Raw genomic sequence first — 144,179 nt, forward strand, 5'->3', positions numbered from 1 at the left:
GCTGGTAAATATAAATCCACACAAGTAATTCATGAAATCGAATACCAATACCTTACCTTGAAAACCAGCTACATTAGTAAGTACTTGTATTTGTTTAAAATAGTTCAAATTTGTTTTCCAAAAATTAAATAAAATTTCAGTTTTTAAAAAATCTTATATTCATGAGTTATAATTTTTCTTTTCTATTTGTATGTGTAATTTGAGTATTTTAGAATAAAAATAGCATATTATAAATAGTAAGTATTAAATAAATCTAACTTTAAAATTTTCCATATTCATATTATGCACATTCTTGATAAACATATATTCAAATTTTTGGACCAGTTTTAGTAGAATTAGAGTGTATTTGCAACCCTTCAGGACACAAATTATGGAATACTGATGATAACAATACAGCAATTTTTACTGAAATGCAGACAAAGAAATCAACTCAATGGGATAGATAGTAAATTATGAATTATTTCTCTTTCATTTTATCACTCATCTAAACATTTCCAGCCCAACAACAAAACACCCAGACATATGCAATAACAATTGTACTTACTTGTCTTTGATATTTTCCCAACAAAAGCCATAACTTTACATAGTTTTCCACTTTTTACCATGACGGTATATTTGTCAAGGTAGAAGGAGGGAACATATTTTATTTAAGTGTGTTTTAGCTGATTTTATAACTTGTAAATATTTAGACATATGGTCTGTGGGCGTTCATTTGTACTCTTGCTGTGGGCTCTGCAAATGTTAGAGGCAGGCGTGACAAAGGAAAACAAGACAAAACAAAACATAACAGAGACAAAACAGCAAGTTGAGGGTTAGGAAGTGTAAGGAGCACTGTCATCTTAACCAAAGCTTCTTAATCAAAGCTGCTGGGCTTTAACCGCACTCAAGATATGCCACTTTCAACCGTGCTGTGCCCACTCCTACAACAGACAACGTTCCAGCCTGCTGCGGCAATTCTAAAGCATGCTGTTTTTCATTGCTGAACCACTTCAATACCCAAATGGGAATGATCCTCTCTGGATTTAGAGAACCCGCAGAAGATGCAGAAGTCACTGACTTTTGAGTGTGAGCTCACACAGGCAGACTGACGTGAACTACAGCCTTTTCACCACCATGTCTGGGCCGTGGGATGTCATATCCAGGTGACACTGAGAGTCCACATTCTCCCCACCCTGGAAGAAGGCCATGGACAGAAGGGAAAAAGAACACAGTGGCCTCCAATGCCGTGCTGTTCAGTGAGGAGCCAGATGTGCGACCACACAGTTAGCTGTGCCTACAATTATCCAGCAAGTGTTTACAGCTCTTCTTCTCTGTCCTGCCAATGGACCTTCAAAGAAGCAGTTAGTCTGAGCTGGGTGACTCAGCAAACAAGCTCCAGTATCTGCCTGATTCCACTCAAATCCTGACTCCGCCAGTTACCAACTAGGGACATAGGGCACGTCTATGCCTCTTCTACAAGGTGGATACTAATGGGTACTTCCCCCAAAGGATGGCTGTGAGAATTATATGGATTGGGTTCCTAGAAGAGTGTGGGAGCATGTGTTACTCCCGTTCAGTCGCAGAGAGTTGTGTCCGACTCTTTGCGACCCCATGGACTGCATCATGCCAGGTTTCCCTGTCCTTCACTATCTCCCGGAGTTTGCTCAACTTCATGTCCACTGAGTCGGTGATGCTAACCATCTCATGTAGTAAGGGCAAATAAAAATATTCTTAATTATGCCCCCATTTAAAAGGTCTGAAGGAGTAGTATTAGGACATACGTCTTTTCAAGAATTATAGTGTAGTAGATTTACAATATTACATTAGGTTCAGGTATACAACATGATGATTCAATATTTTTATAGACAATGCTCCATCTAAAGTTATTATAAAATAATAGCTATATTCCATGTGCTATACAGGCTTCCCTAGTAGCTCAGATGGTAAAGCATCTGCCTGCAGTGCAGGAGACCCAGGTTCAATCCCTGGGTCAGGAAGATCCCCTGGAGAAGGGAATGGCAACCCACTCCAGAATTCTTGCCTGGAGAATCCCATGGACAGATGAGCCTGGTGGGCTATTGTCCATGGGGTCGCAAAGAGTCGGACACGACTAAGCGACTAACACACACATGTGCTGTAAAATATATCCTTATATCTTATTTATTTTATACATAGTAATTTGTATTTCTTTTAATACCCTCCCCTGTCTCACCCCTTTACCTGCTCTCTCCCCACTGGTAACCACTAGCTCATTCTCTGTTTAGTGTTATCTATGAATCTATTTCCAATTTGTTATTCATTCCTTTGTTTAATTTTTTAGACAGCACATATTTTTTAGACCGCTTCTCTGTCTGACCTATTTCACTTATCATAATACCCTCCATGTTCATCCAAGTTATTGAAAATGAGGTCATATGTTTTGAGCGGACCGCTACTGCAGGTCCAAGAAAAAAAATCTGGGCTATTTGTCTATTGTAAGGCTCCCCTGATCCTAGACTTTAGGTCACTTAAATAGAATAATTAATTGGCCTAACGTCTTTTTCCTTTTCCCTTTCTCACAGCACAAGCTTCCCTCTGAGCAGTGTTGTGATAACCTACAACATCAAAGAGGTTCCCTGCTGGCTCAGTGGTAAAGAATCCCCCAGTTCATACAAGAGATGCTAGTTTGATCCCTAAATCGAGACGATCCCCTGGAGAAGGAAATGGCAACCCACTCCAGTATTCTCGCCTGGGAAATCTCATGGACAGATGAGCCTGGCAGCCTACAGTGCATGGGGTCGCAAAAGAGTCGGACGTGACTTAGCAACTAAACAACACAACATCAAAGCCCACTTCACGAAGGTCAATGAACACCAAAACAAAGAGATAGAGAATTACTCAGGGCCACAAATGCAGTCCAAGGTGCAGCTGCTTTCCTGTGGCTCTGTGGCCCAGACTTATGGGCCAGAGTTACAATTTCTCCCCTGCAACCTCTCTCTCCCTTCAACACTTTTCCTAAAAGTATAAAAGTGGAGGAAGGTTCAAAGGGGCCTGGACATGGGAAGGAAGAAAGATGGTGCACTAACTTTAGTATATTTATTTATTCTTACTGTTCTGGTTGCTGTTGTTCAAACAGAAGCCCTAAAATTCTCTCCTGAAACCCAGAGGTTTAGGGCATGAACCTAGAAAAAGTCTGATGTAAGAGGTCAAGATGCTGTTTTTCAATCAGGCTCAAATTTCTGAAATAACTTTTTTTTTTGCATGTTTTTGGGAAGGACTGTCTGTAATATGGTTACAAAATTTTTAGCAGACACACCAAATGGCCCTTCTATCATCTTCAAGGTCCCTTATGTGTTTCCACAGATGATTTGCAGATTACTGGATTCAAGCAATCTTTATATCAGACACTCAAACTTTTTAGATGAGGTATGTATGTCTCCCTGTGTTTTCTTAACAGGTCTGAAAGATAGGCAAGGAGCATGTCTTTTAAAGTAAATTTAATGCCATTGTTGGCATGATTTTGCATACAGGTGCCCCATAAATACTGACTGTTGATTATTAAAAAAGAAAACAATGAAAAAACAGTTCAAATTTTGTGGGACTTTTTTTGGTAGGGGAGGGCTAAGCCAGAAATAGTCATTCTTATCAATTAATCACTATTTTCCATGACTACAAAAAACAAGCATCAAAAGTCAAATATCAATACCTTAAAAGACACTTAAAATTTAAAACGTACATAGCTTCAAAAGTATTGTGCAAGCAATTAGACTGATTGTCTAAACACACAGCCTGTTTGTAGGAGAAGAGAAAAGAAAGCAGTTTGTCACTCCATCTCCATTCCAGTTCATGTCTGTGGCAGCTTCTGGTCACACAAAAAGCACTCCTCCAAGGTCACTCAAGGTAACTAAGATCATCTTTGCATAGGAGTGCATTACATAGGGTACCCGCTAAGTTCCTTTAGCCAGAATGCTCAAAAGACAGCAACTTAAAGAAGAGGAAGATTGTCTCCCTGTAGAGTCCAGAGCTCAGTAGCCTAGGTGGTGGTCGGGGGAGTGAGGGGTAGGGGAACAGACACAGTGGTGGTTTAGTCAGCGGCTAAGTTGTGTCTGACTCTTAAGGGCCCCATGGACTGTAGCCTGCCAGGTTCCTCTGCCCATGGGATTCTCCAGGCAAGAATACTGAAGTGGGTTGCCATTTCCTTTTCCAGAGGATCTTCCCAACCCAGGAATCGAACCCTCGTCTCCTGCATTGCAGGCAGATTCTTTACCAACTGAGCTACAAGGGAAGCCCACCTGGGGTCAATCTAGTTTGCTGTCTGTTTCTAAGAGTAATTTCCACATCTTTAAATGGCTGGGGGGGAGGGCAGAAGAAAGGTAGCATATTTCGTGGCACATGAAAACTTTATACAATTCAATCTTCAGTATCCTTTAAGTAAACTTTTACAGGAACACTGACCCACAACTCATTCACAGTCAAGTATTATCTACCGCTACTTCTGCACTACAAATGGCAAAATAGGACAGAGAAGTTATAACCTGCAAAGCCTAACGCATTTATTATCTGGCCCTTTACAGACTTAGTCTGCTGAGTCCAGGCCAGGGGAGCTCTAAATCAGGTGGTCCACCGGAGGCCCCAGGTTCTTTTCATCTAGCGCGGGCTCCCCCGTTTTAGAGGTTGTTTTCCGATTGGCAGATTCAGGCCACTCCCACATCCGTGCCCCAGCCCTCCTTAACAAAGAACAGTTAAAAAGAATGGCAAACAAAATTTCTTTTTCAGCATGGTAAGCAGAAGTTGCACATAGCAGTTTTGTTCCCAAGCTTTCCTTTGATGAACTTATTCAGATATCCTACACAGTTTGTTGTACAACAGAAACTAACACGCCCCTGTAAATCAACTGTGTAAATCATCCAATAAATTTTTTAAGAAAGATTCTACCCAGAGATGAAAACAAGGAGGCTGAAAGTGAAAGCAGGGAGGGTGGTTAGAGGATGGGGTGGAGTGAACCAAAAACTCGGTACAGGCATGGAGTACATATTGTAATTAAATCTTAAAAACCTATTGAGTGCCTTAAGTTCATTTTAGGTTCCAAATATGGAGAGTCATCCTTGCTTATGATGAAAAGTCTTCACGATATTTATTAAAATGGCCACTTTTTGATGTGAAGGCAAATTGATTTTCAAGCTAGAACTTCCGCCAGAAATTCTCATATTTCAATGCACATGTTGAGGACAAAATGTTCTCCAGGTTCCCCTCAGGACCCATGCCGTAAAGACAGAAAATATTCTGGAATTAAGAGAAAAGATGAAGCCTCAGTTAGGGCTTGGGGTTACTTCCAGTCATGTCTCAAGCTCTATGAGGTGGAAGAAGACATGAACTCACACAGATCTCAGCTCTGCTGACTGCTTATTACAAGTATTTTCTGCACTTATATGTAGGTAATTTTTTTTAATTGCAGTGATAAAATTTTTGCATTTTTGTCCAAATGAACTTGCCTCATTTGCAATCCTATCGAAGGTTCTCTTCTTGACTTGCTGTTTTGGGCGGGGGGAATTAATTCACATTCTATAAGTATTTATGTAAGAAAAAAGATGAATTTTCTTTTTTCAAATCATGGATGGCAGGGACTTGTCACTTTTACAAATAATGTTACACTGCTGGTGGTTGGTTATTGCTTGGTATGTTTGAAGAGCTCCAATCAGCTGTATTCTATCCTGGAGAATATGGCTGCCTGAAATTACTCTCTTGTTTCTTAGCAGAACCAAGACAGAAAAAAAACAGCAGCTTCATCCTAGAACAGTACTGAATTAGCCTTCTAAATGAGAACCATAACTAGGCAGCACATATTACTATTCTAATACTTGACATGTTCTGAAATTAGAAACAGAATAATATTGGAAGTTTTTGGAGCCCAAGACGATTTTAAAAATTTGAAGATTAAATTTATTACAGTCTATTGGGTACAACATCTCTCAAAACCTTGCTAGACCAATATACACATGGAAAGGAATTCACCACATATACGAGAAAAGTTATTTCAAAGTGATGGGGGGAAAGCTCTTTCATAAGTTCCATAGGAATAATTGACCATTCAATTGAAGAAGAAAAAAAAAAATCAAATTTGACTCCTCCCTTACAACACATGCAAATTCATCCCAAAAGGATTAAGGAGCTGAGTGAAAACCATTTTTTGAAGTATTAGAAGAAAATATAGACTTTTGCCTGCTTGCTACGTTGCTACAGTTGTATCTGACTCTTTGCAACCCTATGGACTGTAGCCCACCAGCCTCCTCTGTCCATGGGATTCTCCAGGCCAGAATACTGGAGTGGGTTGCCATGACCTCCTCCAGGGGATCTTCCCAACCCAGGGATTGAACCTATGTCTCATGTCTCCTGCATTGGTGGGCGGGTTCTTTACCACTAGTACCATCTGGGAAGCCCTCTATTGACCCGTGTTCATGTTTAAACCTTCTGTAAGGCAAAAACCAAATTAGGTAAAAGGCAGTCTTCTTAAAGTCACATTGTCAATATATAAAGTGTATATTTCATGGAAAAAATGTTTTTTAAAGAAGCTTTTTATAAATGAATAAGCATCTAACAAGGATATAAGCACATTTCTTCAACAAAGAAATACAAATGACTTATAAATTAATGAAAAGTCTCTGAAACAATGAGACCTTATTTTACTCATCATACAGGCAAACATGATGAAAAGCAAACATATGGAATGCTATGCAACATGTGAGGAAATGGAAACATTGTAATTGTAAGTTGGGAGAAGATTGGGGGTATAAGTTGGGGGGAAATTTCTAAGACCTATAAAAATTTTTAAATCCTGTTTCCCCCAATCAAGCAATTCTACTTCTGTGTAGTTATTCCTTGAGAAACACATACATGCAGAAAGAGTCCCCTACAAGAGTATTTAATGTTTATAATAGTGAAAACTGAAAGGACAGAAAAGTTCATAGGAGAACACATAAGCAGATTATGGTGCATGTCATACCAGTTAAAAAGGTGGAGTTCCATTTATACGGACCCGATATAAAAGTTCTTGATGAAATCATTGAGTGAAGAAGCAAGTTTTAGTTTACTATTGTGTGTGTGTGTGTGTGTACACATATGTAAAGTATGGTCTCATTTTCATAAAACAAAACAATGATTTGCTTATATTTGTGTATGTCACTACATGGAAAAAAGTTGAAAAGAATGGCCACCTCTTGGCTGTTGCCTCTCATAAATGTGACTGGGTGGAGCTGGCTGAAGAGGAACTTTCACTTGTACTGTTTTGATGTTTGAGAGTGCATTTATGGAGAAGGCCCTCTCTGAGGGAGTTTGTTCTGTACTGTGTATGCAGTTAGAGTTACATTATAAAGAAAGCAAAAATGAGATATTTCGGGGCTATCCGTCCTCCTAGTTTGCTCAGGATGTCTCTGCAGCTGGTTCTGACTGCTTGCTCTGTAGTTTCACTTACCCACTCCAGTGTGTATCTTTACAAGTCAAACTGGCCAAGTGTGAGGAGGACCGGCTATTTGTTTATAAATTTACTACGTTATACTATTTGGCTGGGGAGCAACAGTTATTCCCTGGCTTTGTAATTCATTACATTGCTTATAAGTAATAATTGAAAGAGAGTTTAAAAGCAATATTAGTTTCAAAAACTTTAACCAATAATTGTTCTGAAGTGTCAGGTTCCTTGGTAACATACCAAAAGGCTTAAAATGAAGGCTTCTTATTTTTTTCTTTATTAGAAATTTCAAATTACTTACATTTATAACAACACTCAAAGTTCAATAGGATGGATGAAGATTTCTGCCAAATGCTCTTACTTAACATTTTTCTAGTTTTAGCAATAGCAATTGTTACTTGCACATTAAAAAAAAAAAATCTTAGTAGCATAAGGCAAGTTTGTGGAAAACCTAAAATCTGTATTTTACATGTTAGTAAATTCAGGCTAAACCAACATCAGATTAATTATAATTAAGATTAGGGTTCAAGTTTTGTGACTTGTGGCCTAAGTTTTGGGTTTTTTTCCCCACATGTGGCCAATATCCACAAACTACATACACTTTCTTAAATCTTCTGATAGTTCTTTCTAAAACTGAAAGTTTTACTTCGGAGGATTATAAAACAGTATTTCATATACTGGAGATTGGAATATAGCATAAGAAACTGAGTAAAATTCCTTTTAGAAAAAGGTGAAATTTAAGATGATAAATGCATCTGTACTGTGAATTAAAAGAAGGAATTTCTCTCTTGCATAGAAGATGACACTTGCAAAAATAAAATTCTTGTCTAACACACAGTACACACTCATTTGTATATTAGAGAGGGATTCTCCACACTATTTCACTTTAAAATGGATCCTCCACTGTTCTTTCATTTTTAAAATGGATTCTAATTATTAGGCTACAGTCTAAAGGAATTACCATGTATTAATTTTTCAGTGACTTAATTTGAGACTGAGGTGTATGTTATTACTATGACAAAAACATTTTGCAGAAAGACTTTTTGCTGTGTATATCAGATTTATGATGATCTTACATGTAAAAATGCCTCAAAAAGTCAAAATCCTCCAAATACATTTTACATTTGAGTAAATACAGTTAAGATTAAACAATGAAATTCACTTGTCCTCTACTAGACTAAATACTACAAGAAACAGTTAGGTAAGCAGTAGAATACTGTGAAATTGCAGGCAACTGCATGCATGCCTGGTGCCTTATCCAGAACAGCTGACCAAAATATATATCAGAGGGGCGTGTTACAGCCGATTCAATTCCATTATATACGGCTGATGACCACCATCAGTCACAGTGTCCTTTGAAGAGAACCAGCCTCTTCTTCCTATGAATTATAAGCTGGATCTGCTTTTGTTGTGAGACTTATTCGCTGCAAGTCAATGGCTGAAATTTTATGGTGTATCCCTGACTTCAAGTCCCCACCGCGAGGTCTGTAGACACACGACTGCACTGAACCCACCCTACAGAAGTCAAGTGCAGCGCCCAGGGCAAGATGCGAGAGTGCCACAACCGCAAACTGTGCGATAAAAGAGAACCAAGGGCATCGCGAAACGGGAACAAATGGTAATATTTGTCTGCCGGATGCACACAAATTTAAACCAGCGCCCCTCTCTGCTTTAGACTGTGGACGGGGCACAGTCGCGTATTTCAGGGGATAACATAATGGAAAATTCGGGGGTGATCAGTGCTGGAAACAATGGCTTTAGTGTACGTTTTAACCACTTCCAGCCAAATTACAAGGAAGAGGCTTGTAGGGCCACCGCGCCAGGCTGGCCAGCCACCTTTAGGGGAGAAAAGAACAAATGATCTCATAACTGTCAGGCTTGGGGGAAATCTACTTTCGCTCTTAAAAAAAAAAAAAAAAAAAAGATGAAAGGTGTCACTGCCGCAGTGGAGCCCGAGGCGAGAACGCGCGCGGCGTGGCGCGCTCCGCGCCGTGGGGACCATACGTGTTGCCAGAAGCCTCAAACTTCCATAGTACCTAAACTACAGCTTTCGCTCCTCTATTTGAGGCGATGGTGGGAAGGCAAGTTTCACCTGTAAGAGAATCTGATAGGAGTCTCTCTCTCCTTGCATTGTGTCCAGGCTCGGGGTCCTTCCGAGCTCCATTCCTTTTGCTCCCCGCAGGTCCTGGCCCCGCACTCGTCGCCTCTTCCACACCTGGGTCGCCGTGGGTTGCGCACCTGGGTCCGCCTTGACCCCGCCTAGCCTCCCTCCTCTCCAGCGCTGGCCCTGGAAGGTGACGCGTGCCTGACTTGGAGGCAGCCAGGACCGCAGAAGCCCAAGGACACGAGAAAAGGGCGCAAACATCTTCTGCGATCCGCTCTCACGCGTTAGAGGCACAAATCGAGCTCTAACTAACCTCACTCCAGTTCATAGCGAGGGGAAAAAAGGGAGGGGGCGCGTCGCAGGGCCCTCTCCTGCCTAGCCACGCGTGGCGAAATTTCCGGCGCTCGGGCCAGCGAGAGCACAGGATGCGCATCGCAGCCGCTCAGCTCCAGAGCCTGAGCCGGGAGCTACTGCATCTTCTCCAATCGCACCCCGAAGGGAGAAGGAAATCGCCCCTTTTGTTCCCTGCCCACGAGGCCAAGGGATCTGGGAGCCGGGCCCGACTGGGTAGGGATCGCGGGCCGGGGGATCCCCGGCGGCGCCGGCTGCGGCAGCTCCTCGGCGGCGAGGGTTAACAGAGGTCCCTACGGTGGCTTCCTCTCGCTGGCCCGGGAACGTGTATACCGCGCCCGCAGGATGTTCGCCGGCTGGGCTGGGCAGTCAGGAAACATGAGAAGGCCTCGCTATTCCTGTTCCCGGGCCGCGCGCGCCCGTCCGGGTAAATAAAGCCGCGACGCTGGCGGTGGCGGCGGTGAGCGCGCTGGAGCCCGCGCGGAGAACATGCGGCGGGGATGGGAGCGCGCCTAGCCTCGACGCGGGAGAGCCAGCCGCTTTGCCGCCGGCCGCGGGCCCCACCGCGACAGGTACAGCCCCGGCCGCGCCGTCCCCGCGCGGAGTCGCGGGAAGGGAGGCTCCCTCCCCTCTCCAGCAGCCTCTTCCCTCTGCGCCCGGCGCTGGGAGCTCCCGGCCCTTCCCCCACCTCCCTCCGAGGTCCTTCGGGGACGAGCCGAGGAGGGGGGTGGAGGGTGGTGGTGGTGGCGGCCGAGGCTGGCCGGATGGGCTTCGAGGAGTCGGAGAGCCCACCTGGCTGTGCCCCCTTTGCTTAAAATTGTTCGCGGGGGTTGGGCGGGGCGGATCCGAAGGGAGGGCGCTCCCCAAGCCACAGTGGAGGGAATCTGGGTAAGTGGGGGAGCGCGGGATCCGAAAGGCGGCGACGGGGACCGCGCAGGGGCCCCCGGGGAGGGTTAGGAGCTGCAATTCACACGCCCCCGGACGTCAGGGACCCAGCTCTCGGCCCTTTGCCGCGCTGGGATCTGTAGTGAGGACCTCCGTACGGGCTTGGGGCAGCGGGGAGGGTCGGCAATGGCCAGGGAAAACACGCCGTCGCACACAGGAGGACAGGGCTGAGGTGGGGACAGACGCGGGCCGGGAACGGGTGTGCTTCCCAAACAGCAGCCTGGACGCAAATTCCTAATTACAGAGACTGTAAAAGAAAAACAGGGCCCGTCCGGACAGGGGCACACGGGCCGCGAGCGCGGATGTCCGCTTTCCCCTCTGCTCGCTGAGGCTGTCTGAACCCCAGACGTACCTGTGTGAATCGGAGGGCTCGGCCCTGCGGTACAGCGGGCAGCCGGCAGAGGTCTGACTCCACCTCTCCACGAACACTGCCGGGAGCTGAAGTTAACCGCTGCGGTCACGACCCTAAACATCGCGCGTGGCCGCTGCTGCGGTGGCCCGAGGGCGGGGCGGGGGCGTTGGCGAGCGTGGGCACCCGGCGTGTGTGCCTGGGGGTGGTTGCCTCTCTGGGGCCGGACGGGGTGAGGGGACGCGGATCGCGAAGCGGGGGCGGCTCGGAAGCCACGCGAGCTGTACCCCCCTCCTCTCCAGGCGCGAGGCGAGGAGGTGCGGCGGCTGCGCGCCTCCGGGCGGCCACCCGGCTGCTCTCGGGCGAAGCGGACCGGCCCGCGAGGCTCACGCGCGGCGGGCAGAGGCTCCCGGCGGTCGCGACCCGGGAGGTGAGCTGCGGGCTTTTCCCCGCAAGCTCTGTGGAGCGCGGACCGCGACGCCTTTCCCCCGCTCTTTTATCACCTTTTGCAACTTCTGCACTGGTTCCCCGAGACCCCAGAAAGGGGTGGGAGGGAAAGGACTCCGAGCTCGCCGCTCGCGCCCGCGCTGCGAAAAAGAACAGCACTGACAACCAGCTCTGGAGGGCCGGGACTTGGGCGCCTTTGACCTGCCCGGACCCTGCGCATCCGGGGCGGCGGGAGGGGTGGCAGGAGCCTCGAGGGAGGGCCGCTTAACTCCCTGAGGCCACTTAACTTTCTATCTGTGGAATCTGCAACTTTCCCTGCCCTCACCCCGCCCCCCACCCCAGGAGCTGTAGCTGGGAAAAAAAAAAAAAAAAAAAGGACGCAGAGGTTTCAGCCAAACCACCCAGGATCTAGCAAACAAGCAAATCCCTGAAATCCTGTTATGCACTGGGACTCATTAACTGGGGCTGGCGGATGCGGTCGTTCGTGGTACCCCCAATTTTCCCTTTCTTTCAACCCCTCCTGACGAGCCGGAGTGGGAGCTCTGGGAGGCTTTAGTCTCCGGTTGTGATTGAAGAATCACGCACGGCCCCGCGTTGTCCTCCCCCGCTTTCCGGAGTGTGCATCATCCAGATTAAAGCCAACTCTGTAAGGCTTGTTTAGGAATCACTTTCCTTTGTCAGGCGGGTAAACTGTTTCTGGCTGACATTCCTTGCGGGCTGGGAAGCCAGGGCAGAGAGGAGGGTGGGTACCAGTCCCGGGAGTGCTCGGGGGTGGTGACCCGGGTTACCCGGGAGCGGTGTAACCAGGTAGGGGAAGGCGGGAGTCCCCGGGTTCAGGTGCCGCGGCGTCGCTGCTCCCTGGGCTCCGGAGCCCCGCGCCAAGGCCAGCTTCGGACTTGGGACGCTCCCGAGTGTGAGCACTGTCAGCGAGTAATGTGATTCATCTTTATCTCCTAGAACCCGAGCCCTGCGGAGCTCCTGGCGGCCCGGTCCCAAGGCGCTGCGGCCGCGCCGCGCGCCCTTGCCTGCCCGCGCCATGAACACGATCGTCTTCAACAAGCTCAGCGGCGCTGTGCTTTTTGAGGACCGCGGGGCTCCGGAGCGGGATCGGGGCGGCCGGCCCTACGGCGGCGTCCTGGACAGTCCCCACGCTCGCCCCGAGGTGGGCATTACGGACGGCCCGCCCCTCAAGGACAACCTGGGCCTGAGACACCGGAGGACCGGGTAAGCTCACCCTCCCGGGGCCCCTGCCCGCCGGCTGCCCGGAGAGATGGGAACAGAGAGACGCGGGCGCGCTGGTGCCAACCCGGGCGTGCGTGTCAGGGGCCCAGAGTTTCCTGGGAGGACAGGTCTCCGCCACCCGGTTTCGTACATTCTCATTCTAAGATACTAGTTTTTCTAAAGGGGGGGGGGAGGGGGTCGATTCGTTAGAACAGCTCAAAAGAGGCTCGCTGGAAGCGGAGGACTCCTGAAAGTGCCCTTGAGTGCTCCGAATCCTGGACCTCAGGGATGGTGGTGGGGGTGACTTTTTCCTCTCCGGACCGCGATGCAGTTGCGCGGCTGAGGATGAGGCAGAAAGGCCTGCTCGGGGTGCACGAGCACGGGGCAGGGTCAGGCAGTCGGGGCTCCCCCCTGTCAGGCCAGCCCCGGAGGCTTCCCCATCTTGTGTCACGACAGGGCCTTGCAGCCGGCCAAGGTCGGCTCTGCGCAGGACGCCCAGGATGCGCGCGCGGCTCGGCGGGGTCCGCCGCGAGCCCGGAGGGTGGGTGCCGCGGGGCCTGGGTTTCGGTTTTAGCGGGCCGAGCGCTGCGGGTGGGGTGGGAGGCGCGCAAGAGCTCGCAGGCCGCCAGCTGCTCCGCTGCAGAGGCCGTCTGCGGCCCCGCCACGTCCGGGCGACTCCGGGAGCGTCCCGCGGGGTGGGGCGAGGGGGGCGGCGGGCGGCCGTGCTGGCCGGTCCATCTGAGAGATTGCATCAGCTGCTTGTTCTGCGGCGTTGCCTGTTAGTGAAGTAGAGATCAGGTTTCGTCAAAATGTTACTACCAGTCCTCACGGATGGAATTGGATTTCAAAGAGTTTAAAGAGGCAAAAGCCCTGGAGGCTGCGGCGCAGGCGCGCGAGCTCGCGGAGCGGCCAGGACGCCCGGGCGGCGGCGCGGCGACCCCTCCCGGAGCCGCCGAGGAGCGCAGCGCCCAGCGCCCCGGCCCGCTCTCCTTCCTTGGAAAAAAACTCTTCCTGAGGTCTTTATACTTTCGCCGGTGGGACAGTCCTGTCCGTACTTTTAAGCTCTTCCTTATTTCGTGAAAAGCCCTCGACAGTGTTTTGGGTTACTTGTTTGTTACTTGTTTGTTTTGTTTTTTTTCCGGTTCAGCATCTTTCCTCCACAAACCCTTTCTTGGACAGTGTCCCCTTTACCCAGAGGATCCAAGGATATAGGGAGAGTTTGCAGAGGAACCAGGGCAGGGGGCGGCCATCACCCCCTTGCTTTATTCCAACCGTCCAGTGGCGACCTTTGACCACAGGCGACGGGAAGCCCCAGCGGCGGGCTTGAGTCCCTGAAAGAATGTTCTTGGAGAGTGTACACGGCCCGCGCTCGAGGCCAGGGCCCCTGGAGGGGACAGCCCTGCTGCGCAGATCTGACCACTTAACCCTCCAGCCTCTCGCTTCAGGATCTTTCCCGCGCCCCCTCCCCCCCCAACCTTTCAGTATAAAGCTGGTGGCCTTGTCCTGTGACTCCCAGGCCATCCGCGCCCTGGCACCTCCAATGCCTCCTCCACGTCCGCGCGCGCGGGACAGGGGTCCACACAGGCTGAGACGCGTGCAGACGCGACCCTCGGGGTCGCGGAGGAGGGCGCGGCTCACGGCCCCTCCTCTCTCGCTGTCCCAGGGCCCGGCAGAACGGCGGGAAGGTGCGGCACAAGCGGCAGGCCCTGCAGGACATGGCGCGACCCCTGAAGCAGTGGTTGTACAAGCACCGTGACAACCCGTATCCCACCAAGACCGAGAAGATTCTCCTGGCGCTCGGCTCGCAGATGACGCTCGTGCAGGTAATCGGGGCCATGAGCCCCTTCCCCTCTCTTGGTGAGGCGAGGCCGGGGCGCAGGCCGCCTTTCTCTTCCCCGCTGTTGGGAAAGGATGGGCCGAGACCGGCCGGTCCGGATGCTCCTCTGGGTCCTCCGGCCTGTGGGTGATGCAAGGCGGGCACAGGGCAGAGCTCTGATGCGGGAAGAGCCTCCGGGTTTCCTCCCATCTTATCTCAGTTTGGTCCAGGAGGGATTGTGTGGTGTTCGTTAAGGAGGGCAGTGAAAAGTCAAGTGCGGATTTACGAGAAGGTGTCCAGATTCTATACAAGTATAGATGGCTACGGATGGACTGCCCCAGTGGTGATTTTCAAACTTGTGTACGCATCAGACTCACCAGGAGAACTTGTTACAACACGCATTGCTGCGCCCCACCCGGAGTTTCTAGTAGTCCTTGGGCTAGAACGATAATTTGCATTCTAACAAGTTATTGGGGGTGATGCTGAAACACCACACTTTTAGGCAGAAAGACACCCGACATCAGGGCCCCATGTTAAGGGTCAAGTACAGGATAACTTTTAATTAACCATTCCTAACAGAGCTAGGAGGTGGATTGGAAAGGCACGAAGTGGATTTGGGATTTTCTTTTCTTTTTCTTTTTTAATAAATGACACCCAGGGCATTAGCTAGAATCCACACAGTTTTGCCGCTGTTTATCTTTCTACTCAGGCTAAAAAGAGGCAGATTTCAAATGGCAGGGTTACTTGTTCAAGTGTAGAGAAATGGTGTGAGTTTGTTGCCAATCTAGTGAATTACATTTGACAAGTTTTTCCCCTCCATAACTGTTATCACAAGCTTGGGTGACATAGGTAGAGCCCTTATCAGCATTTTATAGATGATGTAATCAAGGCAGGAAGAAGTTGTGTTCCTAGGGGTAGGGAAGGCCTGGAAATAATGTAATTCTGTATCAAATGCTCTTTCCATCACACAAGCTTTCTTTCATAAATGTAGTAAGATAAACTTTTATGCATCAAACAAAACATTTAACTGAGAAAAAGAGGAGGAGGAGCTAAATGAGCCAGTCAATCTCATGCATTATAGTAGCGCTGCATCACTGCATCGTGAAATTTTGGTCATTCTGTGAAAGTTACAGTGAAAACCCCCAAATAACAGGGAATATTTAACTATTAGATAACAAAGATTTCTTTCCAGAGTGTAAGATTGTCCTTTTAGGAATTACTAGAAAGTTTGACAAAGCATGAAAATTGACTTGTATTCAGCCTTATTAAAACTGTAATATGCATTTTCTGCTTATTTTCAGAGTATGATTGTAGAGAAAAACATCTGTTTTGCTTTATATTAACAGGCAATAGTATTAATAGTGATTTGCTGCAGCACTGGAGGGGAAAATTAATTTAGTGTTCTTGGCTTAATATCTGTTTAACATAAAACTATGATTTTTTATTTTAACATAAACTAGTGATGTTCAAAATTAGTTTCTAAATAAATTATTCCAATCAGAAAAATTTGACTTAAGAAAACAAATGCATGTGTTCAGATTTCAGTTTAAACTGGCATGCTATTTATTTTGAAAATACACTACTTTATAGAGCTGTATGAATATTTCACTCTGATGTCAACAGTAAAGCATTAGACTATTGATTATATAGTTCCATATTTAATACTTGCCATTCTTTCAGACACAAAACAAAAAATGTTTATGACATATTTAGGACATTTTTAAACATGAAATGTATTTGTCATTAGCAGAGACATTTAAATTTTTATGTGCAATAGTTTTTTTAGCTCCAATAGAAATAGTTATTTTTTAATACAAAATCAAATTGTTTTCTACCTGAAATGGTCATTCAGATGCAGTTAACAATTCTTTTTGTGTTAAGATCTTGGTAAAACTATTGCATTTTTCTAATTACCTTAAATTTTCATGCATGTATGAAAAATTTTGCCATTATTTTTTCTATTTCACTATAGTCTTCAGAAAATAAAATGCCCACAAATATGTAATTTTTGAATGGGGCAGAGGTACTTGTTTATAATTATAATTGATACCCATTTAATGATTTCCAAATTTTATAGTAAATGAAGTTGGTTTCTAGAACATTAAAGTGATAAATGGAAAAATTCAAAATGTATAGAATGACCAAGGGACCCTTATATAGCATTCAGTTTGGATCTAGTTATTCTCAATTAGGCACAATGGAATGTCTATCGAAGAAAACATATATATATTTATGACTATAAGGAGTCTGTATAAGTCAGACATGTATTAAACATCCAAAACAAATTTTGACTTTGTGGAAACCAAATAAATTATGTCAGTGCCTTTTACTTCTGGGGGAAAAATGTCAAGCTGTGATCTGAAAAAAGCTTCTTGAGCCCTGGAAATTAGACTTCTGTTTCAGGAGTCAGGTTCTCCCATTGAATCAGTTTCTCCTATTCACTCAGCCTTCTTGACAAGAGTGATCATGTCTTATCCGTCTTCATCTTCCCATTTCACCGCAGTCCAGTACTTCCCATGTAGTAAACTCTTCATACGTGGTTGAATAGGTTTAAATTGGGGAATACTGCTGGAACCATCATGTGACTTGCCCAGACATATTTCTGAAAACTGGAGAATGTCTTGAAATCAGAGGAAGATATTCTGGTTTGAAAATTTATCTCATTGTAGGAAATACATGGAGAGCAGCAGAAAATGAATGAATTATCTTTAATGACACATGTTAGTTCTACAGAACAAGCATGTAACTGACCTTATTATTTTTAGTTTATCTAGAAATATGTCATATTTTATGTCTATAGACAGATATGGAATATTTCCTTTATTTCTGGCTCCAGACTGTATTTTTTGTTTATTATAATACTTCTTATCTCTGCTTCTCATAATTTATATTAAGTTGTCAGCATAGTTATTTATTCATTAACTACAGGAGTGTCATAATTTTGAAAATTTCTTTTACACTTAATATTTCCCTTTTGGTTGTGTGGTCACACACTCAAACTTTTCATAAGAAGTGCTTTTGCCTTATTTTGCTACTCTGAAGAGTATAAAACCTGATTGGTCATCTCCATTAAGCCTAGAAACAAAAAGCTGAAACTTTAATGGAGGGAATGTTTTAGGATCACATAAGTTACTTTTTCTGATAAATAGAAGCTCTAAAGGGCATTAAACAAGACTACATTTTGTTCATCCCTGGAAGATGAAGCAGAGAGAGATATTTACGCAAACTTCATTTTTTACCACCCACTAGACTTGGCAACTTGTCTTAATTAGTTATAACTCTTTGTGTTATTAATCTGCCATCTTCCTAATAAGATATAAGGATTTTTATAAAAAATTAACAGGAAGATGATTTGTGTGCGTGTTTTGACTTTTACCAACCAAAACAATTCCATAGTGCTTATTTCCTATGACTGACCATTGTTCACACATTGTAAAAATACACTCTCTACTCTCAAAATATAAACAACTTTATTGTGGAATAACGAGTGTGTGATTGGGGTTTTGTGTTATTGTAGGATATGGAGCTTACCCAGGCAATAACTGACTCTGAAGAAGTTTTTCAAAGAAAGGCAAATGAGGCCTGTACCTGGTGTCAGTAGTTCCCATTGTTTATGCATGTATATTTAAAAAAAATTTTTTTCTGGATTATAAGAGTGAAATGATTGTTTTTTTTTCAGATAACAATACAGAGTGCAATGCAAGTAGAGTTTGAGACTGTATTTAGTGATTGGATGTTAATGCTCCTTTCACTTAACTGAAGTGAAGTGAAGTGAATTGAAAGTCGCTCAGTCATATCCAACTCTTTGCGACCCCATGGCTTATACAGTCCATGGAATTCTCCAGGCCAGAATACTGGAGTGGGTAGCCTTTCCCTTCTCCAGGGAATCTTCCCAACCCAGAGAGAGAACACCCAGGTCTCCCGCATTGCAGGTGGATTCTTTACTAGCTGAGCCACAAGGGAAGCCCAAGCATACTGGAGTGGGTAGCATATCCCTTCTCCAGCAGATCTTCCTGACCCAGGAATTGAACCAGGGTCTCCTGCATTGCAGGGAGATTCTTACCAACTGAGCTATCAGGGAAGCCATACACTTATAGTAGATGTTCCAAATTCCTGTCATATAGCCATGTATCATTTGGTGAAATCTGCTATATTGCAAGATATTGTCTCTGTGTTGACATAGCTTTTGCTTAGTATTGAATGTGTCTGCTAAGATATGTGTGCAGTTATCAACTGCAAGGCTTATGGCTACTGTTAAATTTTCAACAAAATCTCAGATTGGTTTTGCATTCCTTTTTTTTTTTTTGGACATTCTGGGTCTTTGTTGCTATGTGTGGGCTTTCTCTAGTTGCAGTGAGCGGGAGCTATTCTCTATTTGTGGTGCACAGGCTTCTCTTTACAGTGGTTTCTCGTTTTGCAGCACAGGCTCTAGGGTACTCTGGCTTCAGTAGTTGCCAAGCATGGTCTTAGTTGCCTTGAGGCAAGTGGGATCTTCCTGGACCAGGGATCGAACCCACGTCCCCTGTATTGGCAGGCAGATTTCTTAACCACTGGACCATCAGGGAAGTCCTCTTCTGTATTAGTTTAAGTGTTAAACTACATGATGTAGAAAGGAGGTGTTCAATATTTCAGTAGAGTGACAGTATAAGTTAATTCTGTGCGTTCAAAGGTAGACAGATAGCAGAATATCCCCTTGGGTTTACCATAATGATTGCTCTGCCAATATGAATGTAAACACTTCAGTTAGAGTAGGATGAAAATGACTTAGTTTTTCTTCCAGCTTCTAGATATTTTGTTCTCTAAGCTTTCCTTATAAAATACAGTGTTTTCTAAAGCTCTGAGTTTGACGTTAAAATGCTGTTGCAGCACCTAGCCTTGGTAAGGAGGCTTGTTGCATGTAAAATAGAATTTCAAGAGAATTTGAATGATAGTCTGAAGGAATCCATAGAAAGTTAAGTGTGGCAAATTTGAACTGGTGTTTTTACCTTAAGTGAAACAGAGGGCCTTTGCGGCAATTAATCGGGAAAAAACTTGAGAAATGATACTTATGCAGATTTGTCCTCCACCTATCGTCTGCTGTCTGCATAACTTAACACAGGAAGATATTAAACACCCCCAACTATATATAGCCATTAAGGCTGTACTGTAAATTTCTGATAACAAAACATTGGCAGAGTAAATGTGTTAGTAGTTTGGGTGCCAGTCAGACTTCTGAAGTCAATTTAGAAAGAACCTATTAGACACCAGCAAACCTTTATGGAAAGTCTTCTGGTGTATGATTAATATACTCTGGTAAGAACTATGAATATGTAAAACATAAAATAATGTGATTACTGTATATGAAAATCTAGTCAGTCCCACCATGACATTTAAAGGTTCCTATTTCTGTATGTTAGAATTGTAAGTGTATTGATTTTTTTTAAATAAGAAGTCCATTGCATTTTAGTAAAAACATGAAGAGTTTCATAAGAATTGGATTTTACACTATGTGGTACAATTTGTTGGTTGTATTAAGCGTTAAGATCAGTTAAGATTTAAGATTAGCCTCTGAATTATATGGTGTTTAGTAGAGAAAGTAACAAAAAATTTCTGGAGTTGGATTCTTTTAAGTGACATGGCATAGGGGAAGTTGCAGGCTGTCCTGTGTGAAGGAGCAGAGAAGGACATTAAACGCCCCTCTGTGATTGCTGAAGAAGTGGTGGTCAAGGGCAGAAGGTAGGTTGGTACCAACCATAAAGGAGAAAGATTAATACTTGTGTAGGAGAGTGTGGACAATAATTTGCAGATTTTAATTTTCAGAGCTGGCAAGGATGTCAGGAACCATGAAATTCTGAAAAATTGAATGACTTATCTAAATTCACATAGCCTGTTTTTGGCAAAGTCAAAAGAGGAAACCGAGTCTCTTTCTGTTACACCACAGTTGGAGGATAACAGGACATGAATGAGGATTTGAAGATGCTAAGTAATTAAATCATAACAGTGCATCATCACTTGAATTTGATGGCGGTTGTTAAGATCCATTCATGTGGGCAGAAAGAAAGATAAGGAAGTTCAAAAAATAATGTTTTAAGTGTTCCAGTTAGTACTGATGAGGACATGGACGAACATTTTGGCCATGACTTGGAGAATAAAGAGAGGTTTGATAAAAAATTGAGCAGGCATTTCATGCCTCCATAGTGCAGGTTCACCCGTGTGTCGTAATTAATCTCTTCACTGCTAGTCCTTCTGTGTGTGTAGGGGACAAAGTTTATTCATTCCTAGCACTTAACACCATGGCATACAAGACCTTCTCAGTGTGTATTTGTTGAATGAATAGCCCCAGAAGATTTCTGTTTGTAGAGGTTGGAGGAGATGGAGAATTTGAAGTCAGGCTAAAACCATAGTAATAATAGCACAGTTTGGCAGGAAGAGTGGTTGGTAGTGTCTAAGGCTTCTGAAATGCCATGGTGAGATATTACACCACTGCTCATAAATTTGAGGACAATCATCATTACTTAAGACACAAAGGTAGGTTAACATTGAACATATGTATATTATATATGAATTGACTACATACATAACATACTGTTATGTATGATATGGTTTGTGTGTATATAAACTGGGATAGACTACCTTGTTTTACCCACCGGGGAAAAAAGAAAAATAAGTTATAGATTTTTTTTTTAAGTAGGATTCACCACAGGTTCATTAACTAATTAAGGCTTGAGTAATGTGCAAAAAAAAAAAAAAAAGGTGTATTTATAGACTAAATGTTAAAAAGAAAAGAAATTCCAGAGCAAGTACCACCACACAAACCATTAATACACTGTGGGATCATGTTATAGAAAAAATTGACAGAAAGACATAATCTTCTTTCCACATTTCATCCTTTTAAAGGCAAATATTGGCCTTTCAGGTTTCTAATATCTATATATTTGGATGAGAACATGATATTTAAAAAGAAATGTCAAGTGTCATTTTAGCCTCTAGAAATTGTGACCAGCCCTTTGCGAAACGGTGTCCAGCTCTTTGCGACCCCATGGACTATTGTCTGCCAGGCTCCTCTATCCATGGGATTTTCCAGGCAAGAATACTGGAGAGGGTATCCATTCCCTTCTCAGGGGATCTTCCCGACCCAGGGATTGAACCCAGGTCCTCTGCATTGCAGGCAGATTCTTTACCGTCTGAGCCACCAGGGAAGCCCTCCAGAAATCCAGCAGCACCTTAAACAAAAACAATGGGACTAACTTTATTTTGCAGTATTCATTTCTTTGCCATCACCTATTTAGAAGCACTTAATTTTTAGCTTAAAGCTAGGTGTTATTTGGCCTTTTCTCTCTCTGCTTGTCTGATTGCTTTATCTCTGCTTTGCCAGTTGCTACCTCCTTAATTGCTAGAGGTTTCCAAGGTTTGTTCCTTGACTCTCTTTTCATTCTAACTACTGTCACAACCTCAGCTCTCACTTCTGTGCATTTGACCCAAATCTGATCTTCCTTGCCCTTGAATCTCAGATGGCCTTTTTATTTTCTCACTGCACATTTCACCTGTATGCTTTTCTGGTACCTTAAACTATAAACGTTCCCAGACCAAACCCATCATTTCACCCTCAAACAATTCTTTCTTCCTCAGAATGGCACTGTCTTCTCTTCTTACATAAGTTTGATAACTCAAGGGCATCTCGAATTCTTCCCTCTTATTTACCTCCCATAATGTCTCTGTAATTTGATTTCTATTGTTCCAAGTCTGTACTGGAAACACACTCCCCCCCCATTATCCCTGACATATTCCTTCAAAGTCTAGCTTCACGAACTCTTGAGTCACATGAAAGTAACCTCTCCTTCCATTTCACTGCTATAACATTTTTTTTTCCATCACTGCTGTAACATTTTATTTTAATGCGTCTTAAGCCATTTATCACCTTCTTTCCTGTATTAGAATTATTTTTTTGAATTATAGTTGATTTACAATGTGTTAATTACCAAGATGATTCCATTATAGACATATATGTATGTATTCTTGTTTATATATTACAGATGTGTATATATGTATTATGTTTATGTTATAGACATATATGTATTCCGTTATAGACATATATATATATGTATTCCTTGATTCTTTTTTATTTCATTGTTTGGTTCACTTGTGTCACTTTTTGGGTTCCACATATAATTGATATCATATGGTATTTGTCTTTCTTTTTCTGACTTACTTCACTTAGTTTGATTATCTCTGGGTCCATCCATGTGGTTTCAAATGGCATTTTTCTTTTTTATGGCTGAGTAATATTCCGTTGTGTATATGTACCATATCTTCCTTATCCATTTCTCTGTTGATGGACATTTAAGTTGCTTCTATGTCTTGGCAACGGTGAATAGATTTTAGAGTTATTTGTGTATTCTCCTACCTCTCTTACTAGCCTCAAAATTTTAGGGCAAAGTCCTTTAATATTTTTTTATTCCCAGGATATAGCTAGTGCTCAGTCTGTACAGTAAGGGCTCAGCACATTTGTTGAATGAATGAATGAACAGATATGAATTCTAGTACTGTCATGTCCTAGAATATGTAATGATCAGAGATTATGAGAGAGGCTTAGGTCCTTTCTGGGAAAGTAACTGTATGATGGATAACTTTTTATGTTGTGTTAACTGAGAAATAAAACCTTTTTAGGTGTCAAATTGGTTTGCTAATGCAAGACGTCGGCTTAAGAATACTGTTCGACAGCCAGATTTAAGCTGGGCCTTAAGAATAAAGTTATACAACAAGTATGTTCAAGGGAATGCTGAGCGGCTCAGTGTGAGCAGTGATGACTCCTGTTCTGAAGGTTTGTTAACATTTTTATCTTGCTTTCTTTACTCTGCCTCTGTAAGGAGACATTCACCTCAATTCCTATTTCTAAGGTCAATCCCACAAAATATAATGCTGTCATAATGGTTCTTTTTTCTTGTACAAGGTAACTTGACTTTTATAATACTATAAATGACCAACCAGATTATGGCTGTTTCCTCTTGTTCATAGATTTATCATGTGTCAGAATAACATTTTCTGTGAAGTTTATTAACATTAAAATGCCAAAGGGAGAAATTACTTAGATTCCTGCTTTTCTTTGCCTAAAAATTAATCTTAAATATCAAAGATAACTTTACACACTTTAAATATTCTTCCTATATGTATATTTTAAATTATTAAATATAACAATTGGGTGTCTGGGGAAAAGTACGTGTAAGAACTTCCTAGTGGTATTTTCCTTCTTAGATGGAGAAAACCCTCCACGAAACCACATGAATGATGGAGGCTATAATAATCCAGTTCACCATCCCGTGATTAAAAGTGAGAGCTCAGTCATAAAGGCTGGAGCACGGCCAGAGTCACGAGCCAGTGAGGACTACGTATCACCCCCCAAATACAAGAGCAGCTTGTTGAATCGTTACCTTAACGACTCTTTGAGACACGTCATGGTCACAAATGCGGCCATGATGGGAAAGACAAGGCAAAGAAACCATTCGGGATCTTTTAGTTCCAATGAGTTTGAGGAGGAGTTGGTATCTCCCTCGTCGTCAGAAACGGAAGGCAACTTTGTCTATCGCACAGGTAAGTCTGTGCTTTTCGTGATAATCTTGTTTAAACAGAATGAAGGCTGCAGCAGAGGGCTTTTTTCTATAGATGTCAAGACATAATTTTTACAGCCAGCAGATTTGTGCATATGGCCCACAGTTCAATTTGAAAGCTTTCATTTTGTTCTTCATTAGCAGATAACGCTTGTTAGCAGATGATGGTCTACTGGGAAGTTTTCATCCTCAATGAAGATCTTCAATCTTAGCAATAAACATACTTAGAGGAGATAAATATTGGCTTTAAGAATAAATTATAATGGAGGAATGTCCCAGATCATAACTAGCCATGCAAATATTTTGTATTCCATCTTTTCTCTTAAATTCTTTGATTGCTTATAATTGATGGAAAATGAGTATAAACTAGCATGGATGGCGAGATGTTTGTGAAGGAAAAGTGGCTTAAATTGCTTTGGAAATCTTACTTTTATTTCTGAAAAACACAAGTAGGGCTGATAAATAGCTTTGAAATCTTTACTTTTAGTTCAGAAGAAATGAATCAATTTCCACCTGTCCTCAGCTTTCAGATGGAGTGGCAAGCTTGGTAAAATTTTCTATCTTGACTTTAATTCCCCCAGAACTTTGCATGTAAAGAGTGTTTGAGCAAGTTTGCTTTAGGACAAAGGATTGTGTGTGTCCTACATCTGGTATAGGTAGAGTCCACGTCCTGAAAATGCCAGGCAGTGAGATTTAGAAATGTTACCCAGGGAATTAGCTTCAGGAAGCGTGGAGTCCAGCCGTATTATGTCACAGATAAGAAAGCCCAGACAAAAAACAGACAGTTAGTGACTCTCCTACAGATCAGTAGTGCAGCTGAGCCTGCACCAGAGGTCCGAGGAATGTAATTACTGCTAGACTGCTGTTACTGTTATTACACATGTTGTCACCAGTCACTAACTGAATATTTGTGATATACTAGGTTCTGTGTTAAATACTATGCGTGTACTACTACCTTGAGTCCTTATACTATCAAGAAGCTTGATATATAAACAATAGAGCTTTATAAAGACATTTAAAGTTGGTCTGCTGAATATATCCTTAAGGTTAGTCATAAATCTGATTTTCAAGTGTCTACAAATATGTACAAGATAACACTATCTATGAGGATTCAGAAGATGTCGCAATACATTTTTAATGACTTAATCTCATTTTCTGTTTGTATCTCCAACTCCGACAATGAAAACATTTCCAGACACTCAGAAATACATAGGCTTGTAAGTAATAATTGTGTCTAGGAAGAAGTAAAACATACAATAAAAGATAATTTCGCAAAAACAAAAAAGTTCAAACTATCTGTTAATACCTAACTGATGTGGCCAGACAAGAACTTGCAATTCAGAATGTTTATTTTCAGAAAAAGGAAAAAAAAAATCAAGTCATTCAAGTACAGATAATTGAAAAAGGAATAAACAGAAAACAAAAAATGATAAAGACTGAAAAACAGATAAATCAAGAGTTGGCTCTTTGAAGTCAGTAGTAAAAGAAATAAGGAAAAATTAACTCAAAGTTGGAAGTGAGAAAGAGGATATAGCAATCAACATATTTTTGATTAAAATAATATTTTAAAAAATTATTATAAAGTACTACACACAATCGTTTGACAGTATACCATATGCAGATGTATGGATGAAGTGTATTATCTACACGAATTGTTAATTCATAGTAAGAAAAGTTTTAAATGACTGCTAATGCACGAAAAATTAAAGTTTTTAGTAAACTCAGTTCCCAAATGCTTGATAAAGCCATTGGATTTCTTTTTCAAGCTTTAAAGAAATAATTAATTCCTATGCTTTGTATATGTTTCTGGAACATATAAAAACATGGGAAGTATCTCAATTTTTAAAAATGTAAATGTTTTCCTAACCTCCAACCAGATTAAGACAGCATAAAGTCAAAATTTTTATTTGTGGTACTGATACTGACTATGAAACAACGTAGGAAATATTGATAATCATCTAATGTTAAGTGGAAAACTTTTAATTGAGGATGCCCTGAATATGACAAGTGTGTATGGACAAGACAAGAAAGATAAAAACAATAAAAATTATGGTTGAATGAGGTGGGGGTAATTGAGATCTGTTCTTTAAAATTTTTTTTGTTTTTCTCGTAAATTTATGTTGCCCAGTAAAAACAAGATCATGTGTCTGTGAAATTTTCCCAGCATGTGTGGGTCTTCTGAAAATGCAAGCTGTTTTCAGAGGTGACAAAATATAAAATCAGAGAGGGACTAACATCTTGTACAGTCGATGCTTTTCAAAGTGAAATAGCCTGGCCATTTATTTTTATTAAAGCATTCCAGATGCACTTGGTTCGGGTTATGGACTATTCATTTGCCAAATTCTATTTTTAAATAAAAACCTATCTTTTAGTTATGCAAGCAGTGAGATCACAGCCTAGACACGTAAGCTTCTGGTTTCTCGTGCATGTGTATAAGCTTTAAAAGAACAGAATAAAATTGTAGAATTCGTGGATGGAAAATGAAGCAAGAGCGGTTGGTCTAAGACTGGTCTACTAAATTTCAGACCAAAACACCAAATGACTGTCTTCTGTGAAAACGGACAATATTGCTGCAGTTGTAGCTGGGTTAGCAGTCATGCATGAGTAGTAGAACAGGGAATTTCAATAAATACTTTCTGAGAAACTGCTTTGGTTTTCCCTGGCACACAGGCTTGTTCTGAATTTCTTCAGTTTTTTCTGATTATATCTTTTTTCCTCACCTTAACAGCAAACTTCTAAGACTGCTATTAAACACCCCTTCTCCCACCCTTGTTGTATAGGAGTAGGTGACCTACTCAGAAGAGATCACCTTTAAATACAGTTTATTGCTTTATCTGTGCTTAAAATTGTATCCATTTCTTCCACCCATTTTTGTAAGACAGCTGCAATCTCATGATGCATTTCATTAAATATATGGAGGCAAAAAGCCAAGTGAAAGAAAGAGTTGGTTTTTGGAAGGGTAGTCACTGAATTTCATTTCCCTTGTTAAATTCTAGGAGGCAGAAGTCTGGGAGATCATGAAGCAGTAATCCTAATTGAAGATATTACTAGACACCATCCAAGTAGATACAAACATGTTTTTTTATTTTATTTTATGTAGATATTAAATATTTCTCTGTAATCTGCAATCTCCCACATCATGTAGGAAGAAAAGATATTTTTTCAAGGGCATAGCAGGCTATCAATAAGTATTTTGATGGCTTCCCTGGTGGTTCTGCTGGTAAAGAACCCGCCTGCCAATGCAGAAGACAAAAGACTTGCAGGTTCGATCCCTGGGTTGGAAACGTCCCCTGGAGAAGGAAGTGGCAACCCACTCCAGTATTCTTCCCTGGAAAATTCCATGGACAGAGGAACCTGGTAGGCCATACAGTTCATGGGGTCACAAAGAATCAGACATGACTGAGCGCTCTCTCTCTCTCTCTCACACACACAAAGTATTCTGACAGCAGCAATCATAACGTAAGAATTGATCAGAATTATTAACGTTATTCCTTCTAAATAGAATTAAATAATATGCAAGAAAGTCTAGCCACTCAGTCTCATTTGTTCAATGAAGTTATCTAAATTAAAATTACAGTCCTCTTCATCATGTTGTTAGTTAGTCGCTCAGTAATGTCCAATTCTTTGTAACCCCATGAACTGTAACCAGGATCCTCTGTCCATGGAATTCTCCAAGCAAGCATACTGGAGTGGGTTGCCATTCCAGTAATTTTCAGATATTAGATGGAGTGACTTCCCATTGCAAACTGCCCTCCAGGTCTCTAGTCCTTGGATGGGTCTGCTCTCAGAGATATCAGGATAAGGGCTGTAGCTTCATGCCCACCTCCATTCCTCTTGACTCAGTAGTTGAGCTTCTGCAAATGGGACCATCTGTGAACATCTGTAGCATCTTCCAGAGGGTGTCCTCCATAGAGCCTTTTCTAACTTGGATTCAAGTTTAATTTACCCTCCAAACTAAGCCTGTTAAATCTTCTTCAGTGAAGAAGAGAGGAGTCACTTCTAAGAAGTATGCTTGATGAAGGGAAGGACAGGCAAGTCTTGAAATAAAATGTGTGAACCTCCCTGCTCTGTTGCTGGACAAGTTCCTATCCTGCTGTTTCTTTTCACAGCTCACAAGTGATCAGCTTATAAATGGCTAGTACATGCTAATTGTTACTCTCTGAGCTCCACTGCCTCCCCAGTATATAATTCATAAATTTACTCTGCTCCCTAAAGCCTGAATGTTTCAACTTCATCTTATTAAACTGCCTGAAATCCTTCTTAATTATACACATCTGGTGTAGCAAAAACATAATGGTGGATAGAACTCTTTTCTATATTATTGTGAATTAACCAGATTAGCTTTCCCTCCACTTGATGAAGGTGAATATCCCGGAAGCAGTGGAGATTTTGATGGAAAGAAGAAAGAAATCATTTATTCCCTAAACCAGTCTCTTCGGGAGGAAATGTCCATTTGAATGGCCCGCAAAATGAGGGAACTAGGGATTTTGGTTACTGGGGAAAGACAAACGAAGCAGCAGGAAGTAAATCTGGGAGGACACAAGGCTAAATGCCATTTCCAAATTTTGTTCTTGGCTAACGATGACCCCAGGAGGTGGGGAGTGGGGGTTGTGGTAGAGATGTTCTTTTTTCGCTGTCTTCCTGCACACTCGTGTACTTTAGAAATTAAGCTGGTATTTTCCATAGTAAAACATAGGGATGCTCATGAGTTGAATAAACCATTGGATTCACCTTGGATTTAACTGTAATCTATATAGCCTAGTTTCTTTGGAGAAATGCAGTCTCCGTTCTCAACCACTGATTTCACAGTGCACTTCTGGGACACGGTACAAAGTGTCCTTCAGGCATTCACATCACATATCGAAAACACTCCAGGCTCACCAGAGCCCTGGGTTTTATGCTGGGCTGCTTGTCGAAAAAAATCATAGATTAAATGAAGCAGAGGGAAAGATTTAAAGAACTGCCTTGCCAGATCTTTTTGAACACTGAATGACGACTCTTGATTTCTTTCATCAATTTCAGGTGCTTGCGGGGTAGCTTAAAGAAAGCCTCATGGTAGCTGAGAGAAGGCGTTACTCTTAAGGATGGTGTGGGGTTCTGTGTCCATGCTATTTTCTCTTTGGAATTTTGTTGACCAGTAAGTCGACTTTGGATACTTTCATCTTCTTTTATTTCCCTTTTTATGCTTGTCACTTCCTTGTTTTTAGTGAAAGATTAAGCTCAGCCCTGTTGGATGATTCCAGACATTCTTTTCCTGGCATGCAAATGACTGTTGATGTGCTCCAGCAGGGAATAATAAAACCCTCTGTCACCAGCCCAGTGAGTGACATTTAAAGGATACTTGAAAGGTTATCCAATTTTTTTTTTTTTCTGTCTTGTGTCTTTTACTACAATAATACCTCACCTATCAGATACCATCTGGAAATGAGGTTTTCCACCGAAGTGAAATTTCCAGATAGAAATTTCAGGACTGATTTTTAAAAAGATAGAATTTTCTGTTCCTCTGGACATACAGAATGAAACACAGCCTGTGGGTTGTGTCTCAGCATCCCCACGTCTTCCCTAAACTCCTCCTCCTGTTGCTTTTTATATGCTTCCGACTAAACTTGCTCCTGACACCTTTGAATAAAGAACAGCGTCTTTCTGATAACCTTTTTAAAAAGGGGTCTTTCCTAATTACTTATTCCAGAGCAGTAACCTTTGAAATGAGACTTATAGAAATTCTGACCTTTGGGGAGGCTTGGGATAGAATTATAAAAAGTTAAGCATGATATTATTGAACACTGTAGATGTTTAAATATTTATCAGTGATGATAATGGCAAAACACATTCACTTGGATTATTTCTGAAGTAGCACACTAGCTTAACTTTTGAAAGTAAATTTTCTTCTTGCAGAATTTAAATGAAGCTGCTTAAATGTTCCACGTAAAGTTAAAAGGCTGAGAGAGTCATGGCAGACAAAAATAGAAAAAGAGAACAAGCTTTGGCATAAGCAGTTTGGCATAAGCTCCTTTGGGGGTTAGTTTTTCATTCACTTTTCTTTGTTTGTTATTTGGTATTGTCGACTAAAAAAATACATGGTCACAACCTGAATGTAGAGAGTTGTTTTATTTGATGGGAATGTTTAGGACTCCAGCGCATTTCAGTAGCCCTGAGAAGACTGCTCCAAGGAGGCAGGAGGGGACCTCAGACTATATACAAGTTTGCAACAAAGGGAACAGGCCATCTGAACATCAAGAGATCAGGTATCAAGTTACGGAGTTTAGCTTTCTATGTATGCGAAGATGTAAGCATCTGGGCTCACTGAATTCATTCCTTTCATATCTGCACCTCATGTATCTGGATCAATCCTGTTTCCTTGTTCACCTTGCTTCTTGCATTTACCCAGCCCTTCAGCAGTCACTGTGGTGGGTGGCAGCATCCGCTGGATCGCAGTTTTGGGAGCCCTCATTCATATTTGAAGGCCAGAAATTACTGATGTCTGTGACATTTCTCATTTATTGATAAAACAGGAGATATTTTCATTTCAGAGTATCATGTGAGAGCCTGAAAAAGTCTATATGCAGATGTTAAGGCTTAGCAACCCCATTCAACAACCTGGTTTACAAACAAAGTGAAAATACACAGCAGCTTCGTTTAGAAAATGTACACCTTTTTTAGGGCTGTGTTGGATCCTGACTAATTTTTTTTTTTTGTCCTTTTATATTGTTTTCTCCAAGTGGAGGCTTAGAATGATGGCAACATTGTTTTCAAATTTGTATGTCTGTAGGCTCTCTCCTTTTGTGCTGATACTCACCGATTTGTGTGCATTAAAAGCCCTCGAATGCCCTGAAATAGAATTTTATTCCTTTTTATTGTCCCCCTAGCACTTAAAACAGTGTGTCTCACGTATTTGCTCCGGAACTCTTAAGTGAATGAGTTAGTGTTCTCATGATTTCGTCTGTCTGCCTCTTAAATCTCCTAAGACATTGTAATGTACGTATGTACATGTCGATCTGTGTCTGTGAACGTGACAAGGGAAAGAAAATGGTCCTAAATACGTTTAAATGGGTTTTTAAAAAAGGCAATCGTAGAGAAAGTTAAAACTGGTGGAAAAAACTAAACAATGAATCGTAGAACTACGAGATGTTTAAGAGAGTTGAAATAAAAACTTAGAAAGTGTAAAATGAAACGAAACCAATTTTCAAGTTAAAGGAGTGACTTTCAGGAAAATGTAAGGATGATAAGTGGAAAAGTTTAGCGGTTTAAAGAAATCCACTGAAGAATAAAAAAGTGTAGCAGACAGGCAAATAGAAAAGGAACTTTTATGGATTTGATTTCATTAAGTAATGATATATATTGTCTACTTATCTAGGTCGTCACTTTGTGGGTGAGGTTTAAGAAACAGAGTGCAGATTTAGATCCAATGATTTAAACTCCTCTGTCCCATTAACTGTCAGGGTTGACATGACTACTTTGGCTTTTTAAGAATGACTGTTTTTAATCCTAAGGTGAAACTGGAGAAAGTCTATGAAGAAATTTTACATTTTCTCTGCCCTCCACATGTAAGAATATTGATCTCATACATTTTTACCTATTTTCCTATTAAAAACAAGTTTATCAACGTCACCTTTTGATTCTGTGGGGGTATCCCCTGTATTTTGGCAGGACTGTCTCCTGGCATTCCATCCATGGTAATTGATTTCCTGACACTCTGCATTTCAGACTTGCTGCTGTGTTCAGTCACACCTGGTGTAGTTTCATAGAAGTGCTGGTTCATGTCACTGCGTTTAAGACTGTGTCAGTGTTTCCATTAAGAGACTCTTTTCATTCCCTAGGGCTTCTAAATAAGTCATAAAAACTCAAGCCAAACTCAAAGCTGGCATAAAAGGACCTTTTTCCCCCTTCTTCTGTGTATAAGGAATATAAGTGCCTAACTCCTGCTAATTCTAAATTTAGTCAGGTTTGTAAACTCTTTACACACTGACAAGACCAAATAAGATCCGTTGACACCTCTCCAGCCTGGGACTGAGAAGGATGTCAAAAAGTTTTTACTGTCTGTGAAAATAACAAGACATTCTGTTTAATGAACATGGAAGTGGTTTCTTTTTTTTTCTTTCTTTCTTTTTTGGTGAGTCACAGTTAGTTTTTCCCTTCTGCCTCCCGACTTTGTTTCTAAAATTAAACAGGTATTTTTCTATGTCAAAATTTGTCTTGTTGATGTAACAGAAGTTTTACTCAGAATAAATACGTGTTTTCTTCTAGCCCAGAATTTGGGTACTTTAAAATTTTGTTCTTGTTTTCTATTAGACATTGTATCATCTATAATTGTGGTTTTTGAGGAAGAAAAGTAATAATAATTTTATTCACTTTGTTCAGTTTTTTTTCACATTTGAATTGTTCATGGTTTTCAGTTTAAATGAAGGATGGCATGTTTAAATGGCATCTGTGTAATGAACCTTTCTTTTCTTCATTACCTACCCAATTTGTCTTATTTTCATCTTACTAAAGAGGAAAATGGTCAAGGATTTTTATAAATTCAGCAGTGAACTTTAAAGGGTCTTCCAGTTCAATCCCTTAATTTGCAGATTAGGACATTGCTTTGGGTTCTATGCTGAACACTGAAATGGTTGAGGTTTTGTTTGCAGGTGGTTGCGTTGCATGGAATTGTGATCCTCATCATTGGTACTGTAAGTCTATGGTTTTTGGCAATTTCAGTTAATTTAATTTTATTTTACAAATCGTGTTGTTAGTGTTGAACTTTTCAGAATTTAGGATAGATGGTTGTGCATTTTTAAAAAACTCATCTTTTTTGATAGCTTAGGTCTCTTATTGCTACCTTCCCTTCCCTGATTCTTTTTTTTTTTTTTTTTAACTTTTGGCTGTATTGTGTCTTTGTTGCTGTGAGGGTGTTGTTGTGGCGAGTGGGGGCTGTTCTTTGTTTCGGTGCACAGGCTTTTCATGGCAGTGGGTTTTCTTGTGGAGCACAGGCCCTGGGCACACGGGCTTCAATCAGAAACTTGTCTGTTTTAATGGCTGCAGTGGAAAGGTCTTCACGCGTGTTGGTAGATGGTAGACTGTAACAGACCTCTGGTACCTAAGGGTTATGCTGTGTTGCTCAGAGAAGAGAAATGGTTTGTAGAAGATCTCTAGCGGTCCCTGCTGTGGGGCAGGAGTCTCTTGGTGTGTGTGTGTGTGTGTGTGTGTGTGTGTGTGTGTGCGTGTGTAGCAGTCGGAGCAGTATAATTAAGCACAGTTCGGACAACAAAGTGGCTTTTGAAAATGACCAGCAGTATCCTTCCTCTGCCATGGGTCTACCCTGGAGACCTTGGCTCACGACCTGAAAGTGGTCTGAAGAACATGGGAGTGATACCATGAGAGAGTGGTTTGGGGAGGTTAGATTGGACTCAGCTCAGCAGTGACATCACCCATTGGCTTCTCACAGTGCTGAGTCTTTTTTCCCTCAGGCCAGTAGGACGCGGAAGTGCAGAGGTAACACTAAGGTGCTTCGGGGTCAGGTTCACCTGCAGCTTTCCCTCCACTCCGTGAGTGTGGGAAAAGCTGAATTGCAGTGTAGACACCTCCAGGCCCCAGGTTTGGGCAGCACCTTGCTATGTGGCTGGATGGCACGGTGAGCTTGTGTGTCGTCTTCCACAGCCCCTGGGCAGCAGTGGGGTTAGAGCAGCCTCTTGCCCACTGTGCTGACTCAGTGCTTGGCTAGGGGGACCATGATGGACATCTTTGACAGAAAGACTGTGTTCCTTTTTGGGCACCATTATATAAAGCAGTTCTGCCTTTGATTGAGCTTCATTTAAATGAAGAGAATAACGTATTTTAAAACAGTGATGTTGAAAGGACTCATTTGGTGAGGTAAAATTAAAATGGAAAAACAATGCAAATGAAAAGGAAACCTTTTTAAAGTGCTGAAAGTTGGAGACAACCATTCATAAAGTGGAATTTCCAAGAAACTGTTGCTCTCAAGCTTCCACACCATCGCCCCTGCATTTGAAATTGAGAACTGATGGTCCCTCACTAAAGCCAGATACAGGTTACGGTGGACAGAGCTCTCAGCATGGCAGACATTGCAAGTAAGAAGACCCTGTTCTGCCAAGACTGTCATTATGACACTAAAATGTACCCTTTTGCTGAGGCCAAAATTCAGAGTCGCTGCTTCCAGTTTCTGCACTGATTTAGACAGCAGATGCGTAAAAGGCAGAGTGGTATTCGGGATCATTTGTCACATGGCTTCGGGGCAAGAGGGTGGCTGTCTGGCAAGAACAAGAATTCCTTAGATGTTACTGGGTCTTACATTTCTAAACGTAAACTCCCAACCAGAAGTCGCTTGGTGCCAAGTGCCTTTGCTGTGATGTCTTCGCCCAGCACAGAGCTAAATGGCTGCTTAAGAACCACCAGCCTTCCCTGATTTGCAGCCGAGGCCGAATGTTATCATTGTTTTGCATCTTCCTTAATCGTCTTGGTTGCATTTTCTCTCGCTGTGTTTTTTCTCTCTTTTCTCCTCTCCCTGGCTGCTAAGTCTCTCCAGCTGGATCAAGGAGTTTTTTCACAACTTTACCAGTAGTGCAGTTGGTTTTGTTGTGGTTTTTACTGTCTCCTGGGTTCCTTTACTTTAGACCTTTTCAGAAATTATGGCACTAATTCAGATTTACTCATGACCCGTGGGACCTCCAGTTTATCTACCCTGTGTACTTTTTTCTTCCAGGAGCTTTTTTTTTTTAATTTATATTTTTTTCTTAAAACGTGCTTGAAAAAGTATAAACGTAAATCATCTGGAATAGTCATTCTCAACTATCTTGAAAGGTGTTTGAGTTCTATTTCATGGTTACTATGATTGAAGCAGTAAAACTTTTAGTTTATAGTTAGAATAACTTTTCTCTCATTAGGAAAATATAAAAAAAGCTCAACTTTATGATTTCATGACATATTACCAACCCCCAAATACCATTCCTAATCCCCACCCCCTACACACACTCGGTGAAACACTAATAGGAAACTCAGAGAAGAAGCAGAAAGGTAAATGATCTGTATTTGACCTCACTCTCTGGTGCTTTAATTAAATTAAAATGATAATATAAAGCTCTGGGTCGAGGCCCAGTGGAAGCATGACCAGTTCAATGTATGTTTTACTATAGTTAAATATTTGCTGCTTCATCTGTGGTTTGGAAAATGACTTTACTATGCCCCAAATTTCGCTCCAGCCTCCCTTCTTACCCGACCTGAAATCACCCACTTGTAGATTTAGCCACAGGAAGTTATAGCATCACCTTAGACATCAGGATCTCCATATTCACCCAGAACTGCTAGCAACTGATAATGTGCTCCAAGGCCCTTGGTTCTTCTAGCCATAAAATGAGGGCTTGTGACAAGATAATCCATAAGTACCTTTTTGTTGTTGTTGAGTCTCTCAGTCATGTCTGCCTCTTTGCAGCCCCATATGGACTGTAGCCTGCCAGGCTCCTCTGTCCATGGGATTTCCCAGGCAAGAATATTGGAGTAGGTTTCCATTTCCTTCTCCAGGGAATTACCTTATTGCTCTTGATCATCTGAGATCCTGTGACATTTTTAGGGAGAGAAGGGAGCCCACAGTTTGCTGAAAGTCATAATTAAATACAGACCGTTTTATCTCTGTTAGAAACAGAACCTGGGCTCTGAGCAGCAGGGGGAACATCTCCCAGGAGTATTAGGGAGCCCAGCAGGGGTCAGCAAACTGGTGGCAGGTAGACCATCTGCCCGGGTGCTAGGCCGGGAGGTGGGTGAGGGACCCTTGTTAAATCTGCAGGGGTTCTATCTGTGTTGTTTTAGGAAGACTCTCCTAATTTTATAAAAGTTTGCTTCCACAGTTACTTCTACTGCTTGTATTATTTTATTTGTACACTTACATGCTCATAATCAGGCTTCCCTGGGGGCTCAGTCGATAAAGAATCTGCCTGTAATGCAGGAGACTGAGGTTCGAAGATCCGCTGGAATGGGGAATGGCAACCCACTCCAGTATCCTTGCCTGGATAATTTCTTGGACAGAGGAGGCTGGTGGGCCACAGTCCATGGAGTCGCAGAGTCAGGACTGAGCGACTAACACTTTCACTTTTATGTTCATAATCTACCTAAAGTGTTTTTATAAATGGTATGAGGTGAAGATCTGATTTCTTTTCCACATTGATAGCCAGTTGTCCTAGCATGACATCCTGAGTGCATCCACTGCTCCTTACTGATTTGCAGTGCTTCCCTTATGTGTGTGTCTGTTCCTAGACTGTACTGAATACCGTCAGACCTAAAAGCTGCTCCTCTGTCAGTAGCACACTGCTTTCACGACTGTGGCTTTGTTGTACATGTTGACGTCTGTCAGGCTGTGTCTACTTTATATTCACTTTTTTCAAAGTATTCTCATCTAGACTATCGAATGTACTTTTCTAGTCGGACTTTGGAAGAAGTTTGACAAGTTCTACTTAAAAAATCCTATTGGAAATTAGGATTGCACAGAATTTAATATCTTTATTATGTCAGGTCTTCCCACTCAGGCATATGGTTTATTTCTCTATTTATTATGAGCATCTTTCATGATGCTCAACACATTTTTGTAGTTTTCCTTTACATAGGGTCTGTGTATTTCTCCTTCAGTTAATTATAGGATCTTTTGTTGCTCTTATTGTTTCTATTGTGAATGACTTGTCTATTACATTTTATAATAGTCATCACTAGATATACTAGAAATCTGTTGGATTTTGTAAATTTTTCTTATATCCAGTTGAATTGTTAAGACACACAAACACATATAGCCTTCAGAGAGTAACCGTTTCAGGTATTTATTTCCTCCCGTCTTTCCCTTTCTTCCATCCTCCAGCTATTGCATCGCACTGACCAAGTTTTCTCAAACAGTGTTGAGTAATAGCAGTGATGACAGACACTAAAGGGAATTTTCCTTATTTTTTACCTGTAAGTGTAATTTTCACGGCAAGCTTCTGGTATGATCACTTCATCATGTTAAGGGATTCTCTTTCTATTCCTAGATTATCTGATAAGGAATCCCCTGCCCAAAATACACATGCAACTAAACAGTTTGCTCCTTTTTATCAAATGCCTTTCCACATTTTTTAAGAGCATCATCTAGTTGTCCTCTTTTAATCTCTTTAAATTTCTTAGTGTTCAACTGACCTTGAATTCTTAGGAAAAGTTCTGTTCCATCAAGATATATTGTTCTTTTAAAGAGATTTCTAGATTTATTTTATTTGCATTTTATTTAGTAATTTTATATCAAAATTCTCAAATGAGGTTTGTCTGTAATTTTCTCTTTTTCTAATCCTCTCCTTGAACAGTTTTGAGGTTAGAGTCACACTGGTCTTGTGGAATGAGCTGGAAAGTATTTTATCTTTTTCTACTCCAGAAAAGTTAAAAGGAAGCATGGATGAGCTCTTTCTGGTACCTTGAAGGTTTTAAAGAATTCACCCATGAACTCATCTTGGCCTGGTGTTCTTTAGTCCTTTCCTTTTCCTCTCACATTTTTCATCTTTCTTTATTTTATGAACAGTTTCCTCAACTTTTTCCTCCCAGTCACCAACATAACCTTCAACTTTGCCACTTCCATTCTATTAATCAGCCTATTGCAGTCCACATTGTAGTATCTCATTTTTGTTTTCCAAGAACATCTTTTTTTCTTATTACTCCTTCTTCACAGCAGCCATGATCCCACATTGATCAGAAGTTGCCAAGGTCTCTGCTCTGCATGTCTCTATGGCCTTCATGCCAGGCACCCTCTTTACAGAGGTTTCCTACTTTGTATAAGGACTTCCTGATGCCTCAGTAGGTAAAGAATCTGCTTGCAATGCAGCAGACACAGGAAACGTGGGTTTGATCCTTAGGTTGGGAAGATCCCCTGGAGAGGAAATGGCAGCCCACTCCAGTATTCTGGCCTGGGAAATCCCATGGAGAGAGGAACCTGGCGGGCTACAGGCCATGGGGTCGTGAAAGAATCGACACAACTGAGTGACTAAACAACAAATACCTTGTGTAAAGACCATTTGCAGAAGCTGTGTCCTGGGTCGGATGAACCAGAGGCGCCATCCCCACCCCTACTCAGGAAGGCAGCATGGCCTAGCTCTTCCCTTAACTGTCCTTTGACTGGTAACCCTCAGGAGTCCTGACTGCTTACTCCGTGACTTGGAATATCTTCTATACCCTGCTGGGAGCAGCAGCTCATGCTCGGCCACGGTCTTGCCCTCCACATGGTTTGAGTTGTGGTTCTGTTTGAATTTCCCCACCCACTAGATGCCACATGCATTTCATCTTCCATGAATTTCTCAACTCTTCTGATTTGGCGATGGTACCTTTTATTGTTTTTGAGGACTGCTAGGCATTCATTTGGTTTTAAATTTACAGTCTGTGATTTTAATGGGGATTTGAGAGAGAAGTAAATCAAGCTTAGTCAGTATACCGTCTTAAAGGGAACTCTGTAGTACAGACTTCCAGTAAATGATTTTATCATAAGAGATGTTTCCTTTGTTTCTGTTTTACTGGGAATTTTCATACATTCAGAATCAGGCATCGATTCTGAAAATCAAAGGAAATTGTGTGCATAGGGGAATGTGGGAACTCCTGGAAAATCCCTGATGGATTTCATGTACAGAAACATGACATGTTGTGATGGGTAAGACTTTCCATCAACTATAGTGTTTGAAATAAAGAATTAAATACACTGTAGTTTTTAAAAAAGGTCTCTAATTATAGCACTATGATATAGTGGTACTTGACAGTCATGCACCTAATAAATACTGCACTTTTGAAATGTGATTAGAATCCAAATCGATACTATTTTACTCTGAAGTCTCTGAAGTGAAGCATGTGGCAGGACATGCTAGAACTAACTTTTCTTTTTGTCCTTCCAGTGGAAAACTTAAGTTCTTTGTTTGAGCGAGTACTGTTGGGAATTTTTAAGTAAAAACAGGAAGCTAAGAATTCCATTCATTTTTGCCAGTCTTTCCTTCTAGCAAAAGTATCAATGGAGCATTAAATTTGCTTTATATTATTTTTCCCCTCTCATGCTTGGATTACTTTATATGATTTTTAGCTAGTGGTACAAATGTATTTAATTAAAATTATTTATCAAAATAAAGTAATGACATGGGAAGGAAAAGGTTATTATGTTTCAAAAATATATTGGAAGAGGTTTAATCACTAAGTCATGTCCAACTCTTTTAACCCCATGGACTGTAGCCTGCTAGGCTCCTCTGTCTATGGGATTCTCCAGGCAAGAATACTGGAGTGGGTTGCCATTTCCTTCTCCAGGGGATCTTCCTGACCCAGGACTTGAACTCAGGTCTCCTACATTGCAGGCAGATTTTTTACCAACTGAGCTACAAGGGAAGCCCCTAAAAGTATATTAATAAAGTACATATTGAAATTTAAATATTCAAGTTATTTGGATAATGTCTAAATACCTTGTCTTTCCTCTAATATCTTTCTTCTTTCTTTTTTCTAATATCTTTCTTTCCTTTCTTATTTATTTTCTCTCTTATTTCTGCTTCCATCTTTCCTCCCTTCCTCCTGCCATTCTCCCTGCCTCCCCCCTTCTATCTCTCTTTTTCTCTCTGTTTTAACAGTGACGTCCCTTGTCTCTGTTCAGGGCTCTGCTGTCCAGATTCTTTCCTGGTTTGTTCAACTGTGGCTCAGTTGATGGATATTTCACCATATTTCTGTCTCTGGGCAGCGGTAGACTGACCACAGAATACTTTTCTATGAGGTTTCTTTCTTCCCTTAGGGATATGCTTGATTGTCCAGCTGTCAGCATGTGGACACTGTGCTGATTAAACACTAATCAGTTCAAAATGGGCCGCTGTTCCCAGTATCATTCCGAGAGCAGCACCCTCTCTTGCTGGAATGTCTAGCGTTCCCAGAGTCCCTTGCTCATGATCTGTTTGCTGTCTGTTTTCCTGGGGGAGGAGGAGTTCTTTCCCTGAATGATGTACTGATGCTTTGGTACATCCACAGAAGCACTAGAATCCTCCCAGTGAGGATGAGGTCGAGAGCACCATGTGGTATCACCAGTTTGATCTTGCCATTGGGCAGCAGCATTAACAGGAAATATCCAAGGGACATCATGTCCTGTCTCAAGGTTTTTCCTGGAATATAGGAATTTGAAGGGTTTTATCTTCAATGACCCTGCACACCTTCTGCTAGAGATGCTACATGAGCAGGTACAGATCCAAGCAATTATTTTCAGAAAGTATTAAGTGAGGCCCCTGAAACTAAGACAGACAGAGAGATGTCAAAAGACTAACTTGAGATCACAGCACATCCATTGGCAGAAATGGCAGCTTCTATGTCACAGTTAGGGATAGAGTGTACTGTTTTTTAATTAAATAACCATCACAGGTTCAAAAGTGATGACTGTGGTTATAAATCATATGCTTATATTTTGGTTTTCTATTGCTGCTTAACAAGCTTAGCAACTTAAAACAAATATTATTATAAATGTATTATATAATAAATATTATTATATATTATCTCAGTGGGCAGTCTGGCACGGCATGGCTAAATGCTCTGCTCAGTCTTGCTGGGCTGACATCAAGGCTTTGGTCATACTGGGTTTTTACCTGGTGGCTCTGGGGAAGAACCTACTCACAAACTTATTTAGGCAGCTGGCAGAGTTCATTTCCTTATGGCTGTAGGACTGAGATCCTGCCCCCTCACATCTCAGCCTCTAGAAGCTGCACCGTTCCTTCTCTCCGGTTCCTGTATTTTCAAATCAGCAACAGTATGTCCAATCCTCCAAAAGCTTGAATTGCTCTGCCCTCCCTCTGTGGCCCCAACCAGGAAAAAGCTGTGTGTTTAAGGGGCTCGTGTGATTACATTGAGCCCACCCTTCGTTTAAGATCAGTTGATGGGTAATCTTAATTCTGTCTGCAAAGTCATTTTTAATGAATAACATAACACATTCACAGATATGACACTCGAGGGGAAAGTTATGAGGGGCAGAATTCTGCTTATCCCAGCAGAGATCACATAGTGAGGGGATTTGGATGAGGTTTTGCCTCTTCAACCTCAAATGTTTAGACAACAAGCATCTTCGTTAGTGTGATCCATTAATTATAAAGTATAAGAAAGATACTGCTGTAAATGCTTTGGCTATGGATAATCTGTAAACTGAGTAATCAAATCTTGTCTAAGTAAATTAGTTAAAATTTATATAAATATTTACATATAAGCGCAAAGAAACACACATATGTATTCTCTTCATACCTTCGATTAGTCTTGCTTCCCTGAAGGGTACATAGCTCTTATCTATAACATGCAGGCAGGCATCAACAACTGACAGGGTGTGTCTAAGGCTGATGGCTAGAGAGTTCCCCGTGGTCTGCACTTACTGACAATAGCTGAAGTTTACTGAGCACTCACTCTGTGCCAGCATTTTGCTCCACCTGCATGTGTTACTTTAGTCCCTGCAGTGATTCTGTGATACATGTGTTACTATCCTTATTTTGAGGATGAGAGAACACAAAACTTGCTGTTGTTAAGTCATTCAGTCGTGTCTGACTCTGCGACCCCACGCCAGGCTTCCCTGTCCTTCACCATCTCCCGTCGTAGCTTGCTCAAACTCATGTCTATTGAGTCGGTGATGATGTCCATCCATCTCATCCTCTGTTGCTCCCTTCTCCTCTTGCCCTCAATCTTCCCAGCATCGGGGTCTTTTCCAATGAGTCAGCTCTTAGAATCAGGTGGCCAAAGTATTGGAGCTTTAGCTTCAGCATCAGTCCTTCCAGTGAGTATTCAAGGTTGGTTCCCTTTAGGATGGTTAGATCTCCTTGCAGTCCAAGGGACTCTCAAGAGTCTTTTCCAACATCACAGTTCGGAAAGCATCAATTCTTTGGTGCTCAGCCTTCTTTATGGTCCAACTCTCACATCCTTACATGACTATTGGAAACACCATGCCTGAAGCTACGGAGTTGGAAAAACAGTCACAGAACAAGGTTGATGGGGTAGAGGGAGATGTTCCCTTGGAAGGAGCAGAGCATCAGTTGAGAAAATAAGCAGACTGCAATCAGATTCCTTCCTGTAGCATCCCGAGTGGCCCCAGAGAGCCAAGAGCATGAGGTGGGAAGCCATTGCCTGAAACTTGGGGTCTAAACATTTACTTACTTCTCCTGCTGATGCACTTGACTGAAAGCTTCTATTTTAGACCACTCTGTATCAATCCACAGAATATAATAAACTTGTGCCTTGAATTTTTAGATAGATACATTCTAAAAATATTAGATTTAAATTAAATCAGATTTTAAGGCCAGCACAGATACTTGGTATTTTAAAACAATCCGGAAGTGAATCCTTCTGTTGTATGAACAATGTAACTCAACTTCTGTGTTTTATAAGTTTAGGTTCTACTAGGGTTTTCTTAAATTTAACATTAAACAACACTATCAACTGCCTTTTATTAGGTCTGTCATTGTTTCAGCAGTAGTGCTTGTTAAAATATTGCATCCTGGTTGTAAAATACAACTGAAATCACTGGAAAGTATAATACTGAGTAGACGAACTGTGACTATCATAGTTTAAAAACCACAAAAATGTTGTCTTTGTGTGTGTGTGTGTGTGCTCTCAGTTCTTGATCTTCCTATATTAATAAAGATTGTTACTTTAGGAGAACTAATTTCAATTGCTTTCTCCAAAACTGGGACTCCATAACATTCCTTAAAAAAAAAAAAAAACACAACCTTTCACTTTTAATCTATAATTAAAACCAAAGTTTTCTTTTAATTTTAAAAGCTTGTCCTTGAACTAAAATAACATGGAACATTTTAAAACATGGCTCCAAGTTACTGTAGATACATTTTATTTAAACCACAGAGACTGCAGTTAGATTTCTCAGTGCCAGACAGACTACAAATTATAACTGTAACAGAAGTGACTATGAATTTCTGAATGTTATAGTACCAGCAAGGCTCGTTGTTATTTTGGAGCTGTTCTTCCCTTTGGGCTCTGCTCATGAATGACTTAATCCCTATGTAAGATCAAATGTCATGCTTATTGCCATGCATAGAAAAAAACAAGGAAGCTTCCTTTGTGATTGCACAAATTCTGCATGCACCCACAAAGGAGCAAAGCAGGAGGGAGGAAGCGTCACAAACAGAACTTGTACAGCGAGGCTAGAACACGGTGAAACTCCAAAAGTCGGATGAATGATAAAAATATCCTTTAAAGTCAAATGCCTTTATTTATTATGGCAAGAAGAGGGGGATAATGTCCATGATTGAATTGTAAAAATATTTTCACTAAGGTCATTTTTGTACTTACTATTCTGGTATTTGGTTAGCAAATCTAATGCCAGATTAGATCTAATAATATATTGTGTTGCTCTGTGTACGGTAGAAAGTGCACAGACATCTGTCATTTTAGTGGATCCTCATTACAACTCTGTGAGGTAAAAGTGAGGATAATTATTTGGCTTTTCTCACCAGGTGGGAGGGAGGGGGCCTGCTGGGGCCCAGCTACCTAATGGCAGAGCCGGAAAGAGGACTTGAGTCTTTCACTTCTCCTTCAGACTCTTTCCACTCGATTTTACGGTGTTTTCCATCCTGGTTAAGTGTACTCAGATTTTTTAAAAAATCGTTTATAGAGTTGACCTCTCCAAAACAGTGACTCTTAACTTATTTGGAGTTGTTCCTCCTTTTGTACATGGACTGCTTTGAAAACTGGTTAAAAAGCTTTGGATCCTTCTCCAAAGAAAAGCACTAGCGTGTCCCCAGCCTGCACTTCTCTGCAACCAGGGACGGCAACAGGGCTGAGTCTGATTCTCTGGGTCCAAAAAGGGCACGGTTCCTGCTGTGAAAGAGCAGACCCTTCTGAAGGTTTCTGACGATGCCTGAGGGGGGTTCTGTCTTCAAAGCGGGTCAGAAACGTTTACTCTCCACAGTGCATTCAGTCTGTGGTCATGCTGCCCTCCCACACCTGTGGTCCCTGCTCTGTATCACGTTGATTCTGATGTGCAATGTGGTCCCTTCCTCAGATGCTAGAAGATCCCGCCCCCACCGCCCTACTGCCCACCCCCAGAAGACATGTGCGTGCCCTGGACTGTGTGGAGAATTTGGAGAGAGCTCAGCTGATAGAGAATCTGCCTGCAATACAGGAAACCCCGGTTCGATTCCTGGGTCAGAAAGATCCCCTGGAGAAGGAATAAGCTACCCACTCCAGTATTCTTGGGCTTCTCTGGTAGCTCAGCTGGTAAAGAATCCACCTGCAATGAAGGAGACCTGGGTTCGACCCCTGGGTTGGGAAGATCCCCTGGAAGAGGGCATGGCAACCCACTCCAGTACTGTTGCCTGGAGAATCTCCATGGACAGAGGAGCCTAGCAGGCTACAGTCCGTGGGGTCTCAAGGAGTCGAACTTGATTGAGCGACTGAGCATGGCAGAGCACAGGAGGGCCTTCCGTTAGGGTGGTTCACCCCACTTCCTACAGAGCACTGCTTTCCTTGTTTCTAAGCTCTCTTTAGCCTCTGCAAGTGGAACTCACCCCTGCCTGCTCTGGCCCAGCGGGTCCCCGGCAGCACAGCATCTCCATGACCCATGCCTCCCCCTTCCATCTTTTCCTGCTCACCGCCTAACTACCAAGTGGCTCCAAAGTCTCCAGGTTCTTTCCACGCAGCACTGTGTAATCTAGCCCTTTCTTGCCTCAGCTACAAAACTTCATCCCAGGCCTGCTGTGCATACTCAGCCCCTCCCCGGGCGCTAAGCAAATCAGAGGGGCTTGTAGTTCATACCTGTCACCTTCCTGCTAAGACATTTGTGGTATGAAATGGCAATTTTCTTATTCTGTGGTCATTGTTCAGTCGCTAAGTTGTGTCTGACTCTGTGACCCCATGGACTGCAGCATGTCAGGCTTCCCTGTCCTCCAGGATCTCCCACAGTTTGCTTAAGTTCATGTCCATTGTGTTGGTGATGCTATCTAACCATCTCACTCTCTGCTGCCACCTTCTCCATTTGCCTTCTTCTGTTATACCTGTTCATTATTTCAGGGGTCTCAGAGATTTCCTAAAACCCCCCTAGGACTGGAATACAGTTTGGATATAGCTCTGGGGTTTCTGGTCTGCTTGGGGTTGTGTGAGTTCAGCACTTAACTGGGGTTCCTCTTTGGGGTAGAGTTAGTGATCAGATGCAGAGCACCCTCATGCCCAGGGCAGGGTCCTCTCCAGTTGGGAGTTGGTGTAGAGGCCATCCCTGGACTCGGATCCCTGCTTGTGGACCACCTCGTTCTGCTCAGCTGGCCAGACTAGAAACTGAGGATTGGTATCGAAACTTCTGGGGAGAAAAGAAGACAAATCAGTTAATCCAACAAAAGCCACTGTGATTCACGCTTGTGTTCTTTAAAGAGAAAATGATACATATATTATTAGGAGAAGTGAAGAACATGATATAGGAATAGAAAATGGCATAAATTGTATAATAAGCTGCATAGTGATGTTAGGAAAGGAGTCTTTTTAGATCATTTCTTTCTTCCATTTGATTTAAATCTGAAGCTGTGTTATTCCGAGAGATGAATTCTCTTTCGCAATGACGAGTTCCCCTCCTTGGTCTGTGACTTCAGAGGACTGCTTCCTGCTGTCTTCCTCTGTGTCAGGGAGTCCCGGCCTGTAAAGCTTTGTTCTTACTATGACCCTGCAGTCTCAAAAGGTTTTTGTCTGACTTGAAAGCAGTGATATGATTGGGCTGGAATTTATCATATTTCTGAAGGAAACTCCAGGATCATGATGTGACTTGGTGAACACAAGTATTAAGAAACTGACAGAGGTCTAGGGCTGGGGTGAGACCAGAGATATTGTTACACCTACTGCTGTTCCTAAGTTGCATTGCAGAGATATAAATTCGAAAACTGGACACTGCCCTGTCCATGCCTCCTCCTTCCAGCAGTGGGGGCACCACTCTCTGATCAATTGGAGGAAGGCTGGGAGGACGCAGGATCAGGATGTTAAACCAAAGAAGCGACTTCAGACACATTTTGTCTTGTCTCACTGGCTTGCCATGATTCTACTGGCCTCTGCAAGTCCTTCCTGCCTTTGCAAAAAGAATAATCCAGAGTCAAAAATTACTGGGTTCACCTCTTTATTTTAACCAATGACCACTTCGGACAATTTATTTATAAATTTCTTTCCTGGCAAGAAAGGGATATCTTAATATTTGACTGTGTATCAAATAAATATATCGCTAAAGACTTAGAGAATCTGATTTTGAGAAAGAACCATCCAGGACAATGATATTAAGTATAAATATGATTGCATGCCAGGTATAAGAAATAATGATGTCAGAGATAGAAAGATAAACGAAACAATGAGTAAATAGGAAAGAAAATCTGGAGGAGAAAGATCTGAGAAAACTTCATAGTGATGTGGAAAAAAGGACATTTGGAAAGGTGATTGGATTAAAAAGGAGAGAGCTGGAGGGAGAAGAGAAAGTCAGAACCAAACAGGGGGATGGGTCAAGTTCTGCCTGCTAAGAATCAGAGGATCCTTAAATACCAGGAGTTACTGGCGACTTAGGACTTCCCCGGTGGCTCAGTGGTAAAGAATCTGCCTGCCAATGCAGGAGACATGGGTTGGATCCCTGGGTCAGGAAGATCTCCTGGAGAAGGAAATGGCTACCCACTCCAGTCTTCTTGCCTGGGAAATCCCATGGATAGAGAAGCCTGGTGGGCTACAGCCCATGGGGTCACAAAAGAGTCAGACATGACTTAGCGACTCAACAACAGCAACAATTGGCAAATTAGGCCTGAAAGGGCCCTTGAAGAGGTTTGTGGATCTCATCTAGAGGAGCACTGCTGAGTCTTTACACTGGTATTCTTTACTTACCAAGTACTGAGGGATTTAGTTTAGGTATTTATAAGTTTGTCCAGTCTTCTCCCAGAGGCCCATGAGCAAGGTGGGCCTTTAAGGGAAGGCATCTTTAAGGGAAAAACAATGTGAAGTGTGTTGAGTCAGCAACATCAGGAAACAGCTCCCTCTCAGGCCAATACCGAGACCAAGAGAGACTGGAAAGAAGAAATCTGGTCTTTGTGGCCAATTAATAGTGAATCCTTTCCACTGAGCCAGAGATTTTTTTCCAGTAGTCAAGTATGGATGTAAGAGTTGGACTATAAAGAAAGCTGAACACTGAAGAATTAATGCTTTTGAACTGTGGTGTTGGAGAAGACTCTTTGAGAGTCCCTTGAACTGCAAGGAGATCAAACCAGTCAATCCTAAAGGAAATCAGTCCTGAATATTCATTGGAAGAACTGATGCTGAAGCTGAAACTCCAATACTTTGGCCATCTGATATGAAGAACTGACTCATTGGAAAAGACCCTAATGCTGGGAAAGATTGAAGGCAGGAGAAGGGGACGACAGAGGATGAGATGGTTGAATGGCATCACTGACTTGATGGGCATGAGTTTGAGCAAGCTCCGGAAGTTGGTGACGGACAGGGAAACCTGGTGTGCTGCAGTCCATGGGGTTGAAAACAGTTGGTCACGACTGAGCGACTGAACTGACTGACTAAGCCAGAGATTCAGAACAGGAAGCAGAATATATGGTGACCAAGCCAGCCCTAACTTATCTTCACCTATTTCATTGCAGGGCAGCTCTGGGAATCTCTGCTTTCACAGGAAGTCTATAGGAAACTGTGGACATTTCTGTACTTTTGGAGATTCCTCAGAATTCACTGTCACTCTGAGATTTAACGAAAAGCTTACGTTTGCATTCTACATAGAGTCGCTTAGAACTGTGCTGTTCGTATGCTAGCTGCTGGCCACGTGAGGTGACAGCCCTTGAAATGTGACCAGTCCAAAGTGATATGTCTTAGCATGGATAGGGGGTGGGGGGAAACATGGGAAATAGCTCATGGATAATTTGTATATTGTTTCCATGTTGAAATGATAATATTTGGGCTGTATTGAGTTGAAGAAAATATTTTATTGAAACTGTGTTTTCTTTTTCCTTTTCCTTTTTTCAATGTGTCTACCGACCATTTAAAATTGCTTCTGAGGTTTGCATGTGTGCTGTCGTCTAATTGTGCTCTCATCTCGTGTGATTCTCTTGGACAGCAGTGCCTTGGTGTTGCAGGGGGGTGGGAGACTATGGCTGAAAGATGTGGAGATGATCTTAGGAAAGCCTTGCTGTGTTCAGGGTCCTTCATGCATGTGGCCTCAGACCACATCCATCTATCAGTTAGTTTGCCTTTGTTTTACTATTGTCACCAGATCTCAGAAATCAGTGTGAAGAACAGAACTACTTTGCTGCCCTCCTTAGATTCTGACTTCCCTACATTTAGAGGCTGTCTCATTCACCTCCAGCTCCCAACATAATGTGGTGTATGGTTGGTTTTCTGTGTGCATTCAAGAAATACAGAAATACATAGCTGAACGGTACCCCAAAATAACATAGGTTCTGTAGGTTCAGGTGTATTAGCGAAGACCTTGTGATGGTCAGTGAACTAAATTGGGGAAAAAGCATGTGAAATTGGGAGCAAAAAACATGTGTTTTCTACAACACGTGTTAAATATGCAGTGGTGGGCATCAGTGTCCCCTGTCTTTTCAGCCAGCATGTCTTCGAGTTGGTCGGTGTACTGCTGCACCAGCTGTTAACTTCTTTAATAGTTATGGTTGGAAGTATTTCTTAAGCTTTAAAAAAATTTCTTTAAATCAATGAGGAGAGGTAATAGTTTCCTTCTTCGTGGATAAAATGTAAGAAAACGTTATTTAAAAAATTTATAAAGGCTGGCATCATCCACTCTCCCTTTTTTTTAAATTTTTTATTTTGTATTGGGGTACATCCGATTAACAAACAGCGTTGTGATAGTTTCAAGTGAACGGCGACAGGACTCAGCCATACATAAACATGTATCTATTCTCCCCCAAGCTCCCGTCCCATCCAGTCGGTCATATAAGAGTTTCATGTACTGTACGATAGCACTTTCTCACTTTTTAAGGGCAAAAATTTGCCCCTGGTTTAACCTGCTTATTTCTGATAGAATAATGCAGAGCCCAGTATAATTTAACCTGTACCCATATGACATGAATCACTGTGATTTCAAACAAAATTTTTTAAAAAAATAGGATATAAGCACGTTTGTTTGTTTTCTTTAATTAATCTCCCTTGAAAAACAAGTGAATTAACTAGAGGAATATTTAGTATAGGGCAGGAAGAAAGTTCTATTTTTCTTTTTTTTTTTAAAATTCAAAACTTAAGACATTTTTGCAGATATAGCCCATATTTAATGCTACTGGTTGCCAAGTGTTTCAGCCATAATTGTCAGAGAGGGTAGAGAAACAGTGGTGTGGAAGCATGAGACGGGCATGGTTGAATTTTTGTGCTTCTTTTACTTCTCTTTACACATGTTGGGTTCCTGTCTCCTGATCCCCAGTACAGCCTCTGGCATGGTGTGAGTGGCACTGACATATATACACCCACCATATGTAAAATAGATGGCTAGTGGGAAGCTGCTGTGTTAACACAGGCAGCCCAACCAGCCAGCCAGTGTTCTGTGATAACCTGGGCTGGGGGCGAGGGTGGCGGGACAGAGGCTCTAGAGGGAGGTAATGTGTATATATATATATATATATAGTTGTTATTCAATGGCTAAGTCATGTCCGACTTTTTGCGACCCCATGGACGTCAGGCTCCTCTGTCCTCCACTATCTCCCGGAGTTTATTCAAATTCATGTCCACTGAATGGGTGATGCCATCCAACCATCTCATCCTATGTCGTCCCCTTCTCCTCCTGCCTTCCATCTTTGCCAGCATCAGGGTCTTTTCCAATGAGTCGGCTCTTCACATCAGGTGGCCAAAGTATTGGCATTTCAGCTTCAGCAACAGTCTGTTTATTCTGTGTATATATTCATAATCTTTTTGCTATCGACCCTCCATTGACAGTGTTTTATTAACTTGAAAAGCACTTTATGGAGCAGGGAGATAAGCCTGGGATGTTTGTGAGTAACAGATATTTTGTTCCAGTTAGTTATATATGCTTTGATTTTCCTTTCAGTTTTCCCCATGTAGTCTTTGAAACAAACTGTAATTACGTGTATTGATCCTGCTTTGTATGGCTGCTAGATTTTATGTAATAGAACTTCCTCACTTCACAACCTTAAAGGGAGTGTCTCAGGTTTTCTTCTGGTGTTTCTATGAGTCTCAATTTGTGTCTCAAATATTTTATTTCTTTGGAATGTATCTTAGCTTAAGAAATGATATAATACAGTGTAGAGACAATAGAGCTACCTAGTTATTCTAATATTGTTTATTGATCAATTTCTCCTCCTTCCCTGTTTGGAAATACTACATTTTAAGCTGAATCTATCTTATCTTTCTGTCTCCTATGGATTTTTTTTTTTCTCGTGCTCCTATCACACACTATTTTAACTACTGAGGCTGTAGAATATGTTTAACATCTGGCTGTGCTCATTCTCCCCCAGTCTTCTTTTTTCATAGCTTTTTTAGCTATTGTTGCTGGTTTATTTTTCAATATTAACTTTAGGATCAACTTGTCTCCTCAAAAAGAATGTTATTTTTATTGGAATTGTGTTACATTTATGAACTAATTATAGAAAATGGACTTTTTTTTAGGATGTAGAATCATGTTGTCCAAAACCTTGGTATGTTTGTTCAGGTCTCCTCTTGTGGTCATTGTTGGTTTTTTAGTTGCTAAGTCATGTCCTCCTATTTTTCGACTCCAAAGACTATAGCCTGCCAGGCTCCTCTGTCCATGGGATTTCCCAGGCAAGAATACTGGAGTGGGTTGCCATTTTCTCTCCAGGGGATCTTACCAACCCAGGGATCGAACCCATATCTTCTGAATTGCAGGCGGATTCTTTACCACTGAGCACCTGCCCTGATCGCATGCGTACGTTCTAAGTTGCTTCAGTTGAGTCCTCCTAAGAGGTCTTGAACATTTCTTGTTAAATTTAGTCCTAGACATGTTATCTTTTTGTTGTCATATTGTTGCAATCAGGGTCCTTTCTTCCACAGCTTTTTTAAACTCTTGTTTTTACATAAGCAATGTTAATATTGTATGTTAATATTGTACTCTGCCACCACCATGAATTTGCTTATCATTTTTGGTAGTATTTTCAGTTGACTTTCTTACCTTTTCCAGTACTATAATTCTGTTATTTTCAAATAGTAATGATTCTACCGCCTTTCTAAAATTTTTGCCATGAAGTTTTTCTCTGGCTTCTTGCCTAGATTGTAGCTCCAGCTCCGTGTTAAGTAATAGTAATCATGGGGCACGCTCTTGTCTTGTTTCTGACCTTGCTGACCATACTGCTAGCGTTTCCCCATCACTCGTGATGCTGGCTTTTGGGCTTCAGTGACTGTCCTTTCAGATTATGGTTTTAGACTTTAAAAATCTGGGTTCACATTTTCTTCTCTACTAGTAATTATGAATAACTAAGAAACATCTGGTAAATCATCCAACTTTTCTGATTTATGTCAGTATCTTTATTTTTTTTTTTTTTTGTCAGTATCTTTAAAATGAGGGAAGGAAAGATCCCAGTGTCTCAAAGCTATCGATGGTGACTGTGAAAGCCCTTGATAAGCTGTGTGTGTAAACATGCCTTGTGACTCTGGTTTTCTCCTGCAGGAATGTTTCCCTGCTGTAGGACTGCCTTCCCCTCTGTGGCTCTGAGCTGTTTTGTAATTCCATTCACAGCACAGTTCCTACACATACTCCAAGGCTGGAAAGAAAAAGTGCTGTTTGAATGATGAGCGAATTCCTTTGCTGACATTTAACCAAAATGTCTTCCAAACCTGAAGCTTTTTGGAAGGCTAAGAAAATGTTGGTCACCTTCTTGTAAAAAAAAAAGTGAAATAAAAAAATGTTTATGTACCTCAGCACTTCCTGACTGAGCTGGATGTGAGCGAGTGCACTGAGGTGGTGTTATTTTGTGGGATTTCAGTTCTGGGAAAAACGAAACCAAAAAATATAGGAAAATTTTCAAGATTTTTGGTTGTGAAAGCTTTCCTTTTTTTTCTCTTTTTTTCCTACTTCAGTTAACATTGAGAGGGCCGTATAAATTTGATTCAGCGACAGATCTTCAGCAAGCTAATTCCGGCCAGTGACCCGTAACTAAATTTTACCTCTCTGTGAAATTCCTTTGCATTTTAGATAATGAACCGAGTGTCTGGAGATACATTGGCTGTTCAGACATCACACTGCTCTCTGTAGCCTTGCCTCCGTGTACAGTAACTGGCGTGTGTAGGAGTTTGTATTCCTTTTCCAAGATGAGTTTCCGTATTGGTTTCTGTGCAGTTATGTCTTGGTCCAATCTGATAAAACTTGCCAATTGACTTTTCCTTTGTAAGAAACCACCCACAAGTAGCTTCGTCCTTCACTTGAAGGGTATCAGCCGTTCCTTCCCTCCGTGCTTGAATTGTACAGTGTGTGGTTGTTGGCGTGTCCTGCACGTTCTCAGAGAATCTCACGGACAGAGGAGCCTGAGAGGCTACAGACCGTACGGTCGCAGAGTCAGACACGACTGAAGCGACTTAGCACGCGTGCACACAGGGCCTCCGACTCCACTTACCTTCCTTTTTTAGACAGCTCTCAGGGCACCTAGGTACTGAGGTGGAAAGTTCCTTCTTCAAGCATCAGCAGCCTTCCTCATCTGGCTAGCCCGTGTGTCTGTGGCTCTGAAGAGGTGTCTGGTTTTGTCATGTGACTGAGGTTCGGAAGTCAGCTGCATACTCCCTCATTTTCCTGGATTCAGTTCTCTGGCTCCATGTTGAATTTGAAGACTCTGCCCTTTCTGTCCATAGAATGATTGTGGATGCAGTTTTGCACTAAAAGCTCATGAGGAGGCCTTAATTGTTTTCTCTCACAAAGATTAGTCTGAAGGCACTCCAGTCTCCAGCATGTGTTCTGGATTTGTTAGCTGATCTTGAAAGGCAGGCAAGTTTGGAAGCATATTTCTTCTTTATTTATATATGCAAAAGCATCTTTTGTGAACCTCAAAGCCAAAGCATAATGGGAGAAAACAATGGAGAATGTGCCTTGAGGTCCATCAGTGGATTCAGTCCTTTCAGGAGAAATCTGGAAATCCTGTCTCGTTAGGCGTGAATGGCAGCCACTCCAACAGTAGCAATACCATTGTTTACATTATTTCACTTCGCAGAGAGCTTATCAAACCAAAATAGCGCATTAGTATAAAAGCCAAAACAGAGAGCATTAAATGAATCACTGAGGAACTAACCCTGTTACAGACAGAGCCTGAACTGCTAGAGGGAGCTGGCCCAGTGAATATCCATGGCTCCCTTAACACACCTAGCAATTCCAAATGAAGGGCCCCATCCCGAGGGTAATTCAGTAATAAGACAAGGGTCAGGGAAGAAAATGTGTTAGTTTCACCAAAACACTTCATAATCATATAAAATAAAGTGAAGGACAAAGAAGATGACAGTATGTGTTCAGTGTATCACTTTTCTCGTTAGATAAACTTGAGAGGACAAAAAGCATCTTCCCTTGCTCACTACTGTATTGTCGGTTGTTGGCAAAATGCAGCGAATATCTGTTGACTGATGCTTCATTGATTGATCCCTGGGGAATTTAATGAATACTTCCACCTCCGAGACAATCTTAGTTTGGAGCATGTGTATATCTCTTGTTACGTAAATATAACAGCAAGCAAAGTAAATAAGATGGGCCAGCATCAATTCTTAGGTAATCAGGAACAGACTCTCTGCCATGCAAATGGTTTACATTACCCCCAAAGCAAAATTTCGCATTTAGTGTAAGAAATAGTGGTAAAACACTGAGCTTTTGCTTTCTACCAATAGTGTAAACATTACTCTAACATGTAGTCTCTGGAAATAATTTAGTTAACTCCTATTTTTATATGCATGTTCTGTTCTAGAGACTTTGTTGCAAAAATACTGATGGAAAGTTTTTTTTCTTTAAATGACAGTTTGTTTACAGAAATTCCTTGAAATCTTGATGGTTATTGAAAAGACTGAAATAGATGTTGCCTTGAAATAGCCTGTTGCAGAACAACTCCACACCTCCTGGGGCAGGGCGGCACTTTGTTAGTAAATCACCTGAAATCCGTGAAGGTCATGGACACTGCTCCCTCTGTGAAATGAAATATTTATGTTCCAACCCCAAAACATATTGTGGAGCATTTTGGTGTTTTAAGTGGAGGGTACATAGTAAATTATTCCAAAATTATGGAGGCCAAATGTCATTCCCTCTAAAAGTTTGTGTAATATCTATTTATCTGTGGGCAGATGACTATTCAGAGTAATCAGAGGCAGACTTTGTCGAGTTAAGTCTAAGTAAACACAGCTGAACATAAGCAAGTTGGACTATAAGAGTTTTTTGAGCTTTGCCAACAGCATATGACCTTGGAGAATGCTGCTGGTTTTTTTTTTTTTTTTAACTGCAATCTGCTTTCAATGGAAAAAAGAATTCTTTTTGTTTCAGATTAACAAGTGATGATTAGAAGCTTGTTATGTTCTAATTTTTAGATGCAAGACAAATGAACATCACGCACGTACCCAACAAAAAGCCATCCTCTTGAGGGAGTTACTCCCTGCTAAGGAGCTTGGCTTAAACCGCGAGAGTGAAAGCCAATTAAATGGTGTTCCTTTTGAAAAGAAAACCTTTTTTGCTGTTTATTTGTATTTTGGTTTTTGTCTTTGTTCTGTTTCAACAGATTAAAACTGTGGTTCCAAATGCCACTGCTAAATGGACTATATTGACTTATCCATTCTGTAAGAAGCATCTGTCCTCAATAGCAAAGAAACTTTGCCTTGTCAGTAATTTTCGGTTCTCAATGGAAATTCTCATTAACTGCTTTATGCTTTTCACAAGTCCTTTTATTCTTCTGTTCTTTTTTTTTTAATACATTTTTTTTTTCACTTAACCTATTACGTTCTTCTTTTAGCCTAGTATGGAATCCAGTGTTACATTTTTTTTTAAGAGCACTTCATGGTTAAAGTTCCCATTAAATATTTCATGCCAGAAGGTAGACTTTAAGTGAGAAGTTTGGTAAAAGATGGATTAGTGTAGATTTGTCTTGAAACTCCTAGCTTTTCAGAGTACCCTGGCAGGTCGCCAGGTGCACAGGCTGCTCTTGTCTGTTCCTTCATTGAAGGAAACTGTTTTTTTCCTTCTCACCCTCTGGATGTACATTTCCTTCTGAAAGTGCATGTAGTGTGGATAGAGGGCATGACTCATGAAGACTGTAAAATAATTCATCTTTCGAGACTTCTGTGTTGGAGATTGTTTTTTAAATTACATGTTGAATAATATTAACCAGCATTTGGGAGAATATTTAGATATCTGTGCTAAAATGTCATTCTATAGCTAGATTCATGTAAGACCTGTCCGTATTCATTTACATGTACACCTCTCTCGGGCTTCCCAAGTGGCCCAGTGGTACAGAACCCTCCTGCCAGGGCAGGAGACTTGGGTTTGGTCCCTGGGTCGGGAAGATCCCCTGGAGGAGGGCATGGCAACCCACTCCAGTATTCTTGCCTGGAGAGTCGCTTGGACCGAGGAGCCTGGCGAGCTATAGTCCATGGAGTCGGACACAACTGAGCAACTGAGCATGCACGCACACATACCTCTCTTACCTGATGCTGTTCAATTTCTGTGTTAAAATGAATATCGTGAGGAGGAAACACCACAGTGTTCCTAAATATGTTGCTAAGCAGTGCAGCCATGCTGCTTTCTTTACTGTTCAGGGCGATATCCTACGCTCCTCACATCCACACGTGAAGGTCCTCAAAGCACCTCATGTTCTCAGCATGTCAACATCGCATTCATGATAACCTGTCTCCTCCTGGGTGAAACACGTTCTTCCTCCTTCAATCCCTGGTTCAGAGACCCACCATCCTCCCAGTCATCCAAGGCAGATCCTGCCTCCTGCTCCCAACCCCCCTCTAGCCATTCAGCGAGTTTGCCCCGTCAGTTCAGTCACTCAGTCGTGTCCGACTCTTCACGACCCCATGGGCTGCAGCACGCCAGGCCTCCCTGTCCATCACCAACTCTCAGAGTTTACTCAAACCCATGTCCATTGAGTCGGTGATGCCATCCAACCATCTCATCCTCTGTCATCCCCTTCTCCTCCCGCCTTCAGTCTTTCCCAGCATCAGGGTCTTTTCAAATCAGTCAGTTCTTCGCATGAGGTGGCCAAAGTACTGGAGTTTCAGCTTCAGCACCAGTCCTTCCAGTGAACACCCAGGATTGATCTCCTTTAGGATGGACTGGTTGGATCTCCTTGCAGTCCAAGGGACTCTCAAGAGTCTTCTCCAGCACCACAGTTCCACTGTGTGCTCTTAGTCACTCAGTCATGTCTGACTCTTTGTGACCCCATAGACTGTAGCCCCCCCGACTCCTCTGTCCATGGGACTCTGCAGGCAAGAATACTGGAGTGAGCTGCCATACCCTCCTCCAGGGGATCTTCCCAACCCAGGATTTGAACTTGAATCTCCCACATTGCAGGCAGATTCTATACTGCCACTAGAGAAGCCCAGAAATACCGGAGTGGGTAGCCTCTGCCTTCTCCAGGGCTCCTCTTCTGTCTTGATGTTCCCACCGAGATCCTGCCTGACTCCTCTGACCTCATCCTCCTCTAAGGTAAGAGGGAGCATTCTGAAATCCAGATCTGATCCTGTCACTGTTACACATCCTTTGGTCATTCCCCATACCTTTCCCCGGTGGCTCAGTTGGTAAAGAATCTGCCTGCAATGCAGGAGACCTAGATTCCGTCCCTGTTCAGAAAGATTCCCCTGGAGAAGGGAATGGCTACTCACTCCTGTATTCTTGCCTGGAGAATCCCGCGGACAGAGGAGCCTGGCAGGTTACAGTCCATGGGGTCGCAAAGAGTCGGACATGACTGAGTGACTAACACTTTCTCTTTGATACCTTTCAGGATCAGGTTCATATTCCCGCTCTTGGCGTGCAAACCCAGAAACCTTCAGTGCCTGGCCTTTAGAGTCTCTCTTGGGTCGTTTCCCACCTGGCCCTGCACACACCCCATTTTTTTCAGCTGCACCAAAGATAGAGCTCCCCGAAGGGCCCTGTGAGGGTATTGTCACCTGTGCTTTCACAGATGCCCCTTTACCTGGAACGCCGTCCCCCATCTTCACCTTGGCCTCTCCTGCCCATCTTTGCCCCAGCCTGTGCTTTCCCATCTTTCCTGGGCCCTGGTGCCCAGATGATGGTAACATTGGCTGGGCCTGGCATGAACAGAGGAAGAGGCTTGCTGGACACACCTGCCCAGCACCTCTGCTGCCCAAAGGGCATGGTCTCATTCAGAGCTGCTTTCAGGACCACCGTGCCCCTGCCCCCACCATCGCTCCCTCAGCACTTCCCATTCTGAGCTCTTGTCCTTAACTTGGTAAACAGTGAGCTGCGTGGGGATGAGACCCATTTGTAATTTGTGGTATTTCTAGGGCCTGTCATGGTGCCTGATGGTCAGGGTGCATTCAGTAAATGTTTGCTGAACCAACCAGTAAACCCCTGAAGTAGTGAATGAAGACACCATGAGAACAGCCCAGTCTGCTGAACTTAAAATGAAAGATGCAGCTTCTAGTACCAGCCTTACTGGACTTCCCCCAAGGTTCAGACAATAAAGAATCTGCCTATGATTCAGGAGACATGGGTTCGATCCCTAGGTCAGGAAGATCCCCTGGAGGAGGGCATGGCAACCCAGTCCAGTATTCTTGCCTGGAGAGTCCCATGGACAGAGGAGCCTGGTGGGCTATGGTCCATAGGATCGCAAAGAGATGGACATGTCTGAAGCAACTGAACACACACGCAGGCACACACCAGCCCTATTGTGTACAAACAGCTTAGCCTTGGACATGTCAATCAGCTTTTCTGTTTCTCAGTTACAAAATGGGGAAAATGATATGTGTGCACAGAAGGGAAATGAGATTAATTGCACATTTATGACTTGCAAAACGCTTGATAAGTATTGTTGTCACCACTGTGAATGGTGTTAAGTTGATCTAGATCTTAATTATGATCCCAAAAGGGATGGGGGTAAAATGTGTACAAAGTGTAATTTTCCATTTGACACTCAAAAAAAAATTTGGTTTTTACTTGGATAAGTTCAGCTTCACTGAAGTGTTGTTATACACTCTCTATGAAATTGAGTATTTCGCATTCTTCTTTGCAGTGGGAAGAACTTTTTAATGAATGTTGGTCTCTTTGTAAGATATCAGGAGTATTGAAATAATCGATAAATTCTTGCTCCAACCTAAGAATTTAAGGACACTGTGTATAGCTGTTTGGGATGAAGCAATGAAGGTCTTTTAGGTAATGTATGTTTTAAGTTGTTATTTTTCCCTTGTGGAAGTACATCAGTTAGCTCTTCATAAAAAAATTTTAATAGAGATTAAAGGCCTATCTTTTAAGAATTGGGCATTCCCAAAGCTCTTCCCCCACATCCAAATGTTGTACTCTATCTTGAATAAAGACCTTCACATCTAAAACTTTTTCCAAGCCATTAAGAGCAAACTACTCCAGCATACCTATACGATGGCATGGGTAACATGTGTGAACTGCCAGTCCGATAACAGCCACACGCACCAACCCCAGAAATGAACAGCAAAGACCAGTTGCTGACATAATCCTGGAATTTGCCACGGGGTATGCTTATTCTCACTCTCCTAATGTTTTTCATATTATGGCTACTAAGCAATGGAAGTGACCTTCTCCAAGCGGGCTGCAAAACTGAAGTCTCCGTGACATGCAGTCTTGCCCTTCAGGGAATTTTCCACACTAGAGTGTCATAGACATAACATGCCTGCCCTTGACCTGGCAGAGACGATTCTAATGCAAAGCCTACGCTGGACTGTTGTGTTATTCGTTATCTGTTCCATTTCAGGGTACATCTTCCACGTGCATCCTTGATGGCTGCCACTACAAGAAGCGTATTTGCCAATGTGAAATAATTGTAGCTGCTTTTTATTGAGAACTCCTGGCTGCCTGATGTTTTGTAGTGAAACTATTACTAATTTCTACAACAGCCTTCATTGTTCCCTGTTTTGTATCTATTTTTACAGATGAGAAAAAAAATGACACACAGAGATACTAACTGACTTGCCCCAAACCACATGCTAATAAGCAGCAGAACTGGCATTAGAACCCCGCCCCCCCCGCCCCCCCCCCCCCAGCTCTCTGGTTCCAAATCTCCTCTCTTCCCAGCACACCTACTGTTGGAGGAGTAACATGTGGTTAAATGAATTCCACCCTTCACAGGTCACACTGATCAGCAGCCAACAGGTGCACTCAGTCTCTCAATGCAAGATAAATCCAAAAAGGGCACGAATCCCATTACAACAGCTGTAGGAATTTGAGTAACTAATTGGTTATTCTCTGTCTTAAAGACGGCTAATGTTAGCATGGAATTTCTATTTGAATAATTTTTCAATTAATCATGAACTGGGACTCTCATTTCTAAAGCCACCTTTTGACGGATGCTTTCAACACATGCCCCACACAACTCCTGTTACCTCCTTTTTTTCTCCAGTGTAAAAATAATCATCTTTTTTTTTCCCCATTTCTGGGCCCACTTTCTGCTTTTCCTAGCCCTGCTAACTATATTATGATGATGATGACTATTCATGTGAATAATTCAGTGCATTTCCGTCATTACGCATCCTTCATTTCTTTATGCTTCTCCTATGGGCTCTTATTAGTTAGTGTTAGTCGCTTAGTTGTGTCTGACTCTTTGTGACCCATGGACTGTAGCCTGCCAGGCTCCTCTGTCCATAGAATTCTCCAGGTAAGAATACTGGAGTGGGTAGCCATTCCCTTCTCCAGGGGATCTTCCTGATCAGGGATCGAATCCAGGTCTCCTGCATTGCAGGCAGATTCTTTACTGTCTGAGCCACCAGGGAAACCCATGAGCTCCTGTAAGTCAGCACAAATACACGTTCCTGAAAGTATTTTTGGGCATCCTTTTGTCCAAATAAGAATCTATAGGTTGTCTAACAAACTATCTTATAACTTTAATGTTTTTCATTTAAAAAAAATTAATCTCATGATTTTATTATTTTCTAAGCAGATCATTCCATTTTTTAAGTTGAAGTATAGCTGATTTACAATACTTATATTAGTTTCAGGTCACAGCATAGTGATTTGTATTTTTACAGGTTATCCTCTATTACATTAACAGTTCTTACAAGATAATGGCTATATTCCCTATGTCTACAGGGATTATATATATGCTGTATAATCCCTGTATTTTATACACAGTAGTTTGCACTTTTCCTTCCCCAACCCCAGGTTGCCCTTCTCCCCTCCCTGTCCCCACTGGTAACCACGAGTTTGTTTTCTGTATCTGTGAGCCTGCTTCTGTCTTGCTGTACACATTTGCTTGTTTTATTTTTTAGATTCCATATATAAGTGATATCAGGCTTCACTGATAGCTCAGTTGGTAAAGAATCTGCCTGTAATGCAGGAGACCCCGGTTCAATTCCTGGGTTGGGAAGATCTGCTGGAGAAGGGATAGGCTACCCACTCTAGTATTCTTCGGCTTCCCTTGTGGCTCAGCTGGTAAAGAATCCACCTGCAATGTGGGAGCCCTGGGTTCGATCCCTGGGTTGGGAAGATCCCCTGAGAAGGGAATGGCTAGCCACTCCAGTGTTCTGGCCTAGAGAATTCCATGGACTGTATAGGCCATGGAGTTGCAAAGAGTCAGACACGACTGAGTGACTTTCACTTCACTTCTTAAGTGATACCATTCAGTATTTGTCTTTCTCTATGAGGCAATTTTTATAAACCTCCTAAAGTAAACTGAAAATCAGCTAGATAATATATCCAGTTACTTAGAGTATGAAACATAAGAGAAATACCCTATGGACGGACTCCTGTTCTCTTGTGCTGAGAGCTGTGTAATTAAATGCTGCCCCAGAGCCCAAGGAACAGTGGCTCACTTCTTCCTGTGTGTTTGTAATGTCCCCTGTTCAGCTCCCATTGTGTGTGGCCTGGGAAGGGTGGGTTCTCTTCTTGTGTTCAGTAGATGCCTTCAGCTTCCCTGGCTTGGGACCCACATGCAAACCGTATGTGTGGCAGAGCGTGACTCACTCCTGCTGGCTTTAACTGGGGTGTGTGTAACAGGACAGACCACTAACATAGTGGAGGATGCAGAGAGCAGGGTTATGGCACGTTTGTAGTTTCAGGAGCCTTCACAGCTCTGCTGTTTCTGTAAGTGTTCTGCCCTCAGATCCAAGACTGGTCCCTTCTGTTTCCCTGTCCAGAAGTGTGGAAAAGTGACTAGAAGCATCACAAGGGAGGGGAGAGGCCACATGTCTGCAGGAACTTGGGGATCTTGCAAGGAATTACGATTTTCCTGCTGTTAGTACCTAAAGAAGGAGCAAATTTTTGTCCTTTCATGATGACAATATGTAGTTTGTTTACTCTTGACTATGAGAGCCAAGCTGTTATTTAGTTCTTTGATTCAAAGCAATGACTTCTGTCTTCTTCACTCTGCTCACTCATCACCTATTCTGGCTGTCTAGAGAGAATTTAATACTTAGGTCACTTCTGGGTATGTATGATATATCTCATCACCAAATGCTGAAGTGTGACTAAGTGGATCTGATTGGTCCTGGAAAGGTAACTTTTGTTTCTCTTCTCTTTTTTTGCACAGCTTTCTGCCTTTCCCTCTCTCTCTTTTATTTTAAAATTAGTTTACACAACTGATTGTTGAAACATATTTAACTCTAAAGTCATCAAAAAGTATGTGAAAGGGTAGAAAATATAATAGCAGAGGATTGTTTCTAGTCCAGAGATAATATTGGATTCATTGTCCTTTTCTCTAAATCAATCACATTTAATGATTAAAACAAATATGTTTTCTCTTTTATTTTTGAGGTGTTTTATTTACCTGTAACACAGGACTTCCCTGGTAGCTCAGCTGGTAGAGAATCTGCCTGCAATGCAGGAGACCCCAGTTCAATTCCTGGGTTGGGAAGATCTGCTGGAGAAGGGATAGGCTGCCCACTCTAGTATTCTTGGGCTTCCCTTGTGGCTCAGCTGGTAAGGAATCCCCTGCAATGAGGGAGTCCTCGGTTCAGTCCCTGGGTTGGGAAGACCCCCTGGAGAAGGGAACTCGTTTATAGAACTTTGTGAACAGCAGCTGCTGAGCATTTAAATATATTTAAATCATGCGAACATGCCAGTGTTCTGTGTTTAAATTTCCATGAAATGGCTGTGCAAAAACTTTTCTGTATGTTAAGCTCACTCTTCTTTCTGATGGTCATCGAGCACTTGGATTTTTTCTTTTTAATCTAAGATCCTAAGAGTTTTCTCTCTTTACAATTTCTTTGCTTCATGTTTAACTACTACATTTTTACTATCTTGTGAGAGAAACACCGCCCTGGAGACTGAACTTCTTCAGGCTGTGGTGTGGAGCCTGTATGTCTAATTTGGGTCTGCATTGGACCCTGTGGTCCCAGCACAGGAAAAACCCATGTGCTTCTGCAGAAAGAAGGAACCCAGCTCGTTCTCCAGCAGAGAGGAGAACAGCCTCGTTCTCCAGGCTGTTTTCAGTTTTCAGCCTGCCCCTGGACTTCTGGGGGGCTTCGAGGTGACAACCATTAGTACTTGGATCCTTTTCAGCCCTTTGAGTCAGATTCTCTGCCATTTCTGCTCTTGTTCAGAAGCAAAGCCATCAGCAGGCTGAGACAGGAGCCCCTCCGACCTCCTTCACGGCTCAGCTCAGCATCCTGACCACTGAGCTCTATTTTAGTGATTTTGGTCCCGGGGGTGACCACATTCTTTGCATGGTGGTTCTGTTCCCCTTGTCCCCATTCCTCTTTAGAGATCATATAGCTCCAGTTACCTCTCGGGGCTGCTGTAAAAATAACAGATTAAAAATAACCAAAAACTGTTTGTAAACCTCATCACCTTGTATAATAAAACCAAGGTCTCTTCTTTTTGAAGCAGGCCTGAACAAAATATTCTACTAAGGGCAACAGAAACTAAGTTTACTTTACTTTATAAAGGCTTTTTATCCTACCCTAGAAAGAAAAAAAATCTGCATTACATTGAATAATTACTTTTTGATGACCCCCATCTGGATTACTATTTGTCACTCTATTTTCCCAAAGGAAAATTTAGAAAAATATAAGACTCTCGAAAATAAAAGGCCCTACCATCACAGCAATATAGAAGTGGGTCTACATGTTTATTTTCAAAATAGAACACACAGATCTTATAACAGTCTGTCATTACCATAGCTGTTCCTGTTAGAAGAAGAAGGATGATTTGATTATTTTGAAGAATTGTGCCATGTTTTACAGTGGAAATCGTGGGTTCCTTTATTCTTAAGTTGTATTTGTAATGACTCCCCCTAGGCTATACATCGCTCCATAGCAAAAACTGTAACACCTGGGGAAAATAATGCAAGTCAAGTTCTATATGTTGTTTAGTCACTAAGTTGTATCCAACTCCTTTGCGACCCCACCTGTCCATGGGATTTCCCAGGGAAGAATACCAGAGTGGTTTGCCATTTCCTTTTCCAGGGGATCTTCCTGATCCAGGAATTGAACCTGCATCTCCTACCTTGGCAGGTGGATTCTTCTTTACTGCTGAGCCACCAAGGAAGCCCAGAGTTTTATTACTCCTCCTATTAATAAAAAGGCAGGGTTTTCTTCTTTTTTCTTTTTTTTTTTAGTGGTATTAAGCAAAAATAGACAAAAGCATTTTGAACCTGGAGTCACCCATTTCTGAACGACATTTTCCTAATACAAGTGTTACATCTGCTACTGATACAAAGATAGAGTTGGGGACTTGGAACATTAATTGCAGCCTTGACTGTCCCTACTGAGCCCTAGGGAGCTTGGCAACACCACGGAGTCTGGAGTGGACCCCTCGGTTGGTGAAGGTCGGCTGACAGCATCAGTGTCACTTCACTTGGGGAATTGTAGCGTCATAGCCCTTCCTATAGGTCAGGTTCTGTTTCAAGAGCTGGGCCCTGGACACCACGTTGAATCCTCACTGCAAGCCCGGGAGGAACAGTTACTGTTTCCCCATTTTTAGGTGAGGACTTCAGGTGCAGTTCACATAAGTGGCTCACGCAAGTCCTGTTCCTAGTGAGCCCACACCTATTTTCCTGTGATCTTAAGACACATCCTCCAACTTAGAGAAATCACTGTACAAAATGGTGGGCTTGACCTATAAAATGTTTTTTATTTCTCCCCAAACCGATCAGCTTGTTAGAGGTAAGCAACTTAGCCCCTTCTTTTTTAAAGAAAATTTTTGTATCCTACTAGGACCTATATACGCCATTGTGTGCGCGCTCAGTCATGTCCAACTCTTTGTGACCCCATGGACTGTAACCCACCAGGGTCCTCTGTCCATGGGATTCTCCAGGCAAGAATACTGGAGTGGGTTGCCTTTTCTTACTCTAGGAGATCTTCCTGATCCCAGGAACCAACCCACATCTCTTGCATCTCCTGCATTGGCAGGTGAATTCTTTACCACTGTGCCCCCTAAGAAGCCCCTATGCCATTTAACAAATAGATTCCTGGTGATCATGTGGTCTTCTCTTGGACAGAGTGGGTCATCAGAAGACTTCTAGACTAGGGGGATGCTTGGACCTACAGCCACACCCACGGCCGGCGAAGTCTTCTACCTCATCTTTATGCCTCCTGCCTTCCACACCATCAACAAAATCCTTCCCAATTTTCATTTGAAAGTCCTTCCCCACCCTAGTTTAGACTTTAAATGACTGATCCTGGAATTAAAAGCAGAAAATCACAGAACCTTTAAGTGTAGAAATGTGTGAACATAGAACCCTGACATGCCAAGTATAGTTTTAACATTTCAAGTGTATTAGCAACATCCAAATGTACTTGAAATGTAGGAGGACTGGTAGTACAGTTCATCTATGTCTGAAATATGCTTCTTTTCTATTAATAAATACAACAGATGAACTGTGAGTAGAGAAACTGTCATTTGCTCCTCTTCTGAAAGAGCCAAGAAGTTGGCAAACATCCTCTCTCTTATTGTGTCATTTCTGGTGTTAATGCATTCAGACAGGTTTAACAGCAAGATCGCCTAGTCTGAAGTGTCATTTCTGGAGATGGTATTAAGGAATTTGAAAAGCATGGCCATAATGTGAGCCAAGTCAAGGATACACTACGGTTCATCTATCAAAGCAGAAGTACTTTTTGATGATTTTTCAGAGATACTGACGAGCTTAAAAATACATAGATGGAGCCAGATTTTCCAGCCAATTTCTAGATTATAACAAATACACATTTTTCCATTTAAAAGACCGTTTTTTTTTTTCCCGCTAAAGGAAATTGTATTAGTACTTTCTAACCTAACACTATTCAGCTATATATTTACTAAACATCAACCTTCTAGAACTATGGTGTGGCAGCCACACCCATGGCTGTTTTGCATTGTTGCAAAACTTGGTGAATGAATGTCAATGTCATCACCTTGGGACAAAACTAAAATTTAGCCAGGAATCAGAGTAAGTCTACCCTGTTTTTAGAACTAGTAGCCCAACTTGCATGTAAAAGAGAGCACTTTTATAAACAATTAATGCTCCTTGTAACACACAGGCACACACAGAAGTTATTCATGTGTAATTAGGAAGTCATTTTCTGAGATTTTGGCTGAAAACGTCACTTTCATGGATGAAACATTTGGGTGACATCTCCAGTATTCCCCTTGAGAAAACGAAGTAACAAAATCCATTAGACACTTAAAGTCAGTGGATATTCTTTAATGTGGCTCCAGTGTTCTCTGTCTTGGCATGTTACCGTACTTTGGCACAAAATAGCATCAGAAAAGCCATTTTGTCTTTGAAGATGATAGATTCTGCACACTTAATCCATTAATCTAGGCTGATGGGCTTTGCCCAGAGTTAAAATATGTCATCTTACATAATGGTTTTCATATCAAATCTCTGAACAATACTAGTTTTTCTAGTGACTACATTCAACCTCTCCGAGAGGTTAATTTTTACAAGCATTTATGTATCAATAGTTCTTGGTATATATGCTTAAGCTTTCTTGTAAGTAGTCTTAGAAAATATGAAATCGCACAGTCCTCATAACAACCCCGAGTCTAATGTGATTAGCCCCACTTTCTAGGTGAGAAGGAGCACAGAGTGGTCAAGCCAATGGCAGACTGTCACACAGGCAATCAGGGGTGGAGCAGAGATCCAACTCCAGCCTCTGGTTCTAGGGTCTGGGCTCCACCCACTGCCCCACACTGCCTCAGTACTTCACACCAGACCACCCTCAGAGTTAGTAACGAGGTGCTAAGAATAGAAATGAGAATACTTAACATTTCCAGAACCCCTTTCTGGTTACTTACCAACAATTTCCTCCCCAGAGACTACATTCTGATCTTCAAAGTGAAATTTCAGACTGAAGGTTTTCAACTTTGGGAAGGTGGAGCCTTTGAGATCACAGAGGAGCCATCTTGGTAATGGGACCACGCAGAGTAATTTAGGATTGAGGACATTTAATATCTTTAGTGGGAAAGATGGAAAGTAGAGTTGAGACATTCTAATTGGGTGGTACTGTGCATATTTGAAAAGTTACTTTCAAGTTGCAAATCCCACTTCCTATGCCTTTAGTCCTCTAGTCCAGACTGATGAGGTCAAAATAACTGTGTGTTTTACCAGAACAAAGGTTCAGCTCATAATTAACAAGGAGGCCCTCTGCCTAGTCAGAAAAGTCACAGGAAGGCTCTGTAGCCCCCTAACTGATAAGGAGCCCACAACATTTACAGGTTTATCCACAGGCACGTGTGCTCCCCAGAACAAGGAAGGTGTCCTGCTCTTGTTCATGCAACTCTAACCTATCCTGAAAGCTCCCCCCTCTTCACTATTGGTCTAGACTAGAGGGGTGTGGTTTCTACTGTTTTAGTTTCTAGGAGGAGATAGAGAGCAGGCTGGATTGACAGAAAGGCAGCTGAAGGTGGGGACCCTGTGGATGCAGGCCATCTGGGCACCGTTAGCTGTAGTGCGGGGCCAGCCCACATGAGAGGTAACAGGAAGGAGAAGAATCCTCAGCCAGATGGTGGAAGTCATGGCTGGAGGAAACACTGGCTTAATTTTTGGAAAAGATTTTTCTCTAAACTCAAATAATTTTGGAAGCCACTCATTCTTTAAGGCCCCAGGATAAATAATGTAGCTAGTATATTGCAAAAGGGAAAAAAAAAAATACCACTTCCATCCATGAAGCTGAGATGGGTTTCATTTTATAATTTTCACTATTCCAAAGGGCTTCCCTTGTGGCTCAGCTGGTAAAGAATCTGCCTGCAATGTGGGAGACCTGGGTTTGATCCCTGGGTTGGGAAGATCCCTTGGAGAAAGGAAAAGCTACCCACGCCAGTATTCTGACCTGGAGAATTCCATGGACTGTATAGTCCATGAGGTCGCAAAGAGTCAGACACGACAGAGCGACTTTCACTTCACTTCACTTCAGTATTCCAAAAAGCTTCATAATCCTTCCATGAGCAATAGCCTTGATAGTCACGGAGTTTTCGTGGCAGTCTTCTCCTGTCATGCTGAACTTTTAAAGTGCAATTCACTTTTGGTCTGTGGTGCTGGAAAAAAAGCAGCTGAATCATCAACAGATAAATGTTACAGGTTGTTGGATAGATTTTTTTCCCTTCCTTTTTGGGCAGAATCACTCAGGATGATTTATCTTTACTCATTCAAAAGCTCTCACTACGCCTAAAGAGAGGATAACCACAAACATTTCCTCTGAAAGTGATGCAGTAACAGCTGTCTGGCAGTTGCTTAGCAGTTATTCCCTCCTGGTGATGCAAGGGGGATCATAGAACAGAGGCCCCTGGGGCCAAAGGCTGGTCCAGTCCCTGGCCTGTGGAGGTGAAGGGCGGGGCAAGTGAGCAAAGCTGCTTCTGTATTTACAGCCATTCCCCATGGCTTGGCATTACCTGAGCTCTGCCTCCAGTTAGATCAGGGATGGCATTAGAGTCTCATAGGAATGCAAACCCTACTATGAACTACACATGCGAGGGAGCTAGGTTGTTGTTGCTGTTCAGTTGCTTAGTCATGTCCGATTCTTTGCGACCCCATGGACTGCAGCACACCAGGTTTCCCTGTCCTTCACTATCTCCCGGAGTTTGCTCAAACTCATGTCCATTGAGTTGGTGATGCTATCCAACCATCTCATCCTCTGTCGCCCTCTTCTCTTTCTGTCCTCCGTCTTCGCCAGCATCAGGGTCTTTACAAAGTCAGGTGGCCAAAGTATTGGAGCTTCAGCATTAGTCCTTCCAGTTGAATAGTCAGGGTTGATTTCTTTTAGGATTAACTGGTTTGATCTCCTTGCTGTCCAAGGGACTCTCAAGAGTCTTCTCCAACACTGCAGTTCAAAAGCATCAATTTTTGGTGCTCAGCCTTCTTTATGGTCCAACTCTCACATCCATACATAACTACTGGAAAAATCATAGCTTTGACTAGACGGACCTTTGTCGGCAAAGTGATTGCATGCTCCTTATGAGAATCATCCTGAAACCATCGCTGTCACACACCAGTCCGTGGAAAAAATTGTTAACCATGAAACCATTCCCTGGAGCCAAAAAGGTTGGGGACCACTGATGCTGGGGAGTGTCACTCTAATTTAAAGTGCAAGGGTGGGGCTTCCTGGTCGCTGAATGGTAAAGAATCTTCCTGCCAATGCAAGAAACATGACAGGAGATCCCACATGCCTTGGGGCAACTGAACCCCTTTGCCACTCCTGAGGCCATGTGTCCTAGAGCCCATGTTTCGAAACTAGAGAAGCTACCGTAGTGAGAAGCGTGAGCACTTCTGCTGGAGGGGAGTCCCCACTTACTGCAACTGGAGAAAAGCCTATGCAGCAATGAAGACCCAGCCCAGCCAATAAATAAAATTATTAAGTGCAAGGATGAGCTCAACAGAGATTTAGGTTTCCTATTCTGTGATTTGGACCAATTTGTTTTTTAATATTACAGATTAAATAATAAGGAAGGGGATAAGCCTTTTTGAGGTCTTCCCTGTAGCTCAAATGGTAAAGAGTTTGCCTGCAATTCAGGCTACCTGGGTTTGAACCCTGGGTCAGGAAGATCCTCTGGAAAAGGAAATGTCAACCCACTCCAGTAGTCTTGCCTAGAGAATCCCATGGACAGAGGAGACTGGTGGGCTACAGTCCATGGGGTCGCAATGAGTCGGACATGACTGAACAACTAACGCTACATCAAGTCTTTTTTTTTTGGTGGGGGGTATCTCTATGGTCTAAAATACTAGCAAAATGTACAGAAAAGATGTTGAATAGGTTTTTAATAGGCTTTCTATGTAAACAATGCTTTTGACCTTGCCATAGTCTTTGAAGGTGGCTTTATCAGCCAGGATTGCTTAAATGATGAAATGCTGCTGCTGCTGCTGCGTCACTTCAGTCGTGTCCGACTCTGTGCGACCCCATAGACGGCAGCCCACCAGGCTCCTCTGTCCACAGGATTCTCCAGGCAAGAACACTGGAGTGGGTTGCCATTTCCTGATGAAATGCTAGTAATGTTATATTAACAGTAGCCCCTTCTTATAACAGTCAAGATTCTCAATATCCAAGTTTAAACTGAGTGAAGCTAGATTTTGAATTTTTTAAAGCTGTTTCTTTTTCACAGGTTCAAATATGAAAAACAAATACTGCCACATCAGGGTAGGCCAGGTGATAGATTATTATCTTATTTGTTAGCAAAAGGGTAAGGAAAAGGTAGAAGTTGAGTGAAAAAGCAAGTTCTAAAACATATACAAAATGACTCTCTTTTTTAGAAAATGTATATACACTTATTTTGGGAGGCTATTCATCCAAATATTAATTTGAGTTATCCCTAAACTGCCCTCGATTTTCTCTTTTCCACTTTTTCCTGGATTTTCTGCAGCAAACCTACATGACTTTCTTATTAGAGAACAACAAGAAATGCTACTTTTATTTTTTTTTAATGTTTATTTTCTAAGATTTTTTTTGATGGGCACCATTTTTAAAGTCTTTATTGAACTTCTTACAATATTGCTTCTGTTTTATGTTTTGTTTTTCTTTTTTGGCCGGAAGCATGTGGGATCTTAGCTCACCTACCCAGGATCGAACTCACACCCTCTGCCTTGGAAAGCGAAGTCTTAACCATTGGACCTCCAGGGAAGTCCCCAAATTCTGTTTTTAAAAGTAAATAAATGTAGAGTTACAGTGGAAACAGTCTGCCGGGTGTGTGAACCCAGCCCAGACCTAGTGCCTAGGGAAGTAGAGACAGACAGGACAAGGGGAATGGGGATCTATTATGAGATCCTGCAAATTTGGAGCAATCAGTATTTCGGAATCTTAGTGAGGCTTCATATCTGGCCAATTCCCCAAGAGTCTCATTCTTTATCTCCTCTGTGCCAAGTATGTAAATAACTCCAGAGATGGATTCGGGTGGTGTGCCAGGGGCCCTCTGGACTCTGAGGTGAGAAGCACTAGGCCTAGCTATCCACCCCTGCTCTCTCCAGCAGTGGCCCCCAAACCAACCAAGGGTGAGAGGGTACAGATGTCAAGCATCTGGAGCTCTCTCTCCACCTTAATTTAGGAAAACATACAATGGATGGATGACTCAGATCACTTAATTAAAAATACTCAGGTTCTTAGACGTAATTTTATTTACTTTTCCTTGGTGTGAGTAGTCTTTGGGGAAACATTTTAAGACATTCCTAACGTTAGGACTTAACTGATTAAATTTGAAAACCATCTCAGCGCAAAAGCTTTGGCCCTATTTTTGTCTCTTTTTATGACCAGAAATATTACCTCAGGAATATATATTTCAGAGTTAATATTTCTGAACCATGTTTCTCAAACTTGAATGGACAGTCTGCCTACAGGGCTTTGTGCTTGCACGACTCCGAGGTGCGGTAGGGCTGAATTTCCTTTATAATTGATTCTCTGCTTAACTTTATAAGGAAACACATGTCCAAACTGAGGATAGCCCCATTTTAAGTTTCAACATGGTTTGGGTTTTACAGCATCCAAGATTTTCCTAACTACGCAAGTCTTTTTTTTTTTTTTTCTTTTTCATTCCTTTTCTTTTTTGGTCTTAAAACACGCTCTTTTGGCTGGTTCAGTAAGTTGTTCCTGCCAACCAGTTGCTTTTATGGTAATTGACAGCGTAGCTGATTTTTGGAACCTGAGGATCTAAAAAGGCATTTTAGCTCAGACGTGGGAGAGGCTGAGCCAAGCTACTTTGCAGAGTAGGAGATAGGCTGAGCTGAATGTAGGACACGGATAGACCTTGGGCCTGTGCATGGTAATTAGCGGCAGGGAAACGCCTGCTCTGGCTCAGACTGCCTCTTTTCAGCAGCGTTCAGAGCCCTTCCTTCTCCTGTCAGATCCTTCCTTGAGCTACTGGGTGCCACTCCTGGAGGAGGGCCGGGGAGACCGCCCATCTGCTGCAGTGGCGTTGAGTGGGCGGGGGCGGGGAGCTGTTCAGAAACCCACCCTTCCTCAAGTCCTGATGATCGGCTGAAAAGACGCAAAGCCATTGAACCAGATAACTGCCAGCCGGTTTATACTTCAAAGGAAAAGAGCATGTGAAAAAAAAAAATTCACATTTACACAATTATTTCATAGAATGAGCGAGTTGTGCATTTTTTGAACTCCCCTCAGATGATCTAGGGCATTTCCCCAGATTTTTTCTCAGCACAAGGAATAGGGGGGAAAGAAAAGTCTCCCCAAACTGCCAGATCTTTATAGTTCTTTGCTTTCCTACAAAAGCACGAATGTTTCAGAGTAAAAGGGCCCCTGTTTGCTGTCTTCCCCTGGCTGCTTCCTCTGGGAACTGCGCCTCCGAGGGGGCGGGAGTGGGGAGTTGGGGGGGTGTCTCTCAGATGCATAATAACCAGTACTAAGAAAAGCACACCCTTCTAACACCAGTGTATGTTCTGTACTAAAACCCGGGCACAGAGACCATGCCCCCTCCCCCCCTGCCCCCCCAAAGCCGTCATAGTCAACTTTTCCTTCTTGGTTTGAAATCTTCGACCTTGAACTTTGTTACACGCTGTTTTAACACTGGGCTGATACAGAAGCAAACTGTTTCTTTTCATTCCATTTTTATGAAGCTTTTTCTTCTGTGGTTGGGAAAGAAACCTGAACCCATACCTAATGCCGCTAAGTGCCCATCTGCCCTGGAAATAAAGCACAGGAATCCTCTTTGTTGCAAGAACATTGTGAAAATTCCTGAAACTAATGAAGAACTCCCAAATGGGCATGGGGTCTCTGTGCTTACACTTTGAAGTGTATTTGCATAAGCACCAAACTGTAAAACACATAGATCCCAAGAGTAAGCAGAGTTTTATGGTTTCACTGTTGGCCGGGGTCAAGGTGTTTCTTGGTGGAATGGTTCCAGCAAGCAGTCACGAAGTTAGGGAGTGCTTGCCGTGTCTAGCTGGCCAGGGGGCCGAGGAGGTTCTCCGTGGACCTTCACAGGGACGTCTGTGTCTTCCTTGCATGTGCAGTCGGCAGCCACCTGCTTCCTTCCTGTCCTCTGCTCTATAACCACTCTCTGTTGACAGTCCAGGTGGGGAATCTGTTTCTGTACATTCGAGAGAGCTCCATCCCTGAGCCAGAAGACAAGTCACGTGGTCTTTTCTAAATTAGGTTGTGTTATCTCCCTAACGTTATTTAGGGAATCATGAACCTTACTCTGCGTTGGCCAAGACTTTCCATTTAATAAATATCTCCAAAACCTATTGTTTCTTTTTGGCAACAGAATGGTTCCAATTTGTGGACAAAAGTGAGCAAAGGCTAACCCACTTCTTTATTCTCTCTCTCTCTCTGTAAAATGTCCAATGTTGTTAGCTTTTCTTGTCCTAAACAAAGGCATTGACTTATTCTCTGTTCTGGTCGTACCTTGTCTCTGTCATCATTGAGCAGATTTGCAGATAATAGCACCAAACAAGGAAAGACTTAACAGACAGCAGAGACTTGCTGTCCACACGCAGAGTTGTTCAGTCGCTTAGTCATGTCCGACTCTTGGTGACCCCATGGACTGCAGCACGCCAGGCTTCCCTGTCATTCTCCATCTCCCGGAGCTTGCTCAAACTCATGTCCATTGAGTTGGTGATGTCATCCAACTATCTCATCATCTGTTGCCCCATTCTCCTCCTTTTCCAGTGAGTCAGCTATTCGCATCAGGTGGCCAAAGTTACTAATGCCGAATAAGTGGACACAAAGTGCCTAGAATCACACTAGGAACATAGGACACAATCAGTAAGCTAGGATTATCACAGTTCTGTGAATTCAAAGTTGTCATTGTTTTTCTTCTTTTTACATGAGTAATATTCTAACTCCAAAATTATCAAGCAACAGAGGCCGTCCAAGCCGACCTTGCAGGGGCCAGAAGGTCCAGAAGGTGATCAAATGCTCATGGATCCACTTACTTTTCCAAACATGCCTTAAAACAAAAGGAAGCCAAAGGGTCTAACATTTATTGTTCCATTTGGGGCCAGACACATGTAGTCTCGGGCTTCCCTGGTGCTCAGATAGTAAAGAACCACCTGGGTAATATCCCTGGGTTGGGAAGAACCCATGGAGGAGGGCATGGCAACCCACTCCAGTATTCTTGCTTGGAGAATCCCATGGACAGAGGAGCTCAGCGGGCTACAGCCCATGGGGTCACAAAGAGTCAGACAAGACTTAGGGATTAAGCACAGCACAGCAGCACACATAGTCTCATTTAGTTACTTATTAGTTTCATTTATTTTAACGACCTTGTCATTTATTCACTAAGTGCTTTTGTTTCGCTTGGTGTCTTCCATTTTCTTTTTTTCGGTATGGGGGTGAGGTGGGCCTTGAGGAAGAGGTTGTGCAAAGAGCTCACGGTGACCGTTATTGTCTCAGGTCTTCACTGCACAGCCTGACTCATGATGTGTGAACACATTTCATTGACTCTTTTCTGAAGGCATCAAAGTTTAGCTACTATGTTGACGTGGCCGCGTTGCTAGTTTCTCTTCCCTCTCATCCCTGGAAGTGCTGCCATGGCTGGGCTAAATCATGATCGTGTTCATACTTTTCCTCCCAGGTCTCTCCTGGTTCCACGACTGTCTGGGAGCCCAGGGCTGGACATTAGCATGCATGGCCTAACTAGCCTTGAGCATTGCAGAGGAAAAAATGGCCTTCAGAAATACTGGGTTAGGAGAGAAGAAGGAAAGGAGAGGACTGGGAGTAGGAAAAAGCTTTCCAGAAACCATGGAGCTCAGAGACCACTGTGAGCAAATGCCATGTTTCTTGTGCTTCTCGTGTGCAGCACAGCGCCTCCTGCAGCTTCTTGGTTGCAGTGGTGGTTGTTGATGACAGTGACTTTACTGTATTTTGGGGTCTCTAAAGCTAGTGGATGTGATGGAATTCCAGTTGAGCTATTTCAAATCCTGAAAGATGATGCTGTGAAAGTGTTGCACTCAATATGTCAGCAAATTTGGAAAACTCAGCAGTGGTCACAGGACTGGAAAAGGTCAGTTTTCATTCCAGTCCCAAAGAAAGGCAATGCCAAAGAATGCTCAAACTGCCGCACAATTGCACTCGTCTCATACGCTAGTAAAGTAATGCTCAAAATTCTCCAAACCAGGCTTCAGCAGTATGTGAACTGTGAACTTCCAGATGTTCAAGTTGGTTTTAGAAAAGGCAGAGGAACCAGAAATCAAATTGCCAACATCCATCGGATCATCGAAAAAGCAAGAGAGTTCCAGAAAAACATCTATTTCTGCTTTATTGACTATGCCAAAGCCTTTGACTGTGTGGATCACAATAAACTGTGGAAAATTCTGAAAGAGATGGGCATACCAGAGCAGCTGACCTGTCTCTTAAGAAACCTGTATGCAAGTTAGGAAGCAACGGTCAGAACTTGGCATGCAACAACAGACTGGTTCCAAATAGGAAAAGGAGTACATCAAGGCTGTATATTGTCACCCTGCCTATTTAACTTATATGCAGAGTACATCATGAGAAATGCTGCTGGGCTGGAAGAAGCACAAGCTGGAATCAAGATTGCCGGGAGAAATATCAATAACCTCAGATATGCAGATGACACCATCCTTATAGCAGAAAGTGAAGAAGAACTAAAGAGCCTCTTGATGAAAGTGAAAAAGGAGAGTGAAAAAGTTGGCTTAAAGCTCAACATTCAGAAAACTAAGATCATGGCATCTGGTCTCATCACTTCATGGGAAATAGATGGGGAAACAGTGGAAACAGTGTCAGACTTTATTTTGGGGAGCTCCAAAATCACTGCAGTTGGTGATTGCAGCCATGAAATTAAAAGTCACTTACTCCTTGGAAGGAAAGTTATGACCAACCTAGACAGCATATTAAAAAGCAGAGACATTACTTTGCCAACAAATGTCCATCTAGTCAAGCCTATGGTTTTTCCAGTGGTCATGTATGGATGTGAGAGTTGGACTGTGAAGAAAGCTGAGCGCCGAAGAATTGATGCTTTTGAACTGTGGTGTTGGAGAAGACTCTTGAGAGTCCCTTGGACTGCAAGGAGATCCAACCAGTCCATCCTAAAGGAGATCAGTCCTGGGTGTTCATTGGCAGGACTGATGCTGAAGCTGAAACTCCAATCCTTTGGCCACCTCATGTGAAGAGCTAAGTCATTGGCAAAGACCCTGACACTGGGAGGGATTGAGGGCAGGAGGAGAAGGGGACAACAGAGGATGAGATGGTTGGATGGCATCACCGACTCGATGGGTATGAGTTTGAGTAAACTCTGGGAGTTGGTGATGGGCAGGGAGGCCCGGTGTGCTGCGTTTCATGGGGTTGCAAAGAGTCGGACGCGACTAAACGACTGAACTGAATTGGACTGAAGGCTGATGGGGAGTTCCAACCCCATTCTTTGTTCTTCCCCCCCTTCTTTACCCTCTGGAATCTTTCCCTCCAGCATGTCTGTTTTTGTGTTCCCAATATCTCAGTTCTTTTGGCCAAAGGAGTTCCCCTAGAGAGGCTTAATCCAGACCAGGAACCCATTTCATCCTCCTTTGTAATAATGTGGTTTTGATAGACATGCATGTTCTGAGTGAAGGAGCCAATCTAAACCAAAGGTGAAAATGCATGAGCAGAGGCAACACCCTAACCTTCATTCCCTGCAGTGGAGGATGCAGGGCTCATGCGGACCTTACACACCAGAGCTGCTTGTTCTAATGCACCAGGAATTCCAGGTTGCTGTCAGCATTGGGTCATTTGTTCATCTGCTGACTCGCCAGAGGGGACTGTTTGCCAGTCTTTTTCCCGAGATGAGGTTTGATTTCCAGGCAGCCATAGAGTATTGAGCTACAGGCACCCTGAAAGTCATCCAGGAACCCCTATTTTATAGTTCAGGCTCTCCGGGTGGCTCAGTGGTAAAGAATCCTCCTGTCAATGCAGGAGAAGGGAGTTTGATGCCTGATCCGGGAAGATCCCACATGCTGTGGAGCAACTAAGTCTATGTGCCACAACTGTTGAGCCTGCACTCTAGAGTCCGGGAGCTACAACTCCCGAGCCTATGCACTACAGCTACTGAAGCCTGAGTGTGTTAGAGCCTGTGCTCTGCAACCACAGAGGCCACCCCGTAAAAGCCTGTGCACCGCAACCAGAGAAAAAGCCCAAGCAGCCACAACGATCCAACACAGCCCAAAATAAGCAAATACTGGTGGTGGTTTTTTCTTTTTTTTTGGAAAAAAAAAAAAGTAATCCAATTTTTGCTTTTCTTTACAGACACTCTGGAAAATGGATCTAGTAAGGGTGACAGGTGAGTGGTATGGTTTTATTTGCCATCCGTACTTTTCAGTGATGATCTTTTCTACGTACGCCGCTGTGAGTTTGATCATTTTCTTTCTGTTCTGCTTAAATCCAGTGCAGCTACTAGAAAGGGACCGAGCAAGGATGACACGTACTGGAAGGAGATCAATGCAGCCATGGCCTTAACCAATCTCGCGCAGGGAAAGGACAAGCCGCAGGGGACCACCAGCTGCATCATCCAGAAGTCGTCCCACATTGCGGAAGTGAAGACCGTCAAAGTGCCCCTAGTTCCGCAGTTTTAAGAGTTTGTCACTTTTCAGATGGATGGCTGTTCTTCCCATCAGTGTTTTTTTTTTCATAAACCCTCATCCTAAGAGCTGGAGCAGGAGTGACAATGACTCCCTCTCAGACCTCTTCTTATTTTTAATCATCCTAAATGTATCATTTAGTTGCTTCTATAAAAGACATATAAATTATAAAACTCTACTTTAATCGAAAATATTAACTTATTTTATGTTACTCCAAGTATGCGTAAAATGTCTGTGTTGCCGATACAGTAAGTGCCTTGCTTCTTGAAAATAAGTTACAACGTGGGCACAGCAGAGCAGCAGTGCCTCAAAATAATAGCACCACAATGCTTACTAAACTGTGAGCTTCCTTCTGGATGGACCTGCCTCCCATGCCAGGACTGAAACCAAAACTGCTGAACACCTTGAAATGTGTTCACTAGTTCACATGTTAAAGCTTGGAAATCTCTTCAGCCCAAATGAAATGTTCCTTAAAAAAAAAAAATATGCAGTATTTAAAATTGTTCAATGTCCTTTGCAGAGTGACAGTGAGAATTTTATGCATGTATCCTGCCTGGATATCTGGTAGGTTACAAACTTCCGAAAGGAAAGGCTTGGGAATCACATAATGTTCAAGGAAAATGGCAATGTATTCGATCAGAAAAATAAGTCTTTAAGCACTGCTGGAAAACGCCATGATGCTCTTTAGAATTGATTTGGATTTTTTTCTCAAGTTTTGCCGAAGTTTTCAAAAACTTCATTATCTAAGTAACTCAAAATTTTCCCGTGTAAAACTCAATTTATAATTTAGTTTTAAAACATAATCCCATTTGCATTAGAGTTCAGTGTTTTTTGTGATGGAAACTGTTTTTCATATGGAATAGCTCTTTTTCATATGGAAAACCCTCTTATTTGGTTCATTTCAAATCACAATTGCTGATGGGCAACTTACACTGCATTGAGAACAAGGCAATAAAGGAAATGGATCTCTGTGCATATACATATACACACAACATTGATTTTTAAATTTAAAACATATGGAAAACAAACATTGAACAGTCTCTGAATTTTGCCAAGTAGGACATTAAGATGAAATCATGCATTAAAATAAAGTACATTTTGTTTCTAAATTAGGCTATCATTGAGTGAGAATAATCAATATCAAGAAAGAAGATCTTTTTCAGTCAAATGTTAGTATTCTCATCAGCTTGGGGAGGCTTGAAGTTTGAATAAACAGAAGAGACGCCAAATATAACAGAGTATTTGTGCTCAGAGAAGTAAAAGGACTTTGACTCTTTTATGGTGGGATGTTTTTTCTGGGTATGTAATCTATTTTATAATTTTTTTTAAAAAAACTGGAAAGCATTTTTGTCAGTGTGAATGACAGCCAACAGTGCAGCCGCGTGGTGACATTTTTCTTTATTTTGCAAAATGCATTTAAAACCAAAGGCTGCTCTAGTTGATATATGGACAGTATCAGTCTTGATATAAATTGTAGGACACTTTTTCATGTAACATAACATTTGGGGGTTGGGTTTATTTAGTGTAATGAAAATAATTTGATATAAAAATATTTTGTATATATATATATTTTTACTTTGTTTTCTAAGTTGCTGTTTGCAGTAAGAGTAAGTGCAAAGCAAGATATGTAAGTTATGACTGTATGATCAGATGAAGTATGAGTTCTTTTGGTTTATAAGATCCTTAAATAGTTATTGATCCATGATAAAAACTTTGGAATCTTTATAGAACAATTTTGCCAAAATGTAATCATGTCAGTGAAAACTAAGGACAAGTACTTCACTCTTTTTCATACTATTATAAGTTATTCTGGTATTAAATATTTTAATAAAATTGTTTTTGTTTTTACATATTTCAGTTAGATAAATGGATGCTGGTTGCTCTTTTATTTAAATTAGCCATAATTGATTTTTACCACCTTTTCAAAAAGAATCAGCAAATTTGTTCTATGTTATAAACTATGGATGACAAGTCAATAAGGACAGCTCTTCACATGATTTTTTGTTTTTAAACATCAAAGCTTGGAGTCTGTCTATAAATACATCAAGACAGTTTTATAATTAGCACATCCTAGGCAGTATCTCCAGTTGCAATTACTTTTACTTTTTTTTTTTTCTTTTGCTGCTTTAATATTTTCTGGAAATGAAAGTCCTCCCCCCCAATCCTTTAAAAAAAAAAAAATCTTCAACAATGCTGAGTCAGCAGCTGAGACCCTAACTCATAATTTATGTTGTAGAGAAATAGAATTACCTCTATTCTTTGTTTTGCCATATGTAATCATTTTAATAAAATTAATAACTGCCAGGAGTTCTTGACAGATTTAAAATAAAAGTTAATTTCTAGACCTCACAATGATCATAAGAATGTTGTTTTCCTTTGAGAGCTGACCAGGTGGAGACAGAAGCAGAACAGAAGGGTCCATTATGTGCCAGAATTCTCCTAAGGTTGGTCAGGGATGTGACGTGGGAGCTTCACATTTGGATCAGGGTTGAATTTCATCACCTGAGACCACCGGAGATCACCACCAACCCACCTTTTAAGAGCTGAGGAAAAGAATGTATGATGCTCACTGTTAAAATACAGAACTTTAAAATGAACATTTTCATTAAATACCTTCCTCCGGTAGCTAATACAATATGCATTATTACTGCAAGCTGTGAGTTAGAGAGAACCTTGGCTTTGAGGATACACGGATCTGTGCCTGTATCCCAGCTCTGCCACTCACTACTGACAGGTCCAGACCCAGTCGGTCTCTGCTTCAGTTTCTTCATCTGCAAAGTGAGACCAATGAGTTATACCCTGTAGAGTGTGCCGCAAGGTTTAAAGGTAATATATGATATACCAAGTGCCTGCCACAGTGGGTACCTGTGTGCTGAGTCGCTTCAGTCGTGTTCAACTCTTGGCGACTTAACAGGTCTGCAGCCCACCAGGCTCCTCTGTCCATGGGATTCTCTAGGCAAGAATACTGGAGTGGGTTGCCATGCCCTCCTCCATGGGATCTTCCCAACCCAGAGACTGAACCCAGGTCTCATGCCTCCTTCACTGGCAGGCGAGTTCACAACTACCACCACCTGGGAAGCCCCCTATCACATTGTTTGGCAGTTAATAGATGCTCAATAAATGGAAGGTATTATTACATAATTTTAATTCCTCTCTATAGAACTTATGTGCAAGGAAATAGAAATATAAATGGAATACGAGATGTGGATAGTTTAATAAAGAACCTTGGGAAAGGAAAGCTCTCTGACATGGAAGATTGCAAGAAATAAAGTAGGTATCAAAATTAGGCCTTCTAGAAAGATCATTTTATTATCGTCACTTTGAACTTCCTGGAGAAAAGCTTAAAGTAGAACCAAGGTAGGAAGAACAGATGTGCCCATAGGAAACGCAGCGTGTGCTATGGCTTCCTTCATTCCGTCAACAAGAATTGCTTTCCCCTCTGTCTGTCCTGCTTGATCCTGTTCGAGACGACCAAGAACTCAAACTGCTGTCTACACTCTCTGTTCACTCCAAGTAGCGATGTTTAACAAACAGTGGCAACAGCCATGGTCTGCTTTTAAACTCATCCAGCTCAAAGGCATAACATCAGGCAAATAAACACAGAGAATAAAAGCAAGCTGCCCAGACACTTCTGTCTGCACCACTTGGGTCGGATACCTTGGAAGGCAGTGTGGGGTGGTGGTAAGAATCTGGGCTGCCACAGCCTGGCTTCGCCTTTTCGCTCCTCAGTGTCTTTTGGGAATAAGCATAAGCCTTCAGTACCCAGTGTTTACATCTATAAAATCTGATCTATGAAATTTACCTACCCCAAAGGTCTGTTATGAGGATTGAGTAAGACAGTGGATAAAAAAAGTGCTTTGCACACTGCATGGTACTGTACAAACGTTAATGATTATTAATGTGTTCCAGATGACTCTGAAAGGCCTAATATCCCATAATTTTTGGCAGAATAAATTGTGGTTTCCATGAAGCATATAGGAACCCTAGATTTTGAAAAGACTTGTTATGATCCACTATCTTTGGGCCTTTTTGAGCAGAAAGTGTCTTTTAGTCCTGTATTTCTTTGTCACAGTCATGATCTGAATTAGGTCACTGATTGTCACACTGCAGGGACAGAGTCCTGACCACCAATTCCTAGCTTTGAGACCCATCCTAGAGATGGACTGAAGATTTGGTTTGGGAGGTGTGTGCATTGGCCATAATAAAGTGAGAAAAATGAATTTCTGAGTTAGGAAAGACAAGCTGATGTGTTCTTACATCTTCACACAAATGCCTCCGTGGAAATTCATCCCATATAAAGATTATCTCAATAAGTATTCTGAAACAAATTTCAGCTCAAATTTCCAGTTTCTGGAAATTCACTCTGCAGTGAGCCTGATTCATGACTGTTAAATAAAATTTTTAATTCATATTTTAAAACATCATAGATGTAACTTATGCTAGTTGTAGAGACATTTAAGCTGTACAGAGGGACATAAGCATAAAAGCCCCACACCCTATCCCATGTCCCAAAGATAACCATGGTTCAAAACCATTTTGTGTATGCTTTCAGAAACTCTATGTACATGTACTTTTTCATCTTGTATGTTTTGTACTTGTACTTCTTCATCTTGTACTTCTTGCTATTAATGTATTCCTACTGCTTTGCAAAATTTTTTCCACTCCATCCTGTGTGAATACATATACAGTGCATGGGAACACGCTCAGTCACTTCAGCTGTGTCCAACTCTTTGTGACCCCGTGGACTGTAGCCCTCCAGGCTCTTCTGTCCGTGGGATTCTCCAAGCAAGAATGCTAGAGTGGGTTGCCATGCCCTCCTCCAAGGGATCTTCTTGACCCGAGGATCGAACCCGCATCTCCTGCAACTCCTACACTGCAGGTGGATTCTTCACCAACTGATCCACTGGGGAAGCCCATATATATATACTATGTGTAGATTTCCTTATTTTAAATGAATGCATAGAATTTGGTTTTGGGGTTATTAAGTTTATCTAACAAATACCCCTAAGGACTTTTGAGTTATTATAAACTAGTTTTAGTTATTATAAACTAGTGATATTCAAAGTGCTGTTTCACAGTAAGCTTTTACCAAAATACAAATCAATATACTGTTTTCTTAAGAAAGTCTTTCTATGAAAAAAAATTGTCACCTGAACTCTTAGTGCTCTTAAAAGTGAGATTGATCTGCATTCTGGCCTCTGATCTCCTGGCAGACAAATAACAAGCCATCTATAGATTACCATCATTATGCAAACCGTATTTGAATAGCTCTGTATTTGTGTATATATGTCTTCAGCCACTTAAGTGTGTTCAGTTGCTTAGTCGTGTCTGACTCTGAGACCCTGTAGACCGTAGCCCACCAGGCTCCTCTGTCCATGGGATTTTCCAGGCAAGAATACTGGAGTGGGTTGCCCTTTCCTCCTCCAGTAGATCTTCCTGACTGAAGGATTGAACCTACGTGTCCTGTGTCTCCTGCATTGGTAAGTGGATTCTTTAACACTGAGCCACCTAGGAAGCCCTCAGCCACTATACATCTGTTGAATAGATAACTAGATGTGGAATTAATGTCAAACAATAGGTACATTAAATTTTTGCTGTTCGTTGCCAAATTACCATTTTAAAGTTTTACCATTGTACACTTCTAACAATAGGGCATGAGTGTCCGTTTTCCTCCTCTTGATCAAAACATTGAATATTACTATGCTTTTCAATACTTGAGAATGTCACAAGTAAAAGTTAAATCATTGTTTTAATGATGAGAGACATTATGCATAAGCTTATTGGCCATTAGTATTTCTATTCAGTGAACTGCCTACCTGTCTGTCTGTTTTCCCTTTCTTTCTTTTGTCTTTGTGTATTTAAAACTTCATTACCATAACAGGAAGAGATGGCTGGACAGCATCATCAATGCAACGAACATGAACTTGGGCAAACTCTGGGAGATGGGATGGACAGGAAGGCCTGAGGTGCTGCTCTCCATGGGGTTGCAAAGAGTTGGACACGACTGAGCAACTGAACTGAACTGAAGATTGCCTTTGCTCCTTTGTCAAATACCAGTTCACTGTATTTGTGTGAGTCTGTTTCCGGGTTCTCTATTCTGTTGCTCTGTTGAATTTGTCTACTTTCAGCAACACTACACTGCCTTGATGACTGGAGCTGGATAGCAAGTCTTGAGGTCAGGTAGTGTCTATCCTCCCACTAAATTCTTCTTCAATGCTGTGTTGGCTATTCTGAGTCTTTTTGCTTCTATATATAAACTTTAGAATCAATTTGTCAATATCCACAACAGAACTTGGTGGGATTTTCCTGGGGATTGTATTGAATCTATAGATAAAATTGGGAAGAACTGACATCTTGACAATATTGAGTCTTTTCAATCATTAACATGGAACAAATTTTTTTACTTCTTCTTTGATCTTTGATTATGTTCATCAGAGTTTCGTGGTTTTCCTCATATAGATTTTATACATAGTTCATTAGATATACACATAAGTATTTAATTTTTAGAAGTGCCTAGCTCATTTTGAGTGCCAAAATATATTGCCAATAGAAGTAATAGTCAACATACAAAAATAAACCAGAAAGCTAATAGCAGAAAAGTTAGATGAATCTTTTTATAATCTAGGCACTAACTATGTATCAGGTATAAGTGCTCTTGTATATATAACGAATTTAACCCAGTGCTAGGAAGTAGGTATTATTATGATTCATATTTTACAGATGAGGAAGCTGAGGTTAAGTGTCTTGTCTAAGATTGTAGAGCTACTAAGCAGAAGAGTTTACCCAGAGTTTACCCAAACCCATGTCCACCAAGTCGGTGATGCCATCCAAACATCTCATCCTCTGTCATCCCCTTCTCCTCCTGCCCCCAATCCCTCCCAGCATCAGGGTCTTTGCCAGTGAGTCAACTCTTCACATGAGGTGGCCAAAGGATTGGAGTTTCAGCTTCAGCATCAGTCCTTCCAATGTACACCCAGAACTGATCTCCTTTAGGATGGACTGGTTGGATCTCCTTGCAGTCCAAGGGACGCTCAAGAGTCTTCTCCAACACCACAGTTCAAAAGCATCAATTCTTCGGCGCTCAGCTTTCTTCACAGTCCAACTCTCACATCCATACATGATCACTGGAGAAACCATAGACTTGACTAGATGGACATTTGTTGGCAAAGTAATGTCTCTGCTTTTTAATATGCTATCTAGGTTGGTCATAACTTTCCTTCCAAGGAGTAAGCGTCTTTTCATTTCATGGCTGCAGTCACCATCTGCAGTGATTTTGGAGCCCCCCAAAATAAAGTCTGACACTGTTTCCACTCTTTCCCCATCTATTTGCTGTGAAGTGATGGGACCGGATGCCATGATCTTAGTTTTCTGAATGTTGAGCTTTAAGCCAAATTTTCACTCTCCTTTTTCACTTACGTCAAGAGGCTCTTTAGTTCTTCTTCACTTTCTGCCATAAGGATGGTGTCATCGGCATATCTGAGGTTATTGATATTTCTCCTGGCAATCTTGATTCCAGCTTTTGCTTCCTCCAGCCCAGTGTTTCTCATGATGTACTCTGCATATAAGTTAAATAAGCAGGGTGACAATATACAACCTTGATGTACTCCTTTTCCTATTTGGAACCAGTCTGTTGTTGCATGTCAAGTTCTGACTGTTGCTTCCTGGCCTGCATACAGGTTTCTCAAGAGGCAGATCAGCTGGTCTGGTATGCCCATCTCTTTCAGAATTTTCCACAGTTTATTGTGATCCACACAGTCAAAGGCTTTGGCATAGTCAATAAAGCAGAAATAGATGTTTTTCTGGAACTCTCTTGCTTTTTCGATGATCCAATGGATATTGGCAATTTGATCTCTTGTTCCTCTGCCTTTTCTAAAACCAGCTTGAACATTTGGAAGTTCACAGTTCACGAATTGCTGAAGCCTGGTTTGGAGAATTTTGAGCATTACTTTACTAGCATGCGAGATGAGTGCAATTGTGTGGTAGTTTGAGCATTCTTTGGCATTGCCTTTCTTTGGGATTGGAATGAAAACTGACCAATGTAGTGGAGAAAAAACAGTCTTTTCAACAATTTGTGCTGGAAAAACTGGACATCCACATGCAAAGGAAAGAAAAAGAATCTAGACAGAACTTTTATGCATTCACCAAAATTAATTCTAAATGGATCACTGATCTAAATGTAAAATGTAAAACTATAAAACTCCTAGAAGATAATATAAGAGAAAACCTTGATGACCTTGGGTATGGTGATGACTTTTTAGATACATCAACAAAGACATGATACATTAAAAAAAATGCTAAACTGTACTTCATTAAAATTTAAAACTTCTGAAAAACAGTGCCAAGAGAATGAGAAGACAAGCCACAGACTGGGAGAAAGTATTTGCAAACAACACAGGATAAAAGACTCTTGTCCAAAGAACACAGAGAACTCTTAAGTTCAATAAGAAAACAACATGATTTAAAAATAAGCTAAAGATCTTAACAGACACCTCACCAAAGAAGATATACAGATGGCAAATGAGCATATGAAAAGATGCTTCACATCATATGCAATTAAAACCATAATGAGATACCACTACACACCCATCAGAATGGCCAAAACCAGAACAGTGACATCACCAAATGCTGGTATGTATGTGAAGCAACAGGAGCTCTCATCCATAGCTGGTGGGAATGCAAAATGGTGCAGTCAATCTGAAGACAATTTGGTGGTTCCTTATAAAACAAAACATATTCATACCATATGAATCCGTTATTGTGCTCCTTGATATATATCCAAAGAGGCTGAAACCTTGTCCACACAGAAACCTGCACATGGATGGTTATAGCAGTATTATTCATAATCACCCAAACTTGGAAGCAACAAAGAGGTTTTTTAGTAATTGGATAGATACATATCAGACTTCCTGGTAGCTCAGTTGGTAAAGAATCTGCCTGAAATGCAGGAGACCCTGGTTCAAATCCAGGGTTGGAAAGTTCCCCTGGAGAAAGGATAGGCTACTCAATCCGGTATTCTTGGGTGCTCTTGGTGGCTCAGATGGTAAAGAATCCACCTACAATGTGGGAGACATGGGTTTGATCCCTGGGTTGGGCCCTGGAGGAGGGCGTGGTACCCGCTCCAGTGGGGTGGAATCCACTGGGGAATCCTCATGGACAGAGGAGCCTGGTGGGCTACAGTCCATGGGGTCACAAAGAGTCAGACACAACTGAGCGACTAAGCACACAGATAAATATCATGTGGTACAGACAATGGAATATGGTTCAGCACTGAAAAGAAATGAACTATCAAGCTATGAAAAGACCTGGGAGTAAATTTAAATGCATATCACTAAGTGAAAGAAGTCAATCTGAAAAGGCAATATACTGTATTATTCCTACTGTATGACGTTCTGCAAAAGGCAAAACTACGGAGATAGGAAAAAAGATTAGAGGTTGCCATGGGTTGGGAGACAAGGAAGAATGAACAGGCAAGGTCCAGATGAAGTTTTAGGGCAGTGAATATACTCTGCAAGATGCTGCTGTGCTGTGCTCTGTCGTGTCCGACACTACGGGCCCATGGACTGTAGCCCACCAGGCTCCTCTGTCCATGGGATTTCTCAAGTAAGAACACTGGAGTGGGTTGCCATTTCCTTTTCCAGTCTAGTCCATTTCTTCATAGGAGATGATAAGTCTTGAAGTCATGAAACTAAATGCTCCATGGGATTTCCCTCTTTTCCTATGACTTGCTTAAGACCCAAGCCCTGGTCTTCTAAAGTAAGAGATTATTCACTGGCTATTTTAGGATTTTGTTTCACTCACTTTTAGGCAATCTGTATCCTGCTTGAGGTGTAGAGAGGTCTATGCATTAGTTCTCACATCACCCCTCAGAATGATCCCCATGTCTCTGTACACATCACACAGTCTTCATGTTCCCTGGTCGTGTCGCAAAGATGAAGCTTTGCTCTCTGTTTTTCTTCTTATTGGAACTTGTGGGAAACCCTGGCAAAGGGAGTCAAGTAAATATAACTTTGTTCTGTCATCTTCTAACAGAGGTCTCAGAAGGAATTGCAGTCTTAATATTTTTCTTTATTGTAGTCTTAAAAATAACCTGGTTCTGATATTTTGTTTTTACTTTCTTTTTTCTACCTTTGCTAGATTTGTGGAACTCTCCGGCACTAACCCCCCTGTCTGCCTGATAGTATCATGTTACCTAGAAATGACTTCTTCCTTCAAACAGCCTGAGTCTTGCCTTATGTGTCACCGACCCCCTGAGGTCAATAATGAATGGAGTGGCCACGAAGAAGTGATAACCTCTATTTCCTGTTCACTTTCTCACAGGCGGTTAAGCTTTAAATGTGTGCTGTAAAATCTCTTCAACCAACAAGCCCAACCATTTATCACTATAGTCTTAACTACCTCTGCTTTTTTGGATATCTTAACTCCCCAAAGGACTGTCAATTTAACCATAACTACCTAACAACTGCCAAGCCTCACTTTATGAGCTGCTGTTGAGAGTTTAGCTATTTAAGGTTGATTTTTAAAAATTTTTATTGGCACCTCATGGCATTTGCTTGATTTACTGTGTTGTAAATAACCACAAATTGGGAACATTTCTTTAAGGTGTAGGCAAAGATTAAAATGGATACCAAATTGTCTTCTCTCCATGTTTATTAAATCCTTACCGGGTCACTCTTCCAAGTCTGACCAGTTCTAAAAGGTCATATGTGGTCAGTCTTGATGGAGACCCCTCTGGGTTCCTAAGGCAGAACTTTTTTCTTCCTTAGCCTCATCTGTAAGCAGCTGCTACTCCACCAACCTTGGTGTCTTTTCTTAAAGCAAAGCCTTTGATGACATACATGACTTCACACATCTTATTGAGGACCTTGTGTTTTTGCAAAGGTATCCAAAGTGGGGGAAATGCAATGGTTAAAAAAGAAAAGAGAGACTTTGAACATTATTTAGCTATAAAAAGGAGTAAAATTTCTGACACATGCTACAACATGGATGAACTTTGAAGACAATGAGTAACATAAGCCAAACACTGAAGGACAAATGTTGTATGACTGTCCTTGAGGCACCTAGAATAAGTGAATTCATAGGGACAGAAAGTGGATTTTATAGGTTAACCAGCAAGCTCCAGGAGTTGATGGCGGACAGGGAAGACTGGCATGCTGTAGTTCCTGGGGCTGAAAAGAGTCTGACACGACTGAGCGACTGAACTGAACTGAACTGAGGGGCTGCAGAGGGAGGGGGCAATGGGGGTTTACTGCTTCTTTGGGGGGCAATGAAGTTTTGGAAATAGATAGTTGTGATAGTTGTGCAATGTTGTGAATCGAATTGATGTCACTTAACTGTGCATTTTAAAACACTTTCCACGGTTCGTAGAAAGACTTACTTAAACTGAAATGGCAGGATGTCATTTCAGGACTTCCACTTCCTCCACCCCTTCTGAGGGAGCCATGAGGGTCCTGCCCGGGACCCCTTCTCCTGACTCAGAAAGAAAGGCCCTTGGACTACGTCTCAGTGGCTCTCTCACCATCACCCTCCCCACTCTCCCCATTCCTGGTTCTCCCTCCTGGAGGGGCCCCACTTGCGTCCTCTCTCCCACCCTTGCCCACCGCAAAGTCCCTCTGCTCACTTCTGGAGCCGAGTGACACTCCCTGCAGGAGTGTCCACCAGCCCCCAACCCACCCCCAGCCATGGGAACGTGGCTGTGACAATTCCCACCAGCTGAGATTTAATAAAGCACACTTCCCCAGTTCCGCGCTGGCTCTGAGACCTCTGGGCAGAGACCACCGTGGCTCCCGTCCCTCTGCAGCCCCTCGGAGGGGCCAGTTTGCTGTGGTCTTACTGCTAGAAGAAGAGGCAGGTCCAGGTCATGGACGGGCAGGGCCTCAAGAGCAGCAGTGGGGTGCAGACCAGCCAAGACGGAGAAAGCCCTCAACAGTGCTCGCAGAAGACCTCTCTTCTTTCTAAACCACGATTGAGGCAGGGGCAACTGCTGCAGCAGAAGCCCAGGCCAGGGGTCAGCTCTGCCAGAGCAGGAAAAACAGGAAACCGTCTCACCACAGCAGTGACAGGACAGAGGTCGGCCGGGTGGGAGAGCTGTGCAGAAGCCACGGCACAGAACTAGGGTTGCGGGGGGAGGGAATCCTCATTAATTCAAGAAATGAGTCATTGAGTGAACGGAGGTTTAGCGAATTTGCTTTCGGATAATGGGAGTGTCCAGCCCAGCAATTCCCCCTTAGAACCAACACTGGTTCTTATAAGTGGATTTTCAGATTTCTCAAAAAGGTCGAATGCGTCACATAACCACAGCAGGAGAGAAGTAGTATGCCAAAAGCATTGATTAAATAGTAAAGTTCTTGTACTCAGTTATGACAAAGAGGTTCCAGGGAATGCAGGAAGTGGAGTTTTATTGCATATATCTGCTTGAATTAGGTAAGAATCATCAGAGGAACTTTCGCATGAGCAGGTGGAGGTGGTAAGAAGTGGCAAAGCTTCTGAGGCAGCATGGCTGCCAGAGCCACAAATGTGCAGGAGCATAAAGGGGCTGCCTATTAGCCTAAGAAAAACATCATTAGGAAGGAAATCTGCTACTGAGAGCTCCACCGTCGTATATCATGCACCCCCAAAGCCAAATACATTGGAAAGTTTTGTTTATCCACTGTCTGGAATTTTCCATACTTTTTGCCATTGGCCAATGGAGAAACAGCCTCAGCTTCAAGCTGGCTCATTAAAACCTTTCAGAAAGGAGCCAGTGGATTTTAGCATTTCACCCCAGAGGGAAGGTTCCTGATCACGTTAAACCAGAGTGGAGCTGACTGCTTCCTGTGCTGTTCGCTCAGATCAAAGCCCAACAAACGGCCCTAAAGAACCTGGGATTACATTTCACTCCCTTTTCCGCCACTGTTGTCCCCAAACAGCCTACACAGGCTCGCTGCTTCTCTGCCTGGACTGCGTGCTTCTGTTTCACCGTCCCCTCCTCCTTTCCCTCCTTTTTCCTTGGTGTTTCTGTCTCAGAGTTGAAGTCAGGGCTCTGGTGATCAAAGCAAACACAACACACACAATACACAAAACTTCAGCAGCTCAAGTGTGAGACCTTCTTTCTGAAAACTCCACCTTACTATCTTTGGGGACCTTGTAGAATGAAAATGGCAGGATTGCTGTTGTGTTTTAATACGGTTTTACTGTTGAATCCACAAGGGTTGGAGTGCACCCCGGTGGGTGGGTGGAGTCTCACTGGAAAGATGGAGAGATTCCTGGGCCAACTTCTTTGGGAAAGAAGCTTGATCCTCAGAAAGGAAATTGGAACCGAGAGCACGAACCCAGTTAGGTGTAAAAGAGGGTTTGGCTTTTCTTGGTCTGGACATCACAAGGTCTGAGATCCAGCGGACGCTCCTAAATGGTGGTTGTTAAATGTGGTGTTTTCAAACTGACTCCTAGGGAAGGAAGTCGAAAAGCAAGGCTGGATGTGACATTCTGGGTCCCCCACGTGGCTGTGACCTTGGGCCACAACTCTACTTCACAAAGCAAGCAGACTGCCTCCCCTTTCAGTGTTTTCTACATTTATTTCCCTTTGGTAATCCCATCCATGATCAGAGGATTCTTAGGAAGTCAAGGAAAGAATCTCATTGCAGATGTTTAGGTCTGAGTGTCTTAAGGATTTAGTGAATCCCTGAGGTTGCATGACTCTATGGATGATGCTCTGTGGCAGGGACAGACTCAGGGTATCTCGCCAAAATGGGAGTCCTCTGCTGATATTAAATTTATTACAGAAGTTAGGATTTCTTTTGCCTTCTCCTTCAAGTTCACTTAATGATCTCCTTCCTTCCCCAAATATTTCAGCCAGCTACTAACTTTTGCTTAATAGAGTAAACTCTGAAGAAACGATGTCTTATTCTAGCCAGCAACCACGCCCCACAGAATCTGCAATTAGGGTATTCTGCCACTAGGTGGAGTAGTGCTGTAACTTTTCCTGGAAACCGGTAGCTTTAAAACCCTGGTCCTGACCAGCTGTGTCAAAATGGACTGGGATCTTTTTATTAAAAAAAAAAAAAAAAAATTACAGATTCTCAGGCCCTGTCCCAGATACACTCAATAAAATCTCTGAGAACAGGATTCATGACTTTCTGTTTAACTGTTCTCAGGTGAAATCAGATTTGCAATTGCTTTTTAAAATTCCTGGTACAAACTGAAACATTTTTTTATAATCCAACTTTTTTTTTTTTAATTTCACCAAAGGTCCCTCCGATTTATAACACATTTCCATTTTGTATTTACCAAAATATATTAATAGAACTTGTTGCTAAGTCTACAAAGATAGCTTCTAAAACTATTTTCTCAGAATAATTTTTCTTCCTTTTCTCTTCATTTTGACAAATATTTTAAGCTGCAAGGGTGTGTTAAGTTGCTTCAGTTGTGTCCGACTCTTTGTGACCCTATAGACCATAGCCTGTCAGGCTACTCTGTCCAAGGGATTCTCCACACAAGATTACTGGAGTGGGTTGTCATGCCCTCTTCCAGGGGATCTTCCAAACCCAGGGATGGAACCCACATCTCTTACTTCTCCTGCATTGACAAGTGGATTCTTTGCCACTAGCACCACCTAGGAAGCCCCATCTTCCACATTACCAACTTGATATTCCAAGAGAGGAATTTGGATCTTTGCATTCATTTTGTATCTCATAGCATTCTTCCTTATCCCATTTTGCTTTTTCAGAAAATCTCAGCTTGATGACCGTTTTCAGTCCTATTTCATAGATTCTACATTTCTTAAATTTTGAGTCTTGGCTACTTTTTTCTGCAATAAATCTTTTTATAAAATTAGGTTCCCTCTACCCTTTGGACTACTGTGTTTTTCTTCTTACTAGAGAATTTCTTCCTAAGGCCTGTGTGAGTCAGAATTCAATCAGGAAAACATAAACCTCCTGCATATTTCAAACAGGCAAGTTACAGAGGGAGAATCTGCAGGTGGTGACAGAGGTCAGACAGGAACGCTGAGGTGCCACCCAGGGCGGAGGGTAAGAGCGGAGGGTAAGAGCGGAGGTGCTGGTGGAGGATGGAACGGGCTGTCTGGGGAAGCCGGAGCCTCGGCCACCTGACGTTTGGGGAGGTGTGGGGGGCTGGCCGGGGGCAGTGCTGGCACAGGCAGGGGAGAGGAGCCAGTGTGGTGGGAGCCTGAGCCCCCACCAGGGGCCTCAGCCTGCCTCCTCCCTTCTCCCACCAGCCGCCTCTCATCAGCATCTCCAGGGACCAAGATAGCCCCGGAGGCAGAGCAGTGGATCCTGGAGCTCGGCCTCACGGTTCCTGCCTCCCGGTTTCCTTTCTCCTCTTCTGAACAATGAGGGTTCTATATGGAGCCAGTATTTGTGCCAAAAGGATTCCTCTTGGAAGGCGCTGTGCTTCCTACTGGCAGCTCACCTGGGGGGATGAGGAGAGGACTGACCCTCCAGGAGAGGCTCTGGGGGCCTCTGTGAAGCCCTCCCCCACGCCACCCCTCACCCCCATTCCCAGGGCCTGGTCCGCAGTCTCCCCCCTCTCCGAGGTCTGCAGCTTTTTCTCCTCCGGCTCAGCCCCCTGGGGCCGCAGCCCTGGACCTGGACGATCTCTTCCTGCTCAGCCTCTGCCTGATGCTGTGGCCAGAGAAGCCTGAGGATGCGCGGGCCCCCAGACCGTCCGCCCTGCCCTGGCCTGGCTCCTCCCGAAGATAGCACAATGACAGAGACCCTCATCCCCGCTGCAGAGACATGCCCGTACCCCCGCGGTCTTTCCAGACACGGGCCCTGGGCTGGGGGGCCAAAAATGAGTCCCGCCAGGGCTCCCCTTCTCTGTTTGGGTCATCTCTCCTCTCCCTTGGACTGAGAGGATATTTGTGGACTTTGTGATCCTCTGTGTACTTCCTGCAAGACCCTTGTGGAAAATCTGCTTAAACTATACGTTTTTGGAGCACAGTCATTGCACACAAATCATAAGAATGCTTGTTGGTGTAGATAAATTTGAGGTTCCAACTGACAATATACCATTCCTTTATAAACTGCAATGTCTGACACAAGTGGCAAATCATAACTGAAGATTCTCTGTCTCTGCTTGCACATGATTCCGTACTGAGACTGTGACCGTTTTTATTAGACTGTGCCTTGTGGTGACCTAGTCAAAGTTCTGCAGGTCAGGAGATGCGTCTAGAGTCAGAAGAGCGACCTGAAGCCTGTTGGAAGGACCGGCAGAAGCATCAGCTGCTCGCACAGGCGTCCTTCATGGAACTGCTGGGCTCTTCAGAAGCTCTGGCTCACAGTGACCGAGCCGGACAGGCAAGTCTGTCTCCCTGAGCAAACACAGCCAAGTCAGCAACTGCCAAACTTGGTCTCTATCACAAAAGTCGCCAGAGAGCCTGAAACTCATTTCGAGCTCTTTCAGGGAGAACACGTTCGAGGAACACGACTGGCCCCGGACGGCACCTCTAAAATAACAACGTTCCATTAGCTGTGAACACTAAGGAAAACATTTCTCCCAAATGTTTTTAACCAACCTCCAACAGAGCGTCGCCTTATGCAGCCGCCCCGGCTGAAACACTGCGTTCGTTCTGTGAGGAGCTGGAGGGCCTCCTGCAGACTCGCAGGGCATGGCCCTTTGCAGCTGTTTTAGGAGCAGCGCTGACTGGGAATTCTTCACACCGTTTGTAATATTCTTTGGCTCTGTTTCATAGAAATGTGTACCAGAATGAAAGCAATGGTAAGACGAATATGGGTTTACTATTGAAATTCCAGTCTTCCTTCAAAAACATAATTATGAGCATTTACTAGATCCATGCACTGTTATAGGTGCTGGCAACACGAAGGTTAAGATTTGTCATGAAATCTACTCTCATGACGTTCACATTCTAATGTGGAGAGAAAGATAGTAAACAAGAAAACATACACACGAACAGAATAATTCCAGCTTCTGCTGGATTGGGTGAAGGACTGCATCAGGTAGAGAAGAGCCTGAGGAGTTGGGGCAGGACTACACTTAACAAAGTAGTCAGGAATGTTTAGTTCAAACATTTCACCGAGTAGAGTATTTAATGATGTGAAAATTAAATAAAATTCAGAATTTAGCATCCACTAAGTTTTATTGGCACATAGCCATGTTTATGTATTGTCTATTGCTAACTTGTGCCCTGGGGCTTCCCTGGTGGCTAGGTAGTAAAGAATCCACCTGCCAATGCAGGAGATGTGGCTTCAATCCCTGGGTCTGGAAGATCTCCTAGAGAAAGAAATGGCAACCCACTCTAGTATTCTTGCCTGGGCAATCCCGTGGACAGAGGAATCTGGTGGGCTACAGTCCATGGGGGTCACAAAAGAGTCAGACACGACTTCTTGACTAAACAACAACTTGTGCTATAACACCAAAGTTGAATCATTACAATAGAGTCAGTATAGCCTGTGATGCCAATTTCACTTTATTTTATTTTTACATTTTTACATTTACTTTGTGCTTCTTTACAAAAATAGTTTTCTAATGTGGCCTAGATTTAAGGAAATAAAATGGAAATGGAAGGAATGCAGATGTGCTCAGTCGTGTTTGATTCTTTGAGGCCCTGTGGGTTGTGGCCCTCCAGGTTCTTGTGTCCATGGAATTTTCCAGGGAAGAATATTGGAGTGGGTAGCCATTTCCTGCTCCAGGGGATCTTCCCAACCCAGTGATGGAACCTGCGTCTCTTGCATCTCCTACATTGGCAAGCAGATTCTTTACCAGTAGCACTACGTGGGAAGCCCAATGAATCAGTTCAGTTCAGTTGCTCAGTCATGTCTGACTCTTTGTGACTCAATGGACTGCAGCACAAGGGACTCCCAAGAGCCTTCTCCAGCACCACAGCTCAAAAGCATCAATTCTTCAGCCCTCAGCTTTCTTTATAGTCCAGCTCTCACATCCATCCACGACTACTGGAAAGACCATAGCTTTGACTGGACAGACCTTTGTTGGCAAAGTAATGTCTCTGCTTTTTAATATGCTGTCTAGGTTGGTCATAGCTTTTCTTCCAAGGAGCAAGTGTCTTTAGCTTCATGGCTGCAGTCAACATCTGCAGTGAGTTTGGAGCCCAAGAAAATAAAGTCCATCACTGTTTCCATTGTTTCCCCATCTATTTGCCATGAAATGATGGGACCAAATGCCGTGGTCTTAGTTTTCTGAATGTTGAGTTTTAAGCCAACTTTTGACTCTCCTCTTTCACTTTCATCAAGAGGCTCTTTAGTTCTTCCTCACTTTCTGCCGAAAGGGTGGTGTCATCTGCATATCTGTGGTTATTGATGCCCAAAGAATGCAGATACTTAATTGTTAAAATTGAGAGTGTTGTGACTTTAAGTGTGAGCATTAGCACAAAAATTGGGAAAATATTCTCTCAGTATTCAAAAACTATTATATAGTTCAACAAAGAAATTCTCACATCCTTACCAAACAAGTAAAGATCTGGCATGCTTCCATGTTGCTTCACTTTTTTCTTAATCAAAATAAACAAAACTGTCAACTGACATTCATGATGTGAGTAATTCCTTTGCTGAGTCAGACAGTTCAGTTCAGTTCAGTCGCTCAATCGTGTCTGACTATTTGAGACCCCATGAATAGCAGCACGCCAGGCCTCTCTGTCCATCACCAATTCCTGGAGTTTACTTAAACTCATGCCCATCGAGTCGGTGATGCCATCCAGCCATCTCATCCTCTGTCAGATAGTAACCAAACATTATTCCTAGCCTGATTTTATTGACACTATTTCTGGAAATAGTATAAAAATAGAGAGTGGAGGACTGACATCAGGGAAGATAGTAGGGTAAGAATCTCCAGAAATCCATTTCTCTACCTTCACAACGATTGTCCTGTGAGGATCTGTCTGATGTATCTATTTTGCAATGCTTAAGTCTATTCAAAAGCTTGCAGCTTCCAGGGGAAGTCTTGGTCTGTAAACTGAGGTTAATCTTAGTCAATAACAGCTATTAGTAGGTTAATGACTACCAAGGTCCCCATGGCAGGCAACCATGCCAACAAAAGTGATTCCTGGGAACCAGAGTAGCCAAGAAGCCAAGAAGGACCTTGCAAATATTGGGGATCTGTGTTCTGATCTCTGATTGCTGTTTCTGATCATAAAGTTGCAGACACAGAAGTGGGCCACCACTGTTGCAAGATGCATGCATTGACTGCAGTGGGTTCCAGTGAATTTAAAGAAACAATCTCCACTCTTCATTTTCTCCTTTTTTCCCTTCTGGGAGCCTAACATTTAAGGATTAGGACATTTAAAAGCAACCACATACCCCAGGCAATTTATAAAGTCATTACACATGCCCAAGGGAAAGACACAGACTCAGAAAAAAAAACAATCTGAGATCTTAAGGTTATGCCTCATGCTATTCCCAGGCAGAGATGCCCTATGAGAATTTTTGAAGCAAACCCTGGGGAAGGGGATGAATATGATTTCCAGAGTTACTACATTGTAAGATTTAAATATTCGGTTTTAAATTAAAAAATTACAAGGCATGTAAGGAAATAGGAAAATATAGCCCATTCAAAGGAAAAAATAGATCAAAAGAAATACCTATGAGGAAGATCAGATGGCAGACTTACCAGAAAGATTATAAAACAACTGTCTTAAAGATTATCAAAGAGCTAAAGAATGATATAGATAAATTCAAGAAACTGATGTAGGAACAAAATGTAAATATACAAATATAGAAAAAAAGTTTTGGAATGGAAAATTGCAATAACTGAAATGAAAAGTTCACTAGAGGGACTCAAATGTGGATTTGAGCAGGCAGCAAAAAATAACAGTGAATTTAAAGAAAAAAAAACAAAAACCTAAAATATCAAATCTGAGAAACACAAAACCAAAAGAATGAAGAAAAGTGAACAGAGCCCAAGGAACCTGGGGGACTTATCAAGAAGATCAACATATGTATTGTGAGAGTCTCATAAGTAGAAGAGAGAGAAAGGGGCAGAGAGATTATTGACGAAGTAATGGCCAAAAACTTCCTGAATGTGATACAATATGTGAATCTAAACCCAAGAAGCTTGATGAACTGCAGGTATGATAAACTTAAAGAGACCCTCCAAGAGACACATTATAATCAAACTGTCAAAAGACAAAGAGATAATCTTGAAGATTCAAGAGACAATTAACATGTTCCTTACCAGCAGATATCTTATTATAAACCTTGGAGGACAGAAGGCAGTGGGATGATATATTCAAAGTGCTGAAAGAAATGACTTTAGACTGAGAATCTTACTTCCAGCATAACTGTCCTTCAAAACATGAGGGAGAATTTAAGATATTCCTAGATAAACAAAAATGGAAGGAATTCATTACTGCTAGACTTGCCTTAGAAGAAATACTAAAGGGAGTCCTTCATGTTGAAACGAAGGCATGCTAGACAGTATCTAGGAGTCACATGAAGAAATAAAGCTCTCTAGTGAAAAGAAATTTATGGGCAATCATAAAAGCTAGTTTTATTGTAATCTTGGTTTGTAACTCCACTTTTTAATTTCTACATAATTCATTTAAAATTTATTAGGTTGTGTTTCTGGACACACAATGTAAAAAAGATGCAATTTTTGACGTCAGTAACTGAAAGGAGATAGGGACAGAATTATATTGGGATGGAGTTTTTGTATGCTTTTGAAGTTAACATCAAATTAGAGTGTTATAACTTTAGGGTGTTAAATGCAATGCCCAGGGTAACCACAAAGAGGATATCTGTAGAATATTTACTAAAGAAAATGAGGATGGAATTTGAGCATTTTATTACCCCCCCCAAATCAAACACAAAAGAAGATAGAAACGGAGGATATGAGCAACAAAAAGCTATAAGGTATATAGAAAACAAATGACAAAATGGCAGAAGTCCTTCTTATCAATGATAACTTTATGTATAAATGGATTAATCTGTCCAATCAAAAGCACAGATTGGCAGAACTGATTTTAAAAAATGATCCAACTATATCCTATATCCTACAGAGACTCACTTTAGATCCCAAAACACAAATAGCTTAAAAAGTGAAAAGATGAAAGAAGGTATTCCATGAAAATAGTAACTAAAAGAGAGCTGGGATGACTATAGAAATCAGACAAAGTAGAATTTAAATCAAAAAAGTTTACAAGAGACAAAGAAAGAACCTATATATTGTAAGAGACAAAGAAGGAAACTATATATTAACAACAAAAGACATAAAAAACTGTAAAAAAAGGTGCATAATAATTCATCCAACAAAAATAGTATGCACAAATTATCCTCAAGTGCCCATGGGACATTCTTCAATGTTAGATAGGTCATAAGTTAGTCTCAATAGATTTATGAAGATAAATATACAGAGTTTCTTCTCCAACCACAAGTAGATGAAATTAGAAATCATTAACAAAGGAAAACTGGAAAATTTACAAATATGCAGAAATAAAACAACATACTCTTAAACAACTAATGGGTCAAAGATCAAGTCACCAGGGAAATTAGAAAATATCTAGAGATGAATGAAAACAAAAGCACAACATATCAAAACTTATTTGATATAGCAAAAGCAAGGCTAGGAGTAAAATATATCTATTAACTTACATTTAAAAAGAAGATTCCAAATCAACAACCTAACTTTATATCTAAAGTGACTAGAAAAAAGCAAACTAAACCCAAAGCTAGTGGAAGAAAGGAGAGATAGAACAGAGATAAATAGAGACTGGAGAAAAATAGAGAAAATTAATAGAACCAAATTTTTTTTATTGAAAAGATCAACAAAATTGACATTGACTATGCAGATGACACCACCCTTATGGCAGAAAGTGAAGAGGAACTAAAAAGCCTCTTGATGAAAGTGAAAGAGGAGAGTGAAAAAGTTGGCTTAAAGCTCAACATTCAAAAAGCTAAGATCATGGCATCTGGTCCCATCACTTCATGGGAAATAGATGGGGAGACAGTGGAAGCAGTGTCAGATTTTATTTTGGGGGGCTCCAAAATCATTGCAGATGGTGATTGCAGCCATGAAATTAAAAGACGCTTACTCCTCGGAAGGAAAGTTATGACCAACCTAGACAGCATATTAAAAAGCAGAGACATACTTTGCCAACAAAGGTCTGTCTGGTCAAGGCTATGGTTTTTCCAGTGGTCATGTATGGATGTGAGAGTTGGACTGTGAAGAAAGCTGAGCGCTGAAGAATTGATGCTTTTGAACTGTGGTGTTGGAGAAGACTCTTGAGAGTCCCTTGGACTGCAAGGAGATCCAACCAGTCCATCCTAAAGGAGATCAGTCCTGGGTGTTCATTGGAAGGACTGATGCTGAAGCTCAAACTCCAATATTTTGGCCACCTCATCTGAAGAGTTGACTCACTGGAAAAGACCCTGATGCTGGGAGGGATTGGGGGCAGGAGGAGAAGTGGACGACAGAGGATGAGATGGCTGGATGGCATCACCGACTCGATGGACATGAGTTTGAGTAAACTCCGGGAGTTGGTGATGGACAGGGAGGCCTGGCATGCTGCAGACCATGGGGTGGCAAAGAGTCGGACACGACTGAGCAACTGAACTGAACTGAACTGAGAGCAAATTTGGAGAAGGCAATGGCAACCCACTCCAGTACTCTTGCCTGGGAAATCCCATGGACAGAGGAGCCTGGTAGGCTGGCATCTATGGAGTTGCACAGAGTCAGACACGATTGACGTGACTTAGCAGCAGCAGCAGCAGAGCAAATTAACACAAAACTAGACAAAATTTAACTAGAGCACCATGAACGAAAAGGATAAGGCTAAAAATACTAAAATCAGATATTAAAGTGAGGATAATACTACTGATTTACAGAAATAATAAGGAATATAAAAAAGCACTTAAATAATTGTATGCCAACAAGTTGGATAACCTAGATGAAATGAATTATTTCTTAAAAACACAAAACCTGACAAGACTAATTCACAACAAATAGAAAATCTGCACAGACCTATAACATATCAGTATGGAAATAGAATTAGTAATCAAAAATTCCCAACAATAAAAGTAAAAAAAACCCTGTACCTGATGGCTTCACTAATGAATTATACCAAACATTAAAAAAAAGAACAATAGTCCTACTCAAATGCTTCCCAAAAACTGAAGAGGAGGAAACTCTTCCTCACTCATTCTATGAGGCCAGAATTACTCTGATACCCAACCCAGACAAAGACACTACAAACAAAACAAAACTATAGACCTATATCCCTGATGAATAATAACACAGCAACCCTCAAAAATATACTAGCAAACCAAACCCAAAAGCATATTAAAAAATTATGCACTATGACCAAGTGGGATTTATTCCTGGGATCTCAGGGCACTTAAACATGCAATAATTAATCAGTGTGATACACCACACTCACAGAATGAAGGGGATACCCAACATTATTATCTCCATTCATGCAGAAAAAAATTGAAAAAGTGCAACCCTTTACTGATAAAAACACTCAAAAACTAGGAATGGAAGGAAACTACTCAACACATCAGCTTTTGCTTGAAAGTAAATCAGAATCGAGTTTCTCTCACTTCCACCGTTACCATCCCTGTGTGAACCTCCGTCCTGTCTCATCCACAGACGCTTCAATAGCTGGTCTTCTTGCTTCATTCCCGGTCTGTTTTCAAAATGGAAGTCAAAAAGATCCTGGCAACATTTAAATCACATTTAACATTTAAATCGTGTTAAAATTTTAGCATTGTTAAATGTTAAATTTTTAACATTTAAATCGTGTCCCTTCTTTCCACAAACTCCTCTCATGGCTTCCCATCTCACATGAGGAAAAAGCTCGAGTTTTCATTATAACCTCCATGGCCCCTGAGACCTCTCTTAAAACACCTTGGGCGGCTCTTGGCCTCAATCCGCGCCTCCAGCCGCTCTGTCAGGCACCTTCCTGCCTCACAGCCTTCCCCTAGGGATTCCATCTGCTGAAACGCCCCTGCTCACGTGCTCCAGGTCTATCCTCAAGTGTCACTTTCTCAGTGAGAACTTCCCTGGCTACCCCATCTAAAACATCAACCACCTCCATCCATCCTGACATCCTTATCTCTGCCTCAGTTTTAAGCTTTCACCACTAGGGCTTCCCAGGTGGCACTAGTGGTAAAGAATTCTGCCAATGCAGGAGACTCAAAAGATCCAGGTTCAATCCCTGGGTCAGGGAGAGCCCCTGGAGAAGGAAATGGCAACCCACTCTAGTATTCTTGCCTGGAGAATTCCATGGACAGAGGAGCCTGGTGGGCTACAGTCCATGGCACCACTAAGAGTCGGGTACTATAACCAACAGGAAAGCAGGATTTGGGGTGTCTGTTTTGCTTTCTCTCTTTGTATCACTATGTCCTCAACACTTGAGCAGCTCCTGGCACCCAGTGCTCAGAAACTATTTGCTGCATGAATGCATGAATATAATACTTGGCAACTGCCATTTCAGTGGGTGCTTGTGTGTTTGGAGGCAGAGGATGGGAATGTGAGCAAGCAAGGACCCAGCGTGACACATTTCCACTGTCGCTTGGGTTTGTGATTCAAAGTAACATCATGCTAGTCTGTTGGTAGGGACCATCCTGCAATTGTTTTGAAAGGAATAATCATTTCCAAACTCAAACTTTCTTCAGAGGCTGCAAGTGAGGACAAAGACGAGATGATATTGGTAGTATTCAAGATGGATATTTTTGAATACATTTTTACCTTTATTGGGATGAGAGGAAGGGGTCGCAAAGAGTTGGATATGACTTAGGGACTAAATAGCAACAAGTCTGCAGTGGAGAGAAGGCCCGTGAGCAAGAAACAGGAGAACCCTTATGTGAGGCTAAAAGACGGGGCAAGGCCAAGAGAAAAGTGAGTGAACAGGGCCAAGAGTGATACAACCTTTGGCTTTTGTGGCATAACCCAAATATGACTGAAACCCACTTGGCGTAGCCTCAGCACATACATTTTGATTCAAAGAACCACACTCTGCTGAAATATATAAATGAAATCAGCTCCAACTTTTACTTAGGGAAAAATTGCCAAGAAATGTAGAGAGAACTACACTTTGAATGCACGGAAATCATGCTGGGTCCTTTCTCTGCCTCTGTCAGTCTCAATATTCACCCCAGAATCGCAGTTGGCCCCAGAAACCTCCTTGTCCGTCCATCTCAGCTCCCGGTCCAGACCTCTCCGTGGCCAAGTCCTGCTCCCCTCTCTCCTTCCCTGTCCCTCCTCCCTTTCACCTCCAGTGGTCCTTCTCATGAATAATCTGGTCCTTTCCAACGTAAACCCCACGTCTTGGCTCATCTAGTTGTGTGTCTGTCCCATCCGTTGCCTCAATTCCACATCGCACACTCTGAGCTGACAAAGCTAGAACCTCTGGAGAGGCAGGAGGGGTTCTGGAAAGGTTGTGACCACAAAACATTAATGATGTTCTTCCCTGCCACAGTAGAATAAAGTCTCTATTCCCTCCCTGGATTTCAAGTATCTTAAAAGATCTGATTTCAAAAGGAGGAGGAAGAAGACTCCCTTGGAAAGACAGAAATACTAGTGAGAAGAGAAATCCCTTTCTTTGACTGGGAATTTCAGCCAACTGAGCTTAAAAGCCAGGATTCTTCTTAACCGTCCATGCCACAAGATGTAAACGAATCTATTTACTCAGCAAAATATTTCCTTATTACATTTTGAGTAATTTCCCATTGAAAACAAACAGTGCATGTCAAAAAGCGCCAAAGTCCCTCAGGCCCTTGAGGCTAGAACGGCCAGTCATCTTTCCTCTTCTTTCAAGGGAGAAAGTCAGGCAAGTTTATTTTTACTTTGGTCTTTCTATTTTGACATTCAGAATGCCACTACTCAATCGAGCTTTGAAAAAGACAAACAAAAGCAGCAACTACCTTAGTTTAGAATGACTACAGAACTTTTGAGCTGAGTGGAATCTTCATGGGCAACTCATCTGATCGTGTTTTGTTTTACTGCTTGGGTAACATGAGTAGTCATAGGGACCAGCTTTGACACAGAGCACCCAGTTTTCCAGAAATCTTAATTAATTAACCACTGAAAAAGAAATAAAATCATTTTCCTGGCTTTTTTCTCATGATTATCAACACAATTCACTGGACAATCTACTCCTTCTCTGCTGATGTAAAATGCCACTTTTGTTATCTGTGGCGTTTTCATACTTAATCCTACTCTGTTATACTGATCTGTCCTTTCTGGCAGCAGAGACTCACTCTTTTAATTTCTGTGAATTTATGATTAATTTTAATAGCTTATGTGATAAGTAAGTTATTGTCTTTTATATTTATTATTCTGAATGAAATTTAGGGTCATCTGACTGATTTTGTTAAAGATGATTAGGATTTACGTATTAAATTGTTATTGTTGTTCAGTCAATAAGTTATGTCTGAGTCTTTCCAACCTCATGGACTGTAGCCCAGCAGGCTCCTCTGTCCTCTACTATCTCCTGGAGTTTGCTCACATTCACGTCCATTGAGTCGGTGATGTTATCTAACCATCTCATCCCCAGCCCCCCCTTCTCTTCCTGCCCTCAGTCTTTTCCTAGCATTAGGGTCTTTTCCAATGAGCTGGCCCTTCTCATCAGATGGCCAGAGTATTGGAGCTTCAGCTTCAGCAATGGTCCTTCCAATGCATTAAATTGTTGTTCACTTGCTAAGTTGTGTCCAACTCTTTTCAACTCCATGCACTACAGCATGCCAGGCTCCCCTTGTCCTTCACTGTCTCCCAGAGTTTGCTCAAATTCATGTCCATTGAGTATTAAATTAGGGAGCACTTAGCATCATTATAGTTTTTTTTTTAATTCCTCTTTTAAAATTCATCACACATTTTTAAACATTCAAATTGAGTTGTCTTAAACATTCCCCTGACTCCCCTGGCGGCTCAGACGGTAAAAGTGTCTGCCTACAATGTGGGAGACCCGGGTTTGATCCCTGGGTTGGGACGATCCCCTGGAGAAGGAAATGGCAACCCACTCCAGTACTCTTGCCTGGAAAGTCCTATGGACAGAGGAGTCTGGTAGGCTACAGTCCATGGAGTTGCAAAAAGTCAGACATGACTGAGCGACTTCACTACTAAACCTTCCCCCAGATAGAGTAGAAAAACCAGGGTAGGTGGGCTGTAGGGAAAGGTTGGGATATTGGTTAAGAGCTCTCCAGGTGATGTGTAGAGTCTACAGAACTAGTAGCCTGGGCTTTTCAGCTGACTGGCTGACTCATTTGGGTCCTGCTGACACCCAGTTGCTTGGGCTTCAAGAACACAGGGCTCTGGCAAGGAAGGATGAGAGCAGTCTTTTTATTTGGGTTGGGCAGTTTCCTCAGAGAAGAATCAACTCATCCTCTGCTGGATGGTTCATGCTGGCTGTTAGTTTTCTGAGATCTACGTGAAGGAAGAGGACCAAGGTCTCACCACTGAGGACGCCAACTTTCATCCGATCCTCTGTGTTCAATATGGCACCTCACTCTCACTTTTCTGCTGTGCTGGGTGTGCCCAAGTTTGGAACCTGTCAGACTGACCCTTTCCAAAGAGAAAGCTTTCAGACTTCCCTTGAAAATGGGGAGATAGTGACAGTGTGGGCTCAAGGGAAAGGATCCAGGAGTCTAACTGCTCACTATGAGGACTTTCAACCAAGCTTCCTGATCTCAGCCGCTTGTTCTGCTCTTGTTTCCCTGAGCTTTTCTGGAGCTGTGTGAAACTATCTCAGTTCCTGTTGGTTTCTCTGCCTATAGGCTTCGATTTCAACTTTCTCTCTACTTTGTTAAGTCAGTCACCGTTTTCCTGCTTCCAAAATGTTGACATTGTTTGCTATTGATCTGTCTCCTTCTCTTCTTGTCTTTGTGGATTTAAACCTTTTGAATATTCTTTTATAGCCATTTCCAGAGAATCTCTGAAGAGAGTAGAACTCGAATTTCCAATACACTGTGTTTCCATTATTTTTCTTTTAAACTTTTTCTATCCTTTATTCGGAGATATGTCTTTTGAAAACAGCATATAGTTGCATTTTAAAATGCATTTTGAGTCTGTTAGTTCTTCTTTCTCTTCTTTCTTTCTTTTTTTTTTTTCCCCTGAGGTATGATTTGCATAAGTAGCTGAAGGCTGCTCACTGACAGCACTTTCAGAAGCTGGAGCAAAAAGTCCTTCCCTGAAGCGGGGGCCTGGGCAGTGCCTCCTTGTGTCTGCCGTATCCTCCTTGTCAGTAAACTCCCAGGGAAAATAGCATTCTAATTTCTATCACCGTGGATTGTGCTTAGTCGCTCAGTCATGTCCAACTCTTTTCGACCCTTTGGACTGTAACTGGCCAGGCTCCTCTGTCCATGGGATTCTCCAGGAAAGAATACTGGAGTGGGTTGTCATTTTCCTCCTCCAGGGAATCTTCCCAACCAAGGGATCAAACCAACGTCTTCTTGTGTCTCCTGCATTGCAGGCAGATACTTTACCTGCTGAGCCATCAGGAAGCCCAAATTAGTTTTGTTTAATTTTGAATTTCATTTAAATTGAATATCAAGGCATGCAGTCTTTTCATTCTGGTTAATTTTGTTCGACAATATGTCTGTGAGATTCATCATGTTCCTACATGTAGCAAAAGTCATTATTTTTATTGCTATATAGTACTCCATTTAAACCCATAATAGAACTTATTTATCCATTTTTTCATTTATGGAAATGTGGGTTACTTCCATTTATACTTATTATAAAAATGTTACTGTTAACATTCTTATACACATCTAGTTCATGCCTTATATGTATCCTATTATATATATATGTGTGTATATATACATATATATATATGTAGGACAAAAAAATTAATTTTTCTTGGTATGCACCCAAAGAGCAGAACTGTTGGATCATAGGATAACCCCATGTTTATCTTTAATAGATATTGCTATATAGCTTTCTTAAGTGGTATGTACTGTCACTTTATTTCATTTCCATTATATCTTTGCTTTCTATGTCATTGATTTCCCCTTTAACTTTAGCTTTCCTTCCATTTACTTATTAATAGGATTTAATTTTCCTTTTATTTTATAATTTCCTAAGACAGAGACTTCAATCATGATTTTCAACTTTCTTTTTTCTTATGTACTTATTCAAAACTACAAACTTTCTTTGGTCAGAAATTACATTCCATAAGTTTTGATATGTCAAATTTTTATCATTATTGAGTTCAAAATATCTCATAACTATTACAGTGATTTCCTTATTGATACATATGTTACTGAAGTTGGAGATTTTCTACTAACTTTTCTGTTCTTGATTTCAAGTTTAATTCTACTGTGGTCAAAAAACATTTCCTGTATGTCCCTTGCTGCTACTGCCACTAAGTCACTTCAGTCGTCTCCGACTCTGTGCGACCCCATAGATGGCAGCCCACCAGGCTGGGATTCTCCAGGCAAGAACACTGGAGTGGGCTGCCATTTCCTTCTCCAGTGCATGAAAGTGAAAAGTGAAAGTGAAGTCGCTCAGTTGTCTCTGACTCCTAGCAACCCCATGGACTGCAGCCCACCAGGCTCCTCTGTCTATGGGATTTTCCAGGAAAGAGTACTGGAGTGGGTTGCCCTTTGAAATTTTTTGACTTACTTTGTGATCCAGCATATGATCTATTTTGGTAAATGTTCCATGTAAACTTGAAAAGACTGTGTTGCAGTTGAGTGTGATGTTCTATACAGTATTTGTCAATTAGGTTCAGATCATACCCATTTTTTTCTCTACGTATTACTATGAATTATGACCAGTTACTGAGAAAGATGTATTAAATCTCTAACTTTAATTGTGGATTATCAATTTCTACTTTTAGTTCTATCAACTTTTGCTTTATATCTTTTGTAACTATTAGGTATAATCAAGTTTTAAATTATTATGTCTTCTTGATAAATTGATTCTTCTATCTTTATGGATTTTCCTCTGTCTCTTTTAACATTTCTTAAATCTTATCATTTGCTATTAATACAACTATATTAGCTACCTTTTGGTTAGTGTTTGTATGGAGTATCATTTTTGTCTTCCTCTTTTTCCATCTTCCTGTGTCCTCATAAATAAAGTAAGTCTCTTGTAAATGGTCTTCTGTATAAAATGTGTCTCTTGTAAACAGCATATTGTCCATTTCTTTTTAGAAAACCAAATTGGCAATTGGCTTTAGAAAGAAAATAGCTGGTAATTTCCAGAAGACCTCAGAACTGAAATTCCAATTCATCTAGTTCTGTTTCCACAATTCTCCTATGTCTTTGATATATAATTTTGGAAATTTTCAGCACTTTTCTAGATGATATAGTGAGAACATTGAGTGACTATGACCTATTCTATTCTGCCATAAAGTGCAAGTCTCTGAGTCCTTGTCATTTAATGACACATTTAACTACTCACATAACTATTTTATTTGCTCTAACTTCTTGTATTTCATTTGATGCTTTGTGGCTATTTTTCATTTTACTTTTTGATAGATTTATCTTTTCAACTCTAATACTGTAGACACTATGTGTACAGATATCACATGGCTTCTTGAGATTTCAAAACAAAACCACTGACCCTTGCTACCACATTCAGTGAGAAATCTACCATCCTCTACACGATCTGGGCAAATTTATAGGGACTTGCATTTTCATGGCAAATTTGCTTCTGATTGTCTGTGTCTTCTACCCTCAACATCTCTTGAGCACTCCCCATGGCTGCATAGTCCCCACAGCTTTGTCCCGGCCCAGATATTTCTCTGTTCACTTTCTCTTTATCCCTCCTCAACCTCTCCACCCCTTCAAATCTTATACTAAAGCTTTTAATTACTTCCAAACCTTCTGCAAAGCCTTTACTGAAGACTTGAGGTGATGAAGAGATTGTGACTTATAGCAGCACATGTGCTCATGCTAAGTCGCTTCAGTTGTGTCCAGCTCTTTGTGAACCTGTGGACTGTAGCCCACCAGGCTCCTCTGTCCATGGGATTCTGCAGGCAAGAACACTAGAGTGGATTGCCATGCCCTTCTCCAGGGGATCTTTCAGAGCCAGGGATGGAACCTGTGTCTCTCATGTCTCCTTCATTGGCAGGCGGGTTCTTTCCCACTAGTCTCACCTGGGAAGCACAATAATGAGTAGTATCAAATGAGGCAAATTTCTCCTTAAAACTTCTTTGTCATCCTGACATCATAGATTCCTTGTGAACCATCTTCCCCGACAGGTGATTGTTCCTTCACCATGTAAATCTGACTTATATCTCTCATTGGACATTCACATTTCATAGATAATATTTTAGCTCTCCATTCCTAGTCAAGCCTACCCACCTTTGTAGATCCCCAAACTCACTAACTTGCTATGCTAGATGTAAAACAGAAACAATATTGTAACAAATTCAATAATGACTTTAAAAATGGTCCTCGTTAGAAAAAAAAATGCTATGTTAGAAAAGAGGCATGCATTTTATGGATCTTCTGCTTACCAGCACCAAAGTATTTGCATGTGTTTTTTTTTTTTTAAGATTTTTTTTTGATGTGGACCATTTAAAAAATCTTTATTGAATTTGTTACAATATTGCTTCTGTTTTATGTTTTGCTTTTTTGTCCACAAGGCATGTGGGATCTTAGTTCCCTGACAAGGGTTCGAACATGCACCCCCTGCATTGGAAGGCAAAGTCTTAACCACTGGACCACCAGGGAAGTCCCCACATGTGTTTTTAACTTCAGTCTTTGCCTCAAATTGTTTATATATGTTGAAAGGACCAATATAAAGACTTTTTTTTTTCCTATTGACATAACTTACACTATGATTTTTTTACCTCTCTCTGTTCCTACATTTGTTCTTTAGAAGGTTGCCTTTCAATAATATTTGAGCCAAAATTCCTGATCACAATCAAGCATTACCCCTCCCTCCAGTAAAATAACACACTTAATAGCCTTTTATTTCATATCCCCTGGATCTAAATTGCTGTTTAAATAATCGAAGCTTTTGGATCCAGGTTACTAATAATATTAATTTTTTACATTATGCTTATTACCTTCCCAGTAACTTTTATTAATCTGCCCAGGAGCTGCATCTAAAAATATTACAATCAGTTTTCCTTCCCTTTACTGCTCTTTTCTGTCATATTTGCTTTTGCAAAAACAACTTAAACACTAATGCAGAGTTTTCTGTTACGTATTTGGTTATTTCAATGGGAATTTGGAATCTAAGCAAAATTATCTGCCTGCTTAAATGCAGGGGAGGTTATCTGCAACTTGAATTAGAAATCCCTTTGTTTACTTTTACTGATGCAAGGTCTCCTATTAAAACTCATTCCTTAGATGATATCATGTCCAGTTTTTAAAGTTAAATCCATACTCCCTTCCCTAATCCTACCTAATCCTTCAACTTTCTCCTACACAATGACCCTCCCATCACACTTCTAGGTCACCATCATGATACTTGCCTAGTAAGAATTTATTCAAAGAACACAAATTTATTTTCATATTCACCCCAATCTGTTTTTATTTTAAAATGCCTACTGCATTTTCACTGCATAACACAGACGTTGTTCCTAAAATTCTGTTTAAAATTGATTTTTTTGGTAAATTAAATGCACCAGCAGAGCTGTTATTTAAAGGAAGCTTTCAGTGAATCATTTTGCAAAGTAAAGAATTTTTATGCAATGTGAATAAACTCCCATTCCAACTCATTTCCACTTCTCTTCCCACTAACAACAATAACAAAAAATCTGTTTTATAAATTTGAAGTTCTGAATAGTAAATAGGGCTTACCATATTTCATTTAGAAACCAAATATAAACATTTACAGACTCTACACTAAGGCTCTCTCATATCCGTATAAATTATTATACATTCTCTCTGTTTGAGAAGTTACTATTTCTTTTCACGGCTTTCACTTTCTCTTTGTTCTTCTCTCCACAATTCCCCCCTGTCCACCCCCATGGTGCAGATGCTTAGTGGGAACTGAAATGAGAGACAAGAAAGATTAAAGGGAAAAAATGTTTTTCTTTGTAAATATTAAAAGCCTCTTAATTTTTCTTCCTGGGCTCAAAACTCCATCAGTTTTCTTCTGTCATTATTACCGGCTTTGAGAGGTAAAACAAATGTGCTAAACAGCGTGGACTCACTGGCAGAATTTTGCATTTGCTTCTTTCTTGAGCAGTGAGGCCAGCAGCCTAGGATAATCAATTCATTTGCTCGAGTTTAACTTTTTTTTGGCAAAAACTACCACTCCCACGTGAATGTCTGTTCCCATTTCAAGAATTTCTTTGCATATACCTTTCTCAGCCGTGCACTCTTGATGTAGTTAGTAATGATGACTGTAATGGGGACGGAGTTTCCAAAAATGAGAAAACCTTGCAGTAAAAGATAAGCTTTTGCAGTTGTCCAAGAAACACAGTCAAGCGCTGTTCCCGAGAGCTGCTGCTCACTAACTTCTGATGATTAAGGGAGAGAGCTCAATGGGCTTCATGCTGAAGTAATTAGCGGAATTTTTGATTATATTCTGACAAGTTCAATACAGAGTTGTTTGGTTACTTTCTACAGTCGCAACACACATGGAAAACATATGTGGTGGGGACTGGAGTTCCTACTACTTTCGAGTTATTGATACATTTTTTTTCTAAATGTAATTCACAAGCCTGTAACACTCCTCAAACTTACAGCATGTGAACCTATCAGTCGTGCCACCATGCTGTCTGTACCACCCCAAGGTAGCGCCACCCTGCCCTGGCCCTGACCTTGGCCTCAACCCAGGCCACTGCTGGGACCTGGCCCAGCACAGGTTAGCTCTGCCTTCCAGAGATGGAAAACCCCAACCCAGGCCTGTGCTCACCCTTGTCGTCCCTTCCAGCTCCTCCAAGGCTTCTGTGCTCCTAGAACCTGAGCACCAGGCTGCCAGCAGAGTCCAGTTTAAAATCTTGAAGTGTTAGTTGCTCAGTCATGTCTGACTCTTTGCGACTTCATAGACTGTAACTGGCCATACTCCTTTGTCAATGGAATTCTCCAGTACTGGAGTGGGTTGCCATTTCCTTGAATTGACCAATGAACATAGTATTCTTGCAATATATAAATGACCAATGAACATAGTATTCTTGCCTGGAAAATCCCATGGACAGAGGAGCCTGGTGAGCTACAGTCCATGGGGTCACAAAGAGTTGGACTGGACTGAGCGACTAACACTTTCACTTTCAATGAACACAGAGTAAATACAATCACCAAGTTCTTGGAAGTCCTCTTACTCAATATTTCTCATTCATTCTGAATTCATCCATCATCATGATTGAGCTCTTAATCCTGGCCACCATCACCTCCACCTTGGATGAAGGCAATAATCTCCTAAAATATCATTGTTTTCTCCAAAACATTCTTCCATTGCAGCCAAAGTAATGTTTCTACATTGCAAATGGGATTGTGGTTTCTTCCCTCCTCAAAGGCCTTCACCAGCTCCTTGGACCTTCAGGATTGAATTCAAATTCTTTGGTATGGCTTGGATGAGGTGACTACATCATTTTAGGGTCCAAATCAGTTACTACTGAGAATGAAGGAGGGGGTAAGGTGGCTGTGATATAGAGTAGCAAGTGTAGGTAGATACCACCCCAGGGCAAGTGGGGCTATCTGGTCACCCGGCGCACAAGGGGTCTTCCTGAGCTGGTCCAAGCTAATCTCCCCTCCCTCACTCCACTCATTTCCCATTTTCGCACATGCTATTCTCACTGCCTGGAATTCTGTTCTCCTTACCACCCTTGCCTTCACCTGGTGTTCCTTCAGGACTCTGCTGAGGCTCTTCTTCTAGGAAATCTTCCTCCACCTTTGAAGACCAATGCTCCCTTTCGGATCCTTCCCTTCTCCTGTGCTAATTCCAGCCCTAGCAGAGATCACACCCTATGGTTTCCTTGTTTTTCTCTCTTACAGATTGTTCAGCTCCTTAGGAGTAGAGATCCTGGTATTGGTTGTCTGTCAGTATGTATGGCGTAGACTGAATTTTTTTTTTTTTTTTTTGGACTGAATGTTTATGTCCTCCCCAAATGTCTATGTTGAAATCCTAATTCTGAAGTAGACAATATTAGGAGGTAGGGACTTTGGGAAGTGATTAGGCCATAAGAATGGATCCCTCAGGAATGCCAGTAGAATAGGATCTTCTTTCAGTGACTCAGAAGATAAAGAATCTGCCTGCAATTCAGGAGACCTGGGTTCGATCCCTGGGTCAGGAAGATCCCCTGGAGAAGGGCATGGCCCCCACTCCAGTATTCTTGCCTGGAGAATTCCATGGGTAGAGCAGCTTGGCATGCTGCAGTCCTTGGGGTCGCAAAGAGTCAAACATGACTGAGCCACTAACACTAACACACTCAGTCCTTCCATCATGTGAGGCAACAGGGAGAAGACCAAGAATCAAGGTCCTCACCAGACACCAAATCTACTGGCACCTTGATTTTGGACTTCCAGCCTCCAAAACTTGAGAACTGCCACCTAATCTGTGATATTCTGTTACAGCAGCCTTAACGGATTAAGGCAACATATGAAATGAGTAACTTTATAAACTCCGAGGGCCTCTGGAATGGAGGAGCCAGTGATCTGGAGAGATTTCGGGGCCACAGTATTCACGCTGTGCTCTGGGTGGTGCTGGAAGCCTGAGGAAGACGCAGACAGCCAGCGGAACCTGAGGAGGCTCTGGGTGTGTGCAGAGCACACCGCTGGCCTGGACTCACTTTGCCCTGAAGTTCTGGCACAAAATAAACCATTATCATCTTTAGTGACTGAAAAGAAAATTGTAATTTAAAATATAATGATGATAAGAAGAGAGCAGTGCCTAGCAGCGAGCTGAGTGAGGCTTCTGGGAGCTGATCATACAGACGCGTTCAGCATGAGAAAGTGCTTTGACCTGAGACACACTTCTCTGCACCCATGTTATAAGAATTTTTAAAGCAGGATGAATAGTTTCTCTCTAAATCCTGTTTCCAAACTGAATCTCTTGGGAATCATAGGATGTTAACTGTAACAAACCCTGCCTCCATCCTGCCCCTTTAGCCATAGCAAGGCTCTGGAAAATCTTCCCTGGACTTAAAAGGTATCTGACTCCCACCACCGCGGCCACCACCACAGCATAAAGGTTTGGCTATCCGAGCCCCACAACCCAGCAAATCAAAATGAACCAGCTTGCTAATTGCTTGGGTACAAGTTCAATGTTTCTAAGATATGCTTTCATTTTTGTTAATTGTGCATGTGTTTCCAATGAAAATTCCAAATGTGCGTTCGAGCCCCTCCACCCTTTTGGGGGATGTTCACAAACAACCTCCGGGATACCCTGCGTGTGCGCGTTAACATTCCATTTGAAACACACGCTGCCCAGACATGCATATTTATGGCTGGAACTCAGTCTTCAGTCTCCTCGCGTCTCCTCACCCCCACGCCCCCACCATCTTCTCCCAGCCCCGTGCCCCCAATCCCATTTTTGCTTTCTTGGAAGAAGACTTCTCCAGGGACGCCTGGGATTTTTTCACTGGCACGTCCCCATGGTCCTAAAATGACCCTGGCTGCAGACATCCAGTGGCCGCCCGGCTTCATTACAGATGTATATTCTGTCTGGTTACGCTGGACTCTGTCCCTTCTAAAAGGGGCCCCTCCTGAAGCCGCACAAAAGACCCCCGCGCAGATGGAAGGGTCCACGCGGCGGGCTTTGAGGGACAAACGGAGGGCCTGACGCCCCCATTGCAGCCGGAGGCGGCCTCGCTCCGGGCAGAGGGCGCAGCCCCCTCCTCTTCTCCACCCCGCCCCGTCCCCTCCGCCTTCCCCCACCCTAAAGGGCTAGCCGGTACTCATTTCCTGACAGAAAACTCGAATTGTGAAACAGAAAGCCAGCTTAAAAGAAACCGACCCCACATTTTATTATTTTTCCAGCGAAAGCGGGGCCCGCCCCGGCCCGGCGTGGGTATGGAAGACGCGGGTCGCGCCGCGCGCAGCCCTGGGTCCGACCGCCGGCGGCGCGCTCACCGCTGCGCAGGGGCGACGAGCGCCCGGACTTCACAGGAAATCATTCCTGCCGGGTCTGAGACTGGGCGAGGGAGAGAGACTGTAAGAAGGGAAAAAGTTTGGTTTTAATATGTGAAATTGGTTCCCCTGGGGGAAACTTTAATTCTTGTCAAATGTTTAAGGAGAACGCACAAGGGAAACTTTCCACGTTTGCAGATGCTTTTCGCGGCGCTCCAACCCCCAGGCTCTGTGCAAAGGAGATTCTGCAGCGAAAGAGCCCGGGATGGTCCGGGAACGGGAATGTCGCCCAGCAAGGCGACAGAGGGCCTCCGCAGCCTCGTGGGGGTGTTACGGGGAGGGGACCGAGGTAGGAACAAGACAAGTGAGTCGGGGGTGGAGGGTGGGGGAGGTCCAGGGGTGAAGCAGCCCCTTCCCAAGATGGCCAAGGCTGAGCAAACGCTTCTCATCAACTTGCGCTTTTCTTCTGGCTGCGTAGACTCTGCAGGCCTAGGGGGTCTGTGTGTCAGGAGATCTAGAAGCCCCCCAGAAGAGGGTGTTAGCTGACAGTGCCCTCCGCGCATCCCCCTAGGCCACATTCACGGATCTATGGTTAGAGTCGTCAGAAACCCACCTCCCAGCCCGAGTTCTGAAATCCAGTGTCTCCCTGGTAGCTCAGATGGTGAAGAATCTGCCTGCAATGCAGGAGACCTGGGTTCAATCCCAGGATTGGGAAGATCCCCTGGAGAAGGAAATAGCAACCACCCCAGTATTCCTGCCTGGGAAATCCCATGGACAGAGGAACCCGGCAGGGCTACAGCTGAGCGACTTTCACTTGGGACAGAACAGTCAGGAATTCTGATTCTAACTGGTTACTTTGAGGCACTTGTGAGTGTAGCTGGAGTTTCGAAGAGGAAGGGGGGGAGCTGGCCACTTCAGAAATGAGCTAGAAATCTTGCAGGCATTTCTCCTGCAAAAAAAAAAAAAAAAAAAAAAATCACCCTGCAGGCTGGTAAATATTCTGCAGATAAAGTCTGGGACAAGCCCAGAGTTTAAATTGAGATGAACTGTGAAATGAGATCTTATTAGATCATCTTTCCAAGACAACGAGGGAGCCCTCAACCACAGGGGCATTCAGAAGAATGTGGGTGGACAGGACTCTGGGCACCGTCCCCAGGGACAGCTGGCCTCTCTCAGGCTCTTAGGTACACTCCTGTCGTCCATGTCACCTCCCATATCATTGCCCTGAACCTCTGGAGCAAGGTTAGAGCTTGTCCTCCTCATAACCCTCTTCTCACACAGTCATATTTATATGTTTAAAAACTGTCTTCCTAGTTGACCTGGTGATTTCTCAAGGGCAGAGGTATGCTGTGTTGCTGACCTCTGAATCCCTGGTACCACCTCAGACTAGTGCACAGAATATGCTTAACAACTCTTTGCTGAATGAATGAACCCTCTTGCTTGTTGGTAATGAAGGAGCATGTTGGGAAGGGAGGTGAGAAAAAAAAAAAAAGAGGTGGGGTTTTTCCACCACTGACTGGTCGAACTTGATTTAGCAAGGTTTAGGCGAGAGCTTTGAAGGGAAAAATCCCTTGAGGCCATTTCCAATACTGGCTAAAAGAAGCCTGGCTGGGGTCCCATGGAGAGGTCCCATTGTGTAACCAGAGTGCCTGTCTGCCATGCTGGGGGTGGGGGTGGGCTTAGGGAGTTGATGGCACCAGAAGAGTTGCCAGACACAGAGACAAGCAGATTGAGAAGAGGTCACCTTTATGGAATAAACGGCAGCTCCCAGGAGATGTGACGTCCCTGGTCCCTGGTGTTTCCACAAATTCTCCAGCCCCATACTTTTGGGTTGAGGCACAGAGGGTTGCTGTTAAAATGCAGGTGCTATCTCAGAGGACAAGCTAACAGGAACTCAGGGAACAAATTAGGTAAATTCTTTCATGGTCCACGAAAGGTATCTTGTTCCTTGGAACAAGGAAGCAAGGGAACCCAAAAGGGAAACCAAGAATGATGCCAGCAGCAAAGGAAGTGAAGCAGATAAGTTCATGAGGTTACTTAGAAGAGAAATTTTCTGCCCACATGACCAACAGAGGTTTCTATTCTAGATTTAGTTCCAGTTTTATAGCATCTCCAGGTTGATAGATGAGGAAACTGAGTCGACACACTGTGCAATGATTTCAGCAAAATATGTGACAAAACATCCAACAATATTTTTATAGAAAATGTGGTGAAATACGAGCTGTATGTCTTCTGATTCCAGGAGCACCAAGGAAGCTTTTATTTACAGTACTGAATTATACAGAACTATGGGCTTCCTAGGTGGTGCTAGTGGTAAAGAGCCCACCTGCCAATGCAGGAGACACAGGTTCTATCCCTGGGTTGGGAAGAGCCTCTGCAGTAAGAAATGGCAACCCACTCCAGTATTCTTGCCTGGAGAATCCCATGGACAGAGGAGCCTGGTGGGCTACAGTCCATGGGGTCACACAGAGTCAGACATGACTGAAGAGACTTAGCATGCATGCACGCTCCAAGCATTACAACAGACCATCTTGATAAGCATGCACATCCTCGGAAATAGGGAACAGAGAACAAAACACTAAAGCAAAGACCGAGTGGTCATTGGCATGGACTTTTGTCGGGGTGGATGTTTCACCTTGTGGACAAGGGTGGGTTTGAAATAAAGGGCAGCAAAAGTGGAAGTTCCATAGCCCATGGTGGCAACCGCTTAGTGGAAAGGTGGTCTAGCATCCTAGAAGTTCCTCTCAGACTTTTGATTCTGGGTCACTTTTTTTTTTTTTAATCCTTTTCCTTGCCTCAGTCTTGGCAAGGACACACATCATTAGGTTGCTGAGTTTTCCTTGTGAATCACTCATAGAACAAGCAGTCACTCTGCCATGTCGTAAAATATTTTTCCACTTAAGGACACAAAAGAATTTGTTGTGAACACAGAGAATCCTGACACGCTGTCCTCTTGTCCAATTTCCCAGAAATTGTCTGAAAGAAGAGAGCCTGAGGAGGGAGGAGAGAAAGGGATGACTCCACACTCTTAAGGCACAGGGCTCCTGCAGGCAGGTCTTATTCAATTCGACTGGCTGGTCTCATGAAACATTCTGTTTTAACCTTCTGGGGCTGTTGAAGCGGCAGAGCGGAGATTTATCACAACAGTTGTTCAATCCAGCCCAACTGGTTTGGCACCCGGAGGAGCTATGTTTTTCAGAACAGCTTTTCGACATTCCTACATGAGCTGAGATGCATGAAAATTTCAGTTTTGAAACAACCAGATGTTTTTGTCAGGAAAGAAATAGATGACCTAAAGGAGGCCAGGAGGATAAACTCGGGGCTCGGGGAAGAAAATGGGACCGCAGGGAGCTCATGTCTTTCTCACAGCTCCTACCAGCCACTCACCATGATTAGCCTACTTGTACCAAAGCCAGACCCCACTCAGCATTTCCCTTCCCACCGGGGCTGCAGAGCTGCCCAGCGCTCTGGGTTAGGAGCTGCAGACTCAGCCCACCATCTTCCATGCAGACATGGAGAGTGGGCGGGGAGGTGGCTGGGAGCAGACCTCTCAAGGCAGAATCAGCCCACATGAGTCAGATACACAGTGGGCTGCAGAATGCAGAGAAATAACGCTGAGCTTAAAAGCAGGGGCTCTTGGTAGTCAGCCACTGTTTTGGTTGTTCTCTGGAGCCCCAGGTTCGTTTTCTATGAAACAAGGAGGGGCTGGGAACAGATAACTTTCTGCTCCCTTGATTCAGAAAATGTCCATTTCCTCTCTTTCTTCACAACAGGTGATACATTGAAATTGATCATGAGGAAATAACTTCACCATGACCAGTTATCAGATAAAAGAAAAGCTTTTATTTCAACAAAAGCTGTGTTTCCTAATTTGAAGAGCAAATCACTTCAGTACATTCATGAATCAAGCCTATAGTATGGTGACCAACCACAGTCATAGGTTTTTCAAAATTGTCAGGATTTCAAATATTCTGACCTGCTGTCTCACCATGGGTTCTGATTTTCAGTTAAGGAACCATGGTCAGGTACTTAACAATATTGGTGGGAAAATGGAGAAAGACAGAAGAGCCTAGAGTTCATGTTTCATGTGACTGTTTTAAATAATCTACTGATTTATTTATCTTTGACTATGCTGGGTCTTCATTGCTGTGAGGGCTTTTTTTTCTAGTTTTGGCAAGTGAAACTAGTTGCCATGTGTGGCCTTCTCATTGCAGTGGCTTCTTCTGTTCAGAACACAGGTTCTAGGATGCCTGGACTTCAATAGTTGGGGGCCACAGGCTCGGGAGTTATGGTTCCCGGGCTCTAGAGCACAGGCTCAACAGCTGTGGTACACAGGCTCAGTTGCTCCGTGGCATGTGGGATCTTCCAGGACCAGTGGTCGAACCCGGGTCTCCTGTATCGGCAGGCAGACTCTTTACCACTGAGACACTAGGGAAGACCCCATATCCTTTCCAATACATTGTTTTTTGGACTCTTGAGCCAGAGAAGCCAAGGAGTGGCACACCTCCTCCTCCTCCTTCCTGGTCTCCGGCTGTGAGTCCTCTTCAATGTGTCTAAGACACTGAGCTACACCAGGTGTCCATCCGTTGCTACAGCCAAGAGCCAAGAGCTCCGGGCATCCTAACGGATGCTCCTTGGTGGTCTGGCACCTGCTACCATTTCCACTCTAGTTACCTCTCTTCTCTGTTTTTACAAAATCCTGCTTGGTTATAAAGGGAAAGGGTCTTGATTTGGTCAGAGCTTTGAGGGTGCCTGGCTTCCTCTGCACTCACCATATGCCACACTGGTTTGACTTCCAGAGCCACACATTGGACTCCAGCATCGCTCTTTGCCTGATGAGCCCCCGCTCCCCAGGCAGCTCCCCATGCTTTCCAAGTGCTACTAGCACCTGGGTGATTTGTTTCACATTACTCTTGTAAAGTTGCTCCCTCTCCTAGAGCCGCGTCAGCATGCCTCCCTCTTCTTCGGAGGGAGCCAAGAGAAACTATTAAAAATGTGTTTGAAATTACACATTCCCCACTCTTCTTGACAGAGGAGCTTTGCAGAGCTCGTTAAGAGAGCTGGAGAAAATTCCACAGCACATTTCTGGGTTTATGGTTATTATTTTGCATGTGCTGCTGAGCTAATAGAATGTGACTTTGGACATCCATGATCCAAGGGAAAATGGCTGCCTAAGTCCGGAGGCTTTCCTACCAGAGCAGCAGAGTGGGCTACCATTTTGGCTATTCACCTCTGTTTGCTCTGCTTGCAGACTTCTTGAAAGAGATGAGAGCCAAGGAGACGAAGACAAAGAGGAACGGAATAAGTTTGGGTGGATTTGGGAATGAGTCCTCTTGCTTCCCTTCCTCACTGTCCCCCCTCCCTCCTCGCTTTTTTTTTTTTTTTCAAAATATTGGATGGCCTGATTTAGGATTATTTTACAGTCTTTCTCTGACTCCATGAAACTGAGCTCCACCAGAACTGGACCCAGACTTGTAAATAATCTTCTAGAGAAGCCTGGCTAAGTGGAAGCAGCCTGTTCAGTTCAATTTTCTCCTCCAGTTACCACCGATGACCTCCAGACATCTCAGTTTCTTACATAATCCTCCAGAAAGCAAAGCCACCTCGCCATTGCCTCTGTTGGAAAGAATGTGATGCTTGACCTTCTCCCTTGCTGGTGTGCGAGGCTGACAATGTGCGAATTCACCCAGCTCAGATCAGGAACCACCACATCAAAACTCCAGATACAGACCTCAAGATTTTATATCTTCTCCAGGAGATTTGAGTGCCTGGTAAATGTATTGCTAAACAGACACATTAGAACTGAAGTTCTCTACCACTTCATTGAAACCGATCTTTTGCTATAAAAACAATGGGGTCCAGTAAGGTTTCCATCAAGCAAAATGTGAAAAAAATACCATCTGACCTCAGGCCATGTAAATAACTTTAACAAGCAAAAGCTAAACCATGAGTCCATCTAACAAGAAACATATATTGAGAAATCTAGCATGTGGGAGAACTTCAGCAGAATTTTGAAAAGTCAGCAAAAATGGGAACTGAACACTCAGAAGTACCTGATTACCAGTGTCTTGTATGTTCTGGATGGATTTCCTTGGTGCCTCAGCAGTAAAGAATCTGCCTGCCAATGCAGGAGATGTGGGTTCTATCCCTGGGTTGGGAAGATCTCCCAGAGAAGGATATGGCAACCCACTCCAGTATTCTTGCCTGGGAAATCCCATGGATAGAGGAACCTGCTGGGCTGCAGTATATGGGGTCCCTAAGAGTTGAACACGGCTTAGCAAGTAAAGAACAACAACAGTACATTCTGGAAGACATGCAATTCAATGACTATGACTTCACCTTGAATGAACCAGAAGTGTAGAGAGCTTGGGCCATTCCTTTCCTCCTATCTTCCTGCTTCCTAGGTTCTTGAATTGAGATCCCATTGTTAACTAGCCAGCCAGCCCCTAAAAGATGAACTCCATAGTTTTCATTCATTCCCTCAGTCTGAAGAAACTGGCAGAGAAAAAATATATTCATATCTTATTAGATAAAAATGTCTCTTGATAAAAATAAATGCTGAATTCTTAACATGACATTATACAACCAACACCGAAAGCATTCTTTATTCTGCAAAATGTTAAGCACAGTTTCAGGTCAAAGAGTTAGGAAACAATTTCCAAAAAACAATTCTGAAACTACATCCATCTGTCTAAGAAGACTGTTTCCAAAACCTTGTTGTAAGCTTTTTTGTTCCCCTGAATATGTTTTTCTTCCCATCTTAACTTTTACCTAAAGCAAGGACCAAGATTGACTTACAGGAATATCTCAGAAAATTTTTTCATGAGAATACTTCTCTTCTTGATTTCTTAAACATCCCTATCTCAAAGAAGGACCTCTTTTTTTGTTGTTGTTTGTGATCACTACTGCCTGCAAAGATCTGATCCTTTCATGTGAAAATGTGTTTTTTGAATTAACATCAACTTTGCAATCAATGAGTTGTTCAAAGTTCACAGGCTTTCAACAGTCGTCTTCATCTTTCCATTGTAGCCACAGAGGTGTATGCACACAACAGGAGACCTCAGGTCGCCTAATAGGGACATGTGCTCCTTGTATTTAGGAGGCACGTGGAGAACTTAGTGTCCTGAGAGTTTGGAACCATCTGTTCATGGCAGACAGCACATTCCAGATGCTGGACTCCAACGCACTTTCCTCTGTCCAACTGCAGGGTGACAGTTGGCTAAAGAGGAACTCATGCATCGGTCTAGCGGCTGGAACTTGAATTCTTGGTCCAGAAAAATAGTGTTTTCTAACTGGGCATAACTGAAGTCTTTCTCTGATTTGGGACAGGAAGTCCTTTTCTCAAAGTATACAAGTAGTCAAGGCATGGAGGTGTTAAAGACAGCAGCCCCGAATGGAGCCCTTTAGGCTGAACTCCACATCACTGCACTCAGACTTATTCACAGTTTTGACCTCCCCAAGAAATGGAATCTTAAACTAGTCCAATCAGGAATCACCTGATCAGCACTAGGCCCGGTAGCCCCCTGCCTTCCCCTAAAGGAATGTGACCTTGTCAAAACCAACCCGCTGTTTTGCCTCTCTGTTCCCACTCCCTTCTGCCTATAAGAGTCTTTCACTTTGAATGCACATGCAAAACAGAAACAGACTCCCAGACATAGAAAATGAACTCGTGGTTGCCAAAGGAGAAAGGGGAGTGGGGAGGGGCAAATTAGTGGTATGGGATTAAGAGACACAAACTGCTAGGTATAAAATAGATAAGCAACTAGAATATGTACTAGATCTATATGGAAGCATACCCGTTATCTTGTAATAACCTACCATGGAATATAATCTGCAAAAATATTGAAGCACAATGCTGTGTACCTGAAACTAACACAATATTGAAAATCAACTGTGTGCATGTGTGCTAAGTCACTTCAGTCATGTCCGACTCTTTGTGACCCTATGGACTGTAGCCCGCCAGGCTCCTCTGTCCATGGGATTCTCTAGGCATGAATACTGGAGTGGGTTGCTATGTCCTCCTCCAAGGGATCTTCCCAACCCAGAGACTGAACCCACATCTCTTACGTCTCCTGCATTAGCAATTGGCAAGCAGGTTCTTTACCACTGAGCCACATGGAAAGCCCTGAAAATCAACTATACTTCAGTTTTTTAAAAAAAAATCTTTCATTTCATCTGCTAGATGGATACTGCCTGATTCACTGAATCATTGAACAAAGGCAAGGAGATCTTGAAATTTTACTCTGCTGAGTTCTGTTTTTCTGCAGAGGGCAGGATTGGGTCACTTTAGTGCTTCATTCACCTTGAGCTTGAGACAGCTGAAAAGAAGAACCACCCTACAAAAGCGGAGCCCTAACGACGAGCAGTGGAACAACTGATTTTCCCAGCTGAGAGCATCTAAAACCTCAGGCAGCTCTTAAGTCCCTAGCCTGTACTTAACTTGGCTTTCAGTGCTTTGGGAAAGGTGAAAAGGGACAGAGAAACTTATCACACTCCTGATGGCTCTTCCCGCCACCGTCTTCAGAAGCTGGTTTAAATGAAGTAGGAAATGCACAGGAGAAATCTCCTTTGACCTGCACAGAGTTTAAGGAGAAACAAAAACGTACCTGGCAGAGCCCGGCTGATGTCTTATTTGCCTATATCATCCTTTCGAAAAGTGATGACTCAGGCACACAGTCTCCCTGCCCATGACAGATGCCGGGGCCCTTGTGCTGCAGCACTCTGACTGTGTGTGTGCGTGTGCATGTGTGTGTGTGCGTGTGTGTGCGTGTGCGTGTGTGTGCGTGCGTGTGCGTGCGTGTGTGTGCGTGTGCGTGTGTGTGACACGCATGGGAAAGCTACCATGCAGTGCTGAGCTGACTTTGGAAGAAGGAGGAGCAGCTTCGCCCCAATCACACACACATGAAATCGTCACCATCTGACAAGTAGAAAAGATAAAAACATGTTGGAATAGACATTTGAAATACCTGTGTTGGAAATGTAAACAACCAGGGGAATGTAAATGTGGGTTGAAAAAATCAGTGTATTTGGTGAGGAGAATTTCTTAACGCTTTTCACAAAAACAAAAACAGAAGAGAAGGAAAGGAAAGGGGGAAAGTCAGTGAATTCAAGTGTAAAAAGCCTTGTGCAGCTGAACTCCACTGGGCTCTGCAGAGTGGCCACTGCCCCCCAACACACAGACACAGACACAGACACAGACACAGACACAGACACACACACACGATATCCTTCTCTCACGTGTAATCTGCTTACAGTCAAGCAAATGACCAAGTTAACACCAGGTTTTCAAGCGGAAAAATCCCCTGGTGCTTCAGATCATATCGCTCTCCCAGGGAAGCACTCCCTGGGCCCCTCCATGAGACCAGCCTCCTGTCACAATCCATCCTGCACCCCGATATTTCCCTTCACAGCCCTGCCACAGAACCAACATGGGGGCATGAGTATCTGACGGTTTGTCTCCTCTCCATGGAGGTTGGTAGGTGTTGGTTCTTGCTGTTGATCCTCAGCCCCCAGCAAGTACCTGACACATCCACTCATTCGTGTATGCTCAGTCATTCGTCAACAGATGTTTCCTGTGCTCCTTCTCCTTACAGGACATGGGCAGGCACTAGGGATGCAGGTGGCAGAAGCGAGGCCAGTGTTGTCGTTGCTCAGTCACTCATTTGTGTCTGACTCTACGTGACCCAATGGACTGTAGCACACCAGGCTTCCCTGTCCTTCACCATCTCCTGGAACAGGCTCAAACTCATGTCCATCGAGTCAGTGATGCCATCCAACAATCTCATCCTCTGTCATCCCCTTCTCCTCCTCACTTCAATCTTTCCCAACATCAGGGTCTTTCCCAATTAGTTGGCTCTTCATATTAGGTGGCCAAACTATTGGAGCTTCAACTTCAGCATCAGTCCTTCCAGTGAATATTCAGGACTGATTTCCTTTAGGATTGGCTGGTTTGATCTCCTTGCAGTCCAAGGGACTCTCAAGAGTCTCCTCCAACACCGCAGTTCAAAAGCATCAATTCTTCAGTGCTCAGCTTTCTTTATAGTCCAACTCTCACATCCATACATGACTACTGCAAAAACCATAGCTTTGACTAGACAGACCTTTTTGGCAAAGTAATGTCTCTGTCTTTTAATATGCTGTCTGGGTTTGTCATAGCTTTTCTTTCAAGGAGCAAGTGTCTTTTAATTTCATGGCTACAGTCACCATCTGCAGTAATTTTTATGTTGTTCCCTGTGGTTAGAGCAACCTTTTAGGAACCCAGACACCCAAACTTGGTGACTCTGGCACACGCCATCTCCTCTGAGGCTTAACAGTAAAACTTCGGACAGAGGATGTGGGGGAGAAAGAGGAGGCCAGGGTGGCTTCTCTAGTTCCCATAAGGCTGGATTTACCCATGAAATTTAGTTATCTTCTTCAGCAAGGAAATTTATTTCAACCCTGTTCACCTGGCAGGGTTGGGGGCAGCCATAGTAAGAGTCACAGATGATCACTTTTCAGAAAATAAAAGCACTCAAACACCTAGGAGTGAGGGAGGGTGGCCCCTAGGAAAGCAGCCTGTTCACTGGAGGCTGAGACTGTGTTATGTGCCATGCCATCTGCCATAACCCTTTGGTTTGTGGGAACAGTGGAGCCAACCAGAGGTAGATGTCCCACATCCTTGGGCCATGCCCTCTGTCCCTCCTGGGTGGGAGGGGTGCAGCCTGGAAGGTTTTCAGGTAATGACAGGATTGGCTGCCTATGGAGCTTTTAAGAGGAGAAATATGGAATATTTGAAAAGAAACATCTTCACGGCTCCCACTAACATCCTGCTCTTCTGATGGAATTCCATATGCTTACAGCTCAGTGGAGGGAGCCCTTGGTGACCAGAGTCAGTTTGCAAGGATGTCATGGAGGAGGGCTTGAAGAATGAGTGCGATTCAGGTGGGTGCTGTGGTTGGAACTGCTTGTGTCTCCTCAAAATTCACGTGTTATAATGCTGACCCCTTAGGGGACTGGCACTAGTGGGCGAAGCTTTGCGAGATGCTTAAATCATGAGGGTGGAGCCCTTATGAGTGGGATCAGTGCTTTTATAAAGGGGGCTCCAGGGAGATCGCCAGCCTGTTCCAAAGTGAGGACACAAGTCTGCAATAGCACAGGTACCCTGACCTCAGCCTTCCAGCTTCCAGAACTGAAATTTCTTCTGGTCTCCAGAAATAAAATTGTTGTTTAATTAGTTAATTAAAATGAAATTTAAAATTATAATGTTTTGAAATATTTTATCAATTGAGCTATTTGGGTTTGCCCTCAAAATGTTCTGATAAAAAAAAAATCCAATCCCCTGATACCCCCGCAGAGTGCTGCACTTTCCTGAGTGAGAGGTGACATTCTAGGGCCATTAGTGCCACCCTCCCCCCACCCCATGCCCCAAGAATCAGGTCAACACATTGCCTCAGGGAGGAAGGTAGGAAAGGAGGGGCTGAGAACCCTGCCCGGGTTCCACGATATGCCTGGATTTTTAGATGGTGCTCAAGTCCTTTGGGTTTCCCAGGTGACACTAATGGTAAAGAACCTGCCTGCCAAAGCAGGAGACATAAGAGATATGGGATCAATCCCAGGGTTAGGAAGATCCCCTGGAGGAGGGCATGGCAACCCGCTCCAGTGTTCTTGCCTGGAGAAAGAATCCCATGGACAGAGGAGCCTGGCTGGCTGCAGTCCTTGCGGTCTCAGAGAGACACGACAGAAGCGACTTAGCATGCTTGCACGCAAGTCCTTTACTGCGGCAGTCCCCAACATTTTTGGCACCGGGAACTGATTTTGTGGAAAACAATTTTTCCGTGGATGGGGTGGGGATGGTTTCAGGATGAGTCAAACACAGTAGGGTTCCAGACCTTGTGAGACTCTCATGCCAGCGCTGATCTGACAGGAGACAGAGCTCAGGTGGTAATGCGAGTGATGGGGAGCGGCTGTAAACACAAATGAAGCTTCACTAGCTTGCCCACCACTCCCCTCCTGTGAGGTGCCTGGTTGGGCACTCCAGCTTCACTGCACCCTCTCCTCCAGGGTGAACCCCTATTTTTCCTGTAATCTTTGAGACCTGGGCTGACTCCAAGTCCTACAGCTATTGCTCCAGCCTTCAGACCAACCTCTCTTCTTGCTAACTTTTGAAGAAATGCCATGAGCTGTGCATTCAGAGAAGAAAAACAAAGAGGCCTGCCTCATCCTATGTTGGCTTAGAAGCATTGTTCATGAAGTCTGCATGCGTCTTTCTGTTTTGCAAAACCATCACACTCCCAGCCAAACCAGCCATCAGTGGTTGTCTTTTTAAAATTTCAAATTAAGTATTCTTGTTTTCTTGAAATGTCTTGAAAAAGTTATTTCCATGCTGACACTCTGCTCGCCAGCTTTTATTTAGAAGCACATTTTTAATATATTCGATTCTCTGAAAGAGAAAAAGTCCAGGAGAGTAAATAAAGCAGAGGCTGAGGTTACTACCCGTCCGTCAATCCCTGAGCCCAGATTAAGCCCAAGCCAGGAAAACACAGCATTTGAAGGCAGTGGCACCAGCCAGACCCTCTTTCAAAAGGGACCCTTGTTGCCCTTGAGGGTTTAGAACTGGAAAGGAAAGCTTTTCAAAGCCATCAGAAAGTGAAAATTAATCTAAGTGCATCCATGTAGCACAGGAGTGTCAGAATTCATAATTAGGGGTCATAAATCTTTTTGCAATGGAACAAAAATAAATAAGCATGCGAGAGCACAGATCGAAAGGCAGCGGGCGTCCACACACTCCCAGTGTCAGCTTTAATTTATTTCTCTACTTGGAAAGGGGAGACTTTGAAAGCTGGCTGCCAGTCTGAAGGGAGCCTCCTCAAACTCTTCTTCTGGCCCAGACAAAGGTTTGAATGTTGTGGGGAGACATGCAAAGAATAACACAGGAAGCTTTTGACTTCTTACATTGAAAAAGAGCTCTTTGGGAGGTGGGGGGTTGGGGGAGAGAAATTGAGAAAGAGAAGAAACCTTTTTTCTAGGAATCTCTTTTGTATAATTTAAAATGCTCGGCACGTTAAAACCAGATACCAACCAACAAACAAAAAAAGGAAAGTCTGATTTAAAGTATGCTGTTGGAGGTACCTGGAGGGGGCTTTGGAAAGACATTCACAGACCATTTTAACAGCATTGAGAGCTCTGCCAAGACAACAGAGATCTGTACATAAATATGTACATATGTATTTACACAATGCAGACTGCATATAATCATTTCCCTTGTGAGGGGAAACGATGTCATTACAGCATTAAAATTGGAAGGGATCGATAGTAATGGAATTTCCTGAGACTCCACGTGAGGAAAGGTCTAGGAAAACAGTACCTGTGGAACTAATTACTTGTCATCAGACTCAGCAGCATGAAAACACACTCGTTCCCTCCCTTCTGCTGTCACTCACTCAAAGGCATCAAAAATGGAAAGCTTCACGTGAGCAAAGTAAAAGAGCCACTCCAGGAAGATTCCAGAAGTTCTCTGGGAAGAGGCCTCCTGCAGCGTCCTTCCGAAATGAGAGCTATGCTAACAAGTGTATGAGCTGAGTCAGTACCACACAGGAAGCTGCCAGGCTTCTGGGTCACACCTGAGTTTTGTGTCTCAGTCCTCACTTATCTATGAAATAAGGAGACGCTTCTGTCCTAGTGAATCATTTTAATGTTTATGATAAAATGAGTTAAGAGACTGAAAGCACTTTTAAAGTACGAAGTGCCTTAAATATACAAGAAATGTATTGCTCCCAGATTGAGAGTACAGGGCAGAGTGCAGTCCAGTACCATGTGGGTGAGAAGGCGTCTCTAGTCTCTCATGGTGGCCAGCGTGGGGTGGAAGGTAGTTCCATGGTGACTCTGCGCTAGACTTGCATGCAGGCAGCTGGATTGGAAGGATGGGAGCTCTCGGGCAGCCGTGGGCTTGCTTGAGAGACCCTGCCTCTTCCATGTAGGAGACACAGAGGAAGCCTGACTTGTTAAAATCACAACCTCACTTTTTTGATGCATCTGTCTTCCATCGTCAAGAAGAACTGAGGAGTTAACCAGCTTTGGGAATTATTCTTTGGGGAGGAAAATACCTGATCTTATACTAGATTTCATCATTTCAGGAGACAAAGCCCACCAGTTTATCTAAGATCTACCTAGAGAGTGCCAGTGCCATAGAGAACAGGGCAGTTGTAAAATTCCTTGGCCATGCTAAGTCGTGGCTCTCATGAAGAGTCTCTCAAGAACCAAAAGTCAGTTGAAAGGACTCTCTTGAACTCTCCTGACACATCTCATGGCGAAGGAAGTGGGCATCTGCAAGCAGTATGGGCTGAGGTTTTGGCCGGTCTTCCCTATTTCACCACCTTTCCCCTACATTCAGTCTCTCCCTAAACTAGCAGTTAAGCATCCTTCTGCTTAGAAGTCTTATTTCTTCTGAGAATCCAACTCGTCAATGTTTGGAAGATATTGTGGAATAAAAATCTGCTATTCCGGCAATCATTAACCAATCCAGGGGCATAATAACATTAACTTCTTCAATAAATTCACTTCTTTCTGCCAATGTCCTCCCCTTTGGGCTGGTCCCCACGGTCTTTTACTTCCATGCCCCTCTGATCAACAGGTTCCTTTCTTACTGGCCTCCCTCACTCCTCCTGTACCCTTTATTGCTTACCACCAGACCTTAGGGGGCATTGAACAATAGACATTTATCTTTTGCTCAGGTTCTCTGGGTCCACCGGGCAGCTTTGCTGATCTGGGCAGGAATGGCTGATTTCACCTGGGGAAAGAAATGGAAACAGTGGCAGCTTTTATTTTCTTGGGCTCCAGAATCACTGAGGACAGCGAATGAAGCAGCAAAATTAAAAGATGCTTGCTTCTTGGAAGAAAAGCTACTGCAAACCCAGACAGCATATTACAAAGCAGAGACATCACTTCAGCACCCTGGTGGGTTCATATATGTACCCACTCTGTTTATGTGCTTATTTATCCCTTAAGTGAAAATGAAAGTGTTAGTTGCTCAGTCATATCCAACTCTTTGTGACCCCATGTACTGCAGCCCATCAGGCTCCTCTATCCATGGGATTCTCCAAGTAAGAATACTGGAGAGAGTTACCATGCCCTCCTCCAGGGGATCTTCCTGACCCAAGAATTGAACTCAGGTCTCTCACATTGCAGGCAGATTCTTTACCACTGAGCTACCCGGGAAACCCCCATCCCTTAGGTGGCTAGATCCAATTCGAAAGCCTTTGGATTTTGCTTAGTATAACCATCTACTCAGCGATGTAATAATTTTAGGAGATCGGAGAGTCGGGATTGAAAATGGTCTTGCCAAAGTCTAGGGAAATCTGGTCTGGGGAGAGAATTTCCTGTAGTCCCTCTTTCCTGAAAAAGAGGTTGAGGTCACTTCCCATTTCCTTTTATTGGAATAGTCTGGCCCTACAGTAAAGAAATTATTGGTACCTCTGTACCTAGTCCCTTTGCCATGTGATTTTAGTTCTTCCTTCAGGTGAAATGTTCTTCTTCCCTTGACTTTGGGTTCTGCCACATGACTTGTGTTGTCCACAGAATATTAGCAACATGATGCAAACAGGGGCAGCCTCCATCATGAGAAGAACATGCCTTGGGTAACTGAAGAATCCCAGAAAAACAAGAAACACCTAGAAGATGCTCGAGCTACTGAAGTCCAAGCTGCTCCAGCTGGCCTAAATTTGAAGCCAACCTGCACCAACTGACCAGCAGACACATAATCTAGAATACAAGTTTATTTTTTTAGGCAACCACATTTTGGAATGGTGTGCTATGTAGCAGTATTTGGCAATAGCTGACTGATATCACTCCTCATGGAAAGTAGAACACGTTATAAATTACAAGTGGAAGCCTGACATTTGGTGTGTAATATAGGATATTTACAGCAACAAAAGTTGGGAATTGTATCTTATCAATGTGGGTGATTGGTCCTCACGGACATTCAGTTGACACCCAAGATTCCCTCGGCAGCTGAGATATCAAATAGATAAATTGGATAGAAGAAGATTAGATATTTCATTTTCCCCCATTTTTGCTACAGAAATGATCATATCCCAAAGAGAGCAATAAGCCCTCATATGACCGTCACCCAGCTTCAACAACGATCAGCATTTTACAAGGTTTGTTGCTGCTCACCAACTCATTGTTTTCTTGAAAATTAGCTCTTTTAAATTCCAAATCCACTACAGTATACCTTGGGTGAGTCCCTAGACTCAGTTAAAGTAGGAAAGATCCTTTCTTAGGATCTCTTAGGGCCTTAAATTTGAATTCAGGAGCCTTCAGAAATTTATGCACAAGTTTGTGTATATACATGTTTCTGGGAGGATGTCCCTGGTTTCCATCAGATTCAAAAGATCTATGTTTCTGCACGAAAAAGCATCAGCCATTCTTGCCTGTTTTCATCCACCCTTGCTGGATGCCAGCATCTCGCACACCCTATGCAGGCAGAAGGAAACCCAGGTGGACAAGGCATCAAATCACCTCAGCCCAAGGATGATGGCAACCTTCCTAAATGGGCAGCATCACTGATTTGCTTGTGCAGGCACAGAACTAAGACGAAGTGTCAGCTTTCATTTTAGTTATACCAGAAGTCACAATCTTTTCAACGATCAAGAAGAACAGCTCTGCCTTTCAGTGAACATATCTTGGGTGGCTTCTGGGCTCAACTTCTAAATCTCAGCTGTCTAACAATCTCAGATGCAGCTGAGTGGAAAAGAAGCATCTCTAGGCACCACTAGTACAGTGGTCCTTGCAGTCTGGAGAATGTACAGATCACCTGGCAGACTTTAAAATCCAGATTTCTGGGTCCCATTCCAGACCTACCAAATTGGAGTCCCTGTGAAATCTGCATTTTTAACAAGCTCGCATGATTTGTAGCAACTGGTCCACAGACCACACCGGAGAGGCATAGCATAACAGGCAGCCAGGTCCAGAGTGACCATCTGATGTTTAAACTAGGTCTTCCTTTCTTGAATTTTCAGTCTGTAAATGGGGACAGATTAAAAAAATAAATTAAAAAAAAAACCCTCTAAAGTCTCTATCAGCCTAAAAATCTGTGATTTCTAAGATTTCCAATTTCCTTTACGGCCTGTGACCCCTACTATTTTTAAGACTGCTGTTGCACTGGGCTGATCGTAAAGGTTTAGGCTCTGGAAGAATTCCCATCAACCCAAACTGGGGCGTGCAGGCCAGGGACATGCGTCCCCAAAAGTTATTCACGCTGCACGGGTGGCAGGCATGGGACATATAGTCAAGCACTATTTGAACTTCTAAACCAGGTCTTTGCAGGAGAAATGTCACAAAAGCAATGGGAGCTCCAGAAAGCATCTTCAGGTTCAAAAAGGAACAAGAGCGCAACGAGAGCCCAGAGCTCCGAGGGACAGTAATGCATGGTCCTCCCCTCTTTGTTCAACATCAAGGCCACTGGTGCAATGTGGGTTTCATTACTGGCTCAAAGACAATATTTCACAGAGTTATAAGTTCAAGATGTTATTGAAAAACCCATATTGTGTTTTTTTATCCCCACCTACTCTCTCCCCCAGAGTTTTCTTAAATCATTTGAGAAAAAGAGAAAAACTTTTTAACATGGTTCCACCCAAGTGGTCATGTTGCTAAGGATATGGAACAGCATACACCAGGGCCAGTGAAACCCAAATGGTTTGGTGGAAGGATGACGATATTTCCTCTGCCTCCTGGGGTCTGGGGGGAAGCCGTGAACCTATTAAGTACATAAGCAGGATCGTGTGGGTGGCCCCAGAGAGGGACACCTGTTTTGCTACTAAATGCAGGATCACAAACACAATTTTTCCATAAAACTATCCTGTCTGGGGCTCAGCCAGCAGTGCAAGGCAAGGGAATTTCTAGAGAAATTTAGAGCAAGATCTCACAAAGTCTTAAAGGCATAATCTTGGGGAAAGAGCCCCTCCATTAAAAGAAAAAGCCTACGGACATTCTTTTTCACAGATGCAGACTATTCCATGGTTCCACTATGCTGTTTATTGTGGGCAGTGTTTCCAGTCTCTTCCTGTTATAAACAATGTAGCAAGGGGTAAGTAAATATCTGTTAATATAAATTAAAATGCTGCTTCAATTTCCAGAGGGTGGATTCCTCCAGTCACTGAGAATGGGTTAAGAGTGTTAACAAGCATGGACATTTGATATTTCAGTAAATATTATCATGTTATTTTCAAAACTTACAATAACAAGTCTTCCTTCCACCAGGAGTAAATGCAAGCATCTGTTTTCCCACATTTCTGTGATCACAGGTTAGTTCTCCTCCCCTCTCCCACTCTGATGAGCATGAAATGATCTTTTTAAAAATTTTATTTATTTAAAAAAAAAAAAAAACCTTTTTATTTTGTAGCAGGTTGCAGCCGATTAACAACGTTGTGATAGTTTCAGGTAGACAGAGAAAGAACTCAGCCATGCATATACATGTGCCCTTTATAAAATGATCTTATTCTTTTTATCTGCATTTTTGTATGTCAGGTTGACCATATCTTCATGTGTCTTCTGGTTTTGTGAATGCCTGTTCTCACCCGTATTAGGTTCTTTTTCTTAGGAATCTGCAAAAGCTGAATAACATTAGCACTTGGTCTTTCACATGTGTTAATAATTTTTTTTCCCCACAGACTTGTTTGTCTTTTACTTTTGCTCTTAATCTTGTCCTTTGACACAGAGAGATTTTTTTAATTTTTAGGGAGTCAATTCTTAATGGATTCTGGCTTTCGCCTCTCAAGTTTATAAAGTATGTATCTTAAATTTCCTTTAAAAATGCTTAGTTAAAAAGATCAAGAACTTTAACCCATCCATCTTAAATCTATTATTGTGTGTATTATGTGAGGTTCGGGTCTTGTTTATTTCTTCTTATCTGTGAAGTCCATCATGACAATGCCATCTACAATATGACACATTCGTCTCCAGTGAGCTGGGATACCATGGGGTCATATATTAAGTCCCAGGATCTGTTTCTAAACTTTTATTAAATTCCTGTGCCTATGCTACACTGTTTTGTTTTCAATACTTTCATAGTAAAATTTAATAGCCTATTTTTTTCTAAATATTTGGGGGCAACTCTAACATATGGATTTTTACATAAAAACTTTAAAATACTTTGTGCACTAAAAAACTGCCCACTGAAATTCTGGTTGGAATTACATCTTGTGTGATTAAGTCTTCCCATCCAGAAATATCTGAGATTAAGACCTTTCCATGTATCCAGATCTTGTCTAATGCCCTCTAATATGTGATGGACAGGGAGGTCTGGCGTGCTGCGATTCATGGGGTCGCAAAGAGTCTAACACGACTGAGCAACTGAATTGAACTGAATACTGTTTTATGATTATCTTCAGTTGGGTTATTAGTCCACAAAGAGGACTTTGCTGCTAATATGAATGAAACTTTGCCATGTAGTTAATAACAATCTTCACTACTCACAAATCCCATATTTGTAAACTCACCTACTTACTAGAATATATTTGTAATCTCAAATCAGGATGGCTGTGCTTCTCCGTCATTCATAGTCATGTGGAAAGTGGCAAAAAATTTGAATCACTTGATATGCAAGTTCCCAGCTGAGAACTGGGAACTTGTTCAACCAGCTGAGGCTGAACAAGGCAACACTCAGCCTTTCTATGTCAGCTTATTCCATAAACGTATCCTTCTCATGGTGTATTTAGTGTATTACTTTTGCATTTTTGTGCTTTTTGTTGGTGATTTTGCTATTCAAAATGGTACCTGAGCATAGTGTTGAAGTGTTATCCAATGTGCCAAGGTGCAAAAAAGCTGTGATGTGCCTTAAAGAGGAAATTTGTATATTAGAAAAGCTTTCTGCAGGCATGAGTTATAGGTCTGAGTTGGCTGTGAGTTCAGTGTTAATGAACTAACGTGTGTGCATGCTCAGTTGCTCAGTTGTGTCTGACTCTTTGCAACCCCAGGGATGGTAACCTGCCAGGTTCCTCTGTCTATGAGATTTCCCAGGCAAGAATACTGGAGTGGGTTGCCATTTCCTCTTCCAGCGGATCTTCCTGACCCAGGGATCAAACCTGTCTCCTACAATTCTTGCATTGCAGGCAGATTCTTTACCACTGAACCACCTGGGAAGCCCAATGAGCCAACAGTATATATTAAACAAGGTTTCTCTAAACACAAACATACATAAAACAAGGTTATGCACCTATAAGTTGAGAAAATTTTATGACCAGAGGCTTACAGGAGCCTAACCATATATTTCTCCCTGTGTTAATGACAACTTTATAGAACATAATTACTGCAAATAACAAGAACTGACTGTATACCTTTATCTGTTATTTTTATATCAGAGTTTGATATTAAGATTATGCCAGCATCATAAAATTAATTAGCAAGCTTTGCACCCTTTAATGTGGTGTGTGTGTGTGCTCAGTTGCTTCAGCCATGTTTGACTCTTTGTGAACCTGTGGACTGTAACCCACCAGGCTCCTCTGTCCATGGGATTCTCCAGGCAAGAATCCTGGTGCAGATCACCATGTCCTCCTCAAGGGGATCTTTCTGACCCAGGGATTGAACCTGCTTCTCCTGAGGTTCCTGCATTGCAGGCGGATTCTTTACTGCTGAGCCACCATGGAAGCCCTTAATATGGTCTAGAGTAGTTTAAGGATATAAATTATTTTCTTTATGGCAATCTGTATTCAAAGCTGAATACTCACTTCCTCTTCTATATTTTCCAACCCAATTATATCCACCCATGCTGTTAGAGGTTCTTCAATGAAATGGAGATAATCCACTATGTGTTTGTATTAAATCCCTTATTATTTAAGTTAAATGGTAAATTCCCAATAATATAGTGCTACTTCAAATTTGAATAGGAACCTTATCCTATTATGAATTTCATCCTGAGAAATTAAAAATTGAAGATTAAATCCTAGAGATCAAAAATCCAAAATTCTTAAGTTACAGTCCAAAAAGATAATATCCAAAAGCATTTGTCCTTTTGTATTAAATATCCAAACAAGTTCTTCCTTCTCCCTAATGTCTGGTTTTGCCATCACTAGACGGTCCTCAGTGCTTGCGTAGAGTGAGCATTGGTCAGCACCTGCAGCCTGGAGGTCCTCTGAAAGATGTGGTTCACCTTGAACCACAGGTTGAACTAGCCTCTCTTTAAAAAGTCCAGTGTGTTCAAAGAAAGGTAAAACTATCTCAACATTGGTTTTATTTTTTTAATTAACTTTTATTCCAGCATAGTTGCTTTACAATGTTGTGTTAATTTCTACTGCACAGCGAAGTGAATCAGCTGTGCCTACACATGTATCCCCTCTTCTTCAGATTTCCTTCCCATTTAGCTCACCACAGAGCAGTGAGTAGAATTCTTTGAGCTATATAGTAGGTTCTTGTTAGTTATCTACTTTATACATAGTGATGTATATATGTCAACCCCCATCTCCCACCGATCCTACCCCACCCTTCCAGCCTTGGTAACCATAAGTTTTTTCTTTGTATCTGTAACTCTATTTCTGCTTTGCAAGTAAGTTCATTTGGACCATTTTTCTATATTCCACATATAAGAGATATTATACAATGTTTGTTTTTCTCTTTCTGACATACTTCACTCTGTATAACAATATCTAGGTCCATCCACATCTCTGTGAATGGCACTGTTTCATTCCTTTTCATGTCTGAGGAGTAGTTGTATACATGTATCACATCTTTATCTATTCCTCTGTCGATGGACATTTAGGTTGCTTCCATGCCCTGGATATTGTTAATAGTGCTGCAGTGAACATAGAGTGCATACTTCCTTTTGAATTCTGGTTTTCTCTGGATACATGCCTAGGAGTGGGATTGCTGGATCATTATGGTAGCTCTATTTTTATATTTTTGAGAAACCTCCATACTGTTCTCCAGAGTGGCTGTGCCAATTTGCATTCCCACCAACAGTGTAAAGAGGGGCTCCTTTTCTCCACAACTTCTTTAACATTTATTGTTTGTAGATATTTTGTTGATGGTCATTGTGACCAACTTGAGATAATACCTTATTGTAGTTTTGATTTGCATTCCTCTAATAATTACTGATATTGAGCATCTTTTCTTTCTCCTTTCTTCCTCTCGTCCTTCCTTCCTTTCTTTCTTTTTTCCAGGCTCCAGAACTTATTCTTTCTGAAGGTAACTGGAAGGTAAGCTAACAAGAATTTTGCTAGGAAGACTTGTACAACATTTACATAAACCCATTTCCTAAAATTTGCTCTGAGAAAAGAAGAATGCGTTGGAGAATAAGTACAAGAAACATGTCATTTGTCTCTGTGTTGGCATGAAGGGGCAAGTTCAATGCTGTGCTACAGGGACTCCTGTATGGACGCCCTTGAAACTCGCCTCCAGGGGTGGTTTCTCCATGGGTTTGAATGAAATGGGTTTCATTCCCCATTTCTGTTTCAGCTAGAAGATCAAGATTGCTGTTGCTAACTGTGTTTGGATTCCTAGAGCCCTGGTGAAGATCATGCTTCTATTTAGTCTGCTCCTTCATACAATAAGCTGTACAGTTTCGGTCCTAGGCATCTACAGCTATGTTTAAAGCATGTATAATTGATAGATCTAGTATAGAGTAGCTGAATATGATAGTATCGTCAGTTAAATATGAATTTCAGATAAACAACAGATACTTTCTAGCATATGCCAAATGCTGTGTGGGATATACTTAGAAACTCAATTTTTGTTTTTGTTTATTTGAAATTCAGATTTATTTGGGCATTCTGTATCTCCATTTGCTCAATCTGGCAACTCCAATCTAGAGCTAAATGGACACCACGTGGTGGTGGTGACTCTTCAGTCTGAGGACAGACACTCCCTCCCCTGGCCTTAATGGGAAGTGCCTTTTGGAGCAAACTGGTCCGGTGCTGCTTACCTGGGCCCAGTAACCACGTCAGCCTGGAGTCTGCCTAGTGCCCTGTGGCGCAGGTAGAATGCAGCTCCTTTGCAGTTTAATAGCACTGAACATTGTTCCCAGGTGGTGCTAATGGTAAAAAACCTGCCTGCCAATGCAGGAAACACAATGAGATGCAGGTTTGATCCCTGGGTTGAGAAGATTCCCTGGAGGAAGGCATGGCAACCCACTCCAGTTTTCTTGCCTAGAGAATCCCATGGACAGAGGAGCCTGGCAGGCAACTCTCCACAGGGTCGCAAAAGAGTCAGACATAACAAGCAACAGTATGCACGCATGCAAACATTGTTTTCATCGCCAATGCTTGTCACCTCAGTCTTTCCTGAAGACTCTATTCCAGTGAGAACCAAGGATATGCTGCACCAGCCTCAGCCCGAAACCCCTCCCCACACAGCAGCCTCCACACCTCTGCCTGGCTTAGGCCCACCAGCCCACACACCAACTGCACTAGGTAATCTTAGCCTGACTGACAGTGAACAACTGCTTGTCTGCACAAAAAGCGTCCCCTGTGTGTGGATAAAACCACGCTAAGTGCAGTAACCTGCCACGAGGTAATGCCACTTGACAGGCTCTTGAAAAACTTGAGTGTTAAACATCTCAGTCAGTCTGTACTAACCCTGACCTAATGGGACTTCCAGAGTCAGAAGAGAAAGGTAAGAAAGGAAAAAGTATCCCTTCACTCTAGAAGAAACAGAAGTTCGAATGCAATATAGAAAGTGAAATTTGCTCAGTTGTGTCCGACTTTTTGCGACCCCATGGACTGTAGCCCGCCAGGCTCCTCTCTCCGTGGAATTCTCCAGGCAAGAATACTGGAGTGGGCAGCCATGCCCTTCTCCGTGGGATCTTCCCAACTCAGGGATCAAACCCAGGTTTCCTGCATTGCAGGCAGATTCTTTACCACTTTAGCGACGAGGGAGGCCAAAAACATCGCCCAGGGTGTGGCTAAAACCCACGAAGCTGAGATTAAGAGTCTCATGCTCTACTGACTGAGCTAGCCATAAAAAATGCTCAATTTCATTTATTATTTTTTTCAAACTAGAGGAAGGAGATACAGTTTGAGGCCTATATACTTGGCAAAAATTAAAATATTTATGGTCTTCCCTGGTGGCTCAGTGGTAAAGAATTCACCTGCCAACGCAGGAGACACAGGTTTGATCCCTGGGTTGGGCAGATCCCCTGAGGACAGCATGCAACCCACTCCAGTGTTCTTGCCTGGAGAATCCCATGGACAGAGGAGCCTGGTGGGCTACAGTCCACGGGGTCACAAAGAGTCAGACACGACTAAGCACGTGACAGAGGGCAACTGGACACTGCAGAGAACTGTAGCTATAAAGAGTACTCTCTATGTGGAGAGAACTCTGCCCCCTTTCCTCTAACTCCTTCTCCTCCTCCCTTGTCCCACCTCCTCTTAGGAAAATGTTAGTGAGGGGAGGAGAGTGCCAGATCAAGGTGGAGTGTTAATGAAAGCACAGCCCTCCACCCCCAGCCTGCTGTGCATTCCTGAACCAGGCCTGGGGGGCTGGAGAGCAAGGAGAGAGGAGGCTGGACCTGGAGGCGAGGTAGAGTTTTGTGTTATACTGGACTGGACTTCTAGTGTCTGGAAATGTGACAGTTCTCACAGCTGCAAGTGAACTGAAAAGCATGGGATTGAGTTGTCATCAATGAGCAGAGAAAAGGGAGGTGATGGAGACTTGGTTTAAAGGAATTGGTGAGAAAAGAAATAGTGCTGTTGCCTGACTGTACCCTCATTTTGTTCAGCCCACTAAGGCAGTCAGTTACACAGGATAGAGTTCTCATTCAATTAAAAAAAAATCTTTGTAAGGCTGGTTATGATGGAGAATTTACCTACATTATCATGGTAACACTGCACTAAGGCACAGTGGTTTGCAATAGAATTTGCAACTCCCAAGCATGACACATGATCCCCTCAACTCACATTCCTGGTCTTGATCACCATGAACAAAACATTTACAAAGTTCCCTTTCATTCACTCCCTTGATTCCCATCCCCTCCATCTTTTCCGAAGAATGGCAACCAAAATTTGTAATCATAATTGACATTGATTTCTCTATGATTTGCTTTCAGTTGAGTCACATGGGTGAGACTGAGGGTCTCTAGGGCAACAGAAACGTGCGATTGCAGACTTTGGTGCTGGCCAAAATTTCAGTAGAACAGTCTCAAATTTTGTTACCAACGTATATAATTTCCAGATGACTATAAACAATGTTTAAAACTCAGAAATAGATTATCCCTTCCTTTGAGCAGTGTTTACATAAACTTCCCCATTTAATAGCAACAAGCCTTGACTCTCTTAAAATTTTCCTCCATTTTATTTTTCATATCACTGTGGCATGATTTCAACATCCACCCAAAGATACCATTTTCTAAAGCTGACGTATTTGTACCTCTTCAGTGCCACCCTCAAAACATCTACATGCATCATTGCTCCCCTGCCACGATGCTTTCATTCAACAAATGATTGTCTGCATAATTTTTATGACCTGGTCTGGACATTAGAAATATAATAGCACCAGACAAAGTTATTGCCTTTATGGAACTTCTACTCTAGTGGGCAGTTAATTAACAATAAATTGAGAGATATAGTAGTACTCTTCAGAAAAGCAGAACCAATGTGGTAGCTGATAGATAGATAATTAAGTATTGGCCTATGGAATTATGGAGACTGCAAGTCCAAAATCTGCAGAGCCAATGTCCTGGTTTGAATCTGAAGACCAATAGGCAGCTCTAGAACCAGGAAGAACTTCTGTTCCAGTTTTGAGGTCATCAAAGAGGAGAATTCTCTCTTAAGTAATGAAGGGGAAGAAAAAAAAAAGTAATGAAGGATCAACCTTGTTAGGGTCTTCAACTGATTGGATGAGGCCCACCCATGTTATAAAGAGCAATCTGCTTCATTCAGTCTACCAATTTAATGTTAATCTCATCCAAAAATACCCTCACAGAAACACACAGAAAATGACCAAACATTGGAGCACCTCATGACCCAGTGAAATTGACACATAAAATCAACCATCACAAGAGATAAAAAGTAAGCTGATAAATAAATGTTTACGACTTAGGCTACAGAGAAAATAAAGTTGTGATCTTCTTACATGGCAATTTGAGAAAAAGTGACCAGGGAAAGGAAAAGATTAAAATAACCATGTGTTTAAGTTACTGCCCCAAACTTTAAATACATTAGTATTCAAATGCCATCTTGTGGCTGATTATTCACATTAGGTTTTATTTATTTTGTGTCATTCATCTCACATCTGTTAAAATCTGTTGAAGTGCCTGCTGGAGTCAATGGAGTTGCTGTCTTAAGCCTCCAGGGTTTTTGATCATGTTTCATGTATGTTGTTAGTTGTGATTCCATGCTTGATAGGGTCAGGATACAGTCAGTCATGCCAATTTTACTCCATGTTCAAATGCCTTCTTTGGTTAAAACAGATTTAATTCAAGTACACTATAAAATAAAATATTCATGGTCAGTGTACATAAGGATGCCATAACAGAAATATTTACACACTTAAACTAACATACAGAATCACTTTACAACCCCTATGTTTAGTGCAACAATAACATCATTACATAGAATAAACAGGACTGAACCATTTCCCAAATTCTGGGCCTCCATAAATAGCAGTCTGCATTTTCGGCTTAGTGTTATAATCTTTGTATTGTAACTATGCAATCTAATAAAAGACTTATCACAAAAATGGTCTTGGGCATGGCTCATGATTCATGATTTGTCTTGAAGACACTTTGTCATTATTGGGTAGGTCAAAACTTTAAATTCTTTTCACGCACAACCAACCCCATCACCTGCATTGTTCACAAGGTCCTGTAAAGTCAAGAGGCAGTTTTCTCTTTAATATATAAATTATTATATAATATATAAGATATAATATAATATGTATTATCTTATATTTAAAATAATTATATACAAATAATATATAAAATATTGTATAATATATGAAGTCAATTGCTAGCTTTCTCTTTAATATATAAATGTATCAAATCAACACTTTGAACACCTTACACTCACACAGTGCTATCTTTCAACTGTCTCTATAAAAATAAAAAATTTTAATTCTATAAATTAAAAACATTATTAAAGAATGAAATCACACTTTTATGCTATAAATAAAAGATCATTTATAGCATAAGTAAAAGGTACAAGTCCAACAATATAAATGCCTATGTATATTGGTCTCCTACTGCACATTACCACAAGCAGCACCCTTTTATCAGCTCACAGTTCTGTATGGAGGTCCAGCATGGCTGGACAGGGCTCTCTGCTGAAGCTGCCACAAGGATGCAATCATGGCTATGGCCAAGCTTAATTCTCATTGGAGGCTCTGGGGAAGAGTCGTTTTCCAAGCTTATTCTTGGCAGAATTCAGTTCCTTGCAACTGTAGGATTTAAGTCCTCACTTCTTTGACATGTGGCCCCCTCTATCATCAAAAAAGCAATGATATGTCAATCAAACTCTTCTCGTGTGTTGAATCTCTGACTTCCTGTTCTGCAACTAGCTGGAGAAAATGCTTTGCTTGTAAAGAGTTTAAGTGATCAGGTTAGACCACCCAGACAATCTCCCTTTTGATTAACTCAGAATCAGCTGACTAGTCACCTTAATTACAACTATAAAATCCTTTTGCAATATTAAGTGACATAATCACAGGTGTAACACCAGGGGACAGAGATCATTGAGGCCATCATTCATGCCACACTTTGTAGCCAGTACCTAGGTAGAAAGATGGAAACCTTGTTCATCATCTGTGAGTACCTCCCTGATCTTACCCCTTCCTACAATCTTGAATTCTGGGTTTTACCTGCCATTACTTTTCTTTCCCCTTCATCACATTTGCACACAGCATGAAGTCATGCCATTCTATAGTAAGTACATAACTTCAAACTAGTCTAGCTGAAATAACATGAAAATAACCTTTTGAGTTTTGCATCTATATGGATTAAAGCAGCTGTCATTCATAAATGTCTATTACTGATTATAAGAATAGACAACAGTTATTTTTAATCTATCTTTTGCAGGTAAACATTTGTTTCTGGACAAACTATCGCCAATTGTCTAGTTTAAAAACAGGTATAGCATCAATGGGGGGCTTCTCTGGTGGCTCAGAGGTAAAAAGAATCTGCCTGTCAATGCAGGAGATGCAGGTTCAATCCCTGGGTTGGGAAGATCCCCTGGAGAAAGAAATGCAACCCACTCCAAATTCCATGGGATCACAAAAGAGTCAGACATGACTTAGTGACTAAGCAGCAACAATAAAAGCTTCTTTGGCATTTTTGTGCATACGTCCTGGCTCACATGTGTCAGATTTTCTCAAAGGTAGAAACCTAAGAGTGTAATTACGGGGTCAATGAATATGCACATCTTTAGCTTTACAAAATGACAGAAAAATCTTTACTGCAAGTTTTAGTTTTGATTTCTAGCTTAATATATAGAGGTCAGAAAATATGGTCTGTATAATATTCTTAGATTTTGTGTGTGTGTTGAATTTATAACCTGGCAAACAATCAGTATTCATTAAGTGTTTTGCATGTTCCACACAGGTCCATCAGATAAAGATTTTTTATTGTGCTGTTCACATGTTCTTTGTCCTTACTAATTTTTTTGTTGCTCTATCTAACCTTAGAATCAAAGTTTCTTGAAGGTAAGGATTTTTGCCTATTTTATCCACTGTCGTATTCTCAGTGCTAGAACACAGTGCGTGTTCAGTCGCTCAGTCATGTCCGACGCTCTGCAACCCCATGGACAGCAGCCTGCCAGGCTCCTCTGCCCATGGAATTTTTCAGGCCATTTCTTCCTCCAGGGCTGGAATGTAGTAGGTGCTCAATAAGTATTTGCTGAATACTTAATTGTGAATATTGTGAAATATTGAGAAATGAGTGTTATAATCTCCCACTATCATGCTGAGTTGTTAATTTTTCTTCATAATTCTCAATATATGCTTCACTTATTTTGAGGCTATGGTATTAAGTTCCTAGAAGCATAGAGAGTGTTCTATTTCTTAGTTAACTGAATCTTTTAATGTTATGCAGGAACCCTCTTTATTATCAATAATGAGTTTTGCATTAAAATATTTTGTATCTGGTATAAATATAGCAACACCAGCTTTATCTTAGTGAGTATACCACTTTTTATCTTGAACTTCTAATTTTTCTGAGTTCTTATGCTTTAGGTGTATCTTTAAAAATTTAATACAGCTGAATTTTTTTAAAAGTCTAATCTTTCCTTTTTCTAGATAGTATATAGTATCTTTATTGTTTAAATATGTAGCATTTATAGTTATTCCTCCTGTATTATTTTATACATTCTCTTCTCCAGCCTTTTCAATGATTTGCTACCTCTAGTCTTGTGTTTTGGAATGAAACAGTTCTCCTCTCCACTCCAGTTAATGTCTTTTTTAAATCAATCTTTATGGGTTTCTCTAGATATTTTAATAAGCATATTTAACAACTCATTAATATCTTTCCTCTCTTCCTGAGTAATATAAGAACACTGAAACATTACTTTGATCATCTTTTTCTTTCAATTTCAATATTACTTTATTTTCAATACTCAAATTAGACATTATTAATGTTCACATTGACTAACGTTTGGTTCTTTACCACTATTTTTTCTCTTTATTTATTCTTATATTTTAGGTCACCCATCTTGGATCATTTTCCTTTTTCCTGAAAAACAGGCATTAGAATTTCTTCTAGTGGGAGACCCTCTGCTGTTACCCAACAGTTTTATGTTGGTTTGATTGAAAATGCTTTTTTGACCCTTATTCTTCAAAGATAATTTTTGTAGGTATACAACTCTTAGTTTTTTTCCCCCTTATTGCATTAAATATATCTTACCATTACCTTTGGCTTTCAATGTAGCTATTAGGAAGTAGGAAATCAACTGACAGCTAAGTTGCATTTATTGGTGTTTAGTATGTTATTTCTCTCTGTGTGTATTGACCAAGACAGTGGTACTGGAATAAAATAAACAAATCACTAGAACAGATTAAAGTGTCCAGAAATAAATCCACAGAAAATACCAACAACCAATTTTCAATAAAGATGCAGACACAGAGACTTCCCTGGTAGTCCAGACATTAAGACTCTGTGCTTCTGCTGCAAGGGATCTGG

General features: G+C 42.3%; 1 protein-coding gene and 1 non-coding gene across 6 annotated transcripts; both read left to right on the forward strand.

Moving 5' to 3' along the window:
• The first annotated feature begins 9,947 nt into the window (after positions 1–9,947).
• Positions 9,948–79,592, forward strand: MKX (mohawk homeobox). 5 transcript variants are annotated; one of them, XM_070472175.1, is made up of 7 exons: positions 9,948–10,447; positions 12,574–12,840; positions 14,501–14,660; positions 23,300–23,453; positions 23,885–24,220; positions 76,909–76,942; positions 77,048–79,592. In XM_070472175.1, exons 2-7 carry the CDS (start codon positions 12,653–12,655, stop codon positions 77,232–77,234), a joined length of 1,059 nt encoding a protein of 352 aa, XP_070328276.1. In that variant the 5' UTR covers positions 9,948–10,447; positions 12,574–12,652; the 3' UTR covers positions 77,235–79,592. The 5 variants fall into 5 exon arrangements, with proteins under 5 accessions (XP_070328276.1, XP_070328280.1, XP_070328277.1 ...); XM_070472179.1 differs by having other exon boundaries at positions 77,053–77,145; XM_070472176.1 differs by lacking the exon at positions 9,948–10,447 and adding an exon at positions 10,486–10,763.
• Positions 79,593–86,143: 6,551 nt separating this feature from the next.
• On the forward strand, positions 86,144–86,215 carry TRNAF-GAA (transfer RNA phenylalanine (anticodon GAA)). Its single transcript has one exon. It is a non-coding gene; the product is annotated as a tRNA-Phe (tRNA).
• The last annotated feature ends 57,964 nt before the right edge of the window (positions 86,216–144,179 follow it).

Source organism: Odocoileus virginianus, chromosome 9, assembly GCF_023699985.2.
Source record: "Odocoileus virginianus isolate 20LAN1187 ecotype Illinois chromosome 9, Ovbor_1.2, whole genome shotgun sequence".
Lineage (NCBI taxonomy): Eukaryota > Metazoa > Chordata > Mammalia > Artiodactyla > Cervidae > Odocoileus > Odocoileus virginianus.

What these genes read in the sequence shown, in the direction of transcription:
- MKX (XM_070472175.1), top strand. Translation starts at nt 12,653, where the DNA reads ATGAACACGATCGTCTTCAACAAGCTCAGCGGCGCTGTGCTTTTTGAG. An exon ending in TGATGACTCCTGTTCTGAAG is followed by an intron (nt 23,454 to 23,884) that starts GTTTGTTAACAT and finishes TTTCCTTCTTAG; the next exon opens with ATGGAGAAAACCCTCCACGA. An exon ending in CAACTTTGTCTATCGCACAG is followed by an intron (nt 24,221 to 76,908) that starts GTAAGTCTGTGC and finishes TTTTCTTTACAG; the next exon opens with ACACTCTGGAAAATGGATCT.